Here is a 144,179-nt window from a genome sequence, read left to right on the forward strand (position 1 = left end):
CAGAAGTGTCCCTCGGCTGTTACCCTGGGCAGACCTAGGCCTTATCATTATTAAGGAAAAGTGGTGAGTTCCTTACAGACACCGAGGCTCGGAGGGCTGGCGGGGCCTGAGGCCACATGGCTAACAAGAGGGTCTGAGCTGAGAGCCACTTCCAAGGCTTGGCGCTTGGGAGGGAAATACTAAAGTTGGAGGAATGAGCCTCTGTTGACATTTTACGCCCCTCCTAGAATGGCTCCACACCCCTCAGGTGACACCCCAGAGAACTCTCCTGGAAGGCTGGGCTGGCCATTTCTGCTCCATGTGCAAGCGTCCCAGCTCCCCAGGGTGCGTGCAGCCAGGGGTGGTCGTTTCCGGGCAATAAAAAGGCAGCCCTCAGCCCACTGGGGAGCGGGCCTCCTCGGGCTGGGCGCACTGCGGCTGTTATCAAATAGGCTGCTCTGAGGGCCCGAAGTCTCGGAGGACACATCTGTTCCCAAGCAGCCTCTCTGACAATCTTCTGTCTCTGATCTGCTCTCACTGCCCTAGTTGGCGGGGGAGGGAAGGCTTGATTCAGTGTTCCTGTTCCCTCTCAGCGGCTGCCCTGAATTTCACCTCCTTCCCACTCCCCCGTGTCTGTCCCTCAGGCACCGACACACCTTGTGACTATCCTCTTATAGTCACTTCCTGGCCCCTCATCCCCTTTGAGGGAAAGTCCAGACTCCCACGTTGTTCGCCTCTCAGGATCTTGCAGATGGTGCACCCGCCTGCTTTCCAGGACGTCTTCTGTCACTCACCAGCTGGCCCTGCCCTGCAGACACGCTGCTCACCGAGGCGTACCTGTGCCCTCTGCCGAGCGTGCCGCCCCACGTCACCTGGTGAGCCGGCCTTGGAGACCCAGCTCAAGCAGCATCTCTTTTGTGACATCTTGTAGGACTTGCATGTCACCTCCTCATCCCTGACAGAATTAGTCCCTCCACCCCAGCGCAGCCCAGCTGCCTCTAGAACAGTCCATTCTGTGGTAATTGGGGGGGACCTATCTCTACATGCCCCTCAAGGTCACAGACAAGGTCACCCTTATCTTGGCGTTCTGGGCGTCTACCCTTGAGCTTGGCACTTAGCCGCGGCTCCCAGGAACGTCCATGGTTTATTTAAATTCAGTGAAGAAGGATCTCAGCGCTGGGCACTCTTGTCAACACCTTCTTACCTGAAAGTGATCCAGGAGACCATGGGGTCGGGCGACATCCACAGCTCTGTGTCCGAGAGCGGGTCCCCAGACCCTCCCATGGTGGCAGCAGTAGAAAGAGCCCAAGTCTGAGCTTTGTCACAGGTTCCTTTGGCACTTGACCCCCTACCCAGAGGCTGGTCTCATTTTTCTTCCTCCGTCCTGCCTGCTCCAGCCTGGTGACCAGGAGGCAGGAAATCATGACCTTCCCAGTCTTGCTTCCTCACGCATTTCCTGCCTGTGCGTGGTCCTAAGATGGGAGCAAGTAGTCCTCGCCTCACCCATGGAGACGCTGGATGCAAAGGACCCGCGGAGGGCCCAGCCCCCACTGGGCTCAGCCGACAGCGGCTACTATCACCTCGCTGGCTTTCTGCAGCCTGAGCACAGTGTGCCCCCAGCCTTCCCGCAGCCTCACTGGGGTGGTTTTGAACAAAGCGGGGGGCTTCCTTCTGTCCAGTTTCCCCACGAGCATTACAGCCTTCTGTACAAGGGCTGGGGGTTCGACTCAGCGGCTCATGTCAGAGGGAGGACTGAGGTTGCCGTGGGGTTTTTTCCATCTTTCTCAGAGTGTTTTTGAAACGAGACTACATTGTTGTCCTGACCTTGTCAGAGCCCTGGCTGGAACCCTCAGCATCATGGGTGTAGGTGGGGAAGGAAATAAAATGGAAACGTGAACATCAGCCAGAACAAAGTAGAAGTTCTGCTTTTAACATCTGAGACCAGGGGGCAGAGACAGGAGGAGGCCCTTCAGCTGAGTCCTGCTCCTCCACCTGAGAGGGTGGCCTTGGGCAGTCCCTTCGTCTCGGGACGGGGTTCCTCACCCGCGAGGCAGGGCAGTCTCTAAGCCCACCATCTAAATGCTGAATAATGGCAGATTTAAAGGTTTCTCGCCAAACCTTCCTGGGGGATCAAATGAAATAATGTGTGAAGAAACCACTTTCTAAACTGAAAACAGTGTAAACTACTAGCCCTTGAGGCTCTTTTACCACTTAAAAAAAATGTGTGAGAGAGCCCAACAGTGGAGAATTACTCAGTCTTAAGAAGAAGGAAATTCTGACACATGTGCAGAGATGAACCTCGAAGACATTCTGGGGATGACAGAAACCGGTCACAAAAAGACACGCACCTTCCGCTTCCATGTAAGTGAGGTGCCGGGAGAGTCCGACTCCCAGAGCTGAGAAGGGGGCAGGGGGCCGCCCGGGGCCGGGCGGTGAGCAGCGGGAGTTCGTGCCCCTGGGCAGTTTCTGGCAGGAAGACCAGAGCGCGGTAGAGATGGACGGCGGTGATGGCTGCACAACAACGTGAATGTCCCCAATGCCACGGAACTGTACCCTTTTATTTATTTTTAGAGAGAGAGGGGAAGGGAGGCAGAAAGAGAGGGAGAGAAACATCAATGTGTGGTTGCTTCTCATGTGCCTACTACTGGGGACCTGGCCCGCAACCCAGGCACGTGCCCCGACTGGGAATCGAACCGGCGACCCTTTGGTTCTCAGGTTGGCTCTCAATCCATTGAGCCATGCCAGCCAGGGCTGAACTCTCCCGTTAAAAATGGCTAAAATGGTAAATTTTATGTATATTTAACACAATTATAATAAGTCACTTTTACTTTAACAGCATAAACAGTAAAATGTAATTTTAAAAAGCCACTTTGGGGAATGGAAAATAAGGGGATAAAAACATAAACCTCATTTCCAGAAAGAAAAAGAGGGTCTGTATGTGTATTTCCTTTATATTAGATGACAAGTAAAATAAAGGGAAATGAGGGAAACTTTAAAAGAAAGGTTGCCAGCCCAGGAGGCTGGGGATTTTGTAGCCTCCAGGCTAGCATCCTGGGCGTTGGAGAAAAGCTGATACTGCTTGTAACATTTTCAAAGGTCAGAACCAAGTGGAATGTCAGCCTGCTGCCTACATGCACGATAATAGCAAAGTTAAAAATTAATTGCAGGGTCTCTCCTGCTGACACCTGGTGGCAGCTCAGTGGGCACGGAGCCCAGAGGGGCCACCCAGAGGGGCCACCCAGAGGGGCCGCTGTTCTCAGAGAGCCTTCCACTCTCTGCTTGTGTTCTCCGGAGCAGCTCATCTCTGCCTCATGCTGTCGTCCTGGCCAACTGTATGTTTTGAAATGAAAAATGTTCTAATTGGACACGAAGGAGGCACCTTCCAGATTTGGAGCCCAGATGGGAATAAAAGCTCTGCTTTAGCTGAGGCCAGGAGGAAAAGCAACTCAGCGAGGGCATCTGGGGAACTTCCTCAGCTACAGGAACCTTTGACACACGGCCCCAGGGAAGTAAACAGAGTCCTCTGGAGACTGATTAGAGCCACAGGCTTTCCTTGTGACCCGACCTAAGTTCTCCCAGCTTCTGAGGAGGCTTTAGGACAGTGTGTGTGTTTATTCACTCACTCATGAATGAATGACTATCTCTTATCAGTCAGTATGGCTAGGTTCTGCTGCAGTGACGACATCCACGTGCACCAACAACATACGGTTATGCTGTGTGTCTCTCGCTAGCTGGCTGGCAAGCTCCACATCTCCTACCTTGGGACCCAAGCCATCCACGGCAGGGAAATGTGACTTGTAATGTAAAGGCTTTGGCCATGTTTTAAGTGACGTGGCCACACCTAATCTCCAAGGAGTGGGAGGCGCAGTTTTGCCTTGTGCTGGGGAGGAGAGGAACCAGGCAGAATCAGTTACCACAGTATTTTGCCTACTTGCTTTGCTAGATTGTTGTCAGGGTGGAGCAAGGGAATTGCATGTGATGCACTTTGTAAATGACTAAGTCCTCTCATTTGTAAATTACACACGTGAAATACAGATGTAAAATGTGAACATATTATTATTGTTGTTGTTACTGATATTAGTAATCTTTCCTGTCTTTCACACCACCCGAAGATCAGCCATGACCGTCAATCCAGAGACACGGGAGGTACTTCCATTGTCAGGACAGAGAGGCTGAGCGGACCCCCGCGCTGTGAGCATGCTCGCTGTGTTTGGCTTCTGGTGTACGGACTGTCATTGGATTTTTTTTTTTTTCATTCCTTTGCTGAAATTTCTATCATCAAATCCCAAAGCCACAGAAGCATCAGAATTTTAATGGACTTGGGCCCCGAAGCCTGCTAGCAAAACATCATCATGCACAGATACAGATGGAAAGTGCTGGTTCTTTACCTTGTGGCAAGAACACTGTGGCTTTTAAACCACTCCCTGGGGCTTCGGAGCCCTGCAGGGGCAATTGAGAGGCTTCTGGGAAAACATTCAGTGGCGGCGCCCATTTAATTGACCCTGTTCTGCTGTCCCTGGCCGCGTCCCAAAGTTATGCCACAGGATGGATAGCAGGGCTTTAGAAAAAACTCATCAAGAAAGATTTTGACAACCTCTATGAGTTTCCGAATGTCTGTCCTTGAGGTTTATGCTTGCAATTGTGTTTCTTTATTCTTTCCCTCAGCCCATGCCCCTTCCCTCCACAGCTCTTTCTTTTCCTGTCTCCTTTTAGCTGATGCTCTCTCCTTATCTTTCTCATTCTCTCTCCACAGCCTGCCCGCTCCCCGCCCCCACCCACACATTTAGCCCTAGGTTTTCTCTTTGCACTTCTCCGACCGGAAGTGTAGAGTGATGCAGTTGTGAGAACTCCTTTGGCTGCAGGCAGACCTGCGCTCAGTGTTGGCCTCTGCCTCTTACTGGGCACATGCCCCTCTGGTCAATTCTGGGGCCTCTCTGAACCTAATTCCCTCCACAGCCCGGGAGGGCGACACTTAGCTCACAGAGCATCTGAGTGACTGGGATAAACTCCCACCCTCCTGTCCGCCCTCTCCTTCCGCCACTGGCCACCCTGGCCCAAGGCCCACACCACCCTCCCCCGGGCTCCCCCGCCCTCTGTATGCTCTTCCCGGGCAGCTCGGCACCCAAGGCCCTGGCCGGCCGGGCACTGGGAGGCGCGACTCCACACGTCTCAACTCCAGTGTCCCAGGCCACGCCTTAGGGCGGAGCAAGGGGCGTTGGGGTGGTGGGCTCTGGCAAGGGAGCAATGGGGTAGGAAGAAAGAGGAAGTCAGCTCAGGGCCCAGGCTGCGTCAGCTGTAAGAGATGTGAAGGTGAGCGTGGGAATCCCTCTTATTACTTTTGGCTGATGGGCTGGGTTTCCGGACCGTGACTCCACTCAGGGGCTGGGCCACGTGGGTCCACGACTGAGAGAATTACCCTCAAGCAGATGTTTAGTCCCCCCTGTGTACAGCCCTGTGCCTGGCGCAGGTTCGTCTGTGGCCCTGCATGTGCCAGGCACTCTGGGAGGCCTCGCTCTCTCCCAGGCCCCGGCCTGGTAGACTCTCTGTTGCGCTTATGGCTGGGATGCAGCTCCATGTGACCATCGCTTGGGAGTGTCCCGGGTTCACCTGCACCCCAGGGCTCCCACCTTTCTCTGGCAGCACCCTGGGTCCAGCCTGCTCAGTCGTGCCCCAGTGTGGCCTCCAGGCCTCTGGTAGGAAGGGCTGGACCCTCTCTGTACTCGAGGTTTGAGAATCTTCCTGGTCAGACTTCTGGGCCCAGGCCCTGCTCTGCCCAGACTCCTCACCTTTGCAGATCATCACTGTTTCCAGGCATCTGATGCAGAGAGGCCCCTGGTTGAGGACACTCCCTGGGACCAGAAGGTCGCCGACGGCCCTTCCCAGCCTGGCTCCTGGGGCACAGCCGCTCCTGAAGCGGTTCCCCAGGCAGACCGATTCCTTCCTGGGTGGGCACTGGTTCCTCCAGTCTGGCTGAGGAGGGCCCCGTGGGTGTCCTCTCCAGGGCCCCTTGGACCACGAGGCGCCTCAACCTGCTCTCTGTCTCTGGAAGGATCCACTTCAGTTCTCCACATCCCCCAGCAGGCCCTCCCTGCGGAACCACAGAGACATCAGTGTTGGGCCGGCATCTGACCTCCATCCCGAGACCCTTGTTTTACAGCCGGGGAACTGAGCCGAGGGCACACAGCCCAGCGGCCGGCGGGGCCAGGACCTGGCCTTCCAGTTCCCAGCCCAGGACACAGGCCTCCTCCAGCACTGTCCTTGCATGAGGTTTGCTCTGCGAGCCCAAATAGTGGACTTGTCCGCAGTGGCGGCTCCCAGAACCCCCTGGCGAGGCCTCGCACTGTGACTGACGCCCTGGCTGGTGGGAGGCTGCCAGGCCCGGGCGCCCTCTTCGCTGGCACCAAGTGCCGTCTCTTTGCAGAAACCGGGCGTCTTCGGACGTCCCAGATCTTTAAACATGAGGACCTCGTGGACCATGAAAGGAAAGATGCTCACAGCCCTGAGGGGCACCAGGGCACTGAGGAAACCGCTGAGTCCCGCTTCCTATTCCGGCTCATTCTGAGGCATGAGTTCCTTGTGTTTCCTAGACATTCTCTCCCTCTCTTCTGCCAGCGGGTGGAGTTGAAGTTCACACGTGGCGTTAGATGTGCACACCGTGGGACTCCACTGTTTGTGGGGCAGTGAGATCCAGGTCCCCAAAGTGCGAGCCTCCCTGAAACCAGACCAAGGTCAGCGGCTGCCATGATCTGAAGGCAGAGCTGGCAGCAATCAGTGTCCAATGGATGGGATTAGCTTCAGCCCATCCCGCACTGTGATTCGGGGAGAGCTTATTGATAAGAATAAAATACATCTCTAGGCCATCAGAAGGCAGCCACCATGAAATTTAATGTAAAATCAACTGTAATTTTGGAAACTGTAACAAGTCATGGAGGGATGCTGCCCCGAGAAGAGTTTCCAGGGGCCAATGAGGAATCAAGAAGGAACATCAGAAGGAAGAACAGACAGAGCTTCTGCAGCCCCCTCCAGGGGATGGGAGCTATGCCTCTGGCGAACCATTGTCCCACCTGATGGCCACTCGTTCTAGAATAGATGTTTCCTGGACCCCCGCTCCAGGCGTTGTGCTAGGTCCTGGCAACCCGAGAGCAAGACACAGGGTGAAGGTCCCTGCCTCTGCCCCAGCTTCCTTGTGTGTGGATGCACCTGTGCGCCCCCTGGCCTGATGGATCTGCGTTCAGTTTCTTGAGCAGCCATGCTCAACCCTGCCCCAGGGCCTTTGGACATGCTCTCTGTCTTCTTGCCCAGGATACTCATTCCTTATAGTTTCTCCTGACCGGTTCCTCTTTGGAGGGGTCTCTCTTGATTAGCCTCACTCCCTGTCAATCCTGTTTTTATTTATTTTGTTTCATTTTCTTTACAGCTCTTGCCACTCACTCTCTGGAATTCTTCTTTGCTTGTTAATTGTCTGTGCCCCACTAACTAGAATGTAAAGTCCATGAGAACAGAAATCTTGCTTGTCTTGTTCTCCATTAGATCCTAAAAGCTATTCTAGGATAGCACCTGGCACATAGTAGGCGCTCAGTAAATATTCACTGATGAATAAAGCTCTACAAATATCCCTTGAGCACTCTACTCGATGCCAGGCACTGTGCTAAGCACAGAGAACTTGAAAGTAATTTGACAGTTTACTGTGTTGCCACACATAGTGTATTTTGGTTCATCTTTCTAAGTGCCTCCTTTAGGTGGAACTGCTATTTCCATACTATAAACTAGAAAGTGGAGACCATAAATGTAACCTGATATAGTGGCTGATAATATTGTTGCCACTTATTTGCTACCTTGACTTGGACGAGTTCCCACCTCCCCGTCCCAGTGACAGCAGGCCTGGCCATGTGGCTCGCGAGGGGACTACCCCTACTAGAAGCCTAAAAGCCATCCCGTGGTGGCATCATCCTCCTTTTCCCTCTGCCGTGAGCACATGTCCCAGGGAGGGGCCATCCTTTCAGCCTGGACCCCAGAAAGAAGAAGATGTGAATTAGAGCCTTGGCTGAGCAACAGTTGTTATTCAACCTGAGTGACAAATGACCCGTGGTTGTTGCAGGCCACCGAGAATCAGGATAGTTTGTGACCTCGGCCTAACCTAGCGAGAGCTGATTAATACATTGGCTCTAGGAGTTTTGAGAAGGGTAGACTTTCTAGGGAGGGCGCGTCTGTGGTTTGCTAGAGGTACCCTAAGAGTGAGAGGGGAAGAAGCCGGGCAACATGGATACCCGTGCAGCCCTCTGGGCGCCTGCGCTCTCCCCTTTTTGGGTTTACAGTCGCCAGGGTGCCCGTGTATTGTGTTCCGGAGTGAACGCCCCTGCCCAGCCCCAGCCTGCCTCTCCAGCTGCGTCTCCCGCCTCTGTTCTCTCTAGTCTCCTGTCTCCTTTCCCATCTCTATCCTGTGCCCACCACAACAGCAGCCGTCTGGGAAAATCATTTCATCTTTCCAAACCTCAGTTTCCCCATCTGTAAGAGGGAGGATGAGGAGACCACTTGAGATTATTTCAAGGGTTAAATGGGGTAACATGGGGAAGTCCTACCCCTCCTAGAAGTTTGCTGAATGAATGAACCAATGAATAAACAAACACTTGAAGTCTAGAGCCGAAGAATGATCTGGTTTATCAAAAGGCCTCTTTTGATTTGAGTTATTACAAATCGGTCTCCCCCAGGCCCAGCACATCTGGAGAAGCTGATAAAGCAGGTGTTTGTGAACCTATAAAAATCAAGGCTGCGGTGACCCTGGCCAGGGGCAGCCCTCCCATGATTGTCCTTTTGCAGAGAGTGTCAGCTGGAGCCCCAAGCGAAGAAGCCTGGCTCGGTGAGGCCTTTCTCTTCTGAATACTGCCCTGGGGGTGGGGGGGCAGGTGCCCAGGAGCAGGGCAGTCAATTCCTGCTCGGCAGACACAAAAGCCCACACCATGTGGGGCCTGCAGAGACACTGTGACAGTCAATTAATGCCAGGCACAGCGCTCGACCTGTGTCCTTTTCAAAGAAGGCAGCCCACTGGCTGGCTTAGTGCCCCTTGGTGGATTCTGAAAACCCAGGAGCTAAAAATGCATCTCCTTGTCAATTAATTGAATCACAAATTCAGCTCAGGAAGCACATATTTGTTGTAGAATTGCCTGCATAACAATGTCAGGTCGACCGAAAACCCCAGAACTGTGTGAGGTACGTGGGAAACGTGGAGAAGGAAGGAGGGAGCTAGTTCGCATTGAGCTTCTACTGTGTGCAAGGCGTCAGGTGGGCACGTTTGCGTCGAATTCTCACCGTAACCAGGCAAGCTGGGTGCTATTAAGTTTCCATGCAGGTGAAGGAACAGCGGCTGAGTAGCCGCAGAGCCTAGAGGGTCAGAGCCTGGGCTCAAATCGGCACTGCCTGATCCCCCAAACTGAGTGTGTCCCGCGGCCCCGCAGCGCCTCCGGGTGGCTAACAGGTGATACGGGAGGGCTGGCGCCGGCTGATGCTGCCTTCTGCGGGGCTCAGGATGGAGCCAAGCCGGCAGGAGCCTGGGGAAGGGACTGCTCTTACTGAAATGGTTGCTCACATGGGAGTAGAGGAGAGGCTACATCTGGGAAAAAGGGACTGTTAGAGGCTGAACTGTGTCCCCTAAAAAATATATGTTGAGTTCTAACGGCCCCCAGGACATCAAAATGTGACCTTATTTGGAAATGAGGGGATCAAGCTAAAACCAGGTCCTAGGGTGGGCCTTCATCCAATATGAAGGACGTTCTTATAAAAAGGGCTAATTTGGACATGGAGACAGACAGGCACAGCGGGAAGGCATGTGAAGGGACACGGAGCGAAGGCCGTGAGGGGGGGAAGACGGGAGGGAGGCATCTGCACACTGAGGACTCGGATGACTGAAAACCAGGCGCGGGGAGGGAGGCCGGAGACAGGCTCTCCCTCCCAGCCTCAGAAGGGACCCGCCCTGCCGTCACCTGGATCCCAGGCTTCCGGCTCTGGGCCCGGAGACGTTAAACGTCTGTTATTGTAAGCTGCCTAGTTCACGGTACTTTGCTTTGGCAGCTCTAGGACAGGAATGCAGGGACCGTGGCGGTGGCTTCAGCTCCCCCTCTCCCACTGGAGCGTTCAGCTGGGGTCCGGGCTGGGACAGGCCACACCCTCAGCAAATCCTGCTGATCCCCTCCACGGGAGGAGGGCTTCGGTGCCATCTCTGGCATCACCAGTATTGCCATTGGAAGTCACCCCCACGCTCTATCCCCAGGGAGCTATGTTAGAGACCAAGTTCCGTCACATTTCCAGCCGGGCGGTGCCCACTGCCCAAGGGCAGACTAGCCTCTTTACAGCTTGGAGGGCTGGCCGCCGCCCGCGCCCAGGGCAAGCTGCACAGACAGAAGTAGGAAACACAGAAGGGCACCTGCTCACGCCAACCTTGTCCACCCCCAGGGTTAGTTTAACATTCTTTACAGTTTGGAATTTTAATTAATCAACCAATGGCTCACTGATATTCAAGCCTCCCTATCTTTCCATGTGGTGGTGGCGACAGGCTAAGAAGCTGGCATGAACGGCTTGTGTTCCAACGCTGAGGAGCAGAGGAGTCTCGCTGAGAACTTCAGCAGATTTGTCACTGAAATTCACCCTGTTAATATGACTGTCGTTTAGGCTTCTAGACAGAATCAGAGTGATAATCGCCCTCCCCCCTGCGGCTCATCTCAAGAATGTGAGGCATCTGGTCTTTGTGTGACATTGTTTCCAATGACCTTGGCTTTTTAGGGAAAGAAGTGGAGATGGAAACGCTGATTTCCATATATTAGAGATGATGCAATATGTTAATGGCTTAAGCAAATGTAATCTGTAAGATTAAGATTATAACAGGCAGTTTTAAAGGCAGAGAGGCTCCACAGTGAGTTTTGGGCAGCTGATGAGAATCCCGGCATGCACTTCCTTGTGTTGCCGGTGAGGAGCCGAGGAGGCCTGGCTGGCAGGAAGCCAGGCCCCCAGCCTCCGAAACCGGGGCGGGGGTGGCGGGGTGGGGGTGGGTGTCGTTCCAGCCCTGCTGCTCAGGCTGTGTGACCTTGACCCAGTGACAGCCTCTCGGAGGCTCCAGTCCCTCCTCTGCCCAACTCTCCAAAGAGCCATGAGACCAAATAGCAAAGTATCCAAGTGCTCCACGAACATTAGGAAGCAGGCGGCCAGGGAGATTTGAATGATCGCAAAGGGATTGAACCGTTAGCAGTGGAGACCTGAGATAAATAACCAGCAAGCGCAGTGAACGGTGCTCCTTTCCCTGCCGCAGCTTCCAAAAATACTTTCAAGGAGCCAATCTATAAACCTCGGGTTGAGGCCTGTCAGCCAACCCTGATGAAAAGCCTTTGGACCTTTTTTTTCCTAGGCTGCATGCCATTACTGTCCCTAATGGGAACTGTGGCTGGTTAAGGCTGTTAATGCAGCCGTCTCCTTCAACAGAGCAGTGACAATTTAAAGGCTACGCTCAGCAGTGTTTCCCCAGCAAACAAGTAAGTAAGCTGGCAGACCTGTCCGGCCACCAAGTAGCCTGGGACAGCTGTGCTAGCCAAGGAGGCCAGCTCCCAGAAAGCTGCCTCCAGCCAGGCCCTCTGTATTTGTGCACAGGTTGGAAAAGCCCCGGCCTCCACGGGGTCCAGAGACTCCTGTTTATTCGGGGGGCTCACACGTGGAGCCGGATGGGCAGGTGGATTGTGCACACACAGCTCATGCATATTCTGTAAGGGCTCCCTGCCTCATGAAGGTAGGAAGTTTTGGCTCCGTGTTTCCTGCAGCCCTGGGGGAGGATTGTGCCCCCTTTCCCGGTCCTGGTTTGGTGTGTGTGGGGGGAGCAGTGGGGGGGATGAGGGGTGGGAGGGATGAGGGAGGGCATGAGCCCTCCAGTTTTTGCCTGCAGGCCTCCCTGCCTCAATCACAAACCACCCCCCCAAGCCTCCTTCCTGCCTCTTGCGGCCTCAAATCCTGTCCCTTCTCCAAAGGGTTTCAAGCTGTCAGCTGCTGTTGTCCCCAGTGGGTCTCTACTGACCTGCCATTCTGTCCCAGTGAAAGGGCTGGAGCGCTGGGGGTTAGTTCCCACCCTTTTGCTAGTTCTCTTTGTCTTTGGAATTTGCACTTTTCAAGCTGTGTGTTTATTCTCACACTTGGCTTAATAGAGCGTGGTACTGTTTCCAGTCCAGTCCTTCCGCTGCTCGTAGTCTTCCCAGGCTTGGGGGAACACAGGTGGAACGGGCAGGTACGGGGTGGACAGCGGCCAGCCCCTCTGGGTTGGTGGCCGCTCGCTGAGCCTCTGTTCCACGGGCGTTTGAAAGTGCAGCGAGTGTCCCATCATGGCCCGCAGAGATCATGAAGCTGCTGCTACGATACACTAATAAGTGCTCCCTGCCACTTTTTCCCAAAAAATGAAGTATGAACATATTATTGTTATAGGTAACAGAATTCAAAACTAATTTTTTTTGTTAGTTTCTGTCAGCTGTTTCTGGGTTGCTTTGTGGTTTTCGAGTGCACGTTCTATACTCCAGCGGCAGAGACTCATCCCAGAAATGAATGGTGTGAACCAGTGAACACAGTCCCCAGTGAAAATCGCATGTGTGTGGCTCCATGAAATTTCCTAGGGTTAATTAGCTGAGAAAAAGAGAAAGTGGAACAGTCTCTTCATCTCCAAACGAGCTCTTAATATGTGCTCACTCTGCCCCTGCTACCTTGGGTCTGGACATGAAAGGAGGCAGCGGGGGTGGGGGGGGGTGGGGGGTGGAGCTAGGGAGGGTGCACAGGGGCAACGGCTCTTCACAGGCAGGGGAACGAGCAGGAGAAAACCCGGGAGGTCTGGGGAGGCAGCCTCTGCTGAGGGGCCCTGGGAGTGGGGTGCGGGGGACCTGCCGGAGAGCGGGAGGCTAGTGGGGAGGGCAAATGTGGGCAGCAGGAGCTCCAGCTCCTCCCCGGGCGAGCGGACTGGTCTGTCTTCGCCGCTTTCCTGTCCCCGCCAGTGGCACGGCCACCCTGCCGGCTGCCCTCACCTCGAATGGTGAGACGCTGACCAAGTGGTTATAAGCACAGGTTCCACAGCAAGACAGGCCAGGGTCCAAGGTCTGGCTTTGACCCTTGCTACTTACTACCTGAGTGACCCTGGACAAGTTCCTTAGCTTGTCTTAGCCTCTGTTTTCTCAAGTGCAATGTGACAATGCTAGGACCTTCCTGGTAGGCTTGTTGAGAGAATTCAGAAGTGCTTAGGCCATTGTTAGCGTTCATCCTTCACTCATTCCTCTCTTACTGCACATTTTAAATTAATACCAAGTCCTCGAATTTGCACTTCTGCATCTTGCCATGGGTGCCCTGCGTTGTAAGGACGACGTGGCACACACCCCAGGAGACAAGCTCTCAGCGGCGGCGCAGTTGAACATGCAGACAGTGTTATTTTATAATGGAATTTTACTGTTTGAATAGCTGCAAATGCCTGAGGCCATGATTCTGCGATAATTACCATATCTTTGAGAACTTTCTGCGCCATCAGTGAGAAAATAGAATTTAAAATCACCAAACAAAATTGTCTTGAGAACCTAGTTTTTTCTGAGCCGGTTGACTCATCTCTAAGCCCGCCTGCCGATAGAAGGTGGCACTCCGGTTCTGCCGTGGCAATAACTCGCTTGGCTTCCTCGAGTTACCTGGTGTTCTGCAAGAAATAAAAGTCTGTTTCACATCTCCAAATGCTTTTATCACATCTCAGTATTCACTCTGCTATAAATACAGTGAAACCCAGCGAAACAGCCTCCAGTACCCGGAATGTGCGCCCCGTCCCCAGGAGCAAACCGCTGTCACAACCACCTCATTCAGAGGGGAGATGAGTCACCGAGGTCTCCAAAACCCCCTTTTTAAGTCTGCTTTAATCAGTTTGTGAATGGACTTTGGGAGCCCTTTGACTGCCTCATTTCCATGACATTATTCTCAATGTAACCCGTGTCCTTGTTATTCAGTCTTTTCTGAGGCTCCGGCTCTGACCCTGCTGTACCGCCGCCAGCTGCGTCGCTGCTGCCGTAAGGAAACCTCAAGTGCTCAGGTTTCCGACCTACGGCTTTGGACGTCCTCTCCTCAGACTCACCTAGTTCTCTCTTGCTCCTACCTTTTGCACATGCTGTTCTCCCTGCCTAGAAAATTCCCTCTCTACCCAAACTCCCCTTGCTTCCTAACGCCTGCGTATCCTTCCAGGTTCAGTTTGTACACCATTTCCCCAGGAAGCACCCCCTGACTCCCAAATCAGAGCTGGCTGCCGCTCTCTGCCGGGCCCTCCCACACCGTCTGTGCTTCCCAAGTTCACAGGACTTACACATTACACTCTGATTACCCATTTATCTCCTTTTACCACCACAAAGCAGTAACTCTGAAACAGGACCACATCTGTCTTGCTCACCATTGCATCCCCAATGTCTAGCAAACTGCCTACTTATAATGGGTGCTCCTTAAATATTTAAAGAAGGAACACATGAGTAATTTGACAGTAGGTAAACCATAAAATATTTTTATCACTGCCTTATAAGATCCTCAAGTTCTAAGCAAAGTACTTAAGAGAGTAACATCTAATGAAGCATTTTAAATCTGAGATAATTACAAAGTCAATCAGAATATACCCACTTTTAATTTGAGACAAGTTTATTCATTTAATGGAGTTGACTAAATAGAAACTCAAATAAGTGCTTGCTAATTATGCTAATTAACAAATCGTTGAATTCATATGTCAGATCAAATGTACTTTCTTAGAAATTCCTTTGCCAGGTCAAATCCTAAATAAACTTTCTCAGAACTACGAGCCTTTACATTTAAAAAAGACATCCTCACCCAAAGATATGTTTATAGATTTTAAAGAGAGAAAGCAGGTAAGAGGGGGCAGAGAGAGAAAGAGAGAGAAGGAGGCGTCGATGTGTGGCCTTCTGTAGGCACGCCGGCCAGGGGTCAAATCCGCAGCCTTGGTAGACGGGGCAGCGCTCCAACCACCTGACCCGCCGGGCCTGGGCCCTTCACAGTTTTGAAAAACAATTTGATTAATCTGTCAAATTTCTCTAGAACGCAAGCCCTGGGAGGACAGGAACGACACCTGATTTTGCTCATCACTGTAGCCCCAGGGCCTGGTACAGAGTCTTAGAAATAATCTCTTCTGAGAAACACTGAGACCAGATAGAAAACTCACCAGAGGAGCCCCTTTTCCAAAGGGCTTTTGTTGAGTTCAACAAATTACACCCATGATTCTGATAACCCTGAAAGGTGGCAGAAATCACCTCACACAGGGTGGGAAGGCCAACAAGAGATGCTCCTTCCAACAAAGTTGAACCCAATAGTTGTGCAATGAGAATGAACTGAAAAAGATCTACCCTTTAAGAGGACTTTAAGTCTGGCTTAACCTGGGTAACCCGCAAAACGCTAGCAAGGCCTTCAAGAACCAGTGTGTCTGGCACTGCTCCCTACTGTTTCCTCCGGCCGCCTTCACGCTCCCCTTTCCTCACTTCACACCAGCCCCGCTGGCCTCCTCGGTATTCCTCAGACACGCCAGAGACCCTCCCACTTCTGAGTCCTTGCTCTAACAGTTCTGTCTAATTCTCAGCTCGGTGTGCGCGGAGAAAATCGGCTCAGTTTGGGAGTGGCACCCAGGCATTAGAATATTTCTTATATGTCCCTTGTTTCTTGAAAATTATCAGGGATCATTTCAGTCTTTCGTAGATAGTTGTTGAACTGAGTCATGGGTACATGCAGAGCCTTATGCTGTTCTCTCAACTAAACGTAAAACAAAATAAAAACGTCTCCAGTGATTCTTATGTGCAACAGGGTTGAGAAGCATTGCCCTATAATCCCCAAAGTAGATCATTCTGCCCATGAATATAGTGATTGAGACATTTCTATTTGAAAGGCTGTCTTAATGAATTAAAAAGATACTCAAAGATGAAAATATCAAATTTATTTTCAAAAGTACAAGAGAAAAGAAATATACATTTGAATTCACTTTGCAATACACGAGTGTAGTAACAATAAAAACACTGGTTCCATGTTCTGTTCTTCTCGACTTAACCCCCAACCCATGTGGCGTCCCCAGGAAGGGGAAGATCCTGGCCCTTGGTTTGCAGAGCCAGACACCTAGCACGAGAACATGGGGACCGTGCACCCCAGATGCCATCTTTGTAATTCAAGGCCAAGGCTTGTTAACAGTAATGCTCCATACAGATGAAAAGTGAAGGGCTTCCTACTGCCAAGTTACCCCAAAGCTCTCCAATGGCAGCCACTTCCCATTCGAGGTCTTACCACTTTCACTATTGCTTAGTGTATTTTGGTCTAAATACAGAGCATGGAAGAATGAAATTCTCTTCAGCTATAAATGAACTAATATCTAAACCTGAAAATATTATCAAAGGTGATACCTTTTCTGTTTTAAAAATAAACCACCCAAATGAATTTATTGGTGTGAAAGATACGCCTGACAAAGAAAAATCGAACCATTACCCTATTTTGCCGTAATAATGAGAATCCATAACAGGCTGACTGAGGACTTGGGAAGTGGAACCCCGTGCGTTCTCTCAGGAATGGCTATCAGGGTGACTAGATTTGCTCTGAGCTCCCCTCAGGAGGCGGGGGAAACTGCAAAGCCGGGCCTGTTTGCAGGCTATTCCCACCCAGGCTTACCAGGTGGCTATTGATGACCCCGAGCTCTTGGATCACCAGACTCAGATCTTCGTGTAGTTTGACTATGGCGTTTTTTACCTCTCCTAGAAGAACCTGAATGGAATTGTTAGCTTCAGGTTCCTTGGGCAGGCCTTCAGTTTCCTGAACTCTAGAACAGGTGAAGCGGCCTACATTTTGGGTGGAAAATTCGACCCAATTACTGCGGGACATAGGACTTAGCGTCTTCTTGGCAGAATCTGAATCATCTGGAAGAACGTCCAGTGGACTGGAGCTGTCCGTTTCTTTATCAGAAGACCCTGGGCCCCTCGGGACAAAGGGGTGACGCGCGCTGGCTGTCTCATCTTTATCCGCAAAGGGACCTAGAGCAGACCGCCGATGGGCCAAAGCCCAGAAGGAGGGTCTGGCCAAAACCGGGGGCAGGAGAGGAGCAGACTTTTCTGGAGTGGCCGAGTCAGGAGATGACATGGATAAAGTGGAGAAGGACGACGTTACCTCGGAGGTGGTTGAAACTAAAACGTATAAATGAGAAAGATTATGCAATATACAGATGAGAGTAATGGCTAAAATAATTTTATAATGTAAGATCCTATCCAAAAGGTCTCAAAATAAATACACTACTTAGAATTTTATATGCTAAATAATCACAATAAACCTAAATAGACCCAGAGTGGGAAATGGAGAAAATCTAAAGATGTATTATATATCAATAAGACCACAGAATGAAACTAAAATAAAATCATCAATATTCATCTTCACTCTCAGATCCTGACTAACATATTTTTACACTTCACTTACCAGAGAGAGCAGAAAATGAAAGTATTGCACCCTGTTCTACTGGTGGCATTTTAAGTTAGCATTTCAAATAGAAAATGTGAGAAACCTGCAACTTAGATTCCTTCTCCCTTTTTATTTCTACAGAGATACTATGGCAAAATGAACAACCAACTACAACCAGCAAAGTTGGGAAACTAATTTTTTCTTCTCAATAGTCAAATACAGTCAAGATTGAAGTCCAGTCCACCTGAGATTCAGGATACTAGAACCTGAATAGAATTTTTCCACAAGAAACAATACATAAAATAAAAAGCATTCTGAACTTATTTTCCACAAAATTAAAGGTTTAACAACATTTTAACTTCCTTTCAGGTAATATCATATTAAATGTCTTCTTTCACATTTCATCCTAAACCACTATTTCCCAAGCTGTGTTCCAAGGAAAACCGTCTTCCTGAAGGTGTAGTGTAAGGAGATGTCTGTGAAAACAGTGCGTCCAAGTCCAAACGGACTGGGCGATTGCCTATTATACCTCCCCTTAGGGGATTAACAACACCCATCAGTAACCTATTCAAGAATTTTTCCAAACTTTTTTGGACACAGAACTTCTTGTCTCCTTGGAATATCTATGCACATTCATTTATGTATTAGGTAGTACAAATTGGCTAAATCCAGTTTTAAAGTCTGGACTTGCTACTTAAAATAAATACCCAACAAAACCTTATTCCCTATAGTCATAGAACAGGGAAATTAATGCTTAGCACTCAGCACACATGACTTATATTTCTGTATTATTTTATATCCTTTACATATCCATGTCCCTCTAAACTAAGTTGGACCTCCTGTAAAAATTATGGGTGGGGTAGGCAGCTTCTGTTTTCTACTTCAAAGCTCTGCGGTTCTCGGGGAAAAATGCCAAGTACAAAACTTTCTGAGGGTGAAATGAGCACTGCGAGCTGATGCAGCAGCAGGACATGAAAAGGAAAGCAGGAACTTCATCAGCACATGGTCAAGACAAGACAAGCACACTTGAGAATCTAGGTCAGGCTCATCCAGACAGTCTGTCCTTGGATTAAAAAGGGTATGACAGCAATGGGCACGCTAATGATGAGCCTCTACCTATTTGCGGCCCGAGTCACAGTGCTGCACTATCAACTGTGCCTGTTGCACTGTCTGGATCACAGAGTTCTGTCACCTGACATGTCCCTTCACCATCCTCCTGTGTTGGCCCTTTTGTTTTCTTTTTATTTTTTAAAGATTTTTATTTATTTATTTTTGAAGAGGGGGGAGAAAGAGGAGAGAAACATCAATGTGTGGCTGCCTCTTGTTCGCCCCATACTGAGGACCTGGCCCACAACCCAGGCATGTGCCCTGCCTGGGAACTGAACCCATGACTCTTTGGTTCGCAGGCCAGCGCTCAATCCACTGAGCCACACCAGCCAGGGCAGCTCTTCTCTTTTCTATAACCTGTGTCTTTTTCTTGGTTTACTCTTATTTTGGAATGGTCACATTCTCCAGTAGTTCACTGAAAAAGGATGCAGGAGAAGTAAAAATTTTAAGAACTTGCATGTTTGAAAATGTCTGTATCCCGGCCACCCCATCTTCGGGCTGATCGGCAGTGGACGTTTCTAGAGCAGGCAATCCGCAGCAGTGAGCCCTGCACCGTGTGCTGTGAAAGCCCAGGCCTGCAATTAGCTTCCTCCCTTTGTCTCATAACCACGTCCACCAACGAGAACGAGAATCCGCCTGCTGCCCGCCTTCACAGATTCAGGAACAAGGGGAAAGGCAGTATAGGAAAGAGGCGTCAACGGAGGAGAAGTTCACATAGAGCTGAGGAAAGCAAAGAAGGATGACGAGGTGCTGAAAAGGAGAAATGCCAGCCCGTTTCCTGATCATGCTATTTCGCCGCTGCAGAGAACCGCAACAATCAGGGCACTGTAGATGGGTCTGTTGAGGACACTGTCAAAGGCATAAATAGCAACAATTTGGAAAGCAGCTCCAAGCTGCTCAAGCTAATAGGAACTGCTTTCTCGGGAACATCAGCCGTGCATAGACAACATAATCCAGGCTGGTTTGATTCCAAAATGTGTGTCCTTCTTGGGCAGGACTGACTGTGGTCCTGCTCATTTTGAACCTGCTTGGGCCCTCACTAACAGACCAAGGCTGTAGCAGGTGGAGCTGCTGTCCCAGCATTCATTTCTCTGTTGGCATGTCCCCATGCTCACATCAGGGAACAGGCCGTATGGGCTCTAGGAAACATTGCAAGTGATGGTCCCGTTTCCCAAAACACGGTTATCAAGTATGGCGCAGGTGTTGGCTCTTCCTGTAGTTCCCAACATGCCATCGTTAGCATGTGGCTACTTAGGTAATCTTACCTGGACACTTTCAAACCTCAGTAGCAACAAAATTCTGCTCCATCGTTAGATGCAGCTGAGCAGATTCTCCCTACTTTAGTTTGTCTCCTGCATCCTGATCTGGAAGTATTAGCAGGTAGCTGCTCGGCCATTTCCGACCTGGCTGACTGATGGTCCGAATGAACAGGCTGCAGTGGCCATGAGGACAGAAGCCGCGCCCATGCTTGCGAAGCTCCTAGGAGCTACTGAATTGCAGCTGTGACTCCTGCGCTAAGGGCCACGGGGAGGAAATATCATGCCTGGGACAGATGAGCAGACTCAGGCTGTACTAGATGTGAGAGCTCTTGCCGTCTTTCCCCGCCTGCTAATGAGCTCCAAAGCTAATATTCAGAGGGAAGCTGCATGGACGTCAAATGTCACAGCTGGCCACGAGGACCAGGTACAGCACATTGTGAATGATAGGTCAGCCCCATTCCTCACTGGTATTCTAAGGCCGACTTCAAGCAACAAAAGGAAGAAGTGGTGGAACAGCTGAGCAGATTGTATACCTCATTCATTGTGGCGCGACAGAACCATTGTTGAACCTCTTAGCTACGAAAAATACCAAAATTATTCGTGTTATTCTGGGTGCCATTTCAAATGTCTTTCAGGTGGAGAAACTAGGTGAAACTGAGAAACTTAATATAATGACTGAGAAATGTGGGGGGTTCGGCGAAATGGGAGCTCTGCCCCTCCATGAACAGGAGCCTGCGTACAACGCTTCATTAGACTTGACTGGGAAGGGTCTCTCTGCAGAGGAAGAGGAAGATCAAAATGTTGTGCCAGGAACTACGTCTGACGGCTGCACGGTCCCAGTTCAGGATGGTATTCCAGGGACCTTTAACTTCGAGACTGCGCAGCTGAGGCAGAGAGCTGTCTGCTGTGTACTATTGTTTGATACAAGTTTGTCTTACTGTTTCTCTCCTAAGCTCTCTTTTTAAATGGGGTTTGTTACTGTAGCACCTTTTACAACTTGAAACTATACCTGAACAGCTCCGGACTGTGCATACTGTATGAAGCTTCTCCTCTCCATGGGTTTCTTATTTCTATGTGGAATTCCGTATCTGGTAGTGTCCTGTAAACAAAGATTGAATTCTACCCTTAAACAAAAGGAAATGTCTGTATTCTACTTTTAGACTTAGTGATAGCTTGGGTAAAGAATTCTACATCGAAAACCCTTCTCTTTCAGAATTTTGCAGACAAAATTGCACTGTCTTCTTGATACCAGTATTGCCGCTTAGGAGTGGAGTCGTTCTAATTCTCGTTCATTGTTTTACCTCTAAAGTGTAATCGAATTTCCTCTTGTCTCCAGCTTCTGAAGCATCTCCATGTGCCCCTGAGGGCTACTACTACCATTTATGGAGGTCCACTGGAAGTCAACTCACTTAATCAGGCCGCTCATTTCCTTCAGCTTTAGAAAATGTCCTTGAAAGCTTTAACTAATTATTTTCTCTCCTGTGTTTTCTCTGTTCTCTTCTTCTGAATCTGCTCTGTTCAGATGTTTGCTCTCCTAGGCTAGTCCCCTAGTCTTCCTATTTTTCTCTCCATTTTCCCACCTTTGTCTTTGTGCTCTACCTCCTTTTAGAGATTTTTGTCAGCTTTAGCTTACAATCTTCCCATTGGGTTGTTAATTTCTGCTATTATATTTTTAATTTCCAAGAGCTATTTTTTTTTTGTTGTTCTCAGAAGTTTGTTCTGTAACACTGTTTGTGTTTCATAGATGCAACACATTCTCTTATCTCTTGTCTCAGTGTTCCCTGATAGAAGTTTTTTCTGACACTGGTGCTTACGGTTACAAAAGGAGGATGACAAAGCTGATTGAAAGCTCTGAGTGTGAGTGTGGGGCTTGCCAGTTTTAAGCTTCCTTTGAGTGGGTCATTTCTTGGGGAATTACTTATAGCAATATATTTAGGTCTTTGTTCCAAGGGGCTTAGGTTCTTGTGAAAATAGTTTTCCTACCTCCTGCCTAGAAAATAAAGATCTGGCTCCCAGGCAGCTGAAGTCTAACAGGGAAAGGGGCTTGGTCTTCGGGGTTCAGCATTTGTTTGCACGTGCTCGCTTAATCCCTTAGTAGTTGGTCCGGCGCCCACGTGGTCAGCTATACCTGAGATCCCTCATTTTAGAGACCATCTACCTACCTTCTCCAGAAATCACACCTTCACACTTTGGCCAGAGGGCGTGGACCTAGGTGGGGATTGAGGGCAATAACTGTTCAATCTGTTTGGCAAGGAGGAGAAAGCCAAAGATTTAACTGCATTTCAAATACCTGTTTTTAATTCTCTTTATCTAGCACCAACCTCCAAAAGCAACACGTGGAGAAGGTTTTATAACCTTATTTTAAAATGCAGCGAAGAAATCTTGAAGGGGCTAAAATACTCTCCCAAGATCATAAGGCTGAAAAGGGGCAGGGATGAGATGCAAATTCCTCTCTGATATCATAGCATATGATCTAAATCATTATGTTACACATCCACACCACTCCGCTATATCAGAATTACTTTTACTTTATTATAGAATTATGTTAAATCCTGGGTGTAAAACTTAGAAGTCAGGCAACCATAAGGGTGAAGGAATAATAGGACTTGACAGCCTATCTATAAGGGATGGTCGGTAGACGTGCAAATCTTTATCCAAAAAGGGAGAGTGGGAGAAACGGTGAGAGGCTATATTTAATTATTAGAAGGTTTTCACAAAACCTGACCAATATTTATATTCCATTTCTCATGTTGTACCTGAGTTAAAACTGGGGTTAACAGGTGAAATTATAGGAAAACAGGTATTAGCCCAGTTTAGAAAAGGAAGCTTCCTAACGGTTCTCCACGACTGGAATGAGCTGTTTTGTGACATGGTGAGTGTCCTGAGACCTCGGGGCCCAGGCACTGCCTGCATGGCCCCCGGGCAGGCCTGTCTCCGGTCAGGTCCGAGCCTCGGGCGGACAGAACCACACGTCCTTGACGAGACTCTAAAACTCCAGGACCCAAAACGTAGCTGTTAGATAACTGAGAATCCATTCTAGAAATAGTTCACTCCAGTCAGGAAGAATGATTTTAATGAGAAACACTTAAGTAGGCCAGGAGGAAATAATACTTGAGTTAAATATTAATACGGCGTTACCTTATATATCTGAAGATAACACAGTTAACATTAGTCATATATACACAATGTGGACAAAATACCTGGAATTTAACTTCATGCTAGTGGTTCTCAAAGTTGATCCCTGAACCAGCAGCAGCAGCCGCCTCTGCACCTGGGAATTTGTTAGAATGAAGGGCTTGGGCCCTGCCGCAGCCAAACTGAATCTCAAACTGAGGCCTGGGCCCAGAAGACTGAGTTTTAAACAAACCTCCAGGTGTCTCTGGGATGTGCTAATGTTTGAGAATCACCGCTTTCTACTGTACATCCACCTTTCGTTTCCTTTGCAGCAGCAACAACTGACTAAACAGCTATTGCTTTGATTCATAGGCTACGTGGTGCCTTTGCTCATAAAGAGCCACTTCATCTCTAATTGCTGTGCGCCAATTTACTTTTGTTTCCAAACACCCCACAGCTGTACCAGGCACCTGAGGCTGCTCTCCGGGGCACGCCTCCCTGCCTGCTCCGTTACCCTCCTTGGCTCACGCAGTGTTATTTGGGTGTCCTGTTAACACTCATCCCCTTTACACAGTCTATTTGCCAAGGCTGAAACGCAGCAATTATTGCAAATAAGCTGCGATAAATGGCTGTATTTTAAAAATCTCATTGTGTGATATGTGCACATCAGTTAATGCTGCATGTGCCTGCAGGTAGCACCGGTAAAACTACCCCAAATGCTGTGCAATTTCTAACCTTTTATACTCATGAGTGGCCCTGAAACATTATTATATTACATCATTATTATATTACAACTTTAAATCTAAAAATCATTAAGAACTATTGGGTGCAAAAATAAAATGACAAACAAATTTCTAGAAATATTTTAGAAGTTAGCAGTCAATGTAAATTTTTCTGTAAGCTGTGGGTCCTTGGTCATTTGAATACTTCAAAACAGTTCATAGTAAACCACAGGAATTTTTTTTTAAATTCCCCAATTCATTTCTTTCAATCTTCCTAGCTGGTTTATACTGGCTGTCAAGTTACCTATACACATAAATTAAAATATTCTGATTTTGTCCAGTGGTTAAAAAATATGCTATTTTTACATAATCATTCATAGCAGAATTATTCATAATAGCCAAAAGGGAAAACAACTCAATTGTCCGTCAACTGATGAATGGATAAATAAAATGTGTTTATACACTGGAATACTATTCAGCCATAAAAAGGAACAAAGTACTGATACGTGCTATAACATGGAAGAACCTTGAAAACATTATGCAAATGTGAAAGAAGACAGACACAAAGGCCACGTGTTATAGATTCCAATGTATAAAATGTCCAGAGCAGGTAAATCCACAGAGACAGAAAGGAGGCTGGTGGTTGCAGGAGTCAGGGAGAAGGGGAAACGGGGAGGGGCTGCACTGGAACAGGACTCTCGGGGAGCTGAAGACGGGCGGCTGGAGGAGGTGCCGGGGCTGCCGGGGACAGGCGGCAGCTTGGCTGTGGCTTCCGGGTGCGGTAAGCTGCCCTCCAACACGGCGTTTCTGAGCCAGCCCCACCAGTGGCTCAGGGTTAGCCAAGATAGTTTGCAGGGATATTTTATATTAGTTTCCTCATTTCTTTTAGGAAATTGTTCATTTTTCTAGCTCTGGATCTTCTTATAGATAAAAAGGAAAAGGGCACGGTTACTGGGTCCTACGTGTGCGTGCATGTGTGTGTGGTGTTTGGTTTCTTTTCTTAGCAAAGATGAACCAAAAAATATAGAATAACTACTGAAAACCAGAGTAAAAAAATAGAAAAGGAACCAATGAGAAACAGAAACAAAGGAAGAAGACAAAGAGAATCTTACCACTATCCCAACATGAGAAAGTACAGAGGTTTTCCTGGGTTTTTTTTTTCCTCCAAAAAAATGAGAAAATACAGTCTAGAGTGTCCTAACACACTGACTGGGGCTTATGAGCGTATCAGGACAGCTGCCTGCCACCAGATCTGACATCTAAGGATCTACTAGCTCTTTTTTCCTTTTTAGTGTGTGTGATAAAATATCTGATGACCTAAAAGAATACTTTGACTACAGATAAACAACAGAATTCAAACAGAGCAGAAGGAATGGGCTGTTCTAAGAACAGAACGATTTAATATTAACAGGGCAAAAGGTTGCTGTAGCAAATCCATCCCTCTTGTTCAGTAAAAATATTAAGGTGTACTGGGGGGCTGCCTTAGCCAGCCTCCCTGATATTTAAGATCTGCTAAAATATGAGCGTTTATTATATTGCCCAGCTCATTATCTCAAAAGACACTTCCTATAAACAGATACTTCTGAAAGCCAGGAGATAGATTTAGTGGTCCCCCTTCTCCTCCAGGGATATGTTCCAAGACCTATATTTATAGTTGACTCTTGATCTGCACAGATCTACTTATATTCAATTTTTTTCAATAAATACTATAAATGTAATTTATCTTCCTTTTGATCTTCTTAATAATGTTTTCTTTTCTCTAGCTCATTTTATTGTAAGAATAACGAGGTCTGTCGGAAGAAGTCCAGCCATTGTCAATATAACAAGAATGGTTTGCGCGACATAGATGTAACCTGGCAGCCAAGGAGAGTGGACTGGAATGTGCAAGTATGAACAATGATGACTTCACTGTACCAGTCAGTGGGGGTGGTCATCTATGTCCCCAGCCTCCGCACTGTTGAGGGAGCATGTGTACTGTGTGGCCCTTGCATTCAAAATGATTGAGCGAGTAGAGCAACGAATCTGCATCAAATTTTGCATTAAGCTTGAACATTCCTCTGCGGAAACCATTTGGATGATTCAGAAGGCCACAGCTATGGGCAACTGGTGATTGGCAGCTTCATCATGACAACATGCCTCCTTATGCATCGCGTCTTGTGCAGAGTTTTTTGGTGAAACGTCAAATCACCCAGGTGACTCAGCCCCACTACTGCCCAGATTTGGCACCTTGGGGCATCTGGCTTTTCCCAAAACTAAAAATTACCTTTCAAAGGGAAGAGATTTCAGACTATTGATGAGATTTAGGAAAATACGATGGGGCAGCTGATGGCGGGTGATTGGGAGAATTTTGTGAGGTCCCAAGGGGCCTACTTTGAAGGGGACTGAGGTATCATTGTCCTATATACACTGTTTCCTGTATCTTTTATCTTCTTCAATAAATGTCTCTATTTTTCATATTGCATGGCTGAATACTTTGTGGACAGACCTCATATACTATATTTAACATACAAAATATGCGTTAAATGACTGCTTATTTGTCAGTAAGGCTTCCAGTCAACAGTAGGTTACTAGTAGTTAAGTTTTGGGGGAGTCAAAAGTTATACTCAGATTTTCAACTGCTATGGTGGCTGTTGGTGCCCCAAACACCCATGATGTTCAAGGATCAATTGTATTGTTTTTTTCTATGCACACATACTTATGAGAAAGTTTAATTTATAAATTAGACATCATAATAAATTAACAAGAGTAATAAAATGAAACTATTATAACAATGTAATGTAGTAAAAGTTACGTGAATGTGGCCACTCACTTCAGAGGACCCCTTGCTGCAGTCTCCATATGGGCTCAATGCTTTGTGATGCAGCACGTTGGTATCAGCCGGAACACGTTTTCGGCTCATGTCTTCCACCCACAAATTTAATGCTTTTTCCTTCCTAGCTAAGTGGTTATCACCCACTGTAGCTGTAACTTTTGCAGTTTCAGGGGCAACAACAAAACTAGCACAAAATTCTTTTTCCTTCTTCACAATTCACAGATCAATTTGTTCTTACAATAGATCTTAGCAAGCTTAGCCTATGATTTCTTCTCTTTCCTTATTAAGTTGAGAACTTTTATCTTTTCATTTCAAAGAAGCGCTTTCTGGCTTCCCTTTGGCACATGCTAATTGCCAGCATCACTGCTCTTGTGCTTTGGGACCATTATTGAGTAAAGTAAGGGTGACATGAACACAAGCTCTGAGATACCACGACAGTCCACCTGGCCACTGGGATGGCTGCTCCGTGACAAACGGGCAGATAGGTGCACATCGTGGACAAGCTCAACAGAGGGATGATCAATGTCCTGGGCGGGGTGAAGGGGGTAGCACGCCATTTCATCATGCCACTCGGACCAACATGTAGCTTAAATCTTAGTCATTGTTTATTAAATTGTTTATTTCTGGAATTGCCCACGGACTGTTTTTGAATCACAGTTGACCGGTGGTAAGTGAAACTTTGAGATGCAAAACCACAGAAGGGGGGCTACTGTACCATCTTCTTTACCCTCCACCATCCCGAGTGCTGCCAGCGTCCACAGAGACGAGCCATCCATCCTCGCCTCGTCACTTCTTGAACTCCTCAACCACAGTGACCGTCAGCCATTGCTCCGGGCACTCCCTAGAACACGTCATCACTCAGAACCGCCTCCCGCTGAAATCTCGTACGCCGAGACGCCTTTCCTCCTCGATTACTTCCAGCGCGCTCATTCCTTTGAATACATCTACGTTTTTGCCTCATTGAGACAACAGGTCCAACGACCCTTTGTTCTCTCACATGCTACCAGTGCCTGCCCGGCCCGGCCGCCTTTCTTGTCCGGTTTGGAACCCCATCACCTGTCACCTAACCGCTTTCTCGCTGCCCCCGGCTGCAGCGCTTCTGCCGTGCCTGCTGCTGATTCCTAACCCGGGGTCAGCAGGCCCTTCTGCGAGGGCCCAGAGAGTAAATATTTTGGGCTTTGTGGGACTCACAGTGTCTGTTGCGACTATCCAGCTCGGCTGTTGTCGTACAAAAGCGGCCAAAGACAATATGTAAACCAATTAGTGTGGTTGTATTCCAATAAACTTCCCTTTATGAAGACAGGCAGCGGGCCAGGTTTGGCCCAGAAGCTGTAGTTTGCCAATCCTTGTCCTAATCCTACTCCAATTTAAATATCTACCTGTTTTCATTCCTTTCCCCAGGCGGCTCAGCACCATGGAGAAAAGCCTAAGACCCCTACCTCAGGACAGCTGCCAGGGGCCGCGCGTCGCCCTCTCGGGGCCCTCGTCCATTCTCTAGAGTGGCTATTCCCAACCTCCCCCAGTCTCCTCCCAGCCGTTATCTCACTCCAATGACATCGACAGCGGATACATCGTAATTACGAAAATCAACAAAATCCTCCCCTCACATTAGAGGCAGCCCTTCTCCCCCCTCCTTCCAGGCCCTCAGGACGCGGCGACCCCCTTTCTGGGCTGGTTCCTTCTGGGCCACCTCCCTCAGGTCATGCTCCACCTCCCTCCACTGCGCTCCTATCTTGGCTCCTATCTCTCACCTGGTTTCCTTTCCTACAGCAGCCTCTGAAGTGCCGCCTCCCTGTTCCACCCCCCACCCCACAAATTGATCCTCCACATTCCCTGACAGAGTAATTTTTCTAAAACACATTTGCAAAGCCACTCACCTGATTCAAAACCTTTAGTAACTTGCACTGTCTCCAGAATAAGGTCCTGACTTAACCTAGCATACATAGCTCCTCATCATCTATCCTGGCTTCATCGTCCAGTGTTTTCTTCTATTACTTTTTCATACGTATTTTCGATTCCTTCTCTGCTAAGCTGCTTTTGGTTTGTGTATTAAATGGGGAGTGCCCCCTAAGTGCAAGGCACTGCAGTTGGTGATGAGGATATAATAGTAAATGGGACACGCATGGCCCCCTCCCTCGTAAAGGTGACATTCCACTTTGGGGGAAAGACATTAAAAACTTAATGCGTACGTAATTCTATTTGATTAGAATGACAGCAAGTGCTGGGAAGGGTAATTATAGGGCACAGGGAGAGCATGCAGTTGGGGGACTGGAAATAATCTAGGGGTCAGGGAATCTTGAAGAAGTGACATTTGAGCTGGCCCCAAAGAGTGAGTGACAGTGAACTAGGGAAGCGGTGAATTAGAAGTCGGAGGGGACAAGAGTCCAAAGGTGCTGAAGCCACATGGTCTGTTTGACAAACGGAAAGAACAGCAGCCTGAGAAGAGGCAGAAGCTAGACTGTGCAGGGCGCAGAGGGCTAGTCGGTCTTCGGGGACACGGGGAGCAGTCCTGGTTAAGTGGAGAGTACGCGCCATCAGGCCGTTCTGACTGTGCTATGGAGAACACATTGGAGCTCCACGGAATTTCTCTGCTCAGTCACAACTCTATCATTCCTCAGCCCTGTCTGCTCTTTCTGGAAGAATAGAAATTTACTTGTTCCTGAGAATAAATGAGAAATTCTTGGGTACTTCTGGAAACAACCAGAGGGGATGTGGAAGGCTGGGCACGGGGGCGAGAAGCACCCCGATGGCATGCACATTTCCATGCCCCTGGACGGGAATGCCGGGGGACACAAGAGGGGCACGAAGCGGAGACCAGGACACAAAGAATGCATCAGAAGAATTTGGTTTGGTTCATGGTGGAGTTTTTGTTTGTTTTGTTTTGTTTTGAAGACTTACCCCATGTTGTTAAGGTCTTGAGGTTTTCATCATCCGTCTGAGCGACGCTGGGTTGTGTTGGTTTCTGGGAGTCCTTGCTGATGACAGTCTCCTTCACTGGACCAAACGTTTGGAACGAGGGAGAGATATAGAGTGTCTCCACAGAGGCCTGGTCACAGAAAGTAGAATCTGACTTGAATATTCCTAAATTTGGGCTCATAGACTCCTCTTTACTCGATGACCAAAATGCTGGTAAAGTTGTCAATTCTTCAAAACGTTTTGTAGCTGACTGTTTTTCTGGAGGCATTTGCAAAGGGTTTTCTGTTACAGCCTTTGCAATGGTACTGTCTGAGTTCTTGTCTAAACTCACATTTGTCTGCAGAGATGGGTTTTTTTCTGAAGGAGTAGGCACAGCATCTGTAAAATCAAAACATAAAACAGAAAACACTCTTGTTTCATAATAAATCAAATTTTAAGTATATTTTATTGATTATGTTATTACAGGTTTCCCATTTTTTTCCTCCCCTTTATCTCCCTCTGCCCTGTACACCCTCTCCCTCCAGCATCCCCCCCTTAGTTCATGTCCATGGGTTGTGCATGTAAGTTCTTTGGCTTCTCCATTTCCTATACTATTCTTAACCTCCCCTGTCTATTTTGTGCCTACCAATCATGCTTCTTAGGCTCTATACCTTTTCCCCCCATTCTCCCCCTCCCTACTAATAGCCCTCCATGTGATGTGTGCTTAGTTGTTTTTAGCGTAGTTGTTTGCTTAGTTTTTGTTTTTTAGGTTCAGTTGTTGATAGTTGTAAGCTTGTTGTCATTTTACTGTTCATAGTTTTTCATCTTTTTCTTAGATAAGTCCCTTTAACGTTTCATGTAATAAAGGCGTGGTGATGATGAGCTCCTGTAACTTTACCTTATCAAGGGAGCACTTTACCTGCCCTTCCATTCTAAGTGATAGCTTTGCTGGAGAGAGTCATCTTGGATGGAGGTCCTTGCCTTTCATGACTTTGAATACGTCTTGCCAGCTCCTTCTTGCCTGCAAGGTTTCTTTTGAGAAATCAGCTGATAATCTTATGGGAACTCCTTTGTAGGTAACTCTCCCCTTTTCTCTTACTGCTTTATAGATTCTCTCCTTATCGTTAATCTTGGGTAATTGAATTATGATGTGTCTTGGTGTGTTCCTGCTTGGGTCCAATTTCTTTGGGACCCTCTGAGCATCCTGGACTTGCATGTATAATTTCTTTGCCAGATTGGGGAAGTTTTCCTTCATTATTTGTTCAAATTAGTTTTCAATTTCTTGGTTTTCCTCTTCTCCTTCTGGCATGACTATGATTCAGATGTTGGAACATTTAAAGTGGTCCCAGAGATTCCTCAGCCTCTTCTCGTTTATTTTTGAATTCTTGTTTCTCCATTCTGTTCTGGTTGGATGTTTATGTCTTTCTTCTGTTACAAATCATTGATTTGAGTCCCGGTTTCCTTCCCTTCACTGTTGGTTCCATGTGTATTTTCCTTTATTTCACTTTGCATAGCCTTCACTTCTTCCTATATTTTGTGCCTGTACTCAATCGTTTCTGTGAGCATCCTGATTACAAGTGTTGTGAACTCTGCATCTGATAGGTTGGCTATCTCCTCCTTGCTTAGTTCTTTTTCTGGAGTTTTGATCTGTTCTTTCATTTGGGCCATATTTCTTTGTCTCAGCATGCCTGTTATGTTGGAAGGGGTGGAGCCTTAGGTATTTGCCAGGGTGGGGCAACCCAGGTCGCTCTGTTGTGATGCTGTCTGTGGGGGAGGGGTCTGAGAGGGAACAATGCCACTTGCTCAGCTCTTGCCCCACTTTCCATCACTTCCCTTGCTTCCCACAAGTGGATTGTGCCCTTTCAGGTGCTGATTCCTGGGTGGGTGGGTTTGTGTACATTCTGAGACCCTGTGCGTCTATACAATGGACTCGCCTGTGAGGCTGTGAGTTTCTCCCACTGCCACAGGTTTTTACACCCAGAGGTTCTGAGGCTTTCTTTTCCTGCACTGGAACCCTGGGTTGTGTGGTCTGTCCTGCTCCCCAGCTGTTCCTCCAGTTTATGGTTTATCCACACGGAAATGTAGGACCGCCTTGTCCATCGGCCACTACTTTGTCGCTATCCTCTCTGCCCAGACTTCCTGCCTCTGCTCCTCCTACCAGTCTAGATTAATGTTTCTTTTCTAACTCTTTGGTTGTCAGACTTCCATACAGTTTGATATTCTGGCTGATTTTTTTTTTAATTGGTTGTTATCCCTCTTTTGGTTGTGCGAGGAAGCAAAACATATCTCCCTACTCTCCTTCTTGATGGGAACCCTGGAACTCCAATTTTTTTATGTCATAACAGAATTTTCTCCTATTTAGTTGTTTCTACTTTCTTACAATGTTTCCATTCTGCCTATGTATACCCATGCTATAATTTAGTCATTTGGTGGCTGCCTTCTCTCTCCTCACAGAAGCACAAGGAAAGAAAAGCTTCAAATAGTTTGTCTTAAAATATTTTCCCCTTCACCTACTTATCCGTCTCTGAAACCACAGTATTTTTAGTACCTTTAAAATTTCACCTTTTTACAAGATAGAGAAAATTTACCATATCATACTGGTCTATCCTTACAGAATCCCCAGCTACAAAGAAAAAATGTCATTTTCCTCCTGAAATAAAAAATGTCTTCTTGCCCCAATGTCTCAACAAGGGCCATAAAAGAAAAATCACTACTTTAGGTAGCAGCCTAATTTTAATAAATCCTTTGTCTAATTGTGAGAAAAGAAGCAATTTCTCTGCTCTGTTGTGATGATTAATAAAATGTAAGTTCCACTGGGCCGGGGATCTTTGTCCACTTTATTAATATCACTGAAGTACCCAGAATAAAACAAAGTACTTGGACTACAGCAGACAAATAATATTTATTACAAATGTAAGAAACTGGAGGAATTACAGGGAATTGAAATTGAAGGTGGGTCAGATATAGGAATATCTCTTCAATCTATGAATTATGAGTTTGGTCCAAATCTCTAGTTGCAGATTGTTACCAACACTCAGTGTTAGGACTCGTTCTCAAATAGTTTCATCTGAAGTTGAATATGGAAAGAAAGAAAATCCTGTCTAAGATAGAGAGTTCATAAATTAGAAGCATAACTGGGTGAGAGAGGGCAAAAGGGAAATTATGTCTTTGGAAGCTCCCCAAGGAGAAGAGGATACAGGAATTGTGTTATTTACTATCTGGTGTTCATTCACAATATACCTTAAAACATTCCTCATAATGCACATTTACATGCTAACATCGTCACTTTCAGGCACTGAGTTATTAAAGAAAAGCAACTTTTCTTTGATTCCGAAAACTTCCTTTCCATTTTCATCCATAGCTGGAGGCCAGCCTGGGCAGAAGCACTGCTGGGATACCAGCTGGATAATTCAAGACACTTACGTCACTGCCTCTACCAGGAATTCCATTTCTTCCCAAACTTCTCATCTCCAAACTTTCTCATCTTTTAAAACTCACTTCGAGTATCACCTCTATAGCCTTTTCTTTCCTCCCTGTACCCTATTATTGTCTCTCTAACCATATCCTGTTTGGAGCCCTGTGAGTAACTAGAACGTTTCATCTCATTTAATTTCATCTCATTTATTACAAGGTTCCCCACACCCAGCCCCTGGAAACAGGCTCCTTGAGGAGACCTTATTAGGAGTCATCTGTGTATCCCAGCACCTAAGAGTGCCATTCCCATAGGATATAATCAATAAATCCTCATTGAGTGAAAAGACAAACTGAAGCACAGGGATTAAGAAAAACAATGCCTTTGTTTTTCTAAATTAAATGTAGTTCACTTAATAATGATTAAAGGAAATGGAAAATTGGTAGATGAAAACAACTTCTAAAATACTCCTAATTTGTATATGATCAAGTTAATCTAGTTGGTAAAGTTTCTGTTAGAAATACTAATATATTCCTAGTAGAATACTAGATTTACAGTGTTCCAAAGTATATGTGTATCATACATCACCATATGTACATAAAAGCATTCTTTGAATTTTAGTGAAATATTTTCCATTGACTTTCAATTTACATATGGGAAAGAAGTCTTTTTCTATAGTAACAGAATCATCTTAAAATTTAGCAATATGTAAACCAAGAAAATTCAGAATAACAATGACTTACTGATGAAAATATTCATAATAATAACACAATCTAAATCTCAAAATTGGGATGTATACAAATCATCTATATAACCATTATTTTAATGTTTAGTACAAAAACTTAAAATTATGAAAGAACAAAAAATATCTTAAAATTCAAAGAAATAAACCAGACTGAAGCCACTCTGTTTCTAGTCCAGGAAGAATAGAATGCAGCTTCTAGTTACTTAGACTTTTTTTTAACCAGTGACATTTTTAATGAATAAAATACCATAATCTTAAAAAAAGCATTAAAAATAAAAAAATAATGATTCTAAATGCATAGTAGATTATCTAAAAGAAAAGATGTTACTTAAACAATGCTAAAGAGGCATGAAAGTTCTAGAAAGCAAGTTTTACTGGGTTTCCCTGCCCTCAGCTTTGCTCCATCCTTGCTCTTTTTGTACAACATGCCAAATTAATCCTCTTCATTTTGATCTGTACTTTTTTTCAAAAATCCTTCAAAAACTCCCTCTTGTTTCAGTGACAAGATCTAAATTCCTTGAATTTTAAAGATCCTCTATTGTTTATTTTCTATCATTACTCAATGGGAAACTAACACTCAGTCAGGACCTTCTTTTCATTACACACCCCGTGTTCGCTCAGGTGCCTGTAACTTCATCCTCCATGTTCATCCATGCTTATCTTTATTACCATCAATTTCTCACCCTGCTCTCTAACACTGGAACACCCTCTCTCCCTTCTCTAGCCACTTAAATCCTATCAGTTCTTCAAAGCCCATCTCAAATAATTACTACTTCTGGAAGCTATTGATATTTCTAATCATGGCTATCACTCCACCCTAGTACTTTTCTTCTCTGAAATGGTAAATACTTATTTCTGTAAACTCACTTTTTCACCTAATTTTATGTGGTATAGAGCTTATCACACATCATATTAAGTTTCTGCATTCTGACTTTATAGCCTTCACCATGCTTTCGCACATTGGAGATATGCAAATATTTCTTGAATTTAATAATTGCTTGATTGTAAATGATCTAACATCAATTTTGTATGTTGATTTTTGTGTACAAAGATGTATACTATATGTGAAGCCTAAAAACAAGAACGATCAATCAAGAAACACTTATTGAGAACCTACTGTTTGCACTGGACTGTATTAAAGTCTGAAGACATACATAAGTGGAAGTCATAGTTCCTATTGCCAATAAACTTGAGATCAAATGTGGATTTTATACAGGTGGGTAGAAAAAAGAATACATATATAAAAATATGTAAATATGTAAATATACATAGATACTTGCTATATGTGCACAGACAAAAGTATACAGAGTGGGGCGAATAGGTTTACAGTGGTGGGTATGCAAAGCACAGAGTTTATACTTATTTTATTATTTTCCATATGAACAACTGTAAACCTAGGTTTGCCTCACCCTTATGTATGATGACACATAAAAATAATAAAAGTTATTAAATAACTAATAATACAGTTCAATATTACAATGTCTAGGAGATTGTAGTTTCCCAATAAATGAGTGGACATAAAGAACACATTGGTATTGGGATGGCCAAAATGTCCGTTTAGTTTTTTTGTAAAATAAAAGACACATTTTTCATTTTCATCGATAACTTTAATGACTTGGATACTTTGAGTATGTCAGCTAACTCCCGCTATTGGCTTCTAGTGGGTGGAGGGAGGCCAGGGGTGCTGCTCAACCTCTTCCAATGCATAAGACAGTCCCACAGCAAAGAATTATTTGGCCAAAATGTCAATAGTATCAAGAGAGTTCATAAACTACTTTTGACACTTTTGATCAGTTACAGCACCTTCTCTATACATTGCACATCTTTTTTTGTGTGTTTCAGTTGCATTTTTACCCATCTTGAAATGATAAAGCATTATAGCCTGAAAATGTTGCATATTTTCTTCCATCTTCAAGGTTAAAATGGCTGCACAAAAATTCACCAATTTCGATGTTTTCTATAAAATGCACGCTGATGTGATAGCTGTCACAATATAATCTAACCAAATTGTTGTGAGTGAAGTTAAAGAGAAGTAAGCACTACTAGAGCCATCTTGCGGAAAAACTAAATGAACTTTTTGGCCAACCCAATATAACAGTAAAATGCTTCAGTCTGAATTCTCCTAAAAGCAGACTCTGAGAAAAAGATTTGGAAGTAAGTAGTTGATTTGGCTGGTGATCCCAAGAACACAAGTGAGGGAGTGGGAAAGATAAAGAAAAAAGGGATGAAAGCCAATATAGTGTATTAATGACCAGGTTTACATTCTTTTTTTTTTCTTTTTTTAAATGACCAGGTTTACTATTAACGTGGACAAATGAAGTTCAGTCCAGGTGGAAGCCTCAGCATTGTCCACTCAAGAATGGAAAGGTAGATCATTTATCCAATGTCTTGCCTTCACTGGTTGAGGGTTGCCCCTAAGAGCACTAATCTTTGGCATTTATTGGCTGCTCTGCATTTAGGCTGACCAAGCCTCTTGGCTCCAAACAGAACAGAACAAAACAGGTAAAGAAGCAGAGAGACAGAGGCACTCTCAGTGAATATGGGAACTGGTCACCAAGTCTGCAGTTGTATTCAGGGGTAGACCAAGAGAATATAGGTGGAACACTAATAGCATTTGCTACAAGATATATTCATTTATCTCTTCTCCTTCCCCCAAACCCACTAACATGACAGAAGTGGAATAAAAAGGTATGAACCTAAAAGGGCAAATAGAACAGAAGAGAGAACAAAAGATGTGAGATGTCAACAAATTGTTAGAAAAGGAAAAACTGATGGAGTGAAGAAGCAAAACTGTAAATGCCTGCAGAGGGGAACGCCAAAGTGAAAGAAACCAATTCTTATCACAGAGCTCCAAAAAGTTTTAGGAATTTGAAGACCGGGTACCTTGAAATTGTGGGGAGTTTATGATTCATTATTTTGGAGAAATGATCTTCATTTGTACAAAAGATAGATTTTTTTGTTGCTTGGATATACAAATAAATGTAGAAGAATATGAATGGATACTGAGTGTCCAATAGATGGACTGTGTCAGTTATTTAGCTATAGTCATTAAGCTTTGTGATACTGGGGCTGGGACACCACAAACCACATTTCTGTTTGCCAGCTAACTATTTGTTAGATTCTGCCAACAAGAGGTGCTAGGGAGAGATTGGAAGGCTAGAGTAGAACGAAACGACTTGCTCCTTCCTGTTTTCTTCCTGCTTCTGACAGCATCACTTCTACACTGCTTCTTCACTCCATTAGCAGCATTCTTTCTAGTTGCATTTTTCCAACATTTGTAGAAGTAGCCTTACCATTCTCCCTTAATAACATTAGCACCAGTCTGTCAAAGCCCCACCTCCTGAGAGGCCTGGGTCACAGAGTTTGTGGTCATCACCCTACAAAGACCATTCTCCAAGCTGCTAAATTTTAATTAGCCCAACCTCTGCACTTTGCCCCCTCAGCCCTAGACTGGTATTTTAGCCCTGTAGTTACTATCTCCATGATCCCTTGGTGTTCTCTTTTCACTTTTTAATATGTCATCAACATCTTGAATGTAAATTCTCTCTATTATATTATATTTTTGTTTATAATGACAGAGCAATTCCTATTGGACCACCTCTCCTGTAGATAACAGCTAGAAACTCTAGTCAATATCAATATCAATATTTAGATGCAATATCAATTACCTAAAGGTATAGAAGAGCAACGAAAAGTAGGCAGAAACTAGAAGGAATCAACACTCGGAAGAAAAGAAGATCACTGGGTAGGTTTCCTGTTTTTACAATTTATCACTCGAGTTTCAGTGATGATCTAGAAACTCGAAGATCCAGAAGACAGGGTTTGGAATTATTACAGCAGTAGAAAGTGAAGGGGTAAATCCCAGTAAAGAGAGAGCCACCAAGGAAGCCATGCTTACTACCATCACAGTCAAACTGCTGAAAACAAAATATTAAAGAAAGAATCTTGAAAGTATTCAGAGAAAGATGACACATTACACAAAAGGAAAGACGACATAAATGGCAGCCAACTTTTCACCCTAAACAATGGCAGTCAGAAGACAGTGGAATGTCATATTTTTTTAAAAAAATTTTTAAAAAGGAGAAAACTGTTAATGCGGAATTCTACATTTAGCAATAATATCCTTCAAAATTGAAGGCAAAATAAAAACTTTTTAGATGAACAAAAACAAAGAGAATTAATTGCTAGAAGGCAATTTATAGCAAGAAATGCTAAAAGTAGTAAATACTTCAGGTTGAAAAGAAATTATACCAGATGGAAAGCTGAGGGTTTGGGAAGGAATGAGAAGTGCTATAAGTGAGAAATAATAAGGTAAATATAAAATATTATTTTTTCCTCTTAATTTCTTAAATATATATACAACTGTTTTAAAAATTATAACATTGTGTACAAAGTAGTACAACAAATAGATGAGGTCTGTCCAGAAAAAGTCCAGCCATTGTCAATATAATGAGAATAGTTTGGGCAACATCAATTTAACCTGGCAGCCAAGGAGAGTGGACTGGAATGCACAAGTATGAACAATGATGACTTCACTGTACTAGTCAGTGAGGGGAGCAGTAGACGCTGTTGAGTGAACATGTGTCCTGTGTGGCCTTCACATTCAAAATGACTGAGCAAATAGAGCAATGAATCTGCATCAAATTTTGCATTGTTTGAACATTCCTTGGCAGAAATTATTTGGATGATTTAGAAGACCACAGCCATGGGCAACTGGTGAATGGCAGCTTCACCACAAATGCACCCGTTCATGCATCAAGTCTCGTGCAGAGTGTTGATGAAATGTCAGATCACTCTGGTGACTCAGGCTTCTACAGTCCAGGTTTGGCACCCTGTGACTTCTGGCTTTTTGCAAAACTAAAGTCACCTTTGAAAGGGAAGAGATTTCAGACCATCAGCGAGATTCAGGAAAATATGATGGAACAGCTGATGGCAATTGGGAGAACTGTGTGAGGTCCCAAGGTGTCTACTTTGAAGGGGATTGGGGCGCCATTGTGCTATGTACACTGTTTCCTGTATCTTGTATCTTCTTCAATAAATGCCTCTATTTTTCATAGTACATGGCTGGATACCTTTGGGACAGACCTCGTAAATATAACTTATATGGCAACTACAGCATAAATGATGTGTGGAATTGGACCTATATGGTTGCAAGATTCTAACATTTTATATGAGGTGGTGATACAATGGGACTGTAAAATGTAAAGTATATATAATTTAATCCCTAGAGAAAATACTAAAATTCATGCAAAGAGGTATAACCAAGAAGCCAATTGATAAGTTAAAATGGAATTTAAGAAGTATTGAATTAGCCCAAGAGAATGCAGCAATGAAAGAACAAAGGAACAAAACACAGATGAGACAAGCAGAGAGTAAAAGAGTAAACCTAAATCCAACTGTACCAATAATTATACTAAAATGCAAATTACAAAGCATAAACTTTCAGACTGGATAAAAAAACAAGATCCAATTATATGCTGTGTACAAAAGATATGGTTTAAAAACATAGTCACACATAAGTTGAAGGGTTGAAAAGAATATACCATGCAGCAATAAGAAAAAAAGCTGAGTGGCTATCTTAATATCAGATAAAATAGGCTTCAAGAAAAGAGGTATTACTAGAGAATAAAAAGGACATTTCATAATGACAAAAGCGCCAAACATCTGGAAGATATAACATTATAAATATGTACGTGCCTAATAATAGAGCTATGAGTAAATGAAGCAAAAACTGACAAAACTGAAGAGATAAGTAGACAAGTGTCACTAAATCACACTTGGCAATTTTGACATACCTTCTCAGAAACTGATAGAATAGACAAGGTATCAGTATGAATATAGAAGATGTAAACAACACTATCAACTACGTTAACTTAATCAACATCTACAAACCACCACACCCAACCACTGCATAATACACATTTTTTTTGCAAGTTTGCAAGTGCATATGCTATATTTACCAAGATAGACCATATGGTGGGCCATAAAACAAGTCTCAGTAGACTTTAAAAGCTTAAAATATTACAGTAAGTTCTCTGACCATAGTGTAATTGAATTAGAAATACATAACCATAATTCACTTCGAAAAAATTTCCAAATATTTGGAAATTTCAAAACACACTTCAAAATCCATAGGTCCAAGAAGAAATTCCCTCTGTTTAGCATAACTGGTGTTGATTAGACTTTCTCTTCTGGCTAAGCTGAAACAGGGTGGATTTAACCGGCTGCTTGGAACAACAAAAGCCTGGACGAAAAAATTAGTCAGCGTTCCCAGACACTGCATTCTGGCAGCGCAGGGCTGTAAGCCTGAAAGAGGTGAGCAAACAAGGTGAGCAAACAAGGTGAGTGCTAAGCCTGCCCGAGTGTCCTGCGTGGAGCATTTCCAGGCTGTAGGGAAGGACATAGGAGCCCAGGCAGACACAGTGTCCTTCAGGCTGAGGAGACGGAGCTGGGGGTCTGCAAAGGCCAACAGGGTTGGAGCTTGCAGGGCAGAGTCTCTCCACGATTGACCCTTGGAGACCTGCTAATCAGTGCGTGCAGGCAAGGAAACAGCTGCAGCAAGGGCAAGCACCCCCAAAAGGAGCAGGGGGCGTGGTCCTCAGGGCTCATATGGACTGGAGTTCAAGCGCCCACCAGTCAGTGGCTGTCTAGTCATTCACAGGCCATCGCCGGGGAGCAGGGGCGGGGGGTGGGGCCTGTAAAATAGTGCAGCTGCTTGGGAAACAGTCTGGCTGTTCCTCAAAAAGTTAAACATAGAATTACTAAAGGACCCAGCCATTCCACTCTGAGGGATTTGCCCAACAGAAAAGAAAGCAGAAGTCCTCATAAAGACTTCATGAATGTTTCTAACAACTTTATTTGTAATAGTCAAAATCTGAAGACAACCTAAATGTCCATCAATAGATGAATGGAAAAATAAATTATAGCATATCCATTTCGTGAAATACCACTCAGTGATAAAAGTCAATGAGCTATTAATACACACAATGACATGGATAAACTTCAAAAAATTATGCCAAACAGTGTAAGGAAAAGCAAACAAAAAAAGAACCTAGTATATGACTCCACTTATAGAAAATGCAAACTAAGCTATAATGACAGGAAGTAGATCAGTGGAGACATAGGGACAGGGATGGGGCAGGGCACAGAGAACTTTCCGGGGTGATGAATATATTCATTATCTTGACTGTGGTTGCCATTTCATGAGTGGATACACATGTCAAAACCTATCAAATTATACACAATACTTTTTCTTAATCCTTACCCAAGGATATGTTCTTACTGATTTTAGAGAAAGAGAAAGGGAGAAAGAGAGAGCGAAGCATGAATATGAGAGAGAAACATTGATTGGTTGCTTCCCTTACATGCCCTGACTGGGGATCAAACCTGCAAACCAGAGATGTGTCCTGACAGGGAATTGAACCTGCAACCTTCTGGTGCATGGGATGGCGCTCCAACCAACTGGGCCACCCGGTCAGGGCCAAATTATACACTTTAAATATATGCACTTACCATAGGATAGTTATAGCTCAGTGAAGCTGCTAGAACCATAGCTGGCTTATTTTGCTTGTCTCCTAACTGGACACTGGCTGATAGAGTGCTTTAGGAAAATTACAGCTCTATCTTTAAATGACATGTCCTGGGGCTGGGAGAGAATAGAAATAAGGGAACCAACCAGGAGACCAATGAAATAATTCAGATTCTAAGGTTAATTTAATACCAAAACAAGTACAGAGAAACTATAAATCCAGGCACTAAGTCAGGTTTAGATATAAAAATGGTTGAAGGAAGTCTTCTAAAAGAGGTGATGTTTGAACTGAGCTAAAAGGGTAAGAAAACATCAGCCAAGATGAGAAAGACAGGGAGGGTGTCCAAGTAGATGGAACAGCAAAGGAATGAAGGCTACAATGTGGTGGGTAGTGAAGGTGGGGCAGATACAAACCATTCATTGTTGCTAGTGCCAAGTGTGCGTAGAGTGGAGGGGCCAATTCTGGAGAGAAGGGAAGAAGCCAGGCCGAGTGGACCTCTTGCCTGACAGGCAGGAGCAAGGAGGTGTGAAATAAAAATTGTAATACATTCTCCTTGAAACTTGTTCCTCTACAGATGCTTCAACCGAACTTTGCCGGCTCTCCTCCAGCGCGCAAGGCAATCTTTTCAACAGTCTTCCCTGGCTCTGTTTCCTCTGACTTGTAGGCAGTCTTATCCTTGACACTTTTCTCTTCTGTCCCTACAATCTTCCAGTGAGACTTCATCTATTACCTTATTTAAACTAGGACTCATCTATCACCTGAATGCAGGTAATTCACACATTTTAATCCTCAGCCCTGACTCCTGCTGAAGTCTAGCCCCCAATATATACCTACCCCTCTGCGCAGGGATGTCTCGCTCACCTCCAACCTCCCCATCCTTGGGCATTTATTTTACTTCTGTTAATACAACCCTCAGCTTCCCGGTCACTCAGGCTACTCTGGGGCTACAGTTGCTAGCACAGCCTCTAAGAGGCCTCCCTGCGCAGTTCCCCTCCACCCTGTCCCCTCAGTTCATTCTGCACAGCACAGCCAGAGTCTCCCCGCTATTTCTCAAACCACTGAATATGGCTTATAAGGCTCTCTCATCTTATTTTTTTACTACTATTTTTCCTAAAACTGTATGATCCTGCTATACTTAAGTTCTTTCATTTCTTGAAGTTTATCACGCTTCCTCTGCGCACCAGCCTCCTCTTATCTAACTGACTCCCAGCCTCCCGGGTGATGTCCACGTCTCCACGTTTTTGCCCATGCTCTTCCCTTGGCCTAAAATACTCTGCACCCCACCCTTCCTCTCTACCAAAAGTTGTTTCATTCTTCAACACTCAGTTCATATACAACCTCCTTGTGAAATCTTTCCTTTATCCTCCAAGTTAAAACAAATCCGTGGTTTTCTTGCTTTTGCTTAATACAATGTGAATATTTATATTTTCACTTATTTCATTATTTCAAATATTATTCATTTGATAAGTACTATTAACTACAAGATGTGGCTCTGATAACAGTAGTAAACAAATTATTGTTTATGACTTGTTACAGTTTCTTGTTTATAGGTCTGTCACCTCCAGCAGACTGCAGACCCCTTCAGGGCACACATCTTGTTCAATTCGTTCAATCCAAAGGTGACTTGCCTAGTACCCAGCAGTCATTTGATAAATGTTTGTTCAATGAATCATTATTTGAGTAGTTTAATCATCAAAATAAACTCAAGGTAGAGAAAGTCTTAGAGGACATTCTAATTCAGCGCCTTCGTGATTGGCGCGAGAACCTGAAACTTCCAGGACCAAGCAATGATTAAAGGGCAGCAGCAGGACTAGAACCCGAGGTTCCTGAATTCTAAACCAATGCTCCTTTTACTTGGGGAGTACAGGAAGGAACAAAAAATCTGGTAGCATCTCCTGTACCAAGCACTTCTTTACTAACAATTGTTCTAAGGGTCCATTAACAGTGGAGTGACTGAAGCTACCTCAGGTTCACTCCACTTGTCCTGGGTGATGCTTCCAGATGTGCAGGGCCATGCGGAGGGGGATTGAGTTCAGTACACAGCTGGCCTAGGCACACGGGGTCCATATAAAGAATGAATGGCAGTTATGGAAAATTTTCGAAGCTGGGGAGAACTTGCAGGGATTTGATAGAGGACAACGATATTGTTGTTCTATGTTTAAACACAAAGCACATAAATGTATACTCTGTAAACACTAAAGCAACTGTTTCAGGAGAGCTTCCCAGCTTTCTCTGAAAGAGGATTTCTCTGAATTCCACTGAAAAGGCAGAGAGGACTAGAGAGTGAATTCATTTGGCTGGCCTGCTTTATCGGGTTCTCATTTTCTTTCCATTCAAACCTGAATGTCAAAGAGCTTTGTTCTCAAGTACCTATCCAGCAGACTCCTGAATGGGAAGCCCAGTATTAAATTCAGACTACATCCACCTTTCTTGACTGCACAGTGCTTTACACCTGCTAATATATTTGATTAATGCAAAAACGGGACCTTGAAATGTTGCCTTGATTATTTTGATAGTTATCTCTAGGAGGAAGCTTATTCTCTGTGTAAGACATCAGACTGCAAATTTAAACACATACTCTCACTAAAATGCCTGCAGTAAGGGAAAGGAAAAAAAACCAGCCACACACCACCACTCTTTCAGCCTAAGGATAAAAGAGAATAGCTACACTATTGAAAGTACTGAAATATTTTTGCTGGTTTGGAGAAGATGATGAAATCATTTTTGAAAGAGAACTTCAGATTTAATTCTGAGTTAAGAGACTTTGTCTACGGATAGGAACATTCCATACCAGTAACTCTTTTTCATTTTTCAATAATCCCTCTGCCATGTTCCAGGTACTATGATTATTGAATATTATTTTATATTCCATTATACTCTGAATCTAATAATGGGTGTTATATTCCAACAGAGCTATTGCTGTGATCAATCCCCCTGCTGGTCTGATAAATAGTATCCAATTACAGCTACAAAGCAGAGAGCAGCAAGCATGAGAAAAGATGGGGCCCAAAGCATGTCTGTCTGTGGTTTAAAAATGTGTGACTGAAGGAGCTCCTGCTTCAGTAATTATGTTAATCAAAGGAAATAGCATCTGAAGATAATACGGCCATTTTGCTAAGAGGTCACAGTTATAAATTATTAATATAGAAGAATGATTTGAATTGTTCATTGAAATATTGGCTTAAAGTAGAAAAGCCACTAACTTAAAAGGGAATATTTAATATGAAGCTTAACATATTTGACATTAAAACATTAATATATTTGTCTTATAGTATATATATATGAAACCCCAAATAATTGTAATAAGTTAGAATAGTTATAATTTACCTATGGTCTGTGTTAAGTGTGTGTGTGTGTGTGTATGTGTATGTGTGTGTGTACACACAATTGTAGGTTCTGAGATTTTTTTTTATTGCATATCATGACATTTAACTGTATTATATTATATCCAAATATTAAAATAAGAAAACATTTGGAAACTGTTGCTATGAAATATGCCAAGTATACTTACTACTTCTTTCAATATAAATATGAGTTAATGGTTTAACTCCTTATAGGAAAATAGCCTTACAGACATATTTCAAGGTGTTTCTCTTCGAAAATCTCTTCAAGTAGACACCTGAAGATTTTCAGGCCATAAAAGTGGCTCATGTAAAACAGGTACAGGATTCTCATTATTAAACTTTACATCATAATTATAGTTCCATCAATAATAAAAATCATAACTTCATTCAATAAATTATCGTGATGAGAATGGAGGCTGGGGCTGTGTCCGGGGAGCTGGCGACCATTCCTGCCCCAGCATCCTTGTCTGCCGGGCTGGAGGGCGAGTAGGAGCTAGTGTCTGGCCCGCGGGGCCTCCACGCTCCACAGGGCACGCTCCAGGCCAACGGGCGCGCTGGTGTCTGAAGGAAGGTGTTCGTGACTGTCAGACCGATCCTTGTCGTGACAATGACAACCTATCGGTGACTCTGGGAGAGTAACAATTTAAGCTAGATCGGGTCAGGGTTAATCCTGGCGCATGTGCAATGCTTGAGATGGCACCCAACACAGAGTAAGCGCCACGCAGTTCCTCGGCATTGTCACGGGACAGCTGGAAGAAGGGGAACCAGGAGGGAGCCCCTGCGTTTATGGTCCACGGCTCGATGCAAGCCCTTGGAGCCCCACGGTTCTTGCACTGATGGCCAAGGGAACCAGTGTGCTGCAGATGACGATAAGAAGAACTATAATTTGCCGCATGCTCTTCCAGCCATATTGTCTGACAAGGTCCGGATATGGGGAGAGAAGCTTCAAGGAGAGCGTCCTCGGGGAAGAGGACGCGGCATAGGGATAATTGGTAGTATGGGAATTATATTACTAGGAGTCATAATTTTCATTGTATATATGATCAACCTGGGAAAGATAAATAAGACACATGAGAATGAAACCGATAGGCAAGCCTCGGATGTAATTCTAGTTTCCACAGAACTAGACACAGTCACCGCCACTCCTGAATCATCTGTAACTGCATGTCCAGATTGTACTAACAATTTACTAGTTAAGTTAGTAAGGAAATTCCCCCCGAATATCCCTGAGAAACAGTTTATAGATGAACTACAACAGGCGGAGCTCATGGAGCCGGCTTATACTCCTGTGCCTCCGCCTCTGGTAGCTAAGTTCATTAAAGAAAATAAAAAGAAATTATACAGACACCTTCCCACGGCTCAGGGGTTACCTTTTGTAGCCTATTGGATAAAAGGAAAATTGTGGTATCCCCTTCAAGGAGTTAGCAGCATGAAAAGAACCCCTGACCCCCCATTGCCCTTTACAGGAGTTTACCAGGAAGGCATAAGAATAGTCAATAAAGATGGAGTACATATTCCCTATGCTAGCTTGCCTTTCATGAAATGCTTGGCACGAGCAGGACCCCCCTAGTGCTCATGTACAAAAGAATAAAGAAATAGCTTGAGGAGGCAGTTACGGACATATTATAAAAAATGTTGTCTCTACTTATTCAGGAAAGAAGAAGGATTGTAGGGAGGATTGGCTAGCTGATGAACCATAGAATTATGAGAACCAGGAAAAGCACAAAGTTAGGTACAAAGTCTGCTCTTAGTAATTGCTTCTGCTCAGCCAACCCACAACAATATGTAACCGCAAATGTCTGATGCTCACCAAAAATAAAAATATATAAGATATATGAGATTTGCAATAAAGCTGAACAGCTTTGCACTGCCTCTGAGTCATGTAGTTGTCTGTCTCCCATCGCTGATGCCTTACCCCCCTTCGGAACCCCCTGGACCCTGCTGCAGCTGGACTGCGGCAATAATTCTTACACATTTTCCCTGTTAGATGCACAGACCAATAATAAAATTTCGCACTTCAATACTGGGTAAAAATCATGTCTAAGTCTGCAACACTGCAACAAACCTTTAAATATCATTTAAATTGTGAACTCAGACGAAATGCTATTTCTCATGAATGCTCTATTACTCAAAATAGGCAAAAATAAAAATAAAATAAACCCACCACCAACAAACAGCAAAACTCCAAAACAAAACAAACCCCCCCCCCAAAATCCCACCTATTAAAACTTAATGTATTATATATGTCCCTTTGGAAAACATCACACTGAATACCTAAGAGGACACAAAACCATTTCTCTCCCCTAACCCCAGACAGAGGCAGTTGTGTGGTTCTTGTACTTAAAGTTCATTGCTGACATTTTAATCATATGACTTATAGCATTATATTGTAATTTATCTATTAATGATTTATCTATTTATTTTTTTATTCCAGCACTTTCCATATATTTTCAATCATTCATTTATGCAACAGTTATATTGAGGATAGAACACAGATCATGAACTGTCCCTGAAAATACGAAAGCCAGCAGAATGAAACCAGCAAAGCCTTTACGCACTGTAATTCTTGGAATTACATAACACAGAAGATAAAATAACTACAAATACAGGGTCCAGCAGAAGTAATGCCTGCTTGAATGTAGTTGGTAGGGTAATAATATGGGCATAATAATTTATAACTTTAATTTGAACATTTCACCTAAAATGTCATATGGTGTGCTTGAGTGTGATATTGTTATGTTACAGGATTACATACTTATGATTTTGTAATAAAAGATTCTGTAATAAAAAAAGGGGTGTTATTTGTGCCAGACCTTGTATATGTAATATGTTTAAAAAAATAGAAGCTGGATAATACGAGAGAAGAATCAGAGACTTATAAAAATAAAACCAAGTAGATATGACAAAGATCCAAGTAGACTTTTAAAAATGAAAAGTAAAATAACTGAAATTTAAAAAAAATAACTGGCCTATTTAAACGGCAGACTAAGTCCAGCTGAAGAGAAAATTGGGAACTGGAAAACAGATACAAAGAAATCATTCAAAAATATAACACGGAGATCAGAGGTAAAAAGTACGGATGTGAGGAGTGAGGTCAAAATCATCTCTAATCAGAGTCAGGTGCTGCCACACGGCTGCGCTTTCGGGCTGGCTGCCCTCTCTTCCTGGCCTCCTCTTCCGTTTTGCTTTCCCTTCACGCTTCTGGATGCCCACATACGGGACACAGCAGCCTGTGGATCACAGCTCCCTCCTCTGAGCTCAGCTCCACTCGGGTGTCAGAGCAGAGGAGGGGGAGTAAGAGACAAGTGTCTGCCCGCCTTCGTCTGGCCAGCGCTGTGGTCACGTACCTGTGGGCCGCTGTCGCTCCTCTGCCTACTATGGCCTTCATGTCCTCTCTAGTGGTGAGTATGAGTGCGCCCTGCGAGTCCCCAGACGGCGCCATTCCCTGATGTGGGACATCCAGGTCTGGTTCCACTGCCCAACCACCTCCCTGCTGCTAATTCTCACTTCAGTTTTATCTAATCTATTGTTTACTCCATCTGTATCCACTGAGTTTTTACCTTCAAACAATTTTATTTTTCGTTTATGAAAGCTTTATTTGGTTATTTCAAATCTGTCTAATCACCTGTCCCTTATTGATCCCGTCTTTTTTTCCCTTAAACAAGTCATACTCAGCTGTTTTATATTCTGCTAATAGTTCAGAGCTGAAATCCTTGTTGGCTAAATCTGTGGTTTGACTCTTCGTAGGCTCTCGGTCATGCAGGCTTGTTCCCTTGTGTTTTTGGCTATCGTTGATGGTAACATCCTGTTTGGCTGAGGTTAATCTATAAGAGTCCAGGCGGTCTGCATAGGACAATAGCAGAGTGGGCTTTTTGGACATCTCGAACAATACAATATGGAGTCACTGTCAGCCATGATAGATAGCTATGTCAGGTGCTACGTCAAGACTGAGGTAATGGGAATGCCCTGAGAAGGAGCCGGGAACACTCAAAGCCACAGGTCTGGACTCCATCTGGACACAATATGTGGGGGACCTCTACCCATTGTGGGCTTATAAGAACTCAGAGCTCTGACCACCCAGTGCGTGAGCTTGGCTGTACCACCAGTCACGCTGGGTGGGAGACCTGCCAGACTTCCACTCCACTAGACACTGGCTGAGACTGATGCCCACCCCTCCACCTGTGGGCATCGCCAGCGACCAGGACCTCGCACTGGACACTCGCTCTGCTCGCTTCTATGGTGTAAGCTCTCCATCTCCATCTCTGTAACCTGCCTGGGACTCTACTGGCTCATTGGGGAGGTCTCCCCTAATAAAGCTGGCATTGTGGAAAGACAGAAACCTGTGTGTGACTCCTCTCAGGGACTCTCCCATGCTCACGACAGGGTCTAAATCACGCCTGCTTTCCTCCAGTGAGGGTCTGTTTCAGTTAGGAGCTGGGACTACAGACTAGAGCCAGTTTACCTCCTTAGGTGCTTCACTTAATACAGAAGTCTGAGGCTCCACTTCCTCCCTGCCGTTGGTTGGCTCCAGCCTTAGTGTTCTGATAGTGTTCTGATTATGACGCTGATACCAGCATTTGCCTTCAGGGAAGTCTGCCTTCCGATTCTGTTATACTCGGAGCTTCCTGCTCCAATCAGGTTTCCGTTCTCAGGTTGATTGTGTTTGTCTGCTTTTGTTCTGTTTTGTCCTTAGAGACTTGCTTTAGCTCCCAAGCATCCCACAATGCATTAAAAGCTATATTTTAATCCAGAATCTGCGGGGGGCGGGGTGGGGGGAGGCGGTGTGTGTGTGTGTGTTTAACAGCAGGAAGACCTTCAGAGTGTCTAGTCTACTACGTTGTTGAAAAGGAAAGAAGTCAGGAGCATAGTTTTTATCGTGTAGATAATAAAAAGCCATTGAAGGCTGCTTCGAAGTTTTGTGCATGATCCAGATCGCTGTGGGGACTCTGGCAGAGAGACGGGTGGGAGATTCAGGCAAGGAGACCCCTGGCCTCGGTAATTTAACAATACGAGTAACAGATGAGAAAGGCTCGTGGAGTAAGAGTAGAGACGACAGTTAAAATACAATTATCAAAGAATTGTCACAATTTAGTGATTGAATAATTAAACTTTTTCCAAGTTCATAGGTAGCAAGGACTGGTAACTATCATTATCAAATTACTAAGCATTCCTTTCTCGGGTTTTCTCAGTTAAATGACTGAAATACTCCTATAGGGATTCAGAACAAACAGGTCATCCCAAGACGTGCCACTCATGAATGTAGATTATTTCAAGCTAAAAACAAGCAAAACCTAGAAGGCTCAGAAAGACCCTTTGTCCTTCCCTCTAACCACCTAAACAGGGGTGTCCATCCTGCAGCCCACAGGCTGCGTGAGGCCCAGGGTGGCCATGAATGTGGCCCAACACAAAATCATAAATTTACTTAAAACATGAGATTTTTTTGTGTGTTAATGTGTTGCAATGTATGTAATGTGTGGCCCAATACAACTCTTCTTCTTCCAGTGTGGCCCAGAGAGGCCAAAAGTTTGGACACCCTGGCCCTAAAAGAATGTAACCTAGAGGACCGGCTCCAGGAAGGGAGCTAACATTGTAGATAATTATGGTTTCATTTGAATGAGGGAGGACCCAAGCAAAGCCTGTTGGATCAAAATCCATCCTGTGCCCCATTGTTAAGGTGGCCCAGTGAATAACTTACTTACTAAACATTAACTTGTTCATCTCCTTGTGAACGGCCTTCCCTCCATTTTGAAGTCCTGGAGCCTGACCCCTCCCTCCTTATGACATACATTTCTCATTTTGCCTCGCTGTCTTTGAAATTTTCATGCATATGTGAATTCCCTGTGTGCACATATTAAAACTTGATTTCTCCCACTAATCTGCTGTATGCCATTTAAATTATTCTACCAGCCAGAAAGAAGGACTAAGTGGGAAAGAGGAAAGTTTCCCATCCCCAACACTTCCAAGGAAGCAAAACACCTTCTCCACTTGTATTTACTAAAAAACATCTGACCTTTGTAACTGCTGTGGCCCTTTGCTTATCTTGTCTCCAGGCCACACTGCACACTGATTCGAGGTTTAACAGTCTCTGGGTTTTGACTCTAATTTAGAGAGTTCATTTACTAAGCTGGGGCCTAGAGAGCACCTACCATTACAATCAATAAAAATAATAGCAACACTTCTCATTAGTATCAACATTAACAAATCATGTGGCTTTACTGAATAGAATTCCGTTTCAACAAAGAATCAACAGTATCGAGCCTTCTTCTATATCTCCTGCCATTGTTACCCTGATGACATCTCCAAGCTTCTACTCTTCTCTCTTCAATATCTTACCAGTTTCAGACTCATCCAATATTCAATTCCATAAAGCCTAGAGCCTACTTTGCCCCAAGCATTGTGCTAGAAACTGGGGCTCCCAAGATGAAAGGATGATGAATGAGGCATTAATAGACACAGGCTCCCCCCGCTCCCCACCACTCGCACATACGCTGAATCCCCACGTCCCTGTCCGCAAGCATAGTCACCTAAATAGGGAGCCACCTTTGCCCATGAGGAAGTTTTACGATGAGTCCAGAGATAAAGACTTAAAAATGAACAAACAAAAGCCAAATTAACTTAGGAATTTGGGAAGAAATATTGGCTTAGCTTGTCTACCCCCTACCCCAAACTCTAAGTGTCTACTTCAGACTAAAGAGCCTCTGAGGGGGGAGATAAACAGAAGCAGCAGGCGTTAGAGAAGGCGAGAGAGGTCTTGTACCCTGAGCCTGCCCAGGGCCCGGTCTTGGGAGTGGGAGAGGCCAGGGACGGGCTAGTCACTCATCTGTCCATCAAGGGTTTCTAAGCACCTAGCTTGCCACTCTTCCAGGCATTGAACGCTCAGCAGTGAACAAAACTCAGAAAAATTCTTACCCTGCTTTCACTCTAAGGGTGAAGAGGATTTTGCTCATTCCCCAGGTGGAGCCCGGGAAGGCGAGCTACGTTTTGTAATCCCCTGCCCCTTCCCACCTCACACTGGTAGAATGGGCCGAGGCAGCAGAGAAGTACAAGCAGGGGGGCCTGGGAAGAGAGTGCCTTGGTCAGCCACTCAGAAATCCCTATATGGGACTAGAGCTGTGGGGAGCCCCCAGGAGTGCGTGAAGGTTGCAGAATCAGGTGAGAGAGCGTGAGAGAAGCAAAAGGGCCTCGCCATAGAGGCAGGGAGGATACAGAGCGCGTGGCCTCAGAACTTCACACCAGGGCAGTGCTGTTAGGTATCAGGGGACACAGGCAGAAGGAGATGTGGACTATTAGAGAACAACGGGGTAAATTTCCTCTCAGCAGAAGCCAGGAGGACAAGATGCCCAGGAGCCAGGGGGCAGGCCAAGCTGGTCCCTGAAATTTTCAGGCCATCCTCAAGAGGAAAAGGGACAAAAGGGGAATCCTGAATTGACTGAATTTAAACTGGAAAATGACTGAGAAAACAGGATAATCAGGTTCATATTTTCTGCCCTCAAGAAATTTAAGATTATCTCGAATTATAGAAAAACACAGGGACTACTTTTAGCAGAGCTGAGGTCATGCCTTGAAAATACCACGCCCACGACTCAGCACAAGCACCAAGCGCTGACTTCGCAGAGCCTCTCCGTCCCCAGCAGCCCTTTGTCTTTCCTCACCCACCTCTCCCAGTTCGGATAGCTCCTCTGTGCTCTCTCTGCCCTCCAGAATTTCCTTCCTCTAAATGTGTAAGCACATATGGAACCGGGGAGAGATCATCCGTGCTGTGTCTCTGGGTTCCTGCTGCGCTAAACAGACCCTGGTGTCAGACCAGATTTGAAGTGATATGAAAGAAAAATCTAAATAAAGAATATCCGGCCCAACGCAAATGCCTGTGTGCACTCCCTCTCTATATCCTTGAACATTATTTCAAATTGTATGTGTTCTGGGTACTTCCACATTTTACACAAGACTCTCTTTAGCTAATATAACAGACCAGTGTCAACTAGGGATGAAGAAGATTCTTCAAAAGACGACTCTGCTGGTGGCAGACCTCAGACCTCACTCGTGAACTCAAGAGTCCACCCACAGGGCTGCTCACAACGCTCTTCTTTTCAAACACTATGATGAATCTTCTCTGAAGAAGTGTTGAAAGTATATGCAAAAAATACAGACACATCATTTCAAATGATACTTATTTATCCAACTAATATTTAGCGGAGCCCTTATTAGGTGGCTAAGCACTGGATTAGTGACAAATACAATGATGAACAAGACACAGGCCTTCTCTCAAAAAAAATCACAGCCTAGCACCTAGTTTGCAGCACAATGGTAAATGCACCACAGTCAGAATCGTCAGTAAATATGGGACCCGGTGCAGCGCCTGCCTCAGAAAAACAGCGAAGGAAACTGAAGCCAGCCAGCAGCCAAGCATGCTTGCTCCTTCTGTGGCAAAACCGAGAGGAAGAGCCGAGCTGTGGGATCTGGTGCTGTGTGTCTGCGCGGAAACGGTGGCTGGTGGTGCCTGGACCTATGGCACCACCTCTGCCGCCAAAGTCAAGTCTGCCGCCGGGGGCCTGAAGGAACTGAAAGGCAGTGGAAGCTCGACAGTGTGAAACATTGCTAGGCTATCGTAAGTGGGTTAATTTCTATAACAAAAAAATCATAGTCTAATCAGTGGAAGAGACTGGAGGGCCCAGAAATAAACCCAGGCCTCTGTGGTCAATTTACGACAAAGCAGCCAAGAGTAATACAATGAGGAAAGGGACAGTCTCTTCACTAAATGCGGTTAGGAAAACTGGACAGCCACATGCAGAAGAATGGAACTGGACCACTACCTTATACCACACACAAAAATTAACTTAAAGTGGACCAAAGATTTGAACATAAGACCTGAAGCCATAAAAGCCCCAGAAGAAACCTGGTGGCAAGCTCTGTGACATCAGTTTTGGTGATGATTTTTTGGATTTGACACCAAAAGCAAAAATAAACAGCTGGGACTACATCAAACTAAAAATCTTCTGCACAGCAAAGGAAACCATCAACAAAACAAAAAGGCAACCTACTGAATGGGAAAATTAGCAAACCAACATCACTTATCATCAAGGAAGTGGAAGCCGAACCACAATGAGATATCACCTCATACCTGTTAGAGTGGCTACAATCTAAGAGATAAGAAATAACGAGTGTCAGAGAGACCGGGCACACACAGGCCTGCCCTAGTCCATGAGGGCTGCTGCAACGGAACCCCACAGACTGGGCGGCTTATAAACAACAGAAACTGGCTTTTCACGGTTCTGGAGGCTGAAGTCCCAGGTCAGGGCGGCGGCAGCCGTCAGGCCCTGGGGGCGGCCTTCTTCCCTCGGACTGCCGGCTTCCTGCTATGCACTCCCATGGTGGGAGGGGCTAGGGGGCTCTATGGGGTCTCTTCTCTATAAATCACTAATTCCATTCACGAGGGTTCCTTCCTCGCGACCTAATCAGCTCCCAAAGAGCCCACCTCCTAATACCATCCCCGTGGGCGGTAGGTTCTCAGCAGATGAATCCGGGGGGAACGCACACATCCAGACCCGGGCCACGCCGCTCTGCCTCCGGAGCTCCAGGTTTACATCTGTTACCCTGGCATAACAGTTCGTTGCTCCCCCTTTTACTTCAAAAATGCCTTAGTTTGGACAATAAATTATATGGCCACCTTTACCGATATGACTTTGCTTACCTTTCTGGCCTCATCTGGTCCCTTTCCTGCTCTCCTCTTAACCTTAAGGCCCTGCTGAATTCTGTTCAGTTCTTCTAGCCTGTCACACTACTCCTGCCGCCTGGCCTCTCAACACATTCACTCTGCCTAAGACATTCTCTTCTCTCCTCACTTAGTCTAGTTCATTCTGTGGAATGGAGAAAATAGTTTAGTGAACTGTTTTTCAAAGTATGAGTTGTGACCTTTGAGTGGGTTGTAAAATCAATTCTGTGGGTCACATCCAATATTTTTTGAAAAAGTAAAACTGTCTCGGGTAAAAGTGAACCGCCCAGAGTACACCGTTCGTGAAACTACCGTTTCGGGTGCACGTGCGAGCACGCACCGGACCACGATGTAAAAGGCATCTCTGACTGGGTCACTGCTGGAAGGTCTGCAACACGTTGGCAGAGGCTCCGGAATGAGACTATTTTGATCGGAATACTGACTTTGACACTTCCCAGCTGTGACCTTGGACAAGTTATTTAAACTGTGTGGATTTTCCTCATTTATATGATGAGATTGTTACAAAGATTAAATGAAATAAAATTCTTAAAACTACACCCAGCTCGCAGGGTATGTGTTGACCATGTATCCTTACCTATCCTTCAGGTTCTAGTTTGGACGTCACTTTCTCCAGAAAGCCTCTCCTAACATCCGAAGTCAGGGTTGGGTGCCCCCTGAGTGCTCCCCGATCCCAGCGCGTATCCCACATGTCCGACTGGACCTGACCAGGTCTGATTAGACCACTGGAAGCCACAGAAAGGCAGGGGTCTTGCTCATCATTGGACATCTAGCTAGCACGTAGCGCAGTGCCGGCACATAGTAGGTATCAGCACATTTTTGCAGGATGAATAATTTACTCACTCTTGGCAACAGATATACAGCCATTTGTTTTACACAAATAAAGTCATCTTAGGCCTTACACACCTGAGAAATCACGGTCATTTTGACAAAGAACCTGTCACCTTAGTTTAAATTAAGCTTGAGTCTCTTAATTCAAAATGTCAAAAACGGTTATTTGGTTTTTTATAATATATACTTGTTAGTAATATAATAAAGGATTTATGTTGATGGCTTCTTGACCTAAAATTCATAAATAATTAAAAAATCAGCATCTCTTAATTTTCCTTTTAATCATCACAATGATTAAAAAAAAAAAGGTGGGCACTGCATGACAAATAAAAGGTGGCATCTTTACAGGAAGTTACCATCTATTCTTCCAATCTTTTAGTTATTTAACTGAGTCTGCAAATAATTGTGGTTTTTGTTGTATTCATTCATTTCAATGTAAGCCTATAATACTTTAATCTACATCTCTTTTTTTGTACATGAATCATGTTTCCCATATTTTTTAAGTAAAAAGAAGGAAAAATAAGGTTTTAAAACCTTAAAAAAGGTTTTAATCAGCTTTCTTAATACCAACCATATAATACACAGTTACTATGTTAACTTCTCTAAGTTCTATAATCAGTTCTATAATTTGAAAAATGCTTTGCAATGCTCTGGTGGTTTGATATAAAGACTATTCAGGGCAATGTGAGAGCATACAGCAACTGCCTTCAAAGTGGAAGACATTTGCATGAAGCTCCCCATTCATGAGCAACGTATAAAGGTCACATGCAGCCACTTGGAAAGCACTGTCTATACCTAGAAGGGGCAAAGCACAGAGCACAGAGCCCAGAGTCAGTGCTGTGCTAATGGCAGATTCACTGATACCTGTGGGTGTTCTGGGGAACTCCTGTGCTATTTGCTTATTAAATCAGTAGACACATACGTTAGATAAAGAGATGAGCTGCAAAGAAAATTAAGCAGCAAAGGAAAGGGAATGCCGATGGTGGGGCGTGGTGTCAGTTTTTACTAAAATGTTCAGGAAAGCCTCCCTAGACAGTGACATTTCAGAAGGACCTGAAAAGAAGGCAGGGAGAGAAAGCCAGGGGGTGAGAGTGAGGGAGCACCGTGTATGCAGGACCCAGGAGTGACCTTCGGGAAGAAAGGAACTTCTCTGGCACACCGTAATGGAAGGCGAAAGGCTCCTCAGGCGGGACTGTGGGATAGATCTGTTATGTACCACATGCTCGGCCACCTCCTAACTGTCCTGGACACCCTTTCACCAAAGCCTCACAAAAAGCAGAGTGGCGGGGTGCCAGCATCGCTGAAGAGCTTTGTGGTGCTTGTCATCTGTAGGCTGAAGAGGACCACAGGGATGATGCAGTAGATTTAGGGCCCCTGATCCCAACAGAAATAAAGGCATCCCAGAATGGGAAAAGCCAGGTAATAGTGCCTAAGCTTCGGAGACAGGCTAGGCCCAACAGCCACAGTAAGCCACAGGGAGGCAAGGGTATCAGACTTTTTTTTTTAACTTTCAGGGATGTATCGTAATGGTTAATGAATCAGGAGGTTTGGAGGAAGTAGATGAGCAGCCTACTAAGTGCTGCTTGACATACACAGATGGAAGACTTGAGTAGTGTCATCGTGGCGGGGTTGTGGCCTCTTACCCAATTCCTAAACCCAAACCAGTTCGCAGAGCCAGTCTCTTAAGTGAGGAGAAGGTCAGATCCCTTTGAGGAAGAATCCTGAAATGCCACCACAAGTGTACATAGTACATCTTCCTTTAACCCTTCCCATAAGGTACCTGAAGCCATTTACAACAACTGTACCTGGAAAGGGAAATGCACAGAATTTCTAGGTCTTGTTAGATGCTGGCTCTTAACTTATACTAATCTCTGGAGAGCCAACAACTCCACTAGAGTCTACTGAGTAGAGATTTATGGCAATAAGGTGACACACGAAGTCTTGGCTTAAGCTCCACGTCACCAGGAGCCCAGTAAAACCACAGACCTACCTCTCGTTGTTTCCATGGCCTAAGAATATGTAACAGGAATAGATACACTAAGCACCTGGCAGAATCCCCACATAGTTCCAGGGCCCATGGAGTCCAGGCTATTATGGTTAGAAGGACCAGGTAGAAGCCCCTAGAATTACACCCCATCCCTCCCTCAAAAATCTCTCCGGGGAAAGTGCAGATATTACTGCCACCATCAAAGGCTTGATTCTTATCACATTCCTAACCTACCTGCTTTTCTGAAAAGCCGGGGGCGGGGGTGGGGGGGCGCGTGGAGAATGACGGTAGGTCATCGCAGGCACAGTCGGGGGGCGATGCCCATCGTAGCTGTAGTTCAGCTGTGGTGTCCTCACTAGCAAATCAACACAGCCCCCAGCACTGAGTGGACAGCTCTCAGCCTGGAAGTGTTTTTTTTTTTTTTAAATCTCTACTAATAAAGACAATTAGAATCAGCCAGACTTCATGTGGCTGGAACACAGCGCACTTTCACTGCCGCGCCTCCCAGCAATACAACTCTGCTATATTGAGAGAGAAACCTGGGTTTTCTTGCAGTCCCACAGAATGTCACGCTGCACTGTGATGTGGATGATACAACGTTGACGGGACTTGTTAAGCAGGGAACAGCAAGCCCTCTTGGTGCGACCTACATGCAGGAGGTGGGTGATAAGTCCTGGGAAAGTTCAAGGGCCAGCCGCCCCTTTGCAGTGTTTATACAGTGGTCTGGAGCATGTCAGGATATCTCTTCTTAAAGTGAGAGGCAAATTTCTGCACCTCAAACTGCCCAGTACGAAGAAAAACTCACAGTAATCATGGCCTTTTTCAATAACGGAGGCAATGCTCATCACATCTGGGCATTCTGCGCTGACCACTCACCCCAGTTTTGAGTGCACATCACAGCCAGAAACGGTCCCACAGCGGGCCCGGGCCGCTGTGTAAGCTGCCCTGACAGTGTCACCTAGAACCGACGCAAGTGCCTAAGGCAGAGATGGATGTTAAATGCAGCCTCTCATGGGCCCCAGTAGGAAAATCACAAAGCTGACCCCTGGAGCTTTGGAGTAAGGCCATGTCTTCTTTTGTCTCCCCCAAAGGACACCAAATAACTATGTAGCCACAAAGTAATGGGTATTATCTGGGCCACAGAACATAAAATTGGACATGAACAGTAGCTTTCCATTGTAAAATCAAAATGACAGATAGGAGAGATCAAGCCGGTCCAGAAGATCCATGTAAACCACTCATGCGGTGGTGCAGACTCCCTGGAATCTGTTCCCATTCTTTCCTGCTTCCCCCTCAACCTACACCTACAGCTCCCTGAAGAACTGACCGTTAAGAGGAAAAAGTGCAGGCTTGGTTTACCGATGAATCTGCAAGGTATGCCAGCGCTAGCCAGAAGCGGATAACTGCTTAATCACAGCCCTGCTCAGCAGTGCCCCCGAAAGACAGTGGGAACCCGCCCCCGAAGCAGAGCCGCAAGCAGTACATCCGGATGCACACTTCCTGTGGAAGGTGAGATGCAATTCATAGACAGTGGCTGATGGGCGCACTCAGGGGCTTGGAAAGAATGAGATTGGAAGGCTGGTGACAAAGAAATATGTGGATGGACCTCTCAGAATATGTGTGTACACTCACTTATATGGGTGCACAGTGAAGGGGGTCCCACAAGTCAGGGGGGCAGGATGCTCCGTTTAGTGGCCATCAATCGCCCTCTTTCCCTAGTCACCCCAGCGACTGTACAATGGATGTGGCCTCGTTCCAGAGATGGAGGTTACGCATGGGCATGACAGCATGAACTTCCCCTCATCAAGGCGACCTGGCTACCACACCTGCTGATGCCCAGCCGGCCCGAAGGAGAGGCCGACGTTACACGCCTAGCCTGGCATCACTTCCCAGGGCAAACAGCCAGTTCGCTGGTGCCAGGCTGATCATTTTGGACCTCTCCATTATAAAGGGCGCGGTGCTTTGTCTTCATGTCCTGGGGCAGAGCTGCCTCCCTGCCCGCAGCCCTCCTGTCGGCAGCGCCGGCAGCGCCGGCAGCGAGCTTACCGAACGCCATATTTATTCCCTCATCACCTCGCAACAGCCCTACCCGAACTATTCCAGAGAATTAAAAAAGTACTTTCCAACTCTTTTTCTGAATCTAGCAAAATCTCACTGTCAAAACATGACAAGAAGAATGTGAGAAAAGACAATTCTGGAGAATTTTACTTATAAATGCAAAACTCCTAAACAAAACATTAGCAACTCAAACTCAGCAATAAGTATAAAAATCATACATCATGGCCAAATTGGGTTTATTCCAGGAATTCAAGATTGTTTTGCAAAATTAACAGCACAAAGAAGAAAAACCTATAACCATTAATATAGATGCTAAAAGTGGAGAAATTTGACATCTATTCATGATAAAAGTGTTAAGCTAGGAATGGAGAACTGCAAAAACACATGTCATAAACCTGTTGTGATGGCAAATGGAGAAATCACTCTCTTTAAGATGCAGACTAAGTGTAGGAAGCCCATAATCACACTTTCATGCAGCGCTGACAATGTCTACCTACTTGGTGAGATAAGAAAACAAAATACATGGTTCACTAACAGAGAAACAAATCTGCCATCATTCACAGATGACATGATTTTCAACATAAGAAACCCAGTAGAATCTACAAATAAATTAGAATAATTGTAAGAGTTAATTAAGCAAGGTTACTAGTTACAAAATCAATATATAAAAATTAATTTCATTCATTTTCACCATCAACAGTTAGAAAATACAATTTATAAAATGATACCTTTTATAGTAGCATAAATATACATAAAGTACCTAGGACTACATCTAACAAAAGATATACCAGACCTGTATGGAGAAAACTATAAAGTATAATACATTAAAGAAGACTTAAATGAATAGAATAACTTGATATTGTAAAAATGTCACTACTCCAAATTGATTTAAAGATTGGTAGTGCCAATCAAAACCCTAACAGGTTTTTTTTTTTTTTTCCCAAGAAACTTGACAAACTTTTTTTGTAGGAAAGCAGAAAGTAAAAAATAGACAACTTCCGATGAAGGAAAAGTCATCAAGAACTTTTACAAAGGTAGAGTAATTAAAATTAAAGCCATGTGTTGGTGCAGTGATAATCAAATAACTTACAGAGTAGAAGAGTGAGCCCAGAAACAAATCCATGCATATGCATAAACTTGCCTTAGGATACAAATGGTGGGGAAAGAACAGACTTTTCAATAAAGTGATGTTGGGACAGCTGGATATCCATTTCAAATAAATTAGACTCCTGCTTCCACCATACACAAAACCAATTCCAGCTGCATTAAAATTTTAATTGTAGAAAGCAGAACCATAAAAATTTTAACTTACATAGATATATCTTTATGGTCTTGAGACAATAAAGAATTTAAAAAAATAACAAGATACAAAAAGTACAAACCATAGGAATAAAATTCTACCTCATTATAACCGAGAACTTCTGTTATTCAAAAGGCTCTTTACAAAGTGAAAAGAGAAGTCATGAACTGGAAAAACATGTTTAAAAAATGAAATATTAGCCTCCAGAATAGACAGAGAATTCCTACAAATCAATTAAGAAAAAGACAAACAACCAAATAGAAAAATCGCCAAAAGACATGAACAGACATTTCACAGGTGAGAAAATATGAATGTGCTGCATGCATTTGAAAATATGTTTAATTTAATTATTAGAACATATGTTTTAAATCAAATGAGATACCAAACCTCACCCATCAGACTTGTGATCTTTTTTTTCAGAAATGACAATATAACAACATAAAGGGTTGGTGAGGACATGAAGCAACCAAAACTTTGGAAAGCAGTTTGGCATTATTTAGTAAATTTAAAGATGTTGATATTGAACTACCAGTAATTTCACTCTGAAATATGTGTCCCAGTGACACTCTTGTCCATGACAACCACGAGCCTCATGCAAGTACACTCATAAACAGCACTGTTCACAATACAAAAAAACTTGAGACACCACGTTATAGCGTCCCAGTGTGGGATACAGGAATACATTCTTGTATATGTACACAATGAAATATTGTACTATACAGCCATGAAGCACGTGACAACCACATACACACACAGATGAATCTTAAGAACATGTTACTGAGTGATAAGAGATCACAGGGAAAATAAATTCCAAAGGACTCTATTTAGATAAAGTTTAAAAGCCTGTAAAATTAATACGTAATATATTATTCAGAGTATAAACATATGTAGTAAAACTGTAAAGGAAAGCAAGGAATGGTGAACACAAAATTCAAGAGTGTGGTCACTCAGAGGGCAAAGGGAAGGAAGGGGGTCGGTGACGAGAAGGTCAAGTGTCGGGAGGGTGCAAGTGTTCCCACGGCCCAGGCCGCAGTGTGAGCAGCGGCCAGCGCACGTCTAGGCAGCGGAGAGGCCGGCACAGAGGAGGGCTGAGCGCGCGGTACCAGCGTGACTTTCCTGCTTTATTTTTGCCTTGGGCTGAAGTTGCCAAAATTATAACATGGAAATTAGGGCCATCTGTTGACCAGGCTAAGTTAGTGAGCTGGACAGAATTTACCAAAAGAAATTCAGAGTAATTTATTTTAGACTCTGCTTCAAATCATGGAAACGTATAAATAAAAAGCCTACTTAATTTGAAAGAGAAAAAGCTGTCATTTTATCATTATTTACAATGGTAAAAACCTGGAAATAACTTGAGTAACCATTAACACAATACTGGTTAAATAAAATAGGATACATTTATACTGTGGCATATTATTACAATAGTTACAAAAAATTAAATAGACCAGGCAGAGAAAAATGGATCAATGGAACAAGATAGAATTGTTAAACAGATGCCACTTAGTACAGGTTAAAGACTCATTTAAAAGTAGAAGAGAAAAATGAACTAGTCAATAAATGGTTTTGAAACACCTGGATGCCCACTGCCCTATCTAAAATCATTTGCAAATGCTTTAAATCCAGATGGTTTAAAGAACTAAAACAATTAACATGAAATATGGTTGAATATACACTATGAACCGGTATAGAGGAAGCCTTCTTAAAAACACATGAGATTACCAATCCTCAGAAGAAAAAGAGGAGTACGATTATATGGAAACAATAATCATATGAAACATAAAACTTCTATAAAGACACCAATAAAACAAAACAAAAAAACCTTCTATAAAGAAAGTTTAAAGACAGCCTGTAAGATACTTGCTTGCAACTTAAATAACAGAAAGGGTTAGTAACACCCATACAAAAATGCTACAAAATCAATTTAAATAAACAACACCTCAAAATCAAAAGAAAAGTAAGTTAATGATATAAACAGGCAACTCACAGAATAGCAAATAGAAATATGCAATGAATGCATGGTAAAATGCAAATTATATCTACTATGCAATGTAACCTTTCTTTATCCAAGTGATAAAAACATAAGACTTGAAAAATATCAAGTACTGGTAAGTGTGCAGTATACTCTCCTATACTGTAATGCAAACCAGGATAAGTTGGTATTGATATTTTGAGGGGCTATTAAGTAGTATTAATAGAAATGAAAATGGGCATCCATTGTGTCCCAGGGATTCCATTCTTAAGAATCTATCCTAAAGAAATGCTCACATATACGCACAAAGATATTCACTGAAACATTATTTGTAAGAGTGAAAAATATAAAACACCAACATGTTTATCAGCAGGGAAATAAGCTAAAACATCCAGCCAATGAAAGAGTTAAAAAATATACGGTAAATCTCTAAATAATGACTGACATGCACTGAAGGACTGTCAAGTGATATTATTAAAAAAAGTTTCACAAAAATACAGAAAATTGTCCTAAAACATCAAGTCATTTCGACATACTTCTACAGATACATGCACGTACTTAAATGCACAGAGAAAGGCCTGAAGAGTAACCAACAAATTAATAATAAAAGTTACCTCTGGGGTCTGTTTAAGTATACGGAACAGTCAAGGGGGATTTTAACTTTATATTGTTTGAATTTTTAAAAATAAGAATATGTAATTTAAAAATAAATAAACCTGATAATTATGATGCCTAGCATAAATTATATACTAGGGGTACGGGTAAAGTCCGTGGGGACACTGTGAAAGGAGAAAATTAGTGTGCAGAAAGATTTCATGGCAGCGGCGACGCCTGAGCTGGGCCTTGCTGCCTGAATAGGGCGCTGACAAACATCCCTAATTTGGAGGTGGGCTGTGGCAGGCTGCATTTTTCAAAAGATGAGTCTACAAACACACATCCCACCCCAGAAGCTTTTCTTTCAATAAGATACTGACACTTGTGCGTGGAGAGGTGGGGGTCTATGTCCTCCCCCCAGAACTGGAGCAAGACTTTGTAACTGCCTTGATGAACTGAATGAGGAGGACATGTTGCCGCACGCCTTTCCAGATGACTTAGCTTCTGCCTAGTCCTTTTTTCCCGGGATGCCCACCCTTGGGACCCAGGCACCAAGCTGTGTCCCAAACTAGCCAACGCGGAAAGATTACATGAAGAGGCCCACCTGGAGGGAAACTGAGACCCCCAGCCAACAGTGCGCCTCAACTCCCAGATCCGTGAGCAAATGGGCCTTCAGCTGCTTCCGTCCCCAGCCTCTGAGGTCTTGGGCTCAGGCCCAAACGTATGTCATGGAGCAGAGATAAGTCATCGCCACTGTGCCCTGTCCTAGTTCCTGACCCAGACACTCTGAGCAGATGAATGGTTATTTTACACCTTGGAGTGTTAGAGCAACGTGTTACACAGCTGGAGTGACTGAAACGAAGACATTCTGAGGGGAAGAAACTGCACAAGTAATAGAATGTCACAGAGCACTGTGAATATTGCCAGTTCCTCGGTGATGGGGCCAAAAAGGGTGACTGCAACCAGACTATGAAAGTCTTATTTAACAAGTACAAAAAAAAAAAAAAAAAAAATTAGACATCCTATTGGCAGGGGAGAACTGTTGGAAGTTTTTAAGATGGGAAGTGACATGCTGAGATCTGCATTTGAGAAAGACCTCTCTGAGATCCGTGTAAAGGAAAGACTAGAGAAGACAGACTTACTAAAATGAGTCCTACCCATGTAAAATTGTGGAATCATCCCTCATGTGACCTGTTTTGTGATTTTTTTCCTTTGAAGGGTTGCCACTGAGATATATACTCGATTTCCCTTGCATGAAAATGCTGGTGGAGAACCACGTTGACACAATCTGCACACAGGTAGGTGTTCACAGCAGCTTTCCTGACCACTGCCTGAGCCTGGACACAACCAAGACGGTCTTCAGTAGGTAAATGGGTAAACGCCCTAGTAAATCCTATTTGGCGCTAAAGAGAAAAGGGCTATCAAGCCCCAGAAAGACACGGGAACCTTAATGTGTATCACTAAGTGAAAGAAGCCAGTCTGAAAAGGCTACATACTATGGGATTCCAACTATATGCCTTTCTGGAAAAGACAAAAGTATGGAGATACAATTAAAAATATCAGTGGTTGCCAGGGGGTAGAAAGGGAAGGAGAAATGAACAGCAGAGTACAGAGGATTTTTAGGGCCGTTAAAGTTCTCTAGATGATGCTATAATGGTGGATATATGTCCTTACACGTTTGTGAAAACCCAGAGAATATTCAACACCAAGGGTGAGCCCAAGTGTAACCTATGGCCTTTGGGTGACAATGAAGTGTTAATGTAGGTTCTTAGGTTCATTGACCGCAACGCAAGTACCACCCTGGTGTGGGGCATTCACAGTGGGGGACGCTGTGCTTGTTTGGAGGGAGGGGGCCCATGGGAAATCTCTGTACCATCTGCTCAATTGTGCTGTGAACCTAAAAAACTACTCTTAGCAATAAAGTCTATTAAAACAACGTTGGGGTGGGGGAAAGGTATGGAGTTGTTAGAATACAAAAATGTTTCCTTACTGCTCTTCTTTCAAGGTTCTGGATCTGGATCCATTTACATCAAGCAGTATTCTAAGAAAACAAAGCAAGCTGTCTACAGAATTGTAACCACTTATAACTAAGTATCCATGTGAATAATGCCATCCTTGTGCTACAAATATCACCATGACCGACAACTTCTTGTTTTTGTGTCTATTAAAATATCCTCATAATTCTCACAACTCGTTTAATAATAAAACTATATAAACATGAACTTGTAAAATAAATCTATAACAATGAGCTATAGTTTTTATATTTTGGATATTGGGGCTCTATTTAAGGGGGAAAGTGAGGTGCACGGTCCAATACCAGGAGAGAGGATGAAGCTCAGAACACAGGGGGCCACGATAAGGGAAAGGACGCCTGGGGACGGACAAGAGCCACGACCCAGGAGGGGGTGAAAAATACTAAGGACAAAGTTTCATTCTCACTTTGGCAGATCTTCCATTCAATTTTTTGAGAAATTCGAGAGGAAGAATGTACTGAAAATTGAGAGTTCACGGAGAACAGAGACAGGATGGAGTGGCGCAACAGTGGCTCAATCAGATCTCGAGGAGCAGAGGAGCCCAGCTGGGACTTAATGGTGTAATTTACCGGAGGCCAGTTTTGTATCATTTTGTACGGTGCCCTTCTCGTATGTGAACTATTCGAGAGGCGATTAACCAATTTGTGGGATGCCATGCATCTCACTTTTTCATCCAATGCTTGCTTCTGAAAAATGTCATAATTTAAACTCGTTATCAAAGAGAAGTTAACATACATGAGAAAAGGAACTAAAATTAATTTTTCTGCTCTTAACCATTTGTAAAAGATTTAAGGTTTGTCGTTAATACTTTTTGAAACAGTGAAAAAAAAGAAAAATGGAGAAAAAACACATTGAAACAAATGGTAAAATAAGATTATAGAATCACATGTGGCTGAGCTTGCCAAGCTAGTCCTGTCCCTTATTGTCAAAGTTAAACTAAAGCTGCTGTTGCTATATTGCACAGACTAAAATCTGATGAAAAAACACTCCTGCCCAGTGTTTCTTATTCATGTTTTTGAGCAACCTTCCGATCTGCAACCAACTCACCTGTATCCCAGAGGTTACAGACTTCCGCTCGCCCTTCTGACAGCCACGCAGTTGATGAGACAAGGGCTGAAGGGGCTGTTGGTAAAAGTGGCTTTGGATCGTCATCATAAAATAGCATCAGGTCCTTAGAGAAAAAAAAAGAGAGCACATTAAAGTTGGAAAAAAAAATCCCATTGCCTCAAATTGTTACAGTGGGTGGACAATTTATGGGGACACAGCCTATATGTGCTATATGCAAAATGTATATAAACACATTTTGGTTGAAAGAATTTATACATAAGTTATCTATACACTTGGGTGCCCACTGAATATAGGGTGATCCAAATAAAGTCTATATATAGTAGGGCTGGTTGATATGCCTTTTTTCCCCATGAATAGGGATTTTTTATTATAGAATAATTAACATATAGTAAATGCATAAACCTTAAGTATAGAGCTCAATAACTTAAGTTTATGTGTATACCTATATAAGCAGATTTCCTTCACTCCAGACGTTTCCCTCAATCTTCTTTCCAATAGATACCATCCCGCCACCACTAGTAAACAATTCTATCTTCTATTGCCATCAATGGGTTTGCCTGTTCCTAACTTCATGTAAGTGTAACCATATGCTATGTATTCTTTTGTATCTGGTTCCCATTGCTTAACATAATGGTTGTGAGATTCATGTATATTTTGTGAGCAAGTAGTCACCCCTTATCTGTGGTTTCATTTTCTGTGGTTTCAGTTACTCACGGTTGACCACACTCCAAAAATATGAAATAAAAAAATTCCAGAAATAAAACAATTCATAAGTTTTAAATGCTGTGCCATCCTGAGTAGTGTGATAAAATTGTGTGCTGTCCCGCTCTGTCCCACCTGGAACGCCAATCCCCGCTTTGTCCAGCGCATCCTTACTGTGTACGCTACCTGCCTCTTAGTCACTTAGTCTTGGTGATCGGTTTGACTGTCATGGTATCACAGTGCTTATGTTCAAATAAATCTCACAGCAGGCTCCTGTCACGTCACAATGCCTACGCCATCCCCCTGCGCCTCATCATGGAGGCACTGCATCAGCTCACGGCACCACAAGGAGATGGGTGAGTATAGTACAATAAGGTATTTTTGAGAGAGAGACAGACAGAGACAAAGACAGAGACAGAGACAGAGACATGGAGACAGAGACATGAATTGTGTCTTCTGTACACAATTCAACTGGGGATCAAGCCCAAAACCTAGGTATGTGATCTGACAGGGAATCAAACTCGCAACATTTTGGTATACAGGACAATGCTCCAGCCAACTGAACCACCCAGCCAGGGGAATGTATCACAATATTTAATCCAGTCTCCTGCTTATAGACATTTGGATTATTTCCAAATTTCAGCTATTAAGAATAAAGCTATTATGAATATTCTTGTACAAATCTCTTTGTGGACAAATGCATTCTTTACTCCTGGATGTTACACAGAAGAATAGCTAGGTTAGGCTAGGTCATAGGATAAGTTTATTGTTCACATCATTAGAAACTGCCAAACCAAGTGATTTGCACTTTTTGTAACTCAGCTTTAATTTTGAATTCATTGTAGATTCACATTCAGTTGTAAAAGACAATAGAGAGATCCTGTGTATCATTTGCCCAGTTGCCCTAGTAAAATGTTGCAAAATCATAGTACAATATTATATCTGGGATATTGATAGCAATGTGGTCAAGATACAGACCATTTTCATCACCAGGAGGATCCTTCCTGAGGCCTTTTTATTACCAGACCTTTCCTCCACAACTACTAATCTGTTCTCCATTTCTATAATTTTGACATTTGAAGAATGTAATATAAATGGATTCATACAGGATACAACCTTTTGAGATTGACTGTTTTTTTAAAAAAAAAAACAAACCTGGCATAATTCCTGGAGATTCATTTAAGTTGTTGTATGTATCAATACTTTGTTTATTTTTATTGCCAATTATTAGTATTCGTGGTATAGACATAAGACAGTTTAATCCATTAAAGGACATTTGGGTTGTTTTCAGATTTTAGCGATTATAAGTAAAGCTGCTGTGGATACTGTACAGGTTTTTGTATGAAAAGAAGTTTTCATATCTCTGGAATAAATGTCTAAAAGCAATTCCTGTGTCACATGGTAGTTGTATGTTTAGTTTTATGAAGAAACTGCTGAACTATTTTCCTGAGTAGTTGTACCATTTTACATCCCTACCAGTTATATACTCGTATATGTGATCCATTTTCTCTACATGCTCACCAGCACTTGGTATTGGCACTATTTTTTATTTTAGTTATTTTGATATTTCACTATGTGTTTTGTATTACATATTCTTAATGGCTAATGATGTCAAACATCTTTTCACTTGCTTACTTGCCATCTGTATTTGCTGAAGTGACTATTGATATCATTTGTCCATTTTCTAACTGGATTGTTTGGTTTTTCACTATTGAGTTTTAAGAGTTCTTTAAATGCCCCAGAAGCATGGTCATTTGCTGGATATGTGGTTTGCAAATATTTTCTCCCAGTTTGTAATTTGCATTTTCACTCTCTTAACAGGGTCCTTCACAGAGCAAAAGCTTTTGTTCTTATTTTGCTTTGTGTTTAATTAAATTTATTGGGATGACATTGGTTAATAACACTACATAGGTTTCAAGTGTACATTGCTATGGTACCTGATCTGTATATTACATTGTGTGTGAACCACCCAAAGTTAAATCATTTTCCATATGTTTGGCCCCCTTTACCCTTTACTCCCCTACCCAGCCCCTCTTCCCTCTGGTAACCACCACACCGTTGTCTGTGCCTACAAGTTTCCATTTTGTATCCCACAGATGAATGATATCATATGGTTCTTGGCTTTTCCTGGCTGACTTATTTCACTTAGCATAATATCCTCCAGGTCCATCCACATTGTTGCAAATGGCAGTATTTCATCTTTCCTTACGGCTGAGTAGTATTCTATAGTAGTATATATGCACCGCATCTTCTTTATCTGATCATCCATTGAAGGACACTTCTGTTCCTTCCATGTCTTGGCCACCATGAACAATTCCTCAGTGAACACAGGGGTGCATATATCTTTGTAAATAAATGTTTTCACATTTTGGGGGTAGATGCCCAGAAGAAGTATTGCTGGGTCATATGGTAACTCTATTCTTAATTTTTTGAGGAGCCTCCGTACTGTTTCCCAAAGTGGCTGTACCACTTGACATTCCCACTAGCAGTGAATGAGGGTTCCTTTTTCTCTACCACCTCCCTAACGTGTGTTATCACCTGTCTTGCTGATAATAGCCATTCCAGCAGGTGTGAGGTGACAGCTCATTGTAGTTTTCATTTGCATTTCCCTAATGGTTAGTGAAGTTGGACATCTTTTCATTTTTGTTTTGTTGTTGGTTTCCTTTGTTGTGCAGAAGCTTTTTAGTTAGACATAGTCCCGTTCATTTATTTTTGCCTTTACTTCCCTTGCTTTAGGGGTCAAATTCATAAAATCTTCTCTAAGACCAGGGTCCGTAACTTTAGTACCTATGTTTTCTTCTATGTAAATTTGTTGTGTTAGATCTTACATTCAGGTCTTTGATCCACTATGGATTAGTTTTTGTACATGGGGACAAAGTGTAATCTAGTTTCATTCTTTTGCATGTGGCTTTCTAATTTTCCCAACACCATTTAGCGGAAAGGCTTTCTTTTCTCCAGTGTGTTTTTTTGTTCCTTTATAAGAAATTATTTGCTCATATACATGTGGTTTTATTTCTGGGCTCTCAACTCTGTTTCATTGTCTGTGTGTCTGTTTTTCTGCCAATACAATGCTGTTTTGACTATCATTAATTACTCTGTGGTCTAATTTGAAGTCAGGTAGTGTGATACCTTCAGCTTTGTTCTCCTTTTCTGAGATTGCTTTGGCCACTTAAGGTCTTTTGTGGTTCCATACACATCTCATGATTTTTTTGTTCTATTTCTTTAAAAAAAAAGCCATTGGGATTTTGATGGGGATTGCATTAAATCTGCATATTGCTTTGGGTAATATGGACATTTTAATTGTGTTGATTCTTCCAATCCATGCACACACTATTTCTTTCCATTTCGTTGTGTCTTTTCCATCTCGTTTACTAATGCTTTATAGTTTTCGGGATATAGGTCCCTTACATCCTTTGTTAAGTTTATTCCTAGGTATTTTATTTATTTAATTTATTTTGCAATTGCAAAAGGGATTTTTTTCATTTCTTTTCTGAAATTTCATTGTTAGTATATAGGAAAGCAGTGAATTTTTGTACATTGATTTTGTATCCTGCAGCTTTACTGTATTTATTTTTTAATTTAATTTTACTTTATTTTTTAAAGATTTTACTTATTTATTTCTAGACAGGGGGGAAGGGAGGGAGAAAGAGAGGGACAGAAACATCAATGTGTGGTTGCCTCTTGTTCACCCCCTCACTGGGGATCTGGCCTGCAACCCAGGCATGTGTTCTGAGTGGGAATGAGCCGGCGACCCTTTGGTTTGCAGGCCTGCGCTCAGTCCAATGAGCCATACCAGCCAGGGCTGTTTATTGTTGCTAATAGTTTTTTTTTATAGAGTCTTTAGAGTTTTCTATATAAAATATCATACCACCTGCACAAAGTGACACTTTTACTTCTTCATTCCCCATTTGCATGTCCTTTATCTCTTTCTCTCCCCTAACTGCTCTGGCCAGGACTTCCAGCTCTATGATGAGTTACAGTGGTGAGAGTGGACGTCTTGTCTTATTCCTGATTTTAGAGGAAAGCTTTTCAGTTTTTCACCATTGAGTATGATATTAGCTGAGGGTTTTTCACCCTCAATATGGCCTTTATTGTGTCAAAGTACTGTCTTGCTACATCTATTTTATTGAGTGTGTTAATCAATGGATGTTGTATCTTACCAAATGCTTTTTCTACACCTATTGATAACATCATATGATTTTTACCCTGTTTTGTTAATGTGGTATGTGACATTGATTGATTTGTGTATGTGGAACCATCCTTGTGCCCCTGGAATGAAGCTCACTTGACCATGATATCTTATTTTTTTAATGTACTGTTGTATTCGATTTGCTAGTTTGTTTAGGATTTTTGCATCTGTATCCACTGGTCTTTAGTTTTCTTTTTTTGTGTTATCCCTGCCAGGTTTTGGTATCAAGGTTATGTTGGACTCATAAAATGTGTTAGGAAGTATCGTCTCTTCTTCAATTTTTTGGAAGAGTTTGAGAAGGACGGGTATCAAATCTTTTTTGAATGTTTGGTTGAATTCACTAATGAAGCTAACTGGTCCTGGACTTTTACTTTTTGGGAGGTTTTTGATGACAGCTTCAATTTCCTCACTGTTGATCAGTCTATTTAGATTTTCTAATGCTCCCTGATTCAGTCTGGGAAGGTTATATATTTCTAGAGACTTACCCATTTCTTCTGGGTTATTGAATTTAGTGGCATATAGTCTTTCATAGTATTCTAGTATGATCGTTTGTATTTCTGTGATGTCTGTGGTAGCTTTTCTTTCACTCCTGATTTTGTTTATATGAGTCTTTTCTCTTTTTTCCTTAGTGAGCCTAGCCAGGGGTTTGTCAGTTTTATTAATCTTTTCAAAGAACCAGCTCTTTGTTGTATTAATTTTTTTGTATAGTCTTTTTGTTTTCTATTTCATTCAATTCTGCTCTAATTTTTATTATTTCCTTTCTTCTGCTGACTTTGAGCTGCTTTTGTTCTTCTTTTTCTAGTTCTTTAAGATGTAATGGTAGGTGGTTCACTTGAAATTTTTCCTGTTTCTTGAGACAGGCTTGTAACAATATAAACTTTCCTCTTATTACCGTTTTCACCACATCCCAGATGTTTTGACACGTCATAGTCATTCTCATTTGTCTCCATACCTTTTGATCTCACCTTCTACTTCTTCTTTGACCCAGTCATTTTTTGGTAGTATGGTGTTGAATCTACACATATTTGTGGGTTTTTTTACTTTATTCTTGCAGTTGACTTCTAATTTCAAAGCACTGTGTTCAGAGAATATGATTTCAGCCTTCTTAAATTTCTTGAGGCTAGCTTTGTGACCCAGCATATAGGTCTATCTTTGAGAATGTTCCATATGCACTAGAGAATAATGTATAATCTGATGTTCTGAAATGAAAGGCTCTGTAAATGTCAGTTTTACTCATTTGGTCTAACATGTCACTTAAGGCTGATATTTCTTTATTGATTTTATGTTTGAATGATCTATCTAGAGTATTTCGGTCCCCTACTATGATTGTGTTTTTGTCCGTTTCTCCCCTTAGTTCTGGTAGTAGTTGCTTTATATATTTTGGTGCTCTCTGATTGGGTGCATATATATAGCGAGAAGTGCTATGTCTTCTTGATGTAGTGTCCACTTCATCATTATAAAATGTCCATCTTTGTCTCTTGTTACCTTTGTTATCTTGAAATCTATTTTGTCAGATATACATATGGCTACACCTGCTCTTCTGTGGATGCTATTTGCTTGGAGAATCATTTTCCACCCTTTCACTTTGAGTCTATCCTTGTCTTTGCAGCTTAGATGTGTCTCCTGAAGGCAGCATATGGTTGGGTTTTATTTTTTGATCCAATCTGCTACACTGTGCCTCTTTATTGGTGAATTCAGTTCATTTACATTTAGGGTAATTATTGATGTATGAAGATTTCCTATAGCCATTTTAATTCATTTTCTAATAGCTCTGTGCCTTCATTGGTTCTTTTCCTCTGTGCTTCTGTCTGTTGTTTTTGTTTGATGGTATTCCATACTTTTTCCCTTTGTTTACTCTTTTTTAAAATTATGTATCTCAGTGTGGGGTTTTTGTGTGTGCATGTGGTTACCATTAGAGTTATGAAAAAGGAAGTTTGATATATATAGTAGTCGTTTTTCTTTTGAATGCTTCTGATCTCCATCCTTCTCTGCCAATTCAGACCTTTACCTCTCCCCTTTTATGTTTTTATTGTCACAAATTATTCCTGTTTATGCTGTAAGTTTGTAGGTGATCTTACTCATAAAGCAAAAGTTTTTAATTATGATCATGTCTTATTTCATTTATTTTTCCTTTTAGGGATTATGCTTTTGGCCAGCTTTGTATTCCAAAGATTTTTCTCCACTTTTTAAAAAAGTTTTATAGTTTTACATTTTAAATTTAAGTCTGTGATCTATTTGGAGTGAATTTCTGTATAAGGTTTAATTTAAAAGTCATGGTTTGCCTATAAATGTTCAATTGCTCTAATATCACTTGTTGAAATTTATTTGCTTTTGTCAACAATCAGTTGCCCATATTGTGTGCATCTATTTCTTGGCTCTCTATTCTGTTTCACTGATCAAAGTGTATATCCTTCCACCAACATGAAAAATCTCTAAATGTTACCAATAGGGAATGGTTAAATAACTTAAGAATCATTTATATATCAAGAATATAGCAAAGTTATAGGTACTGATATAGAAATATGTCCATAACATACAGTTTAGTGAAAAAAGCATATATTGAAACAATGTGCATTGAGTGATTGCATTTATATAGAAAGATGCAAGATATATTGCTTACTTCAAAGCATGTTACACAGTGGCATACAACAAGTAAATCCATTTAGGTAAAACAAATGTAAGGACACAGAAAATTTCCTCCCAAAATTCACACACACACACAAAATTGCTAGTAATAGTTGCCTCTTAGGAAAGGAACTTAAGGAACATAGAGAAGAGGAAACTTTGTTTTTCACTTTTTACTCTTTTATATTGTTTAAGCTTTTTTCAGTATTTTCTAATTTAAAAAGAATAAAAGTACAAACATGAAAATAAAAAAGGACATTTAAACATAAATCAATGATGCAGAAGGTAGAGGGATAATGAAATAACATAACCAGAATAAATATAATTTCCATTTTTCTAAAAGCTTTGATGAGTTCAAAATTTTCACAAATATAATAAATGACCTGCTAATAAACCCAAAGATAAAAACTATTTACTCTTAGTTTAGCAAAATAATAAATGAAGGCAGTAGGAAATAAACATTTATTTTCTATCACTAGCAATTTAGCATCTCACAATGAGGGCAAAAGCTTTGGTCAGCTTTAATTTTGTGTGAATCAATTCATAGCATCCCTGTTGCTATGGGAACAGCTCTGACTGAAAAAGTCATAACCTCATTGTTGAATCTCCTCCAACATGAAAAGAGAAAGGTCTTTTGAGGTGGTGGAAAGCTACAAATAGCCTTATTAATTAGCAAATTTAACAATAAAACGTCTGGGCAGTATGCAGAGAGAAAACACATCTATGTCTAAGTGTCATAAGCATAAAGAGCTTTCTTTTATACGGACAAGCACTGCTCTGCTTTTGAAAGCTCTATTCTATTAAGAATTTTATTTACTGCTTTTAGATAATTCTTTCCTTTGTAGAGAGAGAATAGTTAAAGAGGTTTCTATTTGAAGTTTTTAAAAGATAATTTTAAGCACCCCCTCACTCTGCCTAAGCAACTAACAATATCATTTCTTTCTCATTCTGTATTAAGAACACGAGAATTTTGATGTAGAGGCAGTACATTTGGCAACAACAATTAGATTTACTGTTCAGCTTGATAGCTTTTGTCTTCTGCTGCAAAAGGAGATCACTGAAGAGGACAATATCGAACTGCATGAAATGCTCCTGATAGTAATAAGGGGGATGGCTTGTCCGCAGGGTGACAGAACAGCGCTGTGATACAGCAATGCTCTGAAAAAGGGGAAGACCTCCTTTGAGAGAAGGAAACCATTTTTTTGCTCACTGATATAAGCTGTGGAATGATGTAAATTAATTACAGTAGCTTCCTCTAAAGTAAGAAAAACCAACAATAATGAGAATTTAAAGACTGATACAAAAAAAAAAAAGAAACAACACAATAAGTAGCATTTTATATCTCTGTTAGGCTCCAAAGTATGTAAGATTATTCCAGTCTATTTTCTCCCTTAAAAGTCATCTGCAGCAGATAAATTAATCTCAAATTTAAAAATCATTTTGACTTAATGTCTTATCTTTGAGAATATACATTTTCAGTCTATGGGCTATTACGCAATTAAGGAACAGTGAAATTTTAATTTTATGTACTTTTCTGAGTTGCTATAAATCCAACACCCAATTGGGTTGGGGAAAGGGGTTGGGAACAGAAGGTCAAGAACTAATTCCAGTCTCCCCATAGGGACTGCAGCTGGAGCACAAAACGACACGCCCTGAGCTGGAGACCAGACAAGCTGCTTCCACAGGAAGAGAAGAGAAAAAAGTTCATTAGTGAATGAATAAAAGTAAAACAGCCTCTCCTTTCACAGAGCTTTTTCTTTCTGGTTGAGAAGCCCACACCAAAGAGAAAAACAAATGAGCGAATAAGATAATTTCATAGTCTTCAATGGAACAGATTTCCAGCCCAGATGGTTCTGTAGTTCATACTTTGGGGATACCTTTCTTTTTCAAACAGATAGCAATGGAAGAGAAAGTACAAATGTGAGAATTAAAGTCACAGTCATTTTCAAAAACAAGATAAACATCTTCGTGGATAAGAGCATGAACAGAAACACATTATAGTAAGGAAGTGGAGCTGTGGACCTTTAGAGTTCTGGTCCAAAAAAAGCAGAGAAAACCAGGAGCTCAGCTCCTGAGGGGGTAAATGCAGATTTAAAGTGTCCAAGCAAGACAGGAGTGTTGAATGTGGGCTCAGTGCTTGAAATTATGCCTGGGCACTGGCATCTTCTGCTTACAAAGGGAGCTGAAATAACCGGCCATCCATCCTGGCCAGGGGAAAGGGCTTCTTAAAGTATTAATATACCCACATAGGTGAGAGGACACAAACTATACTTCTCCAGGAACCGACCATCAGCATCCGTTGGTCTGAGGACCTGATCTGCAACATCTCTGATATGAGCACAAGGAAGGAGTGCCCAGCTGGCAGTTTAAGTCCTGAATGCTGGTCTGTGATCCTAGGAGTCAGGAGGAAGCACATGAAAAACAGGGAGGCTGGGAAGGTCTCTAAGGACACAGAGAGCAGGGTGATTAAAAACCTGAGCCACTCAAGAGGAGCTTACAAACTAATATTCACTCCTGACAAAATAAAAATTAGAAATCTAAAAAGTATTTAAAACTAAGTCTGTTTTAGTCCTCAAAAAGATAATGGAAAGGATAACATTAATTTACAGGAATAAGAAGACAAGAAACAAAAACAGGCAGAGATGAAGTAAGGACAAAGGGATATAAATAAGCAAGGAGAAATCCTGCAAATAAAATAAGTTATTGAGATAAGACACTCGATGGCCAAGAAAAATTCTGGAATGGACACAGATGAAAGGAGGAAAGGATAAACTGGAAGTTGATTCTAATTTGTTACCTAGAATTTAAAAAATGAGATACAAAAAAAGTATTTTTAAAAGCAGTTGAGCACTGGCTGATGTGGCTCAGTGGCTGGAGTGCTGTCCTGCCAATCAAAAGGTCCCAGGATTGATTCCCGGGCAGGGCACATGCCCAGGCTGTAGGTTCAGTCCCCAGTCAGGGCTCATATGAGAGGCAGCTGATCTCTGTTTCTCTCTTGCATCGATGTTTCTCTCCCTCACTCCCTCCTTTCCCCTCTCTTTAAAATCAATAGGCATATCCTTGGGTGAGGATTTTTTTTAAAAGCAGTTGAAAATTGGAAAAAATGCATGGAAAATGAGAGATTAAGTGGCCCAATATATCTCTAATAGAAACTAAGCAGCAAAAAATTCAAGGAAATAGGAAAACAGTAGTATTTGGAGAGCTGTAGATGCCAGAATTACTAATTAATGTGTGTTCTTATGTGAAAGTGACAACAGGAGCGAGTAGGTGTACATCTGAGAAGATCAGAGAATGCTGCGGAATAGAGCAGGTTCTGCTTCTGGTCCTGGTGGCCCCTAACTCAGGATCAACGCTGGGGGTACTGTAGAGAGAAGACATCAAATTGAGAAGCAACTGCCAGAGGCCGCTGGGGAGACGGAGGCTGTCCGGAACGGGCGTCTGTGAGTGAGTGTGGGAAGTGAGGCCGCGCTGGCCTTAGCCTGGGGCAGAGGGCGGCCTGTGCAGTGGCGAGGTAAAGTAAGGCAGGAGTTCCTAGAATTTCTCCTGCCGTCTTTGCCTTGGGCCTGCCTGCACGCCTGCTGTGCCTACAGAGCCCACTCAGGAGAGCCTCCAGTCAGTGCAGAAGCCCGGGGCAGGTAAGGAGGTGGGAACAATCAATGAGGACGACCAGGTAGGCTTGAGAAGACACCTCATCACCCTTCCTCTTCCTATCCTCCAAGGCACGTGGTTTACAATGTAAGGAGTGTCTCCCCCAAAAGCCGCTTCTTCTTGGGGCGCTAGGATAAAGATCCAGCTTGAGGCATTGATCCTTAGAGTGGGGAATGATTGACTCTGATATTTCTTGGAGGGAGAAGGGAGGGGAGAGGAGTACTCTCCACCCAGCCCATTTCCCCGCCTCCCACTTAGGCTGCTGGGCCGATGCAGACCAAGGCCTGGCCTTCAGCAATCCTGAGCACAGCAGCCACAACCCCTCGGGGTTACTAGTCACTTGAGGATCAAAACTATTTCAGAAGAAAAATTAAGAACTGCATTACAGGTTTCATCAGAAGCACAGATATTAGAAGAGATGGACCAAGAATTTAAAATAACCTTAATATACATACTAAAATAAATAAGGAAAGATATAAGCAATAGGAACAAAGACGAGAAAAAGAATGAAATAGAAATATGAAATGGTAAATATAAAAATAGAATGTTGAAATAGAGAACATAGAAGGAATAAATAGTGGAATGGATATAGGTGAGAACAAATTATAATGGTACATTGGAAGATCAGATTGAGAAACTCTAGGAAAAGAAAAAAGAAAAAATGAAGAAATAGAAAATTTAAAAAGTTAAGTGATATAAAGATAGAAAGAAAATAACTAATATCCAGATAAGAAGAGCCCAAGAGAGAAAAATGAAAATAAACAGTAGGAAATATTTGAACCAGAGATAACTTTCTCAGAATTATATTGAGACGAAAGACTTCCCACTAGAAAATCTCACTCACAGTGACAAGGAAGAGAGATAATGAAAACCCACACTTAAGCATATTACAGTAAAATTTAAGTCTTTTCAACAAATAATGTTGAAACAATTGGATATTTGTAGGCAAAAAAATTTTTTTTAAAGAACCTCAACATATACTTTATAACTTATGCAAAAATTAATTCAATTGTAAAATGTAAAACATAAAACTTAATTCAATTGCAAATTCAAAAATTAATTCAATTGCAAAATGTAAGACATAAAACTTTAAAACTTTCAGAAGAACACATAAGATAAAATCAAAAGACAAATCCCATATGCTCTCACTTACATGTGTAATCTACTGAACAAAATAGAAACTGAGGCCTGGACACATGGACCAGACTGACAGCTGTCAGAGGGGAGGGACGAGGGTGGAACTGGATGAATGAAGGTGAAGGGAGAAACCGAAGAACATACACGTATGACACGTGGACTCAGACAACAGTGTGGTGATGGCCGGCGGTGGGGGTGGGCAAAGTCGGGGGAAATGGGGACACCTCTAATAGTATAAACAATACAAATAAAGTTAAAACATAAGAGAAAACCTACATGACCTCGGGTTAGGTAAAGAGTTCTTAGATATGACACCAAAAGCATGATCCACAAAATAAAATACTGATAAACTGGACTTCATCAGAATTTAAAACTTATGCTCTGTGAAAGATATCGCTAAAGAGAAAAGACAAGCCACACACTGGAAGGCGATTTATGCAGATCACACCTCTGACAAAGGACCCCTATTCAGCATCTGGGAAGAACTCTCAAAACTCAATGATAAAAAACAATCCAGTTAGGACATGGGCAAAATATAGGAAGCTCTAGTTTACCAAAGAGAAGTTGTGATGGGACAAATAGGTACATGAGAAGATGTTCAACATCATTAGCCATTTGGGAAACACAAGACCATGAGACGTCACTACAAACCTATTAGAATAGCTAAAATGAAAATAGTGGTAATAACGAAAGCTGGTGAGCATGCGAGGAACTGAATCTCCCACGCGCTCCTGGCAGGACTGTAACGTAGTGCACGCAGCCACTCTGGGGAACAGTGTGACGGTTTCTTACAAAACGTGGTCTGTACTTATTCCAACTCAGCAATCAGTCTGGACATTTATCCCAGAAAAATGAAAACCGTACGTGCAAAAACCTATACACAGATGTTCACAACGGCTTTATTTATAAATAGCCCCAAACTGAAAACATCCAAACGTCTTTCAATGGAAGAAGGGTTGAATAAACTCTGATACATCTATAAAATGGGATGTTATTTAACAATGAAAAGGAATGAATTATTGATACATGCAACAACCTGAATGGATCTCAAGGGCCTTATGCTCAGTGGAAAAAAAAAATCTATCTCAAAAGGTTACATACTGTCTGAGTCCATTTACATAGCACTCTAGAAATAACACAATGATAGATGGAGAAATCAGTGCCTGTCAGGGGAGAAGGCTGTTGGGGTGAGATGGGGCCGGTAGCGTGAGGGGGACTTCTTTGGTGGGGACAGAACAGTTCTGTGTCTTAATTTCGGTGCCAGTTACACAAATCTACACTTAGAATAAAGTTACATAGAATTCCACCCCCCCCCCCATACCACACACACGCACACTCACACACACAAATGCAGGTTAAAAAAACTTAATACTGAATTGAAAATTTGAAAACTACCTCAGGTCTGTAGTCTAGTTAGTAACACACCAGTGCATTTCCTGGTTTTGAGAGTTTCAGCCGTCTAGGGTGTCAACATGGGGGGAGGCTGGGTGCAGGGTGCAGGGGCCTCCATACTACTTCTGCAACTTCTTATAAGTCTCTAATTATTTCATAATAAAAAGTTTTCAAAAATGGGTAGAGAAAGATGGATTGTTCAATAAATTAAATATTGTTTTTCCACAGGGATTCAAATAAAATAAGGCCTTATCTAAATAATAAAATTTTAGAAGGCATAAGATTTCAACATTTAGAAGAAAAAATAAAAGATCTTTATTATATAAGGATAAAAAATAATTTATTAAATAAGATTTTTAAATACACAAACTATATAGGAAAATTTTGCTAATCTAACGTTATTCTTATTTAAAACTCTGTATAACGAAGGACACCAAAAACCAACTTAAGACACAAGCAGGTTCTCCTAGGACAGAGGAGCCAGAAAAGGCAAGAACGCAAGCTCTCCCACAGGGCCGCAGGGAGGAACGTGGCCCCACAGACGGACACAGCGGCTCCAGCCCAGTGGGACCACAGCAGGCTGCAAGCCTGCAGGACTGGAAGGTAATATGTTTGTGTCAACTGAAGGCACTAAGCGTGCAGTCACTTTTTAGAGCGGAAATAGAAGGCTGCTGCAATGCCTCACCTCTGCTGATTTCCAAGCGCCGCACTTGACTGGCATTGCTTCCTGGGACACCACCACCTCACTGGGCAGCCGAGGCTCTTGTTGCTGCTCTTGCTTCACTTCTGCCTTGGAAGGGTTCTCTGTCAATGACATTAAGCTAAGATTTTACTTTGGCAAGAAAATAGTCATTTACATTAGCTCACAATTTTTAAGTCAATTGCTTCTGAAGATCCATTTTGTCTACCAAATATATTTCATCTATCAGTGGTTACCCATGAACGGTAATCACTTTAACATAGCCCTTTATAATAATCAACAAATTGAGACAGATTTTAAAAATACAGCTTCAACTCTAGCCCTTCTCCTCATCAACAATTTTATAGCTTTATTATTTGATACATATTTTTAAATATAACGTATAATATTGAATGGAAATAAGAATTTGAAAATGTGAAAATGATTCAAATGAAATTTTATCAAAACTGGAACAATGATAATTATTCTAATTAAAAGATGTTTATTACTGCTGTGTGAACTCTATGTGGTCTAAGCAAAACTAATCAGCAATGTATAGCTTATTTGATAGGAACTTTTAAACAAAAAAAAAAAAATTTAAACTTAAACGTAAAAGAATATGCCAATGAAAATAAACTGATATTTCTTCTCATATGTTTTTAACTGAATTTAACATTTTTGTGGTCTTAATATCATTTTCCTCCCCATGATAATTAGTGTGTAAACAAAGTATTAGTACCAACTCTACCTCAGCATATTATTTGATACAATAGGAAGTGTAAGAAGGCCCTTTTCAAACTGGTGTATGCACATCAGTGTGGGTACTGAAAGACTTCCCAAGGGCTAGGCATAGATAATTTTAAAGTACAATATCCAGATCCACAACTTCTGTATACTATATTTTGCCATGTATAATGCAGTTTTTTGCCCAAATTTCTGAGGGAAAAATAAGGATGCACATTATACAAGGGTAGTACTTGAAATATCTCATCTGTTATTGTGTTTTGTAATTACGTTACATAAAATTTATTGTACCATAATATGTTCAAAAATAAATGCTAAAATTCTTTTATAATACAAAAAACGAGTATCTAAATATAAATGAATAAAAAATTTAATTAAAAAATTAAAACAAAATATTTTTTTCCTGGAAGTTTGGGCCAAAAATGTGGGTGCACATTACACACAGAAGCACATTATACATGACAAAATACAGTATGTTCTTTCCAAAAACTGACCATCCTGAGAATGCAACTGTGTAGAAGCACCAGGCTCGTTCTTTCCCCCTTCCCTTTTATAATCAGTTTTTTTCCCACTTTATAAAGAAAGGCATATCATTTACCTAATTTTACATGGTACATCTTCCATTAAGGTGTAAGCGTAAGAACCAAACAATAGGAAAAAAGACTGGAATGGGGTCACCTCCTTTAATCAAGGCATGAAAAATCCAAAGTAGAGCTTCAAAGTTTGTCCTGCCTTACACACATTTCTTTTAATGGCAGAGCATGGCATAAGTAACAGGGACTTTGGTCCATGCCAGGGTGTTTGGTAATCAGATACACCCCAGTATGAGAAGCGATATAATTTTTGGCATATTACTTGGAAGGAATTGATAGAATTGACACTGTTTTAATAAAATATCTTCTATTCCCACCTACAATTTTATGTGAACAAGTCTTCTCAGCATTCACATCTATAAAATTGTAAAACAGAATCAGAATTCATGCTGAACCGTGCTTATTTCTAGCAACAGGTAATATCCGTGTGTAGGTGAATGACCAGTTCCATGCATCTCATAAAAACATGTATTTTTCCAATAAATTCTATCCTTTATGTTTTATAAGTACTTATAATACGTTTATGTGGTTTTGATTTTGACTGTGTACTAAAAAAAATTGAAATGGTAAGTCAATCTAGAAAGAGTATTTTATCATTTAAAGCCTCTGGTCAGAAAACTAAAAAATAATTTCAATTTATATATACAAGGTCTGTCTGGAAAAATTCCAGCTGTTTTTAGTATAACAAGAATGGTTTGCATGACATCAATGTAACCTGCAGCCAAGGAGGGTGGACTGGAATGCACTTGAGTGAACAATGACTTCCCTGTACTAGTCAGTGAGGGCAGTAGACGTTGTTGAGTGAACGTGTGTACCGTGTGGCCTTCGTATTCAAAATGACTGAATGAGTAGAGCAACGAATCTGCCTCAAGTTTTGCATTAAACTTGAATGTTCCTCCGTGGAAACTATTTGGATGATTCACAAGGCTGCAGCTATGGGCAACTGGTGATTGGCAGCTTCATCACAACAAACACCCACTCATGAATCACATCTTGGGCAGAAGGTTTTGGTAAAACATCAAATCACCCAGGTGCTTCAGCCTCTCCTATAGCCCAGATTTGACACACCCTGTGACTTCTGGTTTTCCCTAAAACTAAAATCACTTCTGAAAGGGAAGAGATTTCAGACCATCGATGAGATTCAGGAAAATACAACAAGGGGCAGCTGATGGCGATCGGGAGAACTGTGTGAGGTCCCAAGGTGCCTACTTTGAAGGGGACTGATGTGTCATTGTCCTATGTACAACGTTTCTTGTATCTTGTATCTTCTTCAGTAAATGTCTCTATTTTACATATTACATGGCTGGATACCTTATGGACAGACCTCATATACTTCATGTAGAACAGATTTTCAAGCATAAAAATACTTTCTATTAGGATAAAATTCTGGGAAGGATGTGGAACAGAAATATGACTTCAAGTGGAAAGGAGAATGATGTCAAATTTCCAACAGCTAAAGAAGAGTTCATGTATTTTTTCAAATAAATGATTACAGTATCAATCACAATTGTAATCAGACTCCTTTACAGACACTTAAAAAGACACTGAAGAATAACAAGAATTGTGAAAGATAAAATATCTTGCATATTAGGAGATACATTTTAGGCTAGAAGAGTTAAAATGTTGTACACCTATATTAAATAATCCTATAGAGGTAAGAAGAAAGGCAGTTATATTGTAATACAGTGAGCCGATGGAAACTCGTTTGCATTTTTTTTGTTGTTACTATCAGCACAACACTGAAAGTGAAGTGTGCTTAATTAAATTAAATGATTACACATTTATTTCTCAATCTTCACAAGCAAATGGAAGGGGATAACACACATTTAGTTCCTTAGTGGAAATAAAGTCCCTTTGGTATCATAAGCTATTGATCAATTGCGACTGTGAACTCACATGTCAAGGAGGACTAGTACATGAATGAGAAACCACAAAGGAAAAAGTAAAGATGCTACAGGAAATGATGCTACTGAGTCATCTGAAGATGAGTGCTTAGATACCAAGTCTGTAGATACTTTGCAGAAATATCTAGAGGGAAGCTAGAGATCTCATTGAGCCCGTAACACTTAGATAACACCACAAAGCAGAACTGGTTAACCCTGTGATATTTCTTAGATATCAAACTGACATTTAAACTATCAGACATTAACAACGCAATAGCACAGTTTGAAAATGAAATGCCCCGTAAGTTGAACAAATTTCCAAATTGTTTCATTTATTATTTAGCATCCAATTAACATTGTTGCTATGTATTGACAGTGGCCTTTCAGGTATAATTTAATTAGTCATTTATTTAAAATAAATTTAAAAAAATAAAATTAATTTGTTTTAAAAGAAACAAATTAATTTTAAACAACAAACAAAGCCATCATAGAAAATAGTCAGTGGGCTAATAAAGAACTGATAATATGTTAAAGTCTCACAGTGATTAAGCTTCTATCTAATCTTTGCAGAATAATGAGTTTGTAACCTTAAATCTAACAGTTTTACTGTCTCACACTTAAGCATCTTCAAGTAAAAGATATTTGTCCTAATTTCTAAAAATTTCACTTTATATTAATTTCAAACTTTCATAAAAATTGCAAGAATAAGACGAAGAACTCTCATATCCTCATCATCCCAATGCAGCAATTGTTAACATTTTGCTTTATAATTCTCTGTCTTCACGCAGGTACACACATTATGATAGTCCTATACCTTGAATCTTGAAAGGCCATTGTGCTAGGCTGGGCTCCCCAGGAAGCAGACCCTGTGGCTCAGACTGGTTTAAGGCAAACTCACTGGGAAGTGCTCTTAGAAACAACCTGTGGGAGGCCAGGAGGGTAAGGCAGGATCAGGCCAGGGAGAAAGAGGGCCGCAACAGAGGCCTCAGCCAATCTCCTACTAGGAGTCCTGGGGCGGGAAGGACTCTTCACAGTCGTCCTGCCTTGAGGCCTGGGGGCTGGCCACAGCTGCAGGTGCTTGGAAGTGCGCTCCCTCAGGAAGTGGGCGTGACCTTGGGCAAAGAGGCTCTCTCCCCTGTTGGGGATGCCTGGAGAAGGGTCCCGTTGAGAACCCTGAGCTCCTGGCCCTCCCAGAGGAAATGAGCACCTAGAGCTTGAGGGGGGCCCCTGCAGGCACCACAGCGTCCCCTGCAGGCACAGCCTCTGCGATCCCCTTTACGTCTGAGAAGTGCCGCAGACTGACGGGAGATAAAACGTGAATGTTGTACACTTTTTTTTGAAAGGTGAATTTTGACATTAATGGGAAGAGACATTAAAAAAAAACAGAAAAGGGGAAAAAAAAACAAAAGAGCGGAGATGTTTCAGCAGATTGTTAATTTTGAAATAGGTAAATAAGAAAATGAGAAAAGGAAAAACTTTTCTTGCAGGATATCTTAAAATGGGAGTTGAGGCAATTTTATTTCAGTGTTTTGCTAACAATAGTCTACAAAATGTGAGACATCACCAGTAGTTCTTAGTTAAGAATAATGGGAAACAGAAAACCCCACCAACTGTTGAATGCTCAGCTTATGTGACAAGGAGAAGTATGCAGTCACTGCAGAAGCAGATCTAAATAGCCAGCGGCTGGCTCCTGGGCCAAGAGAGATTGAAACCTCAACACTGGGTTTCCATCACCCAATACTTAACAAGATGTATTTTTTTAAAGTTAAAATTATAAAAAAAAAATTATAACAGCAATTTGACACAGAAACAGATACAATGCACATAACTTTTTAAAGAAAAAATGAAAATAACTGGTGGCCATGAGAAGAAATGAGATCTAGGACATCCCTTATTCCCCAAAGTCATTACCGATAAGCTGACAAAATTCTGAGATTTCTCATCAATATCTGAATGTCTGGGAACAAGTGAACTGCATGAATGAGACTTTTTCCCTCCTTACGGTTGAGAAGAGGTGGAAACGGCTAAAGGGGAAAAAAAATAGGTGGAACAGAGTGAGTCAGTAAGATGCTGACATTTTAATGGAAGTGAAATCCATGGTTTCACACTAAGTTGGAGGATAAGCTGAAGCCAAAGCGTATCTCCCTACCCCATGGGAACAGGATACACTTCCCAACTAGAGAGAATGAAAGGATCTTGTACGGGACTCAGAAGACAGAGCAGATTCCAAGTATTACAAACGAGGCTGCATATGGCCTAACGAGGGCTCCCATTCCTCTTGCTGCCCGAAAGTGGATAAAATAATAGCCCACAAACTGCAACTTGCTATGTGGGGAAAATAAATCTGTCTCAGAGATGGCGGAAAGAATAAAAAAATCAGCAAACCACCAAAGCTTACTGTGCTGCACCTACATTAACCCATTTACTTCTTATAACAACTATGTAACTGTTTTATCTCCATTTTACAGAAGATGAAAGTGCAGCACCAAGGCTTAAGTAACATGTCCAAGGTCACACAGTCCACACCGTTCGGATCAGAATTCAGATCCAGGCAGCACGGCTCAGGACCTGAGTGCTTCATCATTACCCTCTACTGCCTTCCAAACAGAGCACCTCGTCAGAGGTGCTAAAGCATCGGCAAGATAGAAAGAAATGACCTGGCACAAACCAAACATATTCCAGTAGGAAAACAGGAGGTAGAAGGAGGAAGGGAGGAAGAAGCAAGAGAGAGAGAACGAGGGGAAGGAAGAAGCCATGCAAAGAAAAAATGATTACAAAGGTAGAAGAAAATGAAGCTCAAGGAACAGAAGAAAATTCCTCACAATATGGCATTAGATATTTTTCGCAGTTATGGTAAATTGTGTATTTTCACATATTTCATTTTATAATTGCTTGTTGCTACTATATAACAATACAAGGTTGAACATTTTAAAAAATATGTTCTTGGCCTTACATATTTCCTCCTCTTTTTTACAAAACGCTTTCCATATCTCCTTCCTATTTTTCAGTTGGGCTTCTTATTTGTAGGAATTTTATATATATTCTGGATACTAATCATTTGTCAGTTATTTGTGTTGAAAATATTTCTCCTAGTTTCTGACTTTTTCACTTTTTATATGGTATTTTTTATGAAGAGAAAATTCTTTAATTTAATATAGTTTTACTAGTTGTCTATTGCTGCCAAAAATTACCACAAAGTTAGTGGCATAGAACAATACCTATTTCTTATGTTACAGCTTTCTAGGTCAGAGTCTGGGAAGGCTTGACTGGGTTCTCTGCTTCAGGTCTTACAAGGCCAAACTTAAGATGTTATTAGCCTCCCTGGGTTCTTATCTGGAGACTCGGGGGAAGAATCCGTTTCCAAGATCAGTGAGGTTGATTCCTTATCACTCCATCTTCCATCAACTAAGGGTGCATCAGACCCTCATCACACAAATCCCTCTGATTTCCTCTTCTGCCACTGCTGAGAAAACTCTTTAAAAATGTTCATGTGATTAGATTAAGCCCACCCTTGTAATGTACATAATCATGGGAGTGATAATTCATCATATTCACAATTATACCCACACTCAAAGGGGAGGCATTATATAAAGGCAAAGGTCACTGGGGCTTATTCTCAGAATTGTGCCTACCATAACGGTCAAATTCGTAAATGCTTTTTAAAAACTATTTGTTCCTTTTCTGTCATGTTTAAGAAATCCTACCCTATCTCAACGTAAAAAAGGTGTTTTCCTATTTTTTGTTTTTTTAAAGATTTTATTTATTTATTTTCAGACAGGGGAAGGGAGAAAGAGAGGGAAACAGCAATGTGTGGTTGCCACTCGCACACCCCTCCAATGGGGACCTGGCCTGCAACCCAGGCATTTGCCGTGGCTGGGAATTGAACCATGATCCTTTGGTTCTTATGTGGCACTCAATCCACTAAGCCACACCATCCAGAGCAATATTCTCATATTTTCTTCTAAACATTTTGAAGTTTTGTTTTTTCACTTCGAAGTCCTTAATTCACCTAGAATTTGTTTTGTGCAGGATATGAGGTACAGACGTAATTCTTAATTTCATTTTTTTTCAACATGGATAAATAATTGCCCCAGTATTAAGTAGTTCATCTTTTCCGCACCCAAATGAAATGCCACCTCTGTCATATATTAAGACAACATAGCTGTGCGGGTCCACACTCGGGACTCTACAGTTCATTCCATTGGTCCACACACCTATCCCTGCATCAAGGCCACACTGTCATGATGGCTCATGCTTTAGTCTTGTTATCTAGAAAGGCAAGCTCTCCACCTATTTTTCTTAAGGAATGTTTGGATATTTTTGACCTTTTGATTCTTCCAAATAAATTTTAGAATCAGCCCATCAAATTCAATTTTAAAAATCATTTTTGGGCTTTGATTGTAATTGCACTGAATCAGTAGTTCTCAATGGGGGGGGGGCAGTTTTGGTCCTCAGGGGACATTTGATGATGTCTGCAGACATTTTTGTTTCTCACAACAGGAAGGGATGCGTCTAATAGCATCTAGGTCAGGGAGAATGCTAAACATCCTACACCGCACAGGATAGCCCTTAAAATAAAGAATCCTCTGCCTTAAAATGTTAATAGTACTGAGTTTAAAAAAACCATCACTATATATTTTCAGTTTGGAAAGAATTGATACTTATATTTTTGAGCATTTCCATAGACAAACATATCTTTCCATTTATTAATATATAGGTCCTCTTTAATGCATTTCAATTGTTACAATTTTCAGTGTACAGATCTTGTACATCTTTTGTTAAGTTTTGTCCCTAAGTAGATCATGATATTTTGCTATTATAAATGATATTTTAAAAATTATGTTTATTGTTTATTGATAGTATATAGAAATATAGCCAGACATCTTGTTAAAATTTAGTATTTCTTTTTTAATTTTTATTTTTTCAATTACAGTTTATATTCAATATTATTTTTTATTAGTTTCAAGTATACAGCATAGTGGTTAGATAGTCATGCACTTTAAAAAGTGCTCCCCCTGATATTTCTAGGACCCACCTGGCACCAGACATAGTTATTACAACCTTATTGACTCTATTCCCTACACTGTACATTACATTCCCATAATTATTTTGTAACTGCCGATCTATACCTCTTAATCCCCTCACCTCTTCTGCCCAGCACCCTAACCCCCTTCCCTCTGGCAACTATCAGTCTGTTCTCTATCTGTGAGTCTGTTTCTGTTTTGTTTGTTCATTTATGTTGTCCTTTAGATTACACATATAAGTGAAATCATATGGTATTTGCCTTTCTCTGACTGACTTATTCACTTAGCATGATATTCAAATTTAGTGTTTCTAACATGCCTATAGATCTTTTCAAGTTTTCTATATGAGAATCCTATAATCTATAAATAGATGTTTCTTCCATTTCAATTCTTATGCTTTTAATTTCTCTTACTTGTTTTATTATGATGCCTAGGGCTTCCAGTACAAAGCTGAATAGAAGCATGGAGAATGGATACCTTGTCTTCTACCTGGTTCTAAAAGGAATACTTCACATTCAAATGAATGGAAATTTTTAATTTATATTTTAAAATTCAAACAATGCATTTTTTCTAGGAAAGACTGTGTGATACAGATTCTTTGAAATGTTAAGTCCTTCTTTATAAAAAATATAATCACTTATAAAACCCATGTTTTAAAAAATGTTTTATTTACTGACCTATCAATAAATGAGAGACATATTTTGAAATCATCTAATATAATCGTAGATGTTTCAATGTCATCCTGTAGTCCTAGCAGTTTTTGCTTCACATACTTTAAAGTTATTTTTGGGGGTATATTCACATTTAGAAATGTTATTATGTCTTTCTGGGGAATTAATTCTTTTATCATTGTCCTCGCAATGCTCTGGCTTTAAATTCTACTTTGTTTCATTTAATACAGCAATGCCAGATTTCTTTACTTAGTATATGCCTGTTTTATCTTTTTCCCCCTATTTGCTTTCAGCCTTTCTGTGAACTCCTGCTTGCAGCATGTATCTGGATTTCTTTTTCCCCAATTTGATAATCTCTGCCTTTTAACAGGTGAGTTTAATTCACTGATATTTATTGTGATTATTAATATATTTAGACTTATTTCTACCATGTTACTTTTTTATTTCCATTTGTCTCACTTTATCTGTGCTTTCTGCCCTTCATAAAATTAATTTTTTTCACTTCATTTTTTCTCACTACTTTGGAATTTATGCACTCTATACTTCTCTTCTTTTAGCATTACCCTTGAAAGTTTATTATGCACATTTACCCTTAAAAGTTTAGAGTCAAATAATATCTTTACCCTTCTCTCAAAAAATACAAGAGCCTTAGTACACTATCAACCCACTCCCAACTTACATACCATGGCTGCTCAGTATTTTAGTTGTCTCTTTTTAAAACTCAAAAGTGAGACATTATTTTACACAGAAAGTGTTTATTTTATATACATGTTTACTAATGGTGTAGCCAGTCATTCTTCTGGAAGTTTCCTTCTTTTTAAAGTATTAATGGCCCTGGCTGGTGTGGCTCAGTGGATTGAGTGCTGGCCTGTGAACCAAAGGGTTGCTGGTTCAATTCCTAGTCATGGCACATGCCTGGGTTACAGGCCAGCGCCCCAGTTGAGGGCGTACGAGAAGCAACTAACACATTGATATTTCTCTCCCTCTCCATCTCCCTCCCCTCCCCTCTCTGTAAAAATAAATAAAATCTTCTAAAGTGTTTTTCTAAAAAAAAAGTAAAGTATACGCTTTAATGTAGGGCTCATGGTGGTAAATTCTCAGTTTTTGTGTTCATCTATAAATGACTATTTCATTCCCATCCTTGAATAATAGTTTTGCACAATTATAGGGTATTATTTTCTCTCAGCCCTTTGAAAAGAAGGCTGTAGCTGATGAGTTTATATTAATTGTCATTCCTCGGTAGATGTATCCTCAATGTCTTAATACTGCTTTCAAAGGACAACAGGGTGTTGGGGGGTTGGAAAGTAGGGGGTGGGCAGAGGAGAGGAAAAATGGGGACGACTATAATTGAACAACAACACAAAATTTAAAAAATATGGCTTTCATATTTTCCATTTCCTTTGGGCCTATCTTCTAGTTCACTAAATTAAGTTTTTTAAAATTTCAGTGGTATCTCATTTCTGTAAGTTCCCATTTTTCAAATTCATACATTCATTCCTAATAATCTTCTTTTTGAAGTCAAACGGTTTTAATTTTTAAGAGTTTGGTTGGGCTGAAAGAGCCAGGCTGGGACAGATATAACTGGCATTTAAATAACTGGATTAATTTAGAGAAAGGCAAATCAGTTTTGATGGTTCTGCTTAAGTGTATGCCTTCTTTAAAGACTTTACTTTTTAGAGCAGTTTTAGGTTTACAACAAAATTGAGAGGGAGGTACAGAGATTTCCCATATGCCCACTGTCTTACACATGCATAGCCTTCCCCATTATCAACACGGTGTGTGCATCCTTTACTTATTTAAATACATAGCTATTCTCCGTCATGTGTCTGACCTTTCTAACATCTACAGTCTTTGGGGAACTAAATATGTTCTTTGCTAATTACTTTTTCCTGTGTTTGGTGATTTGGATTTGTGAGCTCATTGCCTGATTTTAATTGGTGGGGATCCTGTGAACCTGCCTGTGAACCGCGCAGGCTTTATTCTTGCAGAGGCAACTACATGGAATCACTCTGGCCCTTCAGGAGTGTGTGGGTTGGCACTGTAATGCCAGGTTTTCCTTCCCAATGCTCAAGGCAGGTCCCAAACTCATTTTCTTAACGACTCATGGCTGCCTTTAAGCAACTCAACCCCTCCAGTCATGAGTTACTTGCAGTGCCCCAGAGGCACCAGCTCGAAGTCACTCTGATCCCAGCCTACATCTCCTATTCTTATTCTGCTTATTAAATTAAATTAATTAACTAATTTAATTTTTAGGAGGAGAGACCCTTGCAGACTTCCCATACTTCTGGTGATGCCAGAAATCTCTCAAATAATGTCATTTCCAGTCTTTGGTTACAAATGGGCTTCTTGGAGCTCCCAGTAAGTCTTATTGGAGAAGTAGACCTGACATATTTTTTAGTAAAAACTGGCATCTAGTATAATTCTACTTTTATAAAAATGATTTCTCTTTAGTTGTACATCTTTTGATATGTGTGTATGGGATAGAAAAATAGCTAGAATTTATGTTCATCTGATATTAACTATGGCCATTACTGAGTGATGGGATTAGAAGTGACTGATTCTCTATAGTGAGCCTGCACTGTTTTTATAAGAATAAAGTGATTTATCTGACATAGAAACAAAAGAGAAAAAAAGGAGCAGACTGGAAGCAACTATTCTAATATGTTAATAGTGGTTTGTTTAGGGTGGCAGGGATATATGTTACTGTTATTTTCTTTTTTGTACATTTGTTTATTTTTAAACTTAAAAAATCACTGCTTGACATCCATCAGTGGAAACGTTTGAGTGGCGACCACCATTTGTACAAGTCCTGTCATCTTGACTATACACAATAAGGCAACCAAGGATGACTCTACGTGAACTCTGTTAGCACAGAGTTCACTGTAGGAATTGTAACATCAACACCGTTGTCTTTGCTTATAAAAGCATGACAACTACTTTGAAGTTTAACTTTGGGTCCAACAAGAATCATACCATTTTTAGGGCAATCGTTCCACTACATAGACTAGAGTAGTCCTTCTCTAACACAGGTAAAGTTCCACTGCTAAAAACGCTGCTCCTAAAGAGCTTTGTATGGAAGATAAGATGACCAAGAGAGTGATGCTTTGCTAATCTGGTTGTATGCAATGTCTGCGGTGACAGTCTTTATAGCTACTACCTCGAAGGAGAGGACCTAACTCTGATGCTTATAGCTCAGAAAAGCTGAGTTATAAATGGGCTTTATATACTTTTCTGTCTTGCCATCAAGTAGCTATTATCCTTCAGCTCATCTCTTCCTTCACATATCAAAATCAAAACAAAACCACCCAAGCTATCTACTGGAATTAAAGTCTTGGGGGAAACATCCAGGAATAGAAAAAAGGCAAAATAGTGATGTATATATAACACCTTCTGTAAAGCACCTCTTTTCCCTTGCTAATTTACAACAAAGAAGCTAAGCACAGCTGTTTCAGCTCTAAATCCTAGAGACTCTGGAAATCATATTTCTAGAAATGCATTCAATTTTATATTTCATTGTAACTAAATAATTTAGAGATATCTTTACATTCCTTCTGATGGAAATTTACCTGTGTTATACCATGATGTGCCATTTTCTCTAACTTAAATGTTAGAGCCATTTTCAATTTCTCTCTTTCTTCTCCAATACATTATCTACTTACCCCATTTCCTCTCTACATGCTATCTTTAAACATTACCTTTTCCTTATTTCAATAACCCTAGAGCAGGTCATGGATGTTTGGACTGAAACAACTGTCTCTTACAAGCTTCCCTCCAATTTGTTTATCCTTCATTTCTACACAAAGCAATAAAAGTTATCTTCCACCAACAGCTGTTTTCAGTAATAAGAAAGCTAAGTTCTGTGACTAAGCTAAACATTCCTTCTGTTCTCCAAAGCTTGCAATGGTTCCTAGTTGCTAGTTATATCAAATTGAAATTTCCAAATACTGTTCATTATGCCCTTAATGAACTGTGCTGAGTACTTTCAACTATATACTCACATTTTCCTATATATTCAAATTTATATTCTCTATTCTGTGTAATCTGATAACCATGTATTGCCATGATTATTCATTTGTTGTTTATATTCTTTCCCACTATTGTAGGGACTCTTTTCCATCCCTTATATTTATTTATTTTTTCCTTCTTCCTTAACAATATATTCTCTAACTTTCATCTGGGTACATAGCTGTCCAGTATAAAGATTACATTTCTCAGGCTCTCTTGCAGCTAGGAATGTCCATGTGACTAAGTACTAAACAATGATATGTAAGCCAAAATGTCATAAGCAACTTCAATTAAGTGTTCTTAAAAGGAAAGAGCATTCTTCCTTTCTCTTTCCTACTGGCTAGAATGCAGATGTGATGGCTGGAACTCAAGCAGTTATGTTGGATCATGAAATGGAAATTACATGTTGAGTTTCGTGGAGCAACAAGACAGAAATAGCCCTGGGTCACTGACATCATGGAGAGCCATATCAGTCCTAGAATACCTTGTTCTGGGTCATTTTTAGAGGAGAAAAATAAATTCCTATTATGTTTAAACTGCTATCACTTTTGTGGTGTCTACTGCTATCACTTGTGGATGTACCTAATTCTAAGTGATCCACCCATTTCTAAGTTTTTACTTGCTACTTCTCCTGTCTGACTAAGAATGCTCCCCCAATTTATTTTCCTATCTTTCCCCCACCCCAACCAAATTGTCAGTTTTCTTTCTTCCTTTAAAATATAGCTTCCGATCCAAACATGGGATCCAACATAGAAATCATTAAAATTGCTAAGCTTACTTAATTCAATTAATTCTTTGAACAATACATATCTATATATGTATGTGTATATACAGTGACTGATAAATAAAATTTTAAAATATTGTAACAGATTTTTAACAAATTTACTACAACTTTTACACCCAAACATTCACTATTTCCTTTAAGTAGTACTCTTACTACAGGTTCATTTCAATGATGCCACCATTCACCAAAACTCTTTTAGCACATATTTTTTAAAAAACATACTAAAGGCCCATCATTAGATACAACCTCCTTGAAAGCAAAAATATATCCAATTTGTTTACCAGGCCTAGAAGAGTATCTAGTAGTAAGGAGGTACTCAATACATGTTTATGGTATGAAAAAAATAAGTTGTAGCAAAACTTCTTCATTTTAAGGTAGATTGATTTTTTTTTTATCTTACACATTTCTTCTCTAGTTTGTTATACAGCATGTTTCTTATCCTCTGCCAAGTTACCAGCAATTTTAACTTTGGTACCAGGCTAAAAACTCTTTTGTACCAGAGAGACATCACCTCCATTTGAAATTTAATACTATGTATTGAAAATAACTACAAAAAACAGCTATCACACCTAGATTATGAAATAAAGCTAGAAACAAAGAAAGCCATATCGTGTTCTCATCATGTACATGTCAGCACATTTGACTTTCTTTTTTTTCCCTTATGATCAGCCTTTATTTGACTTTCTTCTCTTCACATTTCTTTTTTTTCCATTTTTTAAATTAATTTATTTTTTTTTTCAAATACATTTGCCTCTGCCTACCCTCCACTACTTTCCCTTGCCCCCTCCCTCCCTCCCTCATCTCTTCCCCTTTGGTTTTGTCCATGAGTCCTTGCTATATGTCCCTCGACTTTCCCCCTCCCTTCCTTTTTCCCCACCCCCGCTCCTTCCCTCCCTCTTGTCTCTGTTGGTTTCTTTTCCTTTCAGTGTTGCTGGTCTTATTTCCCTTGCATCTTTGTATTGTTGGTTAGTTTCCACTTATAGGTGAGATCATATGGTATTTGTCTTTCGCCGCCTGGCTTATTTCGCTTAGCATAATGCTCTCGAGTTCCATCCATGCTGTCGTGAAGTTTAGTAGTTCTTTTTTTCTTTCTGCTGCGTAGTATTCCATTGTGTAAATGTACCATAACTTTTTGATCCAATCATCTACTGATGGGCATTTAGGTTGCTTCCAACACTTGGCTATTGTAAATTGTGCTGCTATGAACATTGGGGTGCATAGGTTCTTTTGAATTGGCGTTTTGGGATTCTGAGGGTATAGTCCCAGCAGAGGAATCACTGGATCAAAAGGCTTCCATTTTCAGCTTTTTGAGGAAATTCCACACTGCTTTCCACAATGGCTGCACCAGTCTGCATTCCCACCAACAGTGTACAAGTGTTCCCTTTTCTCCACAGCCTCGCCAGAACCTGTTGTTTGTTGATCTGTTTATGATGGCCATTCTGACTGGTGTGAGGTGGTACCTCATGGTGGTTTTGATCTGCATTTCTCTAATGGCTAGTGATGCTGAGCATCCTTTCAAATGTCTCTGGGCCCTCTGTATCTCCTCCTTGGAAAAGCATCTACCCAGGTCCTTTGCCCATTTTTTGATTGGATCATTTGTCTTCTTGGAGTGGAGTCAAGTGAGTTCTTTATATATCTTGGAGAACAAACCTCTATCTGACGTATCATTAGCAAATATATTTTCCCATATGGTTGGCTCCCTTTTCATTTTGCTGATGTTTTCTTTAGCCGTGCAGAAGCTTATTTTGATGAGGTCCCACTTGTTTATTCTTTCCTTTATGTCCCTTGCTTTAGGAGACATATCAGTGAAAAAATTGCTGCGTGGGATATCTGAGAGTTTCCTGCCAATGTTCTCCCCAGGACTTTTATGGTGTTGCGACTTATATTTAAGTCTTTTATCCATCTTGAGTTTATTTTTGTGTATGTTGTCAGCTGATGATCCAATTTCAATTTTTTGCATGTAGCCGTCCAGCTCTCCCAACACCATTTGTTGAAGAGGCTATTATTGCTCCATTTTATGCTTCTGCCCCCTTTGTCAAATATTAGATGCCCATATAGACCTGGGCTTATTTCTGGGCTTTCTATTCTGTTCCACTGGTCTATGGGTCTGTTCTTGCGCCAGTACCAGATTGTTTTGAGTATAGTGGCTTTGTAGTAGAGTTTGATGTCCGGTACTGTGATCCCTCCTACTTTGTTTTTCTTTCTCAAAATTGCTGCGGCTATTCGGGGTCATTTATGGTTCCATATAAATTTTTGAAATGTCTGTTCTATTTCTGTGAAATATGTCATTGGTATCTTAACAGGGATTGCGTTGAATCTATAAATTGCTTTGGGTAGTATGGACATTTTGATGATATTAATTCTTCCAATCCATGAGCACGGTATATGCTTCCATTTATTTGTGTCTTCCTTAATTTTTTTCTTCAATGTTGTATAGTTTTCTGCGTACAGGTCTTTTACCTCTTTGGTTAAATTTATTCCTAGGTACTTTATTTTTCTTCTTGCTATATCGAATGGTATTTTTTCTGATTTCTTCTTCTTCTATTTCATTGCTGGTGTACAAAAATGCCTTTGATTTCTGAATATTGACTTTGTATCCTGCTGTTTTGCCAAATTCACTTATTAGGTTGAGGAGTTTTTGGTAGAGTCTACAGGGTTTTCTATGTACACTATCATGGCATCTGCAAACAATGATAGCTTTACTTCCTCCTTTCTTATTTGAATGCCTTTTATCTCTTTTTCTTGTCTGACCGCTGTGGCAATACCATGTTGAAAAGAAGCGGTGAAAGCGGACATCCTTGTCGTGTTCCCGATCTTAATGGGAAAGCTTTTAGTTTTTGCCCGTTGAGTATGACGTTGGCTGTAGGTTTTTCATATATGGCCTTTATTAAGTTGAGGAATGCCCCATTTATTCCCATTTTGCTGAGTGTTTTGATCATAAATGGGTGCTGTACCTTATCGAATGCTTTTTCTGCGTCTATCAAGATGATCATGTGGTTTTTGTCTTTTCTTTTATTTATGTGATGTATTACGTTTATTGACTAGTGTATATTGAACTATCCCTGCATCCCTGGGATGAATCCCACTTGATCGTGGTGGATAATCTTTTTAATGTATTGCTGGATGCGGTTTGCCAATATTTTGTTGAGGATTTTAGCATCTATGTGAAGGGGCCAAACTTTAACACTAGGTCAAGCCTGGGCCGAAACAAGAAACTAGAACAAACAATACCCCAAGATGAAGGGAAGAATTAGAGCCCCCCCCCCCTTAGTAACAAGATAGGACAACGGCTGAGCCTTGACTCAGACAAATAGCCCATAAAAGCAGGGTCAGAGCTGAGGATAAGGGAGAAACAAATACCAAGAAAAACATATCAGGGTGCAGCCCCCATGCAGCTGGGCCAGAGTCGACAAGAATGAGGAGGAGGCATAGGGCGAGGGTTGAGCCTTGCCTCAGATACACATCCTGACCAGAGAAAGAGTAGGGGGCCCAGTAACAGCCTTGAACCTAATCAGCAAAAAAAAAAAAAAGAAAGAAAGAAGCTGCCTATTGCTAACTGCCACTTCTCGCCCTTGTATCTTGCTTGCTTGCTCTGCTTATAAAAACCCGTGTACCCTTACAGCGGGGCGCCTTTTTCCTTTCGAGGGAAAGGTGGCCCCTGCGCAGGTAAAACTTGGCCAAATAATAAAGAGTGTGTGATCAAACTCTAATTTCTGAGCTCATACTTGTGGGGATCGTAACATCTATGTTCATCAGCAAAATTGGCCTGTAGTTTTCTTTCTTTGTAGGGTCTTTATCTGGTTTTGGGATTAGGGTGATGCTGGCCTCATAAAAAGAGTTTGGGAGTCTTCCCTCCTCTTGGATTTTTTGGAATAGTTTGAGAAGGACAGGGGTTAGCTCTTCCTTAAATGTTTTGTAAAATTCTCCTGTGAAACCGCCCGGCTGAGGGCTTTTGTGTGCCGGGAGTTTCTTGATTACTGCTTCAATTTCCCCAGCTGTTATCGGTCTGTTCAAGCTTTCTGTTTCTTCCTCCTTCAGTGTTGGAAGATTATACTTTTCTAAAAATTTGTCCATTTCATCAAGGTTTTCAAATTTCTTGGCATATAATTGTTCATAGTAGTTTCTGACGATCCTTTGTATTTCTGTGGTATCAGTTGTTATTTCTCCTCTTTCATTTCTGATATTATTAATCTGGGTCCTCTCCCTTTTTTTCTTGATGAGTCTGCTTAAAGGCTTGTCAATTTTATTTATCTTTTCAAAGAACCAGCTTCTGGATTGGTTGATCCTTTGAATTGTCCTTTTCGTCTCTATGTCATTCAGTTCTGCTCTAATCTTGACTATTTCCTTCCTTCTACTTGCTCTGGGATTTATTTGTCGTTGTTTCTCCAGTTCTTGAAGTTGTAGTGTTAGGTCTTTTATTTGAAATGTTTCTATCTTTTTTTAGGGAAGCCTGTATTGCTATGAACTTCCCTCTCAGGACCACCTTTGCTGTGTCCCATAGGTTTTGGACTGTTGTCTGTTCATTTTCACTTGTTTCCAGAAATTTTTTGATTTCTTCTCTTATCTCATTATTGACCCATTCATTGTTTAATAGTGTACTGTTCAGTCTCCATGAGTTTGCAAGTGTTTGAAGTTTCTCTTTGAGGTTGATTTCCAGTTTCAAGCCCTTGTGGTCTGAGAAAAAGTTTGGTACTATTTCAATTTTCCTGAATTTGCTGAGGTTTACTTTGTGTCCTATCATGTGGTCTATCTTAGAAAAACTGCCATGAGCATTTGAAAAGAATGTGTATTTTTCTTCTTTGGGATGTAAGGTTCTATATATGTCAGTTAAATCTATTTAATTCAGTGTGTCATTCAGGTACACGATATCTTTATTAATGTTTTGTTTGGAAGATCTGTCCATTTTTGATAGTGGGGTGTTGAAATCCCCTACTATCAGTGTGTTGCTGTCTATATCTTTTTTGAAGTCATCCAACAATTTCCTTATATACTTGGGGGCTCCTATATTGGGAGTATATAAGTTTACAATGTTTATGTCTTGATAGATTCTTTCTTTAAGTATTATAAAGTGCCCCTCTGGGTCTCTTTTTATGGCCTTTGTTTTGAAATCTACTTTGTCTGATACAAGTATGGCAACCCCGGCCTTTTTCTTGCCCATTTGCTTGGAATATTTTTTTTCATCCTTTTACTTTCAATCTGTGTAGGTCTTTTGCTCTGAGGTGGGTCTCTTGTAGGCAGCATATGTGTGGGTCATGTTTTCTTATCCATTCAGCTACCCTGTGTCTTTTGATTGGGGCATTTAGTCCATTTACATTGAGAGTTATTACTGATAGAAATTTTTCATTTTTTTCTCTTTGTACCTGTGTTTTTCTCTTTCTCACTCTTTTCCTTCATCTTCTTAAACCAGTTCCTTTAGCATATCTTGGAGTGCTGGTTTGGTAGAGAATTATTCTTTTAGCCTTCTTTTGTCTGGGAAACTCCTTATTTCCCCTTCTATTTTAATTGAGAGCCTTGCTGGGTAGAGCAGCCTTGGTTGTAGGCCCTTGCTTTTCATTACTTGGAATATTTGTTGCCATTCCCTCCTGGCTTGTAGTGTTTCTGATGAGAAGTCAGCTCCTAGCCGTATCGGGGGGCCCCTTGTATGTTACTTTCTCCTTCTCCCTTGCTGCCTTGAGGATTCTCTCTTTGTCTTTGACATTTGCCATTTTAATGATGATGTGTCTTGGAGTGGACCTCTTTGAGTCCCTCTTGAGTGGGGTCCTCTGTGCCTCCTGGATCCATGAGACCCTTTCTCTCCTCAAATTAGGGAAATTTTCCATTATTACTTTTTCGAGGAGGTTCTCTATCCCTTGCTCCTCTTCTTCTCCTTCTGCTATCCCTATTATATGGATATTATTGCGTTTCAGGTTGTCCTGCATTTCCCTAAATGCCTCTTCATTCTTTTTGAGTCTTTTTTCCTTTCTTGTTCTTTCTGGGAGCTTTTTTCTACCTTATCCTCCATCTCACTGATTCAATCCTTGGCTTCATCCAGCCTGCTTTGGATTCCTTCTACTGTGTTCTTCAATTCAGAAATGGTATTCTTAATATCCTCTTGTGTCTTCTTGATAGTTTCTATGTCCTTTTCCAGGTTGATATAGTTTGTCGTAAGATCCTGATAGTTTCTCTGCAGTTTCTCATAGTTATCTTTGAGCTGGCTGAGCTCATTGAGCTTCCTTAGAACCATTGTTTTGAATTCCATATCTGATAGTTCCCTTGCCTCCATTTCATTTAGCTCTCTCTGTGGGGAGTCCCCTTTTCCACTCATTTGGGGGGAGCTTCTTTTTCTTCCCATTTTTGTGAGAGTCTATTAAGTTATTCATTCATTTATTTATTTATTTGTTTATGCTTCTGCTTCGATTGGGCTGTCTAGATTTCCTGACTTTGTGGATTAAACTTCTATGGTAGTAGGCGGGTCTTTTTATTTATTTATTATTTTTTTTTCCTTTACTTTTCTTTCTGGGCCTGCCTCTGATGATGTCAGTTGTTGACCCTGTATGACCTTGGGTCATTTGTTTGAGCCTTCCAGGAGTCTACTGTCTGTGTCTGACTCCTGCTTTTGGCAGCTCTGTGACCCCTTCAGCCAGGGATTGACTATTTCTGTGGATCGCTCTGCACTCTCACGCTGGCTCCTTGAGCGCACTCCCTCGCAGGCCGCATCGGTGCCAACCTGTGGGAGGCCTTGCCAGCCCGTGCGAACCCTCGCCAGCCCGCGCAGGTCCACACACACACTCACCAACCCTCGCCGGCCACTCGGCGCAAGTGTGCACTCCTGCACTGGGTGGTTTTGGGCTGTCTATTGTGTGCTTTTCAGCTAGATTGATTTTTTAAGAGTCAAAAGTCATTCAGAGCTCAGTGTAGTGAATAAGATGTGTCATGAAGCTAGGAATATCATTTTGAGTTTTTTAAAAAAGCAGTGATTATAAAACAATAAACTAGATTTCCTTATATGAATCATAAAAACAGCTCAGAGATGAGCTGGTTCTGCAGCAGTTCAGGGCCTCATTTCCTAAGCTTATAGTTAAGGATGCCAAACTTGCTCCCATTCCAGAGTATTAGCACCTGCTGTTCCCTGTGTCTGGAACACCCATTACATTTATTACTACCTCATTTCACTCACATCTCCGATTCAATGTTCATCTCATCCAAAAGGCCTTCCTTTATTACCTGACCTAAAATAAATCCATTACTGTCCCTTTCTGTTCCATGACACTGCTTTCCTCTAAAAAAAAAAAAAGGAATTGTCATTTCCCTGATATATAGTTTTATATCTATTTGGTTTGTGTGTCCTTAATATCTGTCTCAGTCACCAGCATATACGCTCCATGATGAAAGGGGCTTTATTTAGTGCTATAGCTCCAAATTTCTTCTAGATATCCAAATTTCAGAAAATAAATTCAATGAATATGTTTATAATAAAAGAGAAAAGAAGAGAGAGAAAAAAATGAAGAAAGGAAGAGCAAGAAAGGTAGCAGAGAAGTAGCAAAAGGGATGAAGAAATCCCGGATGAACCATAATTGGTTATTCTGCTGTTACTTCTTTTTAGTGGAGGTTTGACTCCAAGGCTTCCTTCCAATAAGAACATTTCAGAATGGGTTTATGTCTCCTTTGGGGATTTATTCCAGAGGAATGGGTGCCCTAAAGAAAGGAGTTCCATTACCTTTTAGAAGAATTTAGGTGGTTGACTATTATAATTACAGTGGCCATCATCTCTCCAGTCCACACAAGTACAGATTGAGTGAACATCTGAGAACTGACTGAGTCACACAGATACTTTAATGACTTCTAGTGGAATTAGGTTGTGTTTGTATTACTTTTAACATTTTTTAATTTTCATACTTAACTGACATTTGGATACTTGCATTTCTTTCAGGATCTTGATGAACAGATTTACATAAAGCTAGAGGCAAGCCTCTGAAAATACTTGTCACTAACTATATGCTACTCTTACTGTGCCCCTCGCTTATGGCACAGAGTTCAGATCCTTTCAAGAGACATATATCTAAGTCACATTTCATTAATGTCTCTGCATCCTCGAGCTGTCCACTCCTTATACACAGCTTATCAAAGCAGGTTTTCTACTGGAAAAGTTAGGGCAAAATGAGAGTTCCTTATGTTTTAACAAATTTGGTAGGCGAGGTTTCATTTTCCTGCTAATTTCTATTATAACATTGAAAATAAATCCTTTTTTAAAAAAGGTTCAGTAGTCCAGAATTAACATTTTAGGCAAAGGAAAGGGTTATATAACAAGGCATTGTCCTAGAAGAGTTTTAGAACAATTTTAGAATTTTGAGGTACATTTAAGAACACATCAGTTTCTTGATTTGCAGGACCAAATGGCACAAATGCACACATACCCAGATCCTAGTCTCAGAAAACAGTTCTCCTTCACATTCCAGTTATGATTGTAATCTTAAAAATCAGTCAGAATGCAAAGTAGGGAAGTCACTTGTTTAATACCTTCTATGCTCAAAGTCATTTTATTTGAATCCCAGATAACTGTATTCAGAAAATAGCCATAAAATTTTCTACTGAATTCTTCATCTTTGTTCTCTACAGTATGATATCTAATAAAGTAATATTAGAACTAGTATAATATTAACATGTTAATACTAAAAGTTATGTTTTATATTTTTTTAGTTGTCATTAAATACCTACTGCATTTTAGGCCAATGTTCATTATACGCACTTTTTTTACGTAGCCTTGCAACCTTAAGCAGCTTACGCTTCTTCTCCGAAGCAGGAACTTCTGGTGTGGGGTCAGAAGCCCAGGCTGTTGTTGAGTTACCTGTACCAGGTAATCTTTTAGAAAATGTCACAGAGCAGGAGCTACGCCATCTAGTCTGATGTGCTACTTCCCTCTCTTTATGCAGCAATTGCTTATCCATCAGCAATGATATGACTTGCTTAGACTTTTTCCGGATATAATAACCTGAAAAATACATTGAATTTCCTTAGAAAAAATTATGAATCAAGGCTGCAATTAATTTTTATTCAAAAGAAAATTAGGAAAAATGAGTATGTTAGCAAAGTGCAAAAACCTGTGACAAATAGAGGGAAATCTAAGTTTCATTAGAATTATCAATAAATATATTCCTTTTCTTATACTTCACAAAGTAAATGAACATATGATTAAATTATATCATGGACTGGCATTTCATTTTTCACATTAAATACACTTTTAAAAGCACTACTTACTCTGCAATAAATCAAACAAAATAAGCAAACAAGTGGAACGAATTAGATCTAGATGTGCTGACCTAGATGTATGACCATGACATATGGCTAAAGGTTTAAAATAATGTGCACAGCATGGTTCAAATCTGTAAAGCAAAGGGAAATATAAACCAGTATTTGTATACAGAAGAAAGAAGTGGATGGATGGATGGGTAAATAGATGGGCAGGTAGGCAACCAACTGTGTATCCACAACATTATTAATACATGTCATCTTAGAGGGGTACAACTGGGTAGAACAAGTGAAGGGAGGGCAACTGGCTTTTCTTCGGCATAAACTCCTATCAACTTGATGCCAAAAATAGAGTTCCAGAGCACAGGCCAAGACTGCATTCGATCCATGATGCTCTCTTTAATCATCTGTGTGGCTCTGAATCAGGTGGTCTCCCTGGGCCTAAGTTTCCTATCTGAGAACCCAATAAAGCTGCTCCAAGGATGGGTTAAATAACAACAATAATAAAAATAAGATGATATCTACTTCACTTCTAACAAATATGTTCTTTTTAAAAGGAAAGATGTACAGTACTAAATAAATAGTACTGGAAATAGAATAATAGATTGGGCAGCAACTGCTTTGTATCTGAAAGAGATAAAGAAAGAAAAGAGGGGAGGGGGAAAGGAAAGGAGGTAAGGTGAGATGGTGAAAAGGCAAGGGAGAGAGACATATAGAGACAAAGAGAAAGAGAAAATATGGATTCTCTGAAACAAGAAATTAAACTATACAAGAGATAAATATCCAAATATATTGTATAAAACACATCAAGATGAGCCCTGGCTGGTGTGGCTCAGTGGATTGAGTGTGAGCCTGAGAACCAAAGGGTCACCAATTCGTTTCCCAATCAGGGCTCATGCGTGGGTTGCAGGCTAGGTCCCCAGTTGGGGGTGTGCAAAAGGCAACCACACATTGATATTTCTCTCCCATTCCATCTCCCTCCCTTCCCATTTCTCTAAAAATAAATAAATAAAATCTTAAAAGCAAACATATCAAGATGAAAAGCTTGTTAGTTGAGGTGAAGGTTAAAATAAAAATAAAGCTATATACTGTTTTCAATTGGAATCTTTGGTTGTAAGTGATGAAACTCAATTTGAACTGGCTAAAGCAAAGGCCATGAGAAAACCAGGAGTTGCAACTGGGCCTCAGCTTCAAATGAAGCAGAGACTGGAAAACTACAAGGAAGGACTCTTTTCTCCTCTTCCATCTCTGCTTTTCTTTGTGTAATGCCCTTTCTCCTGTTGCAGATTGGCTTCTTCAATCTGGATATGGATATGGCCACAGAAGCTCCAGGTCCACACCTCACAGGCTGCCACCTGAGAAATCTTGCTGAAAAAGTACCATTATCGGTTGAGCCTTGAACAGCAAGAAAAAGCCAGCTATGCAGATACGCCAGAAGAAAGTCCTGCAGGAGGGAAGACCTCAGACTTCATTTCTTCAGGAAAGCCTTCTACTGAGAGATGACAACCCCCACCCACTTGCCCAACACATACGTCAGAGCTGCAGACTTGGTCAGGCCCCCTTTCACACACTCTCACAGCACCTACACTTTTATTTTTTATCCTCACTCAAGGACATGCTTATTTATTTTAGAGAGAAGGGAAGGGAGGGACAGAGAGAGGGTGAGAAACATCGATGTAAGAGAGAAACAGATCGGTTGCCTCTCTCACACACCTCAGCTGGGGACCAAACCTGCAGCCAAGGCACTTGCCCTGACTGGGAATTGAACCCTTGACCTTTTGGTTTATGGGATGACACTCCAACCGAATCACACTGGCCAGAGCTATACTTATTTTTTATAGTACTTTCACAGTTTGTAATTGCCTATTTATTTGGTGTTTTTTTTCCTCCACTAGTGTATAACATCCATGAAGGCCAGAATTACACTTGTTTAAGAGATTCTTAAAGTTTGTTAAATAAATAAATGAATACATTGAGGAAAAACTCCCCAGATGCAGGGAGGGAGTCTATATAAATTCATATCTGAACACCAAGTAAAGAGATTTAGAAACATGGTAAATTCAAAGATCCTGGGCACTGAGATGCACCAGCACAAAAGATACATACCAGACTTGTAGAATATCTATTAGGCTTCATACAAGTAGTTACAAAACATCTCAATAGTCCTCTCTCCATTCCTGACCCACTTACCTACCAAAATCTACTCTTCTGCCCATATTCCTTTCTTAGTGAATTTTACCTCCAATCTAGGCCAGAATTATGAACATTCACCTCTTCAAATTCAATAATCCATGTCTATTGATTGTACATACTAAATATCTTCTGAGTATACTCTCTCCTCTGCATCTCCCTGGTCATTTGTTGCTGTGGTATTCCAGATTATTTTTGGCCTCCCTTCCAGTCTACCCTCTATAGTGCCTCAGGGGTGGGAGTGGAGAAAGGTGTGGAGAGGGAGAGAAGCATCCCAAACATATCTAATTAAGTTATTTTCAAGTTAAAAAATAACAAAAACTCAAGTCAAGGTGCACAGTGAGTCCATGCTTCAATGTACCCCTCTGCTCTGCTCCAAATACACAGCAATAATGGACATCACCAGTCTCAAAAACAAGATAAAAATCTTCATAAGCCAGAAATATAAGAAATGAAAAGGCAGTGTACAGGGCTGAAGCCACAAGCCTGCTAGGCTCTTGATCTAACCCCACGAGTTCAGCTGTTAACTCCTCAGGTGCTAGGGAATCAGGTCTCACTCTTTGATGTTAGGGGCTATCCATGTTTGTGAGAGAAGTCTGGGAAGAAAATGAAAAAAAAAAGCCACTAATTGCTTCTTGGGCTATAATTTATTTGTAACTGTGGGTCTAGAAGCAAGAGAACACACATGCAGGCTTGAAACTAAACTAAGCCACCTGCTGGCTCAGTGACTAGATCCATAGATCCATAGATCCATGACACACACCTAGTATTATCACAGGTATGAGCCCTAAGCTACCTTCGTAAGGGCTGTATTGAAGGCTCTAAGGGAACTGGGTGGCAGGAACTGAAAAACCAACGTAAAAGGAAAAGTGAATATGGGCGGTTGGGGAATAGCACCTCCCTCAAAATAGATTTTTTAAAAACATAATGCTAATAGCCAATAAAAGAGCAATCAAAACAAATTCATTCCAAATGAAATCGGTATGCTACAGCACTATATAGGGTCTTCTATAAGTCAATAATCTATATTGTTACAGGATTTTAACAAAGATTTTTAAATAAATATGATCAAGAGAGATTAACACAGGCATCGTATACATAACAAAATCATGAGATTATGAAACAAAAGCAGGCAGGCCCTGGCCAGATGGCTCAGTTGGTTGGAGTTTCATCCTGTACACCAAAAGATTGCGAGTTCAATCCTCAGTCATGCACAAACTTATGTTGCAGGTTCGATCCCTGGTTGGGACATGTATGGGAGACAACCAATCTATGTTTCTTATTTCTTTTTTAATCTTTATTATATTTTTTATTACCATTTAGTCCCCTTATACCTCTCTTCCCCTAGCAATTACCACATTGTTGTCCATGTCCATGAATCCTTTTTCCTTTTTGCTCAGTCTCTCCATCTTCTCACCTTCTACCCCTAGATGTCATCCTGCTCTCCATCTATGAGTCTGTCCCAATTTTCCATGTTAGTTCAGTTTTTGCATTAGATTCCACATATGAGTGAAATCATATAGTATTTGCCTTTCCCTGACTGGCTTATTTCACTTACATAATGTTCTCCAGGTCCATCCATACTGTTGCAAAGGGTAAAATTTTCTTCTTTTTTTTACAGCCAAGTAGCATTCCACTGTGTAAATGTCCCACAGTTGTTTTATCCACTCATCTACTGATGGATGCTTGGGCTGTGATCTATGTTTCTTTCTCACATTGATGTCTCTCTCTCTCTCAAACTAATGACTATATCATCAGGCGAAGGTTAAAAAAAATAGGCAGAAATTAAATAAGAACAGATGGATATGAAAGGAGACAATTGAAAACTCTAGAAATGAAAACTATAGTCACTGGGATTAAAAAGAAAAAAACCCTCAATATACAAGATAAACATCAGAGTCTAACATGGAGAGAATTGGTAATTGAAAAATAGTACTAATAAATTCTTTCAAAATAGAGCACAAAAAGGCAACAAGATTAATAATATTAATTAAAAGTAATAAGGGACAGATTGCAAGGCCCCAATATTCACTCAAAAAGAAGTTTCAAAGAAGAAAATCGAGGCAATTGCAAAAAAAAAAAGCATTATTCAGAGGAATTTTACAGAAAAGACATGAATCTTCACACCAAAAATGACCTCCAAAGACCAAGCAGGATTAACAAATCTATACTTAGAAACATTTCAGAGAAACAGATTAACATTTAGGATAAAGAGAAACTCTTTGGTCCTACAACAGCCCACTAGCCATTCAGTCAGCAAACATTTACTTGACACTTCCACCAAACCAAGAAAAGAAACAGAGATACAGATAAAATAATCTCAGCCCTCTGAACACCCAAAGCACAGTGAAAGGGACCACCATGTTAATGCCATTACAGTTGTATGATGTGCACTGCAGTAGACATGTGGACATGCCGTTACAGATGGGCAGAAACTGCTGAACCCTAAAGACAGTGGAAAAGACTGTCCAAGTGAATGTTTGCACTGAGTTTTATTTCAGCATGAACATATGTTGCAGGAAATAGGAATCATAAGAGTAAAAATGTCAAGGACTAATGTATTACCTAACATTGGCTGATGCTTTACTAACTGCTTTTCCGACATTATCGCTAATCTTCATAACAACCAGAGTTTATGAAGTCCATTTTACACATGAAGAAAGTAAGTTTATAATGAGTAAGAAACTCTCAAAGTCATAAGGTTAATAAGTAGAAAGTAGAAATTGGTTCTTTAAAAATAACAAAATATAGACTTTAATTACTTTGACTTTATTATTTTCTTTGATGAGAACCTTGAGGAGACAGTGATTCTGTTGAGACAGCACTGAAGTGCTACACTGGTTACTCTCTCTTTTTTGCTTACTGTGCTCTGTTGTCCCTGTGAGTACAATAAATAAAGACCACTGGGACTTCCAGTCAAGATGGAGGCATAGGTAGATACGCTTTGCTTCTTCGCACAACTAAAAGAAGGACAAGAACAAATTTAGAAACAAAAAACAACCAGAACTGCCAGAAAATTGAACTGTATAGAAGTCTCACCAAGGAATTAAAGAAGAAATATTCATCCATACTGGTAGGAGGGGTGAAGACAGACAGTCAGGGCAGAGAGGATGCGCAGCAAGGCAACAGACTGGGTGGGCGAGGCAGCAGCTGGTGGACCAAGTGGTCCCACATTCGCATGTGGATAAGCCAGAAGGATCAACTGGGGAGCAAGAAAGACCACACAACCAGTGTTCCAGAGTAGGAAAAGAAAGCCTCAAAACCTCTGGCTGTAAAAATCAGTGGGGGTTATGGTGGCAGGAGGAACTCCCATCCTCACAGGGGAGTCCATTGGAGAGACCCACAGAATCCTTGAATGTACACAAACCCACCACCTTGGAATCAGCACCAGAAGGGCCCAATTTGCTTGTGGGTAACAGGGGAAGTGACTGAAAGCAGGGCAAGAGCTGAGCAAGTGGCATTGTTCCCTCTCTGACCCCTCCTCCACATATAGCACTACAACGCAGCAATGTGGGTTGCCCTGCCCTGGCAAATACCTAAGGCTCCATCCCTTACAATGTAGCAGGTGAGCTGAGACAAAGAAATATGGCCCAAATGAAAGAACAGATCAAAACTCCAGAAAAAGAATAAAGCAACAAGGAAATAGCTGATCTGTCAGATGCAGAGTTCAAAACACTGGTGATCAGGATTCTCACAGAAATGACTGAGTACAGACATAAAATAGAGGAAGTAGTGAAGGCTATGCAAAGTGAAACAAAGAAAAATATACAAGGAACCAACAGTTAAGGAAGGAAACCGGGACTCAAATAAACTATTTGGAGCAGAAGGAAGAAATAAACGTTCAACTGGAACAGAATGAAGAAACAAAAATTCAAAAAAATGAGGGGAGCCTTAGGAACCTCTGGGACAACTTTAAACATTCCAACATCTGAATCATAGGGGTGCCAGAAGGAGAAGAGGAAGTCCAAGAAATTGAAAACCTATTTGAAAAAATTATGAAGGAAAACTTCCCCAATCTGGTGAAGGAAATAGACATGCAAGTCCAGGAAGCTCAGAGAGTCCCAAAGAAATTGGACCCACAGGAAGACACCAAGACACATCATAATTCAGTTTCCCAAGATTAAGGATAAGGAGAGAATCTTCAAAGCAGCAAGAGAAAAGGGGAGAGTTCCCTACAAAGGAGTTCCCATAAGACTACCAGCTGATTTCTCAAAAGAAATCTTACAGGCAAGAAGGGGTGGGAAAGAAGTATTGAAAGTCATGAAAGACAAGGACCTACATCCAAGATTACTCTATCCAACAAAGCTATCATTTAGAATGGAAGGTCAGATAAAGTGCTTCCCAGGTAAGGTAAAGTTAAAGGAGTTCATCATCACCAAGCCATTATTATATGAAATGTTAAAGGGACTTACCTAAGAAAAAGATCAAAACTATGAACAGTAAAATTACAACGAATTGACAACAAATGAACCTAAAAAACAAAAATAAAGTAAGCAAATAACTAGAACAGGAACAGAATCACAGAAATGGAGATCACATGGAGGGTTATCACTGGGGAGGAAGTGGGGGAAGAATGGGGGAAAAGGTACAGGGAATAAGAAGCATGACTGGTGGGTACAGAGTGGACAGGGGGAGGTTGGCAGTGGTGTAGGAAGTGGAGAAGCCAGGGAACTTATGTGTACAACCCATGGACATAAACTAAGGGAGGGGAGAGAAGAACGCAACACCTATAATAGCAAAATCAATAAAATATACTTAAAAATAATAAAATACAATAAATAAAAATAAAAAAAAAACAAATACTGCTGTAGCAAGGCTAGCTGAGCAGGCACATTTAAGTTTTAAGAAGTCATGGTTTGCTTCTTGTTATGAATATCAATATGGCTATGTTTGTTGAAAAGGAGTAAAAGGCAATACAAAATACTTAACTGTTTTAAGCATAAAAGTTTTTGTTTAAACTTACAATAATTTAACTTTTAACAAAAACAGAACAGACTTATGACCCAAAGCCTATAATGAAAGTTTGTTAAAAGAACTTCATTTGTTCATCAAGACTATACAACTGTCTGTCACGAGAGATCACATTTGTTCACATAAACTATAAAAGAATGTAGCAGCCTTGTGTTGTTAATTAACCCACCTCTCTGTGAGCACACCTATATTGCTTAATTAATCCACCACCATCTCTCAAATGGGCTGGATGTTTAGAGAATTTTGGTGATTGCTCTGACAGCTATAGAAAAAAAAAATTGCTGCACTTTGAAGCTAGATATTTTTTCCCCCACAGTGCTGAACCACTATGTTATCCTGACTGGGAATTATCTGCCTGACACCATGACACATGCAGTCCCTTCTGTACAAAAAGTCATACCCCCAAATTTTAGTTATTTGGCTTTTAGAGACTTAATATGGCTAACCAACATCTAAAGTAACTTTTTTTTACATTTAAAATATTTCCTTTTTTTTTAGCTTAACTCTTTTCAGATATCTTGGCTCTATTCAATTCATTATGGCCACCTTCAAAAAGAAAATCCCTTTTTCCTGCTATTTTCCCAGGCTCTCTCTTTCTTTAAATACTTTCAGGACCCAAGTACCTGGCGTTTTCTCCTCTTCTATGAGAACCTGAACTCAACAAACAACCTATTCCTCATAAAAATGTTTTAATACTTTATAAACTAGTGTAAATTAAAATAAATGTCTTATGTCTTCCAGAATCTCTGCCTTTTACATTTCAGTCTTAAGTTAAAGTTAAGTCTTCAGTCTTCAATTTAAGTTAAGTCTTAACTCTGACTTAAAAGGCTTAGTTCTTACTCCAAGGCATTCAAACTTTTGCAAACATAGGGGTGTATATATTCTTTTGAATTAGTGTTTTGTGTTTCTTTCAACATCTTCCCAGAAGTGGAATCACTGGGTCATAAGGCAGCTCCTTATTAATTTTTTGAGGTAACTCCATACTCCTTCCACAGTGGCTGCAACAATCTGCATTGCTACCAACAATGCACAAGGGTTCCCTTTTCTCCACATCTTCACCAACACTTGTTCATTGATTTATTGGTGATAACCACTCTCACAGGTGTGAGAAGATATCTCATTGTAGTTTTAATTTGCATTACTCTGATGATTAGTTATGTTTTCTTATGTCTATTGGCCATCTGTATGTCCTTTTTTGGAGAAGTGTATGTGTAGGTCTTTTGCTCACCTGAAACCTGTATGATTTCATTAACTAATGTCATCTAATTAATTCAATTTAAAGAAAAAACCTATTTGAAAAAATAATCATGGAAAACTTTCCTAATCTTGCTGAAGGAAATAGACATACAAGTCCAGGAAGTGCAGAGGGTCCCAAACAAGATGAATCCAAAGAGAACCACACCAAGACACATCATAATTAAAAAGCCAAAGATTAAAGACAAAGAGAATCTTAAAAGCAGTAACAGAAAAGCAGTTAGTTATCTACAAGAGAGCTCCTATAAGATTGTTAGCTGACTTCTCAAAAAAAAAATTTGCAGGCCAGTGGGATTGGCATAAAATATCCAAAGTGATATAAAGCAAGGACCTATGACCAAGATTACCCAGAAAAGCTGTCAAAAGACAAATAAAGAGCTACCCAGACAAGAAAAAACTAAGGGAGTGCATCATCACCAAATCAGTATTACGAGAAATGTTAAAGGGCCTTCTTTAAGAAGAAAAAGAAAAAAATATATGAACAATAAAATGGGAATAAATACACATCTACCAATAATTACTTTAAATGCAAATGGATTAAATGCTCCAATCAAAAGACATATGGTAGGTGAACGAATAAAAAAACAAGACCCTGCATATGCTGTCTGTAAGGGACTCACTTCAGATCAAAAGACACATGCAGACAGAAAGTAAAGGGATGTTGAAAAGATGTTTATGAAAATGGAAACAAAACAACAAAATATCTGGGGTAGCAATACTTATACAAAATACACTTTAAAACAAAGGCTATAACAAGAAACAATGAAGGACCCAGCAATTCCACTTCTAGGTATTTATCTGAAGAAACCCAAACACTAAATTGAAAATACATATGCATCCATATGTTCACGGCAGCATTACTTATGATAGTCAAGATAGGGAAACAACCTAAGTGTCCATCAACAAATGAATAGATAAAGAAATGGTGCATATATTTGTTGAAATATGACTCAGCCATAAAAAAAGAATAAAATCTTGCCATCTGCAACAACATGGATTGACCTACAGGGTGTTATGCTGAGTGAAATAAGTCAGACAGCGTAAGGCAAATGCCATTATATGGCATCAGATGTGAAATCTAAGTGAAACCTAAAAAACAAAATAAATGAACAAGCAGACCAGAAACAGACTCATAGAGAGAGAGAACATTTTGAGGATTGCCAGATGGGTGGGGAGTTGAGAGGATAAGTGAAAAAGGTGAAGGGATTAAGAAGTACAAACTGGTAGTTACAGAACAGCAGTGGGGATGTAAAGTACATCATAGAGAATATAGACAACAATATTATAATAACTATGTATGGGGTCAGATGCATACTAGGTGTATCAGTGTGATCACTTCATAAGTTATATAAATGTCTAATCACTGGGTGTACACTTGAAATATAATATTCTATGTCAACTGTAATTGAAAAATAAAATATTACATATTTTTAAAGGAGTAGAAAGGTATGTTGGGAACATGTTAAGGGGCCTGACTTTATCCTGAGAACCAGTGGTTTCCAAACTCTTTTGACTGCACATCCCCTCAATAACAAATGTTTGTGCATGTCTCCACCTCAAATACATATTCATTTATTTACGTATAAATTAAATAATGCCAAGATCTACTACTTGAATATGTTATACTCATTAGGAAACAAAAAGAGAAATATGTAAAAAATAAAATGAAAAAAGTAATATTTCCCCCAATGTAATCATTTTTCATTAGTATTTATTAAATAAATGAATATGTACCAATATTATCAATAACTAATGTATCTTCCATAATCAACAAATGAATATATTATGTTTTTGTTGACAATTAAGCTCTAACTTGCATTTTTTCTTGCTCTCTTGGTGCTAACAAATCACCAGAGTATTTACTAAGTCCAACGTAATATCCTCATGCTTACTTCTTTGACCCTAAGCTCAACTGTCAGTAAATCTGAAAGACATTTATGACAGTGGATTTAAATATATCCATATACTATATACCATACCTTTACATATAAAAGGTATACATGCATAAATAGGTTTGTCTGTATATTTATAACTGCATGTTTATCTGTTTTATCTCTCAAATAGCTTATGAACTCTTTACAACAGGGGCTGATCCTCTCTTTTCCACTAAAAAAAAAAAAATACCCATCAGTGTTTAATACAGTGATAAAATAGCTGTTCTGTAAAATGCAAGGATGATTATATTGTATTCACTATTCAAAAATTATGTCTTTTAAGAGCCTAACTCTTGGTAAAATAAAATTTAAATTAGTATTATAATTTTTTGTAAAATTTAATCCTTATGGAAGTTGATGTCTTTACAATTTCTGGATTAAGAAGCACAGCATGATCAAAACCCAAGAAGATTTTCTCAAATTTCATCATTAAAATGCAAACCTTATCTAAAATAAATAGTAAAAAAAATAGAGGCTATACACCATGATCAAGTGGAATTTATGCTAGGAATGTAATTTTCACCTATGAAAAGCAATTAATGTAAAACAATATTAACAGAACATAATATTTATTACGTATAAATACATTTATACGTAAATAAATGTATATGTATTGGAGGTGGAGATATGCACAAACATTTGTTATAAAGGGAAAAAAACACATACTCATCTGAATAGACACAGAAAAGCATTTGAAAAAAGTCAACACCCCTCCCTGATTTAAAAAAAATTCAACAAACTAGGAATAGAAAACTTTTCAACCTAATAAAGAACATCTATGAAAAATCCACACCTAACATCGTATTTAATGGCAAAAGACTGAAAGGTTTCCTCTTAACATCAGGAACAAGACAAGGATGTCTGCTCTTACCAATTTTATTCATCTCTGTTCAGGAGGTTTCAGCCAGGGAAAATAAGGAAGAAAAAGAAATAAGAGGCATCCAGATTGGAAAGGAAGAAATAAAACCCTTTTATTTGTAGATGATACGATCTTGCATGTAAGAAATCCTAAGGAATCTACCAAAACAAACAATTACAGCTAATAAACGAGTTCATCAAAGTAGCAGGATACCAGAGGAATATACAAAAATCAGTTGTTCAGTTGTATTTCTATACATTAGCAATAAACAATCTGAAAATGCAAATAGGAAAATAATTCCATCAAAGAGAATAAAATACATAGAAATAAATTTAAAAAAGAAGTATAAGGCTTATACACTTAAAACCACAAAACATTTATAAAAAAAATGAAAGACCTAAATAAAAGGAAAGCCATCCTGTGTTCATAGATTGAAGGAATTGGTGTTAAGATGGACATACTCCCAAAACCGATCTATACATTCAATGCCATCTCAATCAAAATTCTCACTGTCTTTTTTGTAGATATTGACAAGCTGATGCTAAACTTGATATGGAAATGCAAGGGACCCAGAATAGCCAAAATAATATTGAAAAAGAACAAAGCTGGAAGACTCACACTCCTTTATTTCAAAATTTTACTGCAAAGCTAGAGTAATCAAAACTATGTGGCACTGGCATAACAATAGAAATGTAGATAAATGGAACAGAATTGAGAGTACAGAAATAAAGGAGCCAAACTAATTCAATGGGGGGAAAAACAGTCTTTTCAGCAAATAGTAATGGGACAATAAGACATCTACATGCAAAAGAAAAAGGTTGGACCTCTAACTCACACCATATACAAAATGAACTCAAAATGAATCCAGGATCTAAATGGAGGAACTTAAATGATAAAACTCTTAGAAGAAAACATAGGTATAAATCCTTGTGACCCTAGATTAGGCAATGATTTCTTACACATACTTAAAGCACAAGCAATTAAAGGAAAAACGGAAAAATTGGAGTTCATCAAAATTTAACCAAGAAAATAAAAAGACAACCTAGAGAATGGGAGAAGATATTTGCAAATCACTTATCTGATAGGGTCTTGTATCCAGAATATGTAAAGAACTATGAAAATCCAACAATAAAAAAACAATAATCTAGTTAAAAGTAGACAAGGGATTTGAACAGACATTTCTCCAAAGATATAAATGGCCAAGAAGGACACGAAAAGATGCTCAACGATGAGATACTACTTCATATCCACTAAGCGGGAGGATGATAATAAAAAAGACAGACAATAACAAGTGTTAGCAATGATATAAAGAAGTAGGAATGATCTTACATTGCTGGTGGGAATGTAAAGTGGTGAAGCTGCTAAGGAAAACAGTTCAGCAGTTCCTCAAAAAGCTAAAACATTGAATTACTATATGATCCAGCAATTCCATTCCTAAGTATATACATCCAAAAGAATTGGAAGCAAGAACTCAAACTGTTACTTGCACACTAGTGTTCACTGCAGTATTCACGACAGCCAAAAGGTAGAAGCAACCTAAGAACCCATCAGCAAATGAATAAACAAAATGTGGTATGTATATACAATGGAATATTATTTTGCTATAAAAAAGAAATAAAATTCTGCTACATCTTACAACATGAATGAACTTTGAGAATATTATATTAAATGAAATAAGTCAGACATAAAAGGAAAAATAATGTATGATTACATTTACATGAGGTATATCCATAATAGGCAAATTTATATACAGACAGAGTAGATTAGAGTTAGCAGGGGAGTTATACTTAATGGTTATGGAGTTTCTTTCTGGGGTGATAAAAAATGTTTTGGAAACAGTGGAGATGGTTATGCAGCACTGTGAATGTAATTAACGTCCTTGAATTGTACATTTAAAATGGTAAATTTTATATGTTTTTTAAGTTTTAAAAATAATATACCAAAGCCATAGAATTGTACACTTTAAATGAGTGAATTAGATGGTACTGTACATGACATAATCTAAACAAAAACTGTTTTTTTTTAAAGTGAAGGGAAAAACAAGAGAAATGAAGTCTCTCAAGCTATAAAAAGACATCGAAGAATCTTAAATGCATATTGCTAAGTGGAAGAAACTAGTCTGAAAAAGCTACATACCATATGATTCCAACTATATGGATTCGGGGAAAGGCACAAGCTATGGAGACAGTAAAAAGACCAGTGGTTGTCAAAGGCTGGGTGAGAGGGGGAGATGAGTAGGTGGAGCACAGGGCATTTCCCAGGCAGTAAAACTATTCTGTGTGGTAATGCAATGGTAGATACATAACATTATACATTTTTAGACCCAGAGAAATGTAGAACACAGTGAACCTTGATATAAACTAAGGGCTTTAGTTAATAATCATGTACTAATATTGGTTCATCAATTGTAACAAAGGTACCACACTAATGCAAGATGTTTAATAGAAGAAACCATGTGAGGGTAGGGAAGGGTTCATAAGAATTCTGCACTCCGCATAATTTTTCTGTAAACCTAAAAGTACTCTTAAAAAAGTCTATTTTTAAAATGTATACTTAACACTGACATTGCACTGAATTTTATCCTTATCTCATGATTCATAAGGCTCTTCACTTTAACACAAGTGATAATTTTACATTGGATGGTAAGTGCTGATTGTTTTACCACTGTAGAAAATCAGGTATTATTGAATCATCTCAGCTCTGTATTCTATACACCCATCCCCTACTTCACCTCCTCCTCCAGCCCCGACAAAATTATTTCATGACCTAATTTTTTTGTATTCATAAAACTACTTGAATCTACCTAGTCTTTGAAGATTCCAGTCTTTAGAAACTTCCTTAATGACTACATTCCAATCAAATTATAATTATGAGTTACAGTGACATTATTATACCAATTTGCCATGCCTCCTGTTTTATTCATTTCCCTTATTTTCTATGAGGTATCATTTTATCAGGAACCTAAGTGTTGATTTTACATATCCTTTTGGGAAAAAAAAAATATTGTTCTCCAAGGCTCTCAAGTCAACAAAAAGGATTAAACTGGAAACCACAGCTTCCAGAGGAAAGGTAGCTAATCACTTAACAACAACTTCCCCCCGCCCCGCCCCCCCCGCCCCCCGTCTTCTGGTTTAAAACGATTCTCTCTCAAACTCCTAATCTTTATTGGCACACTGTATAAGCTTCTTTAACTGTTACCTTGGTCTTTTCCAGCTTCATCTATGTGTTGAAAATCTTCTAGCATTTTAAGGTTACAGAACCCCTTTATGCAAAACTCAATAACTTCCTTTGATCCATTCTTGATGAGATAATCCAGTAGCATAAGGGATTTATACACATGGCGCCAGTTCTTCCCATGGTCGTTTAGTCTCTGCCATAGCATATTCATAATCTCCGAGAGAGAAATTGCATTGAAAGTCAGGTCACTGATAGCTAACATCAGAGAACCAGAAGGACCCCAAGGATCGTTAGAAGTTGCTTCCCTGACTTTTATTTCAGCGTCTGAGTAATTTTTCACAAAGTTTTTCACTTGCCTCTTGAATGCCATAGGTAAGACAAGTTTGAAGGTGGGATAGAGAATGTGAGCAATGAAATAGGAGTTTATGTAACTGATTTATAAAACCCCTGATAGGTAGTTGATCCCTGTTTCTGCTGCTTCCAAATACAAATGATTAATCATCATCTTGACAAGGCATCAATTTCCTGCAAAGGAAAACACACACACAAACAAAATGTAAGTTAATTTTTTTTTAATGTCCACAGAACACCAAGTCAGTCTGAAAAATCTAGCTTTAGTTTTAAGTCAGGCTCTCACTTACATCAGCTAGAACTGAAGGTACTATAGAAATGTTCCCAGGATCATTACGGGAAAATGTCTCATAAGAGACTGGCCTACTTTATTTAGAGAAATAGTTGTCTTTCTAGTCCCAAAGTTTCCTGCAGAAAATATCACTCATCCTCTTTGGCCAGAAATAAAATCATTATAAAGCATTTAATGGGCAGTGGACAACTTAGCATAAAAAAAGGAACTTGGGCTCTGACATCTCATGCTTAAGATTTGTTGTCATGTAAAAAAATATTAAGTTCTAAAAGTAATTAAGATGGTAAAATTGAGTCTTAGAGTCACCAAGTAACCCTATGGTCATATTATTTTTAGAACTGCAAGTCATCAGAATCAGATCCAAATATGGTCTGCTTTCATGTTAATCAAAAAGGGGAAGGGTCACCGACTACTAGGATAACTACTTGTCCCTCAGTGGACTCCACATCTGGTTCCTAAACCAGTATTTCAGTCCTGGTAAGACTAGTAAGTTCAAGGAAGAGGTTAAATTACTTTCTTTACTTCACCTTAGAGAAGAAAGTCTGAGTTTAGAATTAAACAGTGTCAGTAGTATGATTCAAACAGTGTAAGAATTTTCCTAAAATCTGGAGTGATCAGTATGTCTCTCTCAGATCTCAAAACAAGTGCACAAAGAAAGGCCCATGTAGGCTGATACAAAAATACATGAAAACTTGAAAGGGGTATGCAGCTCCAAAACTTTAAACGATTCTTGTGAATGATCAATTCACAAGTTTATATGAAACTATTCCCTTTCTTCTTTTTCATTATTTTGCATTAAGTGGAGTCTGTTAGTTTGCAATTTCCCTAGTGATTCAGCACTGGTGGCCATCAAAATGGTGTACCACAAACTGATTTCAGGCCCTGTGAGCAGCATGGAGACCCAATGAAGGCGCCACAATCTATAATCAGTTTTTGCTAAAGAAACTGTACACATACAAAAGAAAATGGTTAAAATTCGTAACAAGTGTATTCATTCTTAATTGTTTTGTTTCTCTTCTTTGACCTTTTCAACTCCCAGCTCAGGCTTGATTAATTCCTGTGTGTGTATTAAAGGAAGACATAAATTTTCAAAAGCATTCTAAATGAACCATCATGTCTTTTTTTACAAAATAAGAGAAGATAATTAACTTTTTTGTGTGTAAAAGTACAATGCATCCTCAAATAAGCAGGACAGAAAATCTATCAGTTTAATTAAGATTTCTCAGAAAGAGACTATCATCAACCCTAGCAAGAAAAAAAGAAGTTGCATGTTTTAAAATTTTTCTGATTTACTCTCGTTTGTACTTCAAATACAGGCATTCTTATCTGACTCACTACTACAGCAAAAACCTGACTGGTAGTGTGTTTCAATAAGCTATTAAAATGATCAGTCATAAGGGTTTTCCTTTTCTCTTGTCCTTTTTTTCTATCAAGCCTACTCAATGCAGAGCTACACTGTGACATTGGCTTAGAGCAACAAATATTGATCTGTTTTCTCACAAGTCTATTAAAAAAACAGTCTATTAGAATCATAACCTACTGTAATTGAACAAGTCATTAAAACCTTTTTTTTTTTTCTTTTTTGGGTAGCTACCTGTCTATATTTTAAGTGGTACAAAACCCTAATTTTTAGGTTTTTCTGTTTTCTCCAACTTGCATTTTTAAATTTAAAAAATGTTTTCTTAAATGAGTTTTCTGCCCCAGAAAACTAAATAGCCTCAATCCAACAGAGTAGTTTCAGATGGATGTGGTTGACACCACACCAAAATTAAATACATTTCCAACCATTGGAAAAACCAAAATAAAAATATATGGACAAGTTAATTAGTATCAATTACTAATATATGGTATTTTGTGACATGAATATAGAATGTGTAAGACACAATTCTACTACTGATATGCTTTCACACCAACAAGAAGTTCAATTAATTCTAATTGTAAATTACATGTTGGTTTATTATACATTTTAGACACCTGACTACATGCAAACGTTCAGTTTACTCATACCATCAAAAACTTAAGGTTATTATGATGATGATGAGACAAAATTAGTGCTCAAAAGGGTAAATTTTCACACATGAATCTGGGTAGTCTGGCTACACAAATCCCTATGGTATATAGAAACGGAGGGAAGTAAGATATTCCACGTCACAGAGCTATGTCACCTCCTCTGAGAGGCCTTCACTGATTTTTTTAACTACTTAGGTCTTCCCATCAAACTCTTTTTAGCACCTGGTGTATTTTCTTCATGGACTTATCATAATCTGTACATATGTATTTGTCATTTGCTCTTTGGCTTTCTCCACCACCAGACCACTTCTTGAGAGCTGGGACATTGACCATCTTATTTACTAGTGTAATCCTATTGACTAACATGGACCTAGCACATAGTAGATACTCATGAAACGGCTATTGGGTGAATGGCCAAATGGTTGAATGACTGTGCTTTGGGATAAACCTGCGTGGACGCTATATCTTTGGATTATAAACATGATATTTTAAAAATATAATCCATGCCTTGACTGGGATGGCTCAGTGGGTTGGGCATCATGCCACAAACTGAAGGGTCACCAGTTCCTGGTCACAGCACATGCCTCAGCTGTGGGCGCGGTTGCCTGGGTTGGGGGCATGCAAGAGGTAGCTGATTGATGTTTCCCTCACGCATTGATATTTTTCTCCCTCACTTCTCCCTCCTTTGCCCTCTCTTTAAAAATAAATAAAAGTGTGTGTGTGCGTGCGTGTGTGTGTGCGTGTGTGTGTGTGTGTGTGTATTACAGCTCTTGTAATTGTCAGGTAAAATTCTAGAGTATTGAGCAAATATTTGCAAATCAATCAATCAATATTTCTTGAATACCTACCATTTATAGTTTTGAGCGAGATATAAGAAATATAAAACACAATCCCTATATTAAAAACACATTATTAAGGAGCTTTTCCCCTTAAATAATTCCAAAATAAACAAATGATGAGGTAGAAGAGGTCTCTCTTTTCTTTTTAGGTTTATCCAACTTCCACAATGCTTTCCCAAAGGCTGTTTGCTCCCACAGCTTTACCCGAATCATAACAGAAGATCATTTAAGTTACCAAGTGACATTAAACTATTGGTCCACAATTTCTTATCCAAATCCTTTGAGGTCAGATGAGTTACGGAATTCAAACTCATTTTTTTATTTTATTTTTTTACTTTGGAAGGATAATGCCATGTCTACAACATACATTACATGATACCCACAGTATGGCGCAGGGCCATTTTGAACAATCAAACGCATTAACATGACTGCAACAAAAGCCTGTATGGAATAAATGAAGGCAAATGGCTTGTTTCCGTTCAGACCTTCCCACCAGATAAGTTAGGGGAAATAACTGGTTTTTAAAGCTTTTGGTGTGTTAGAATTGAGAATAAGGGATTAAAGAAGCTGAAATTACTTTTACCAGAGACATAAGACAATGACAACAGCAGCACCTAAGAGGCTGTCAAGAAGCATCACTAGAAAGATGAATTTAGGGCAGTGCAATAATGAGGAGAAAATAGCTCTTGTGTTTGGACAGGCCCTGCCTGTAGACATGAGCTCAACTCAGGAGGGAATAAGGTCTGACCAAGATTGTTATTCGAGAATGATTACAGAGAATGCCATGCCATTGTGAGATGTAACTGTTCTGATGGAGAGAGCACTGCAAGAGGCAGAGAAACCAACTTTGAGCCCCTCCTGTGTGTTCATTAATGTACTCAATTAGTAGTTTCCCAGAGTTTACCACTGACAGGCCCCATTCTAGGAAATGGAGAAACAGGTGCACGAGACACAGTCACCATTCTCAGAAGTAATTGGCTGCTCTTTAGTGAGTGTTCACAATGTGCTCACGTTCACATACCTCATCTTACTACTTTAATTAGGATTCCAAAGGCATGGATTTGAAGTCCTGTTCTCCCATTTCCTAATTAAGGCTTACAACGTCTCTGGGCCTCAGTGCCCCATCTGCAGGGAAAGGACTAATCACACAGGGAAAACGGTTGAGAGGAAGCAATGCGGTGCGTGGGAAAGAATTCTGAACATGAAAGGTGGGGGTTGAGAGAGAAATCAACTTCCAGCAACTGCCCTCTGATAGCTCACAATTTACTTGCAGGGTGTGGCTGGGCTCCGAGAAGGTTCTAGAAAGCAGGAGTGACATGATGGCGTCACACAACAGGGCTTTTCCCTCACTTAGATGGTGTGGGCCTCAACCACCAGGCCTCAATCCCCTGCCGATGCCACTCGGACAGCCGCCCGGCACTGGCGTGGGACAGGAGGCGGGGTAGCAGGCCCTTTCGGGCCGACCTCCACTGCCAGGCCCTCCTCCTAAAGAGTCTACCTGAGGAGAAAGTCCAGCTCCCGCGCCGGGGCCTTTCCCAGCTCATACTCAAGTCCCTTCCTCCCCAGGCCTATCCAACTCCTCCAGGCCCAAGTGCCCATGCCCCACCCCACTTCCGCTTCCTCACTTCCGGCCCCTCATTTCCGGCCTCTCGCTTGCAGCCTGCCCTGGGTCTGGTGCGTGTGGCTTCCAGAGCCTCAAACAAGAGAGATGCGAGGAGTCAAAATACCCCAGCATGGGGGCACTGAGTGGAATGAAGGTAAATGTCTCCATGGAACAATCTGTTCAGCTGTGGTGCTGCCCTAATTCTCCTTTCAAAGAGTAAGTTTTACAACCTGTGTCAGTGTAATTTTAACTGACTAGAAATGTCATCCGTAGCTGATTTCCACCGCAGAGGACAAAGAACGGAAAAGTCATCCCTGGAGATGAGAAGAGCGGTGTCTGTCATGGGCGGTGATGGAGCGCCCCCAGTGCCGGCCTCAGGAGCTGCGGACCCGTAGTCGTTGAAGTATTCCACTGATCTTCAGCGAACACCCACTGTGTGCCGGGCCCCCCACCAAGCGGTGAGGACCCAGACATAAAACGAGTCCGGTGCCCAGTGAGTCTGCAGGCTGCCGGCGGTGGAGGTGACAGGCACCGTCACAGAAGACTGTGACAGGACCTGCACGGCGTAATAAGAGAGGAGCGGGCATCTCACCCCGCCAAGGAGTGTGTAAGGGCGGTCTTCGCAGAAGAGTTTACATCCGATTTGAATCATAAAGAATGACCGGGAGTTCCTTGATTAAGCAAAGTAGAGGAGGCCCTTAGAGGCTAAGGACTCGTCACGGGTAAAAGCTTGAAAGCTGAGAGGGCTTATTACCCTGGGAAAACTGCCAGGACTGTAGTTCCAGCGGTGTGGCCCTGGCTCTCAGCAAAACGGCATAGAGAGAGATGAAGCGCAAAGTTAGGTCTCGAAGGCCCTCGTCCATTCTGCCAGGTGATTTTATTCAGTAGGCATTGAGCATATCATCAAACCTATGTTTCAAAGCATCCTGGCGCTTGAGTGGAATATGTCAGCACTCTACTAGGACGGAGGGAAAAGACTGAGAGAATAGGAAAATGGTTAGTAGATGAAAGTAACATTTGCCTTTAGTTCTTACTACAAGTATGATTATTATTATGACAGCCTACATTATTGATACTGACATGAAGATAGGTAAGTATAATATAAAATGATAGGCGATATGAAAGAAGTTGGTCTGCTTGAAATATTGCTTAGCCAGCTAAGTGGAGTAGTAGCCAGAGGGAAATGGAAAAGGGAGCCTGGAAAGAGATTGTCCAGGGCCTTGAATAACATGTTAAGGTGTTAATCTATAAAGTGTGGAAGTGGGGGAGGGGGAGACAAACAAGTATTTTATATATCGAGTTATAGTTTGTGAAGACTTTTTTCTAAGCATATCTTATGTAACTTTCAAAGGAACTCTGAAAAGTAGGCATTAATGATCCTGTTTTACATATGAGGCAGTGAGTTTGGAAGACATGCATTCATATGCTACATTACTGAACACCTGCTAGGTGCCAGGCACCTATGCTGAGCCATGGGACTACAAGGAAATTATACTCTAACAGGCTCAGAGGAAACAAATGAGTCAACATGGCAAGAAGTTGCCATGATAAAGGCAAATATAGAGTGAAGGAGATCTATCTAACTCTATGAGTTAGGGAAGGCTTCTGGAATAGGTGAACTTTGAGTTTGCAGGAAGAAATGGATTACATGAATTGCTCAGAATTCTTCAACTAGCATTCAACTAGCAAGTGATTTAGCTAAAACTTGAACACAAATCTGCTGCATTCAATGCTGTGCCTTTCCCCCTACCCTAAGGATGGTCCTTGACGTGGAGCTCCATTGATATTCTCAATCAGAGGTCTTACCTGTTGTATTTTGAGGAGATCAGAAATCCCATCTTTTTCTTTTTAAACCCATTCATTTCCTCCTTTTAGAATGAATCTCTGGATGAGTTTAAAAGGGAGTTCATTAGGCCCCCCAAAAGTGTAGTGCTACCTACCTAGTGGAATTAACTCTGTTATTGACATTTTGTAAGAGGTCCTTTTTATCTGTTTCCCTCCATTTGGGGGCACTGTAATTTAGTTGCAATACTGTAATGTTCACTAAATACAGACATCGTTTTATCATAATAACTTGGTATATTCCTCCCCAATCCCTATAATTGAGTTTTATAAAAGTGAACAGTTTCTTCTCTTGGTTTCTAGGGCTTCATACTTCTTGTCTCTTTGGCTGGTTTCTTCTCATTTCTCTGACCTCTCAACTTTGGAGGGGCCTGTTCTCTGCATTTATTCTTTAAGTGATTTTATCCAGTCTCATAGCTTTAAGCACCCTTCTCTTTCTCAACAACTCTCAATGTTTTATTGTCAGCCCTAATCTCTCCTGACTTCCCCACTGGTACTTCTCATAGACACCTCATATTTAATATGTCCAAAATCAAACTCCTGATCTTCCAAACCTGCTCTGTCTCAGTAAATGACACATCCTTGCTTCTAGTTTCTCAGGCCTTGACCTTGAAGACATCAACTCCTCTCTTTTTCTCTCATACCACACATCATTATCTATAAGCTCATCTTTAACACAGCTGGCTACCAAGTCTGGTAATACATGTCAGTAGGTAATAAATGGTTTATCAATGCCACCTTCTAATACACAATCAAATAATATCTATGTTTCCAGACTTTATGGTCACCCTGTGTATCAGACTTAATTACTTCCCACCATCTGTCCTAAGTTGCCATTATCTCTTACCAGGACTAGTGCAGTAGCATCTTCTGTGGTCTCCCTGCTTCTGCCCTTGCTGCCTTGTTCCCTTGCAATCTAACCTCAACGTAATAATCAGAATGATCCTTTTAAAACTTAAAATCCAAGTCAGGTCATGTAATAACCAGCAAGGCCCTAAGTGTCCTGGCCCCTGCTCTCTCTAGCCTCCAAGCTGACTCCTCTCCCCCTCGATGACTGCATCAGGCTTGCTCCCGCCTTAAGGCTTTGCACCTGCTGGTCCCTATACCTGCAAAAGCTGTGAGCCCAGAGAGCTCTTAGGCTGGTTCCCTCGCTTTGATTTGGACTTTGCTCAAACATCCTTTGATCTCCCACCTCCACACAACCCCCCACCTCAGTCACACTTCCTATGACTCTCGCCCCATTTTATGTTTCTCCACAGTAGTACAACTGTCTGACATAGTTATTACTTCTCCCTGTGCCAGAAGGTAAGATCCAGGAGGGAAGGGCAGGGATTATGTTTTGTTCACTGATACATTCCCGGCACTTAGAACAGGTGTTCAAATGTTATTCACTGAATGAATGAAAAGAGAATGTCTGGATCTACACTGTTTAATGAGAAGTACACATATCACTATAAAACTAGATTAAACATAACTATGCACAAGAAGTTCTGATATTAACAATGATCCCCTCAAAAGGAATTGCTGAAAAATTTTAACAAGTACCGTTTTAAAAGAAAATTTCTTTGCTGTAGATAAATTGAGATTTCACGTATTCCTAAATCCCCCCAATTTTGCTGGTATTTTTCTGAATGTCCATGATGGTAAGGACTGAAATGCTGGTGTTCTCACATGACAGCCTTTCTTCTTAGGCTTTGCCTTTGCACTTGTTCAATTAATGAAATAAACCACTGAAATGGCCTCACTTAACTCCCAGTATGCTCTATAAACACCTCTGCTGATCATTACTTACTACCGCAGTAACTTGTCTCTGAGGTTTTTCTGTTCTGTACTCTATCCCACACTTGAAAGGGAGGGGCTGTGTTCTGTTCCCTGGGGTGCAGTACCCTGTGGAAAAGTAGCTTCCTCATTAGGGTACAAGCTGAAAACGCCATGAGCCTTCCTAGAGCACTATCCAACTTTTCCTCTTTCCTCCCACTCTCCGGCCATGGACTGTAGAGACTCAGTGTTTGACCACTTTAAAACTACTGACTTGGGATAAGGACTTGGCCAGAGGATTTTAAGGTTTGAAAACTGACGATAGAACCCTTGGGTGTAATGATGACCCAGGTCTTTGAACCATGAAGACTAAAGGATGCTGAGGCCATCCTTGAGATATCATTGTTTTAAAGTTGGCAACATAGTCCCAGCCAGTGTGTCATCCCGTACAGCAAAGGTGGCAGGTTTGATCCCCAGTTGGGGTGCAAATGGGAGGCAACCAATGGATGTCTCCCTCTCCCTCTCTCTCTTTCTCTCTCTCCCCTTCTTCACCCCTCTTCAAGTCAATAAACATTTTTAAAAAATTTTAAATGAGCAACATGTTGTTATCTTGAAATTTCTATCTTTATAACATGGAAATAATGATGACCCTGTTCAGACACAACCTGAGTTTAAGGAAATTCAAAAAGCTGGCATTATTAAAAAGAAAGTCTTTCTTTAAAGAGTTAAGGGAAGCAAACTGCTTCTTTTAACTCATTTAACAAATATTTCCTGAGTACCTACGTGCTACGATCAAGGTACTCTATTGACTTCATACCACATTCTTCTTTTCTATTTCAATTAAAAAAAAAAAAAAAAAAAAAAACAGAGCAAGTATAGCCAAAGAAAAAGTTTTTTATAGAAAGGATAAATCTTGAGCAAGTTTTAGGTATAAAGGGGAAAACAGAAAATGATACCATTTCACAATATAGAATATGTTTAAATTTTAGAACCCCAAATTGAGTCTAATATGACATCCTCCTTCTTAGCCTTCAAGGGATTAATGCTCGGAACATTCTGTGAGCCAACATTTTCCTCTTTATCTTGGGTCTAGTTTCCAAACTCTTTTAGTGGTGCCACTTAGCAAGTAACAATGTGTCTAATTTTATGTGAAAGATGCAACATTGCAATCCATTTTTTAGCAAGAGCAAAGAGAGAGGAAGAAACCTTCACAAGTTGTACTTGTTATGGGAGGGAGGAACTTAGGAGGGTAAGTTATAACTTTGAAAGTAAGACAAAGTTGAAGTTGACAGAAACTTTAAAATTCCAGAAATCCTTTAGTCCAACCAACTCAACAGAAAGTGAATCCCGAAGTCTAAGTAGCCAGTCCCAGTTCATGTTTGACTGTGGCAAAACTGGGATTGGAACACATCCTGGCTCAGAGCCTTTCCTTTTTCTTTTCTTCTCTTTTCTTTTTTCTTTTCTTTTCTTTTCTTTTCTTTCTTTTTTTAGTTCAGAGTAATATTATGGGCAAATTGCACTAAGAAAGCATTTTCCCTGGGATTTTAGTGTTGTGAGTGATCCAGAGTGGTATTAAATAAGTTCCCCCTAAGAATTCTTAATGTTTCTCTGGTTGCATGGCTATACTAAGAGAAAATGAGAGTTTTCCTTAAGACAAGCAGCAGTCTGCCAATGGACCATCTCTAGGATTAGAAATTTTCTTATGTGAACATAATAGTTCAGAGGGAAAATTGTTAAAACTGAAACCAAGCATACAGAAGCAAAGGTGTTTCAGTGAACCGCTTGCATTTTAGTTCAACTCTGACAGTAAGAAAACAAAACCACATAATCTAAGGCTCACGCCCAACTTTCTGAAGCCCCATGTCTGCTAGTTCCTGTGTGGTTTGCTTACAGACTGCAGTTCTGACTGGGGGTAGTTTGGAGGAGGGAGTAAGAAGTTAGGGAGGAGGAGGCACGACTAATGGATCTGTGAGCGTGTACCCTCTTTTTAGCGTGGTAGTTGAAGACAGCACAAGGTGGATCCGTACTCTGAAATGGCAGTAACTTGGATGTGAATTCATCTTCCTTCTTGCACGAGAGGATTCTAATAACTCTGTGTGAAAGCCAAGCCATAGACTCAATCTCTTCTCTCCTAAAAGGTATGTCATTATACAACGTCAGTCCACATACTCTAGCCGTCTTAAATAGTTTTATAGTTTGCACAATGCTCTCTATGAGTCAAATCTAATTAAAATTAATCCCAAGGGCTCTCCAAATATTGCTTTTAATATGTTGGCCCATCAGCTAAGATCTCTCAATCTTTTGCTGTAGCAACGTCTGCAGTGATAGGATTTGACTTCTAACCAGCAAATGAACTAGGAGAAGATTTGTTCCTTACCCGACCCATTACGCAAAAAAACCCCTCCACTGATGGCTTCTGAGCCATCGCATGGAGAGACTTTAGGCTCTGGGACAACAGGGGGGAAATTCCACTTCATCATAGTCAGCATTTAATTCAAACTGGGAGGTTGGAGCGAGGGGCTGAGCAGCAATGAATGAACACTAGTACTCTGAGGTCAGGACTTCTCTCATCACTCACAGTTCTACTTCTGTTAGTATTTTTGTTACCTTTACAGAGAATTCCAATTTGTTTCCCTTCGCAAAAAGAAAACTGTGTTGAAATAGATTTTGAGAGGGTATTGTCTTTGTCTCTTTGTAAACAGTTGATGCTATATCGCTAAGACTGTCTTTAGTTTAGGCACCAAGTCTTAAGACAACTCCTCTATACTCTTTGCTCTACCTGTTCTTGAAAACGAGAATTGAACACACCTACCAAGGATTTTACTAACTTTAAAATATTGTATTTACATACCCCAAATTGAGCCTTGTTAATAAAGCATATGCTACTTAATTTGCACATTACTGAAAATATGCATCCCCAGATAAATTAAGAAGGAAATGTTTAGGATTTAAAAATCCAATGGGAAAGATTGCATGCTGCTCCAGTTATGTCACCTGAGAATGGGAAGCCTCAGGTTGAAGGCTCTTTTGCTCTATACAACTACATTTGTCATAGATTATTTAGCTCTTTAGTGGATCCCCCCTTTTTTCTTATTTTTGATTTTGAAAGAACATTTAGTGTAAGTATATTCTGCTTTAACAACCCAGTGTTGTTTATGAAACTTCATATTTATAAAATAATTTTAAAGTGATTCTCTTTACAAAACAACCCATTACTAAATAACACTACATAAGGAATCATCTAAGTGCATTTAAATTTCAAGTTTAAAAAATTTTTATTTGTACTCTTTTTGAGAACTTTTTTTTGTAAAGAGAGACAGCTCTATGTCATTGAATGAAAGTACCTTTTTAGATTGAACTTGGAGTGTCTCCCATGTAATAAACTGTAATATTATTCTCCCTAAATTGTAATCGCTTTTATCTTTTTAAAATGACTTTATTGAAGCAGAAGGGAAGGGGATGATCGGTTTGTTCAATATGAAGAAATATCTTTATTGCTAATATAATATCCTTTTGAATATCTTCCACATCTTAGGTCATGATGAAAATCCCTTTTATTTTTTTTAATTTCAATTGCTCTGTCTTCTTTATAGGAATATTGTAAGAATAAATGAATCAAAATAGATAGGAAGTGCCTTAGGAAAAAGGCACTATGAAAATGCAAAATGATATCATTATTAATTATCTCTTTGAATCATGATCATTTTATTCTTTCCTTGTATACGAAATATATCTCACTTACTGCCTGAAGCCATGTCTTCTAGAACCATTGCCTTCTGGAAGAGCTGAAAACGATCTTAGTTTGTGCATATTTATCGGTTCTCAGAGACTATCATCCACTGGTGGTGATTTGTAGGGTTCATGCCAACACTTGATCAAGAAGAGTGTACAGTTGTTCAAAAATGTGTCATTAAGTGTGATTCCATCAGGATTTCTTAAACAAGTTAAAGTAGTTGCTTTTGGTTCAATCCTAGGAACAGAGTCTTCATTTTCATGCCCTTGTAAAACAAACTCAAAACTTGGTCAAGAATATTCATAACCTGTTGAGTCAAGGACAGGGTCGGGTGGTGCCCATCCAGTCCATCTCAAATATTCGCCCAGCACATTTTGATCTGTAAGGAAATAGCACAGCCTCATGTCTCGGTCTCAGTTTCTGTCTCTCTCTTTTGCACTTTACAATCCTCAGGAAAGTGTAGTACATAAATAAATATTTGTAAACGTTTATTGGGCATTCACTTTGTGTCAGGCCCTGTTTAGACACTGAGTTCTCTTCAACAATGTTGATACCAGTTTTTAATAAGCTTGAGTCAATGGGAATATAGTAAAAATTTTTAAAGTTTTCTTTTTAAATAGGAATTTGGAGGCAAATATTTTACAGAATTTTTAAAAAAACTATTATTGGGTACATGAAAATAAAATCTTACATATTCTCCAAAGATAAGGCATATATCTAATGAAGAAAGTGAAGAAAATGTTCAAAAACAAAGTTGAAATATTAGTACAATGAATATCTCTATACTCACCTCCTAGATTCAACAGTTGTGAACTTTTTGCTATATTGGTTCCATCTTTATGTCCTCCTTTCTGAACAACTTGTAAGTTACAGACAAAATGACATTTTGCCACTAAATAATTCAGTACACATCTAAAAATAAGGACATTCTCCTACATAATCACAATACCATCATTATACCTAAGAAAATGAACTGTAATTCCTTAATATCATCTAATACCTAGGCCATATCTAACTTTTGCCACTTGTCTCTCAAATGTTTTCTATACCTTTAAAAAAAACTTGGTCTGACTTTTAAAAGGGAAAGCACTTTTTTGCATTTGGGTTTTATGTCTTTTTATTTAACATTGAATATTTTTTAAAGGTTAGGCAATTATCTTGTGGAATATTTCACATTCTGGATTTTGTGTTGCCTCATGGTATCATTTAATTTCTTCCTTTACCCCTTGTATTTCCTGTAAACTTTAAGTTTGAACTAAAGCATTGATTAGATTTCGACTGAGTATTTGTTACAAGGTGCTCCATATTGCATCTCAGCAGGAGGCACATAATGCCAGATTGTCCCTCTATTTACGATGTTCAGTTTGATCATGGCTCAAGGTTGTGATCTCACTCCAGGGATCTTTCTATTGCAAAAGTACTTTTTTCTCCTTTGCAATTAACAAATAATCTGAGCAAGTGATACTTTGGAACAGTAGTAATATACTATTTCTCAACAAACTACAACGATAACTTTAGGTGATAATCCTTGTCTAAATCGACTATTCCGTTAGAGGTCATACACATTTTAATATTCTTTGAAGGAGGATTAGACATACAAATTCATCATTATCAGCAGCAACAGCAGATATTTATTGAGTGTATAAGTTCAGATAACAACAATAATAACAATAACATTTACTGATGTTTGTTGTGGAACCAGACAGTCTAGGTTTGAAACCAATCCTTCAGTTACTAACTGGGCCAACTGGGACAAGTTACTTAGTCTTTCTGTGCCTTAGTTTCTTAAGCTATAAAATGAGAATAATAATGGCACCTATCTCATCATATTGTTTTGAAGATTAAATAATTTATACATATAAACTTCCTATAACAGTGTCTGCTATTTGCCAAGCACTTTACAAGTATTAACTCATTTTTTTCTCATAAGAGCACAGTGAATTAAGTACTAGTATTATCCTTCATTCACAAGTGAGGAAACTGAGATACAGAGAGGTTAGGTAATTTGCACAAGGTCACTTAACTAGCATGTAGTAGAGTCTGTATTTGAACCCAGGCCGTCTGATTCTAGAGTATTCTCTCTGAAGTCTGACACATGTAATGAGAAGCGACACAAATGAAACTGAATGGAAATCAGTAACAGGACACCCCCCAACACACACCCCCAATCACCACCACCACCCAGGTTTTAAGTTATTGAAAATCTGGGGGCGTTGCTACCAAAATATTTTTTTGATTTTGTTTATCCTAAGTATAGCACTCTATTAAGCATAGATGTGTTTACTTATTGCATTTATATAGCTTAAGGCTGTTTATATAGCTTAGGAAACTTTAAGCATAAAAGATAACGCTAGGAACTGAAAAATGTAGAACAATGAAGGAATAGGAAGGAAAATAAACTGAAAGGAATATGAGAGGGGACTTATGAGACCTCAGAGCCTCAAGGCACAAGATGCTGTTTTGATATAGTAAATGGGGAGAAAGTCCCTTTCATTTTTCACATTCCTGTACTGTATGAGATTTTACCTCTAAAACGCAAGAGTATAGCCATTGTCAGATTTATGAAAGACCATATGGGACACGGGATGAGTCTTGTTAGAAGGTAACTTTCCTAATTGGTTATCTCATGCATCAGACATTCTGCTAATCAGCCTATGGCTTCTAAAACATAACTGTAACACAGAAAAGGCCTTACAACCTGGGTATTGGTCATTACCCCTTCAATAACATTATAAAAGGGCTCCAGTGCTGTCATACTTGCTCCTTTAACTGCCCTTACAGAAAACTCTCAACTGTAATTTTCTAAAGAGAACTAAAAATAAATGAGGAAAAAATCCAACATTAATAAAGTTTTCATGCATTTCTAACATAGTCATTGCTAAATTACTTCTGCTTTTTTATGTTGTTTTTTTTTTTTAATGAAAAGCAGCCAATTGATCAATTGGTCATAAATATGACTTTTATATTTGTTTTTCACCACACCACTCAGCCTTCTAGAATCACAGGTTTAAGGCGGCAGCCTACAAATGGTTTATGATGTGCGTCTTTTGTCTGGTGCTTTATGAGAAAATACTGGAAACAGTCTACTGAGAACTCAGTAGGAATTCAGTAAATAATAAGTAGATAGTTCTATTAAATATGATTTTAAAGAAAAGTCTTTCTAAATAACTAAGAAATATTACTAGGGCAGTACACAAGTAGAAAAAATCTGGTTGATTTGGAATTTGAAATTGTATTCATCATTTTGTAGGGCACAGGTTTTTAGCACATTATGAAGCAAAATGTGAGGTCAGATTTGCTCCCGTCCCATGAATAGATTTGTTACATTCTAAAAATATGGATTATTGAATCAGGCTACCAGGAAGATCTCAACCATATGCTAAATCTAGGGAAATTGTCATACTTTAACATATCATTTGAACTCTTTAAGTTGATCATAAATACATTGCTATCCAGGACAGCACATAGTTTCTTGCTAGCGGTGGTGAGGGGGAGGGTGGAGGGGAATGTCAGAGACACATTTATGAAGCTAAAAAAACCTGCAGAAAATCCCCCCACCCACCCCCAGGCAGACAGCATGCCCAGCACTCAGCTACACACTCGTTTACACAGGACTTCCGGTGGTCCTGTGATCCTTGGAGTCCATCCACAGGTCCTCGACAGGAAAAATTTCCTTTATTTGGAGTTTTGTCTTATTTTTACCCTGAGCCTTGTAAAGCTTTGAAAGGAGTTTTCATATATTATCTCATTTGATCTGACTGTGATCTTTGAGGTGGAGAGACCGCATATTTTAACCTCTCCTGTTGCAGAGTGGGGAAAGCAAAGCTCACAAGGTTAAGCAACTCGCTCAAGGCAACTTTGCTAATGTCTACCAAGGCAGCGGCAAGGCTGGCAGGCTGTAGCCCAGGGCGCCTTGCTCTGCACTGGTCCAGACACAGCCCTCTGGAGATGCAGGGACCCTTCGTGGGGCTTCTGGAAACCTGCACTCTGGCTCTACTGGAAAAGACCTGTGTGACTTTGAACGAGACGCTGTAACCTCTCTGGGCCTCAGTTTCCTTCTTGGTCAAGTGAAATATTAGACAACATGTTCTCTAAAGCCCTTTTGGTTCTGTTGCAAACTACCTATTCTCACTGGGGCTGAGAACAGAAATGACTTTTTCTCTGAGAGACTGCAAAGCCTTTCAGCCCTTCCCTGTCGGTCATAAGGCCTGGCGTCCAATTCATGCTGGGCTCCTCTACAAAACGCAAACCCTGTTAGAAACTAGCAACCTCAATAGTGCTTTGATGGGCTGCTTGTGTATCGTTCTCCTGGTTGCTTCATTTTCCTGCAGGGCTCACTGTCTCACAGTGATTTTGCTCTAACCCTGCTCTGCATCAGGCAGACATAACACAATATATTATCTCCTCTCCGGGGTAGTTCAGAGTATAATATGGAAATAAATAATGCCGATGGACTTATTTTGGGCTTAGACCTTATCCTTCTAAAAACGTTAGTCCTCTTAAAGGACCCAAGCCTTTCACCTGATTTTTCATTATTAAGAGTTATTTTTATATTTCTCTAATATCCCTGATATCGTTTGGAAACTTGAGACTCATGTGACGGCCTGCAGCACGGAATGCAGAAGCCTTGAGACAAGAAACCTATGACCAAGCTTTTGGAAGTACTTGGAAAATCTTCGTGTCAGAATAATTAGGACAAATTTGTATGTTCAAGTGTCCATAGCATATGCTGCCAAGTACACAAAATCCACGATATAGTCCCAGTTTAATTCTGAGGCTCTCCAGGAAACTAAAACAAGCAGAAAATTCTCGTGCTCCATGTCAGTAAAGTAGGGTTTTATAACATCAACTGTCAAACGGTGGACTTGCAGAACCAAGGGTCTCTGCACATTGCGGCAACCCCCCTGCTCTCGGCATGTGGACTGATCCGAGCCAAATGCCGCTTGCACGAACACGCTGGCTGGCTTCCTCAGTAACCAGGAAGGCAGCAATCTCTACTTGTGATTATCGGCTGATGATAGGAAACTGGGGCCCTGTTTCTCAGTCATTTCGCTCTTTGAATTTTCTAAAAGAATTTCATGCTGGTGAATGGAGTTATATCAACTTCTTACAGAGAAGTGTGTAATTTGCTCTGTACTTTTTCGGGTCATTGGACTGTGGGAGGTAATACTGTCCAGGTACAACAGTGATGGAGCTTGAATTTAGGCTTGTGGATGACTCAGTGTGCCTCATCCACTCCTTTGGCCTTGAGTGAGATGATGCTGTTCTTTAACCTGCTACATAAGAGACTTAGGAAGAGACAGGCATTGTTACCCCAAGAGCATTGTTATATCTTTGATGTAATATAAATACTCAATACCTCATTTATAAAATGCATAACATGGTCCTTTCTTATTTATACAAACACATTTTGTGGAATTTCTTCTAGACCAACATTGTGAAGTAGAGTGCTAATTCATTTTATAAACCAGATACTGTGTGATATTGCAACTTGACACTTGGTACCCAGTAAATATCCAAATAATGAAGGAGAAATTGTGAAGTCAAAGAATCCCCCAGCTGGAGAATAATTCCCAAGACCTGGAGCAAGCAAGATGGAGCTCTTAGAATGTAAACTCTGTTTTTCTCCAGCATGGATATACAACTTTTATTTTAAAAATGCAAGCTGTAGGGAAAAGTAAGTTTTACTACACAACCAACTCTGTCAGCTCATATTATTTTATAAAGTGAAGGTTCAATTAGGTGTTATTATCATCAAGAGAGCAAGCTGTAACACTTTGTCATGTAGACACTATAAAAAATTACCTGTCGGGTTACTTTAATTCATCTTTTGGCTCTCGTCAACAGATATCCCCTTAGTCCCTAATTCACTGTACCCAGATGTACTGAGAACATTTAGGGTAATAAAAACAAAAACAAAATAGGGTCCTTTTCCCTGAGGAGCTAACAAGCTATTAGGGAAACTGGGACAAACAAAACAAAATGCTACTGCAGTGAGAAACTCACGATAAGGACAGAATAAGTGGCTCTAGGCGGGGCTTTGTAGAGAGGGCTTCCTGAAGGAGGTGCACCTGCAGGCAGAGGGGGATGCCTTGTCAAAGGGGCAATAAACACTTCCACAAATTTGCACATTTCAAAGAAATCAGGAGGAACAGGATCTTCTTCGCTGAAGATCTGTTTGTTTTGACAGAGTTGAGAAGGCTCCTGTGATTTTTTTTTTCCCCTTGGGGATCTCGAAGTTAAACTTGTGCCACTGGAAACTCTACCTCATGCTCTTTTCCCAGAAAGACTGCTCTGCACTCACATCCAGTTATGTCCCTCTCCAAGTCTTCTCTTTCAAACCCAAATATCCTTCATTCTTTTTTTTTTTTAATCCTCACCCAAGGATATGCTTATTGATTTTAGAAAGAGAGGAAGGGAGAGAGAGAAACATCAATCTATTGCCTACTGTTCACGCCCTGACTGGGGATCGAACCCACAACCTAGTGTGTGCCCTGGCCAGGGATTGAACCTGCAGTCATTTGGTGTATGGGATGACTCTCCAACCAACTGAACCACCCAGCCAGGGCCAAATATCCTTCATTCTTTTGACTACTCTCCTATGATACGGTTTTACAAACTCTCATCATTTGAAGTGTTCACCTCTGCCAGACTTCGGTTTAAGGCCCCTCCTAAATCATGGTGCCCAGATTGGGATAGAGCTCTCCAGGAGTAGTCTGACATAGGCATAACACCATGGAGTGGTAGCCTCCCTTATGTGTACCTTATACATCTTGTTAACATGGCCCAGGATTGCATAAGTCTTTTTGGCTTTTGTGTCACACTGCTGACTCATAGTGAAATTGTGGCCAACTAAAACCTGCGTTCTCATGCACCACTATGAAGCCAGATCCTTCTTATTCCTTACCTAGGCACAGAGGTTTAATTGTAGACAAATTTATTTCTTTTATACTTAGTCATATTGGTAACAACCTATCAAAATATTTTAGAGCTAGCACATTATTTCTCCCTCCCAGCAGATGAGTGGGTAATTTATTTGCTATGAGGGCATAGCTAGTCTCCTGCTGGGTCCCCGATAGAGGTCTCCAAAGGGTCAGGACTTCGTTTAATCTCCTTGTCAATAAATTGTCTGCAACCCTGGTCACAACTGTTGTACATCTTTAGACTAACTAGTCAGCTTCAACCTTTGTAACTATAAAATAGAAGCAAATATGAACAACCATTTCCTTCTCAAAGATACTCAACAATTAGTCAGATGTCTACAAACCTTGAAGTAAAAGTTACTCAGAGGCAGAATTTATGAAAGAAATTTTTATTTTAAGCTCTTGGCAACTTCTGGAAGATTTGATTATCTTTATCACTATATGATACAGTAAATAACATTCATTTTTGCAACTGGTTTAGTTATAATTGAGTTATCTGATTTGGGGTTGTAGTAACATCATGTGATGTCAGTATGATTTCAGCGCACAGTTATTTGTAATTTGTGTAAACCCCATAAAGTACAGTATATCTGCTTTATTGCAAGGCCCTGTTTAAAGTGGTTCTCCCCTCTTCATCCTCTCCCCCAGTCTCATCCTCAGCCCTAGCCTCTTTCATTAGTAAAACAAGGACTACAAACACCTTGCAGTGTAGGTTTCCATCAGACTTTTGGAAACCTCTGAAAGTCTTGCCAAACTACAATAGCTTAGCTGTTCATAGGTTTTCATTCCTGGCCAAAGCAGAGAACTCACAGGTAACTTGTATAATATTTATAATTTCAAGCTAATAGAAATGTCACATTTCAAAACACACTCCACGAACAGTTTCATTCATTACAGAAAGGTGCAGGGAATGTCCACAATGCACATTTTAATGTTGCTCTTGACCTTGAAATTGTTAATATTCAAGCCCCATTCCCATCCCTCCCCAGCGATTTTGTCTAGGGCCTTGCTATGCAGCAGGAGATCCAGGGATCAGTAGTGTTGACACCACCTGGGAGCCTGTTAGAAATGAGGACCTCAGCCCTTGCCTCTAACTTACTGAATCAGAATCTGGACTTTCAAAAAGATTCCCCCAGTAACTCTTATGCACAATGCAATCCAAGAAGAACTGACCTAGGGTGAGGGGATCTCACCCAACTTTACCCTTTATCGACTTGTGTCATAATACAAAACTTACAAAGTTCCATTTGGTGTTTATTAAAAGTATAGAATTGTTAAAATTTTATCAGGTTTAAATATTCTCTATACATCCAGCTATTTCCCAAAGTATATATAACTGGCTTTAAAAATACTCTTGCCTTTCTGGTTCTTGTAGAGCAGGGGTTTTCAACAACGGGTGATTTAATACCCGCTCCCCACCAGGGACATTTGTCAACACCTGGAAGTATTTCTGGTTGTCACAATTTGAGGTGGGGAAGGGGTGGTGCTGGCGCCTGGCGTGCAGAGGCCACCTGGCAATGCTGCTGATGATCCTGCACTGGACAGTCCCCACAACAAAGACTTAACCAGCCCAAAATGTCAATAGTAACAAGGTTGAGAGGTCCCGTTATAGGACTATATGGATTGTAGAGAAAGAGTCAGATGTGCAACCATGTATAACAGAATGTCATAAGAAAATGGAGCCATGTGGCATGACAGGATATGGGCAGGCAGAGAACACCTAGACTGTCAGCTGCCTGAGGGCTGGTGGTGGAGGCTTGGGAGGAGGGGAGAGGAAAATCCAGTCACAGTTGAGAAGAGACATCTAGGACAGATAGTAGCCAGTGCTCTGTGCCCAAAGACAGTCAGCTTTAGTGACCAGGGCTGGGGTCAGGGACTGTACCTGAGCACGGCGTGGGCTAGAGAGACACAAAGCTCCTAGAGTGGACACTAGGCATGATCTCAAAATCATGTGAGACCTGGAAGATGAGAGGACTTCAGGTGTTGGCATAGGGGCACACGGATTCCAGGTAGATCCAGTAAGATGTGGGCTTAGGAGCCAGGCAGAGTCCCACTTGCTGGAACTGGGACACCTCAGAGCCAGGACAGCAAGCAGCAGGGGATGACCGCGCAGAGTTAGCTGAGCTTTCAGCTGGAGCGAGCCGAAGGCCCTCCCAACCAAGCAGCACTCAGTGCTGAGTTCGTTGGCAGTACGGTTCACTGGCAGGAAGGGGTCAGGTGCTTCCAGCAATGGCGATAGGAGGCCAAGAAGCAGTCTGGCTCCTGATAGGGCTGCTGAAAAACCACAGGATAAAAACTGGAACAGTACTTTGGGGCCCTCCAGGCTATTTTCCTACTGCAGGGCACCTAAATCATTTTGGAAGGATTATGTACTCTTCAAATGTAAAATTCTCAGGGAAAGATTGCTGAAGGACCTGTGTTGATGCCTAATCCAATCTAAACCAAAACTCCTGCATTCCTAACCCTAAATCCCCTACTGGGAAGTAAGTCCACTTTCTTTTATCTTACCCAACGCTCAGGGTGCATTCTAACATTCAGTAGCAGTAAGTACCCCAAACTACCCCCCCCCCCTGCTGGGCCCAGCCTCCCCTTCTCGGGGCTAGAGAATCCCAGTCTGCTAGCATGGCCCCCTGAGCATCTGCCCAACCTCTTCTCCCTTCGTTATTCTCCACGCCCTCCCCAAGGTTTGTCTGCTTATGGTGGTCACTACTAATATGTATTTATTAAGTATATATCGTGTGTAGACTGTCCTTTGACCACAGAAAGCAAAGAAGGGAAAATATAAAAGGATATATATGATTTGGTTGGTTTTTATTAGTCTCTCTCCTCTCTCCAAGGAGTTGTCAATCTTTGCCAAATTCATAGTCCAGTTGGAGCAATAGTCCTTAGGGTAAGTTTCATTGTAACGTTTTGGTCGACCTGCAAGTGCTTTCACTGTGGCCCTCAGCTAAGGACAATGGAGTACACTATCATATAAAATAATTCTGATTGAATGTAGCTGTAAATAAAACGGAAATAAATGCATTTGCTCAGGTCCAGAGAAGGCATTACATGGCATTATGTGGATTTTTTCCCCCCAAAATGAGCTGCAAAACCAAGTTCTTTTCCATGGAAAGGGATTTATTCAACAGAATTCACTCACTTTGCTGCAACTGGATTAATTCCATTTCACACCATGTTGCTAAGTAAAAAAGTCTTGTAAACTGATTTGCATCCAATGGGTGCAAAGTGGATATGTTGATGTATCCAACGTCAGTAACATCTATGCCGACTAGATTACAACCATCATGGTGGGCTGGTGGTTTTAGCTTCTATAAAGTAGTTGCAGAAGTGCACCACTTCAGTATGTGAATTGAAAACAGCTCATCAAAGTTAGAATAGATTGGAGATGCTGCAGAATGAGAGAGAACGCAGGCAGGCAAGGTGAAATGAGCGTCCCTCCCCTTCCTCATGCTGGGGCCGCTCTTCTGCTCCTCGATGGCGTTAAAAAAATACATTCATTTGACTCCGTACCCATGTTCTAAAAGCCACCATTTTAAATTTTTGACTTGAGTTCCACATGGCTCTGCTCCAGATACACACCCAACCCCACTTGTGGTTGAAGACACTGTGTGCTCAGCACTGCGCTAAGTGCTGCCCGGTGGTGGACCGCCACGCTTCCCTCACCCCGTCCTCTGCTCTCTGCTGAACACTGTCTCTTCTGTGTCGCTCTCCATTTCCACAGACACTGTCTCATCAGCTTCCCAGGACTCTTGGTCTCTGTCTTGAGACCCTTCCTTTCATTTCTATTGAGTTACTACTTTATCCTGACTTGCACTTCTAACACAAGAAGGCTGCTAGTGGCAATTTTTCTGATTTTTATAGCGGGTAGTTTCTATAACTAGTAGTTACTTTCCAAGGAAATAGCCTGTGGAGAGGAACCTGCGGTCACAGGGCTGTTATAGGAATCAAATGTAATAATGTATATTAAAAAAGCCATTTGTAATGTGTAAGTAACATACTCTCCAAAGGTAGATTATTTCACGTTATATGATTTTAGTGTTGAAAAGAAGCTGGGCGATATATTTATTAAAATTTAGTAAGACTTGATAGCACAGTTGAAAAAGAAAATTAGAAAACCTGGAAAACCCATCCATCCGTAAGCTAGAGACCTTCCACCTTTCTTACAGCCAGAGCACATCCGTTGCACTAAGAACATGCACCCTATGCCAGAGACCACGTGTGCTCACCACCCTGGCACAGGCCTGCCTTCTTGCTTGAGTTCCCCCATCCCCCACATAGTCACCTTCCAAAATCCCAGCCAACCTTCAAGGACAAGCCCCAAACCTGCCCCTCCTCACAAGCTCTTTCCCAGACAGAATTAATCTTTTTCTCCCTAGCACTCATGTCAGCCTTATGGTAGAATTATTTATGTGGGTATTGATCTCCCTGAATTGACTGTGACCTGCCAAAGGGCATCTGCCTGGCCCTCCCCACCCTCCGTGAACAACAGCTTGGAGGAGAGTGGCCAGAGGATAAAGGAGAAAACTCCATGGACCAACAATGTCCACAAAAAGGTTTTCTTCCCAGAGGCTGGTCTCAGGTATGGAAATGTCTTTGAGTGAGCAACGTTGGGGAAGATAGACCCCTCTGAAATGGAACAGGGTCTATTAAATAGACTCATAAAAACCCTGTGGATAAATGGAAGCTTCTATTTCTTCTTCTCTTAACTTTTCTATACATTTAAATGCTTTCTATTTTAAAATGACCTTAAAAAGACTTCATCCTATTTAAAAGTTAGTGAGTTGAGTAGATTTCTAACTTGATTTTCAGTCTAAAAGTTCCCCTGTAGTTGAAATTATGTCATTCTTTGCTTCCCAGCTTACCTGTATTTATCTACTGAATGTGGTACCCCTTGAAATTGTTAGTTCTTAGACTGTGTTTCACACAATGCCAGGTTACACTGCACCTTCATAGAAAGGAATTCTTTGTGCAGGGCATGGGACTTTTGGAAGGTGAAAAGTGCCACTTTTTAACACATTTTTTAAAATCCATGAGCTGATTTAATATTTCAGTACTTTAGCAGAGCAGAAAGTATTTTTTAGGAATCATCTCTGAACCAACAAACCATATAACTATTGCCAAGTAGATAATAAATGCTCAATAAATATTTTTAGGATAAATTAAAATGTTACGCGCTTCTGAACAAAAGATAACTTGAGTCATTTAAAACAGAACCCAATGGGTATAGTTTCCAATGGCTGCTCTTTTATGTTTGTTAGAAATCATAGAAAAATGAGAATTTGGGGAAAAAATTAGTCACTGTTATGGAAACTGCATTGATTGGTGCGAGCAGATTGTAATTTTGTTTATAGTGATTTGATACAGTTTTTTGAGGGTTTTGTTGTCACCTATGTGTCACTATAACGGAAGATTGGCCCAGAGCCTTCATCCGATGCCAGACTCTCCAGCGTCCCCTCAGTCCTTCCCCCAGCAGCCCAGGCCTTCCTCTCTCGCTCGCATGCCCCGCAGGCCTGGCACAGACCCCTAACCGCAAACCCGGCCAACTTCCCTGCCAACGCCCTTTCTCCCCTTCCCCTGCCAGAGGCTCCTTGTTCTCAGACATTACACCCTGAAATCGGGGGCTTTCAGTGAGTTAAAAAGGGAAATATAGAATTACCTGGCTCTATCAGTGTTTTAAGTATTCTTGTAGACTGAAATGAGAGCTCTTGTACAAAACCACTTGAACTCTTTCTTAAGATATGCTAATTTTTTCTCTCTTTGATTGAACTGTTGACCTTCTGGATATATGACTAGTTATTACCTCAAGTATGTTTGGAACTATTCTTGCTCTAACCATTCTAAAATGTAATTAGCGTGAAGACATTATTGTAGGAGCACATCACCTGGGGCTGGGATCTCATTAGACAGCACAAACTGAGCCCAATTGAGCATGCTCTATGCTTTAAAAACAAATCTAGAAAAATCTGTGGTGCTGGAGAAAAAGTTAACACTTTCGTGAACCCTCTCTTGCTCATATATTGATTTGTATACGAATCCAAACAGAGAGAGGGTTGTGGCTCTTCTGCTTGAAAAATGAAAGCAACCCTGTTTTCTCGACACTTGGCTTGTTGCAGCTGCTGTTACAGGGTCAGCCAAGAACAAAATAACTCGTTTTAGAGCGCGAGCTTTTTCCCCCAAGAAATGTGAAGAATTTTAAGACATAACATTTTTCCTTTCAACAACAGATCTTACAGAGAATGAATATTCCCTAGGAGGCAGTTAACAAATGTGGGAAAACTGAGGCCTGTGGAGGTGCGCTCTCTCACAGGTTACACATGTGCCTCCTCGAACATTGCCTGTCTCTCCCACCGTGGAGGGAGCTCTTTATTTTCTGAATTGAAGACCATTTCATGCTGCCTGCTCAGTTATTTCAATATGTACTCCTAAGTCTGGGACCAGTCCCAATGGTTATAAAACTTTAAATGAGTAATAATGAAACTCCTCATCCTGGGATCCCAAAGGTTACCATCCTAGCTCATTCCAGGATGCCCCAGTTGGGCCCTGAGTGATCAAAACTTTTGGGAGAACACTTGCCTGATTCTGTCATTCACCTTATTTGTATGTCTATAATGTGTTTTAGTGCACAGAGATGCATCATATGGACAATAATTTCTCTGTATTATAATAATGTTTTTCTTCATTGCAGGAATATTTCTGACCTAAATTCATTCTTGTCATGGCTGTGTGTGCAAGCAGAGGCTAATTTGTCTCTACAATATATTAATAATGTATTAATTAGCTTTCCAGTGCTGCTCAAGTAAGGAATAGAAAGGATTTCTCTAAATCATGAAACACGAAACAAAGCTAACACTTTGTTAATTATACTTTAAGGGCAGTCTCAGCATTAGGTATGTAGCAAAATGTAGACCTATTTTTAAGAGACGATAACAGAAAACACTACTCAATTAACAAAACACTTGTTTATCACCTACTGTGCACAAACTCTGAGAGGCAAAAGAGGCAAAGACTAATAAAATTGGCTAATTTTGTCTTATAGCCCTAATTAAAAGATAATAAAAAGCAAGGTAATATGTGTTTTGATTTAGTGTCAAATTAGCTTACATATATCAGAGAGAACCATGTGAAATTGACAATGTCTGACAGTTTGTTACCAAAAGAAGTGGCAATTTCATGATTCGGTCTAATACTAAGATACTC

The 144,179-nt window shown here is 40.9% G+C and overlaps 1 protein-coding gene across 1 annotated transcript; it reads right to left on the reverse strand.

The window, feature by feature from the left end:
- Positions 1 to 16,575: 16,575 nt before the first annotated feature.
- Positions 16,576 to 117,998, reverse strand: ENTHD1 (ENTH domain containing 1). Its single transcript, XM_054582546.1, has 6 exons — positions 117,650 to 117,998; positions 102,744 to 102,986; positions 80,321 to 80,439; positions 65,922 to 66,045; positions 29,349 to 29,744; positions 16,576 to 17,168 (listed from the first exon to the last, which is right to left on the reverse strand). The coding sequence occupies exons 1-6, from the start codon at positions 117,996 to 117,998 to the stop codon at positions 16,576 to 16,578; spliced, it is 1,824 nt and encodes a 607-aa protein (XP_054438521.1).
- Positions 117,999 to 144,179: the final 26,181 nt, after the last annotated feature.

Source organism: Pteronotus mesoamericanus, unplaced genomic scaffold (genome assembly GCF_021234165.1).
Source record: "Pteronotus mesoamericanus isolate MK-2021 breed Mesoamerican mustached bat unplaced genomic scaffold, CSHL_Meso_final contig_702, whole genome shotgun sequence".
Lineage (NCBI taxonomy): Eukaryota > Metazoa > Chordata > Mammalia > Chiroptera > Mormoopidae > Pteronotus > Pteronotus mesoamericanus.

Excerpts from the sequence above, each read along its gene's own strand:
- ENTHD1 (XM_054582546.1), bottom strand. The coding sequence starts at position 117,998 with ATGGCATTCAAGAGGCAAGTGAAAAACTTTGTGAAAAATTACTCAGAC. Across the intron at positions 102,987-117,649 it reads TGAAGCTGGAAAAGACCAAG|GTTATTATATCCGGAAAAAG; the intron begins GTAACAGTTAAA and ends TGTATTTTTCAG. Across the intron at positions 17,169-29,348 it reads CAAGACCTTAACAACATGGG|TTTCAACCACCTCCGAGGTA; the intron begins GTAAGTCTTCAA and ends TATACGTTTTAG.